The sequence below is a fragment of the Streptopelia decaocto genome (genome assembly GCF_964273445.1).
Source record: "Streptopelia decaocto genome assembly, chromosome: 3".
Taxonomy (NCBI): Eukaryota; Metazoa; Chordata; class Aves; order Columbiformes; family Columbidae; genus Streptopelia; species Streptopelia decaocto.
The window spans coordinates 114,567,024-114,675,982 of record NC_138656.1 but is presented as its reverse complement, the minus strand read 5'-3'; the positions used below and the strand labels follow the sequence as shown (position 1 = coordinate 114,675,982).

The window sequence follows — 108,959 nt, the reverse complement described above, 5'->3', positions numbered from 1 at the left end:
TAGTGTGTTGGCATTAGCATGTAGCTTCCTCCTGGTTTTCAGATGCTTGGTTGGATTTCCCTGACCAATTGTTGAATTCAACAACCTCTATTGCTGTGCAGGTTACCACAGGTTGCCTTGGCAGGAGGTGACTCTTGCAGGCCACAGACCATTTCACCAAAAATAGACGTCTAAAATAGGCCTGGTGACTCACACCCCAAATGCCTGCTGCTGTCCAGGGACTGTAAAGGTGCCAGGGAAGGTCACTCAATTGCAGGTGCCGACACTGTGTCTGTCTAAAGTTAGGTCAGAGGATTTTCCATCTGGGAAAGACCATCAGGAAACTGGTGACACCAGCTAAGGTCTGTGTCTAGGAATCCAGTGTATTTAGTCACAGGTAAAGAATTTTGAAGAGAAGTTATGTGCCTTGACTAATCACTTCTGTGTGTTTTTGTCTAGGTTTTTCATATGCCTTTGACAAAGACAACGGCAGTTTCCTTGATGACCTCAATACCCCATATGATTATGAGTCAGTCCTGCAGTATGGACCGTATTCTTTGAACATCAATAGCAACGTTCCTTACATTACAACAGAAATTCCTAAATTTAATGAGATCATTGAGCAGAAGTTGGATTTCAGCAGGATTGACTTACTGATGTTGATTTGCATGTACAACTGCAGTTAAGTCCTCCTACTCACACATGAATTCAAAAATCCTTACCCAAACTTCATGATAACATGGATGGAGTCACATGAGAGGAGCAGGGACACTTTGACCTTAGGATCCCCTGTAATGCTAAAAGAAACTATAATTCTTATGCAGCAGCAAGGTCCACAGTGGCCAGATCCTAATTTCTTTGTAGAATACCTAACACCTTTCATTCCCAGAGACCTTTCCCTAGATTACTGATAATAATACATGATTCCTTCATGGATGATGTTCATCATGCTGTTGCTGATGAGAAAATCTTCAAGTACCAGTAGTCTGGAATTGGCGTCTCTGAAAGCAGAGTATTTCAAGTTCTTTTTTTCTGCCTATGTGAAGTTTTATAAGACAATTGAGGTCAGGAGAACAAATGGAGATAATTGTACTTTCCATTGTACTGGCATACTGTGTTAACATACACCTGAATATTTCCACTAGCAGAAATACTTCTGATTTACACCCTGAAGAGAGAAATGGGCCACAGAGCCTATCCCAGCCAGGCTTAAAGAAAATGATGGATGCCTGAAAGGGAAAACTAGCACATAGTGGCCAAGCTGGTTCCTCCAAGGAAGTATTCAGACAAGAAAGGGAAAAAGAGATTAGATGTTTCTTTCAGGAGAAAACATCATTTATGTGCAGTAACAGAGATGTTGATGTGAAAGTTTGTGTAGTCTTCATTTGTATTAAGAACATATTTCCTGATGTTAAATGCTGTATGTAAACAATCTGGAATGGGTTTGACAGCAGGAGCCCTATTTGATATTAATGAACATGGTAAAATACATTACTCTATTCCCGGCAGCTTTGAGCCTCACCTTCTTGAACCAGTGCTTCTTTGAATACATCAATATTTGTGGAATGGTGGAAAGTGACAAGATGGTGCTAATTGGGACCACACATTGGGCAAACCAGGAGATGAAGGCCATACTTTGGTGGGAAGCTGTGTGGGTAGCAGGTGCAGATGGTCATTAGATTTTGCCATGCTTTTACAAGATGTGAGAATGAAGACACACAGGGATAAATAAGTCATTAGAAATACCCTTCTATTAATATTAATCACTGTATAGCTGATGCTAAACACAACTCTTGAATTTTCATATATAAAGGCTTATAATTTTAATTTCAAATGGTTAGCCCTGCTATAATCTTCTCCCTACATTGTAATATCTCATGAAGAAATGGCAGTTTGAGGCTTAGCTGCTGTAAATTGGTGGTAGCTCCATTAAAATGAAGTGAGCTCCACCAGATTTTCACAACGGACTTCAGTGAAACTCCATAGAATTTAGCCAAGTGAAACTCTCCTCTGATTATGCCTATTTTACAGGATTTTGAGCAATTTCCTAATTTTTGTTTAAATCTGAAAAACACTTAGCCTTTCTACAAGAGTTCCCTTAAGGAATCCTCACAGAAGGACATGCGTAAGCAAATATCACAATATATGAACCTTGTTTTAGACAAATTTTGACATTGAAACCGATCCAGGATCATCAAAATAGGAAGTTGAGCCTTAGCAACGTGTCACGGAGCCGGAGGAAACCACCCTCAGAAGACTTCTTTGAGGGAGGAGTTGCTGTGAGATGCAGAGCCATATCAGGAGGGTGTAGCTGCTCGTAACTCAGTTTTATTCCAGCCGCACCACATAGGGAGGCTGAGGGATTATCTGAGAAGCAAACCCGCAGTGATTTCCCCTCTTCCAAGGAAAGCGTTGAATGGGGTCCTTTTGATCGAGGCTTTGGCTCCAACTGCACTGATTTAAATGTATAGTGAACAAATGCAATTGTATTGAGTTCTGGAGTATTTTGATTACTGCCAGGACACAAGAGTTGAGTAGGATCTGTTGTTTTCAGAGGCAGTGGGGAAAAAATTCAACACTGCAGAGGAGTGTCACATAGGCATTCCAAAAGTCCTCAAGAAAAATGATTCTTTTGAAAGTCACCGGCATGAGCCCAGCTGGTCTGTGTGTGAGTGGTCACAATCAGGCACATCTGCTTCCCGAAACACAAGTGGTGATCAGTCACAAAAGTGTCTCATGATGCAGGAGAGGAAAAAAAAGTACAGAATAGAAAAGAAAGCCATTTCTGTGGAACCTGCTCCCAGGGAGGAGAGAGCAAGAGATGACTTTTGGCAATAACCGATCGTGTTTGCTGCCTAATGCTGTGTTTGGTTACAGTTTGAAGATCCTGTGGTTATACCAAATTTGCAGTCGGTGAGGAAAGTGGGCTCGTAGCAGGCAGGGTGAGGGGATGCTCCTGTTCTCATCACATCTGGGGTTTGAGAGGGCAGATGTGTGCCTGATGAAAGGCACAGTGCAAAAATCAGCACTTGGAAGACCGAGCAGGAAGCAAAACGAACAGAAGGGTGTTTTGGTCCCATCGATGATGACTTCTTGTTTCTGGAGGAACGAGTCTTTGGCTGTTGTTTGATGGGCTGTTTGTTTGCGGTTTGCTGATGCTTTGAGGGCTCTGGATGTGTGACAAAGCATGTGGCTGGGGAGCTGACGGTGGCTTCCTGCCTCTCGTGTCTAGTGACACACAATTAACTGCTGAGCTCCAAGGAGGGGGAAGAAAAATATTTAAAAATTAATTAGTCAGCCTTCAGAAGTTTCCTGAGAGCGAATGGGTCAGCAGTTATTGGAAAACAAGAAGCTTTATTGGGTGTTTGTAGGGGAACTTACTGCAGAAGGCCAGCAATGCAGCAATGCTGGTGGGAGAACATCCAGGCAGAGTCATGTAGCTGGGGACAGCAGCGGAGCTCAGAGTAGCATCAGGTGACAATTCAGAGTTGTTCTCTGCTATTTGTGTCAGTCGACTTCCGGACAGACAGACAGAAAAGTGCAAACCCGTAGATGCAGCCACAGGGTGTTTGGAAAACCCCAAGGTGACGTTGCTTGATGTTGCTGTTAGGAGAGACTCTTCCTACAGAGGGGGGATGTGTTGATGCTGTTAGATGGAGCTGGTGCACTTGCTCTGTTGCCTTCGAGAAGTTGATTTAAAATTGGAATATGCAGAATGAGACTGATGCAGGTGATGTGCAAGTGACCTTTGTCACTAGGAAGGCTAAAGACTCAGAGGAATATCGCTCCAGTCTACAGACAGAATTGCAAAACAGCTACGAAACAAAGGAAATAGTTATGTCAAACACATTAGCATGAGAGGGCATGAGCTGATGCAAAGTATTTGGACTGGAACTTAATAAATTCTTTACTCACAGCAGAGTAAAGCAAAAACATCTTCAGCTACTTTTATAGGGAAGTCTGATGTATTGATAAAAGGTTTATAGGACATGGTTTGTAGGCAAAACAGAAGACCGAAAGCCTTGGTGTAACAGGACCCTTCCAATACTTTCCTATTTTGTCTTAAAAAAAAATGCCTGCCCAAGTTCATCCACTTACATTTGCACACAGGATTGCCATGTGCGTTTGTACTTCATTTCTAAAGAGTGGAACCAAACGTGTACCTTATTTAATCAACTAAACACTAGTTCGCAAGCCATATTTCAATGATTTGTAATGTAGGAAGAATTCTTCTCTATTGAATTTTTTTTTTCTACTTTGAAAATAACTTTCTAAGGCAGGCAAGTGGAAACTGCACTAGAGCTTATTTAGCACTTTATTGAATGCATTAAAAACTTTTTTAACACCACTGTGTTTTGTGCTTCCCAGACACAGGGTATTTTATGTTAGGTGTCCAAAAATGGACTGTCTAGACTATCCAGTGGGTCATTTGAGACCAACCAGTTCCTCTGGGGAGCAGCTGATCCCATTCTATTAGACTTGTGATGAGCTGCTCTTCTGTTATGGTGATCTTCACCGGCTGCAAAGTGATCCATCAATGGTGATGAATGGTGGGTGAGATGAATTCTATCACCCTTCTGAAGTGAGTTTCCTTTGGACAATGTCAGCGCCTGGAAAGTGTAAACACTGTGTAAGTAAATAATCATGAAACCAGACCTGACTCTAGTGCAGGGGTCAGGGCACTTGTCTCAGACAGCAGAGGGTTTATAAGGGTATGCTGTGATAATCCAGATTAACCCCAGGTGACCGAGGGCTGGGACCACCACTGGCAGGAGGATTTGTCCCTTGCTCTTCATTAAAAAAAAAAGGAAAACGTTCTTGTTTTCATTCTGGCAGAGAATTAAGAAACTTTTGAAACTGCAAGAACTTCCACAAGGTGGGAAAGCTGCTTCCTATGAATGCTTAACCAGGAACGTGTCCTGCCTGACAAAAATGCAAAGAACAGCCTACGCTTCTGGCATACGGAATGGCCCGGCTTTTCTGCAGGTTATGTAGGGCATTCCGCAGTGTTTCCAAGTTCTCTTGAGCAATAAGGCAAGCAGCTGAGCCCTCTTTGAGCTTTCCCTGGCAACGCTTTGTACCGAGAGTAATTCACTGGGGAAATTCAGTCCTGCTGTGTAATATGGGTGCCAGTGTTCCCAAAAATATTTGCAGTTGCTAGGTGAAATTGTAGTTAAGAAATTGGAAGACTTGTTAGGAGAGTGCATTTAGTCTCCAGTTGTAGGGTGGTTTGGCTTCATTTCTAGGCATCAAATCTATTATGGTCACATTGAGTGCCAGTGTTGGGTTAATGGTTGGACTTGATGATCTTGATGATCTTTTCCAACCGAAATGATTCTATGATTTCTAAGGTTCCAGTCTCTGTATTTGAATATTCATTTTGATACCAGGGTGTCTATAAACTCAGGGCAGTGTTACATTGCCCTCTGATGAAAGTTGGAGGTTGTTTCTTTAGCCACTGAGGTTCTGCCCCTTGTCTCCTACTTCTCCACAAGCCTTTCCACCCTTCCTCCTCACTTCCCAACTCAGTTTCACACCCAAGCCCTTTCCTCTCTCACCCCGTTCTCTCTCCAGCTCAGTAATCCCAGGATCCCCTGATGGGCTTGATAAGGACACAGACTGGAGCTCCATGCATGCCCTCAGCTCTCTGCTCTTCCATTTCTCCTCCCACCACCTTCACCAGGTACTGCTGCAACCTCTACAGCTATTTAGATGAATTATTGTTGCTTTGTTTCTTACCCCTGAAATCACTCCTGAAGTCAGCCCAACACATATAATAGAACTGTACTATATACTCCATGCATTAATTACTCTAATTATCTTTTCTTGCAGATCTCACCCCTTTGATAATATCTGAAGTCCCAGCCCATCCTTCAAGTGCCCTCAACCTCTTCACTACAAGGGCTAACAGTCATCCACAACAGATAAAATATATTACTTCGCTAAAGAGACTACATTCTCTGGTTTCTGTATTTTAAGAATTTTAAGAATTTGAACTAAGCTTTCCTGTTATTTTTAAGAAACCAAACCCATAGAGTCTCCAAAGATTATTTTAGGCAGAACAGCAAAGTGCTTTTCTGAGTAATGTAATATTTTTTCTTCCCATGTTTCATTCTTTTTGTTCATCTTTGTTGATGGCAATGCTTACTTTCCAGCTGTTGTGTCTGCAGTCTCTCTGTCCAGCCTTCCCTAATGAGAAGCATCAATGTTTGACTTTTCAACAACCCTGTTCCAGGATTTCCCATTTCTCCTCATGGCCATTACCTCTTTGTCAAGCCCAGATTTTGATAAGACTCACTCCCAAGTATTCAGCTCGTTAGATCACTGCTAAAAGAATAGCATGCCTCCTTCACCAATGTTTGGACTCAATTCAATGTTTTCATGAAGTTTTCGTGAAAGCAGAATGGCAATTTGTTTGGATCTTGACCCTGACTGGTCACCAGGTGACCACCAAGATGTTCTATTGTTCCTCCTCCATCGACAAGACAGGGGGAGAAAACTATGATGAAAAGCTCATAAATCGAGGACAGGGAGATCACTTACCAGTTACTGTCATGGGTGAAACAGCCTCAGCTTAGGGAAATTTATTGCCATTCAAACAAACTAGGATAATGAGAAATAGTAATAAGTCTAAAAACACCTTCCCCCACCTGGCCCTTCTTCCCAAGCTCAACTTCACTCCTAAGTTCTCTACCTCCTTCCTCTGAGCAGTGCAGGGGCACAGAGAATGGGGTTTGTGGTCAGTTCATTACATGTTGTCTCTGCTGCTCATTCCTCCCGACTCTCTTCCCCTGCTTCAGCATGGGGTCGCTCCCAGAGGAGACAGTCCTTCACAAATTTCTCAGTGCAAGTCCTTCCCATGGGCTGCAGTTCCTCATTAGCTTCTCCCGCATGGGTCCTCCACGAGATCATAACTCCTGCCAGCAAACCTGCTCCAGCCTCTCTCCATGGGGCCACAGGCCCTGCCAGGATCCTGCTCCAGTGTGGGCTTCCCATGGGGTCACAGCCTCCTTTGGGCACCCACCTGCTCTGGTGTGGGGTCTTCCATGGAAATGTTTCCCAATATCTAATCTGAACCTCCCCTGGCACAACTTGAGGCCATTTCCTCTTGTCCTATCACTTGTTATTTGGGAGAAGAGACCAACACCCTCCATGCTACAACCTCCTTTCAGGCAGCTGCAGAGAGCAATAAGGTCTCCCTTCAAACTCGTTTTCTCCAGGCTGAACAGCCCCAGTTCCCTCAATCGTTCCTCATCAGAATTGTGCTCCAGGCCCCTCACCAGTTCATTGCCCCCTCTGCACTCTCTCTAGTACTTCAATGTCCTTCTTATGATGAGAGGCGGGGGATGGTAGTTGAAAGATCAGTCCTCTGGTGCCCTTCTTCTCAACCGAAAAGATCTCAGTACCTATTCCTCTGCAAGGTGAATGTGTACTAATACCTTCCTACTTTGATCTTTTTGGAGGAAGATATATTGCTTAGGTTGGAGGACTGACTCCTTTCTAGGACAGGGTAGTCACTGTACACATGCACATTTCCTACTCAAAACCTACTTGCATTTGAGGCTTCTCCACACTGCAGTCCTGTGTCTCCTGCCAACACTACTGGTTCTGGTGTGTGAAGCACCTCCGGAACATTTTTTCTTGTCTTCTTATTCAAACCCGCATGGTGTCTGTGGCACAAGCCTTTTCCTACATAATTACTGATCATTGAGGTGGACATCCTCACCTTCATCACTTGTAATTTCAGATGTGAAAGGAAGGAGCAGGATTCAATTGCCTAAGTTTAAGGCACCGTGGCACTCCAGGGCACGTGGGATGCTTGCAAGGGTTTGCAGGTACGATGCAGGACATGTGGGAAATCTAGAGCTCTCTGGAGCCTTGGCTCCGCCTGTGTGCCCTCCCTGACCTGTGTCCCCTGAGAAAGAAGACAGCAAAGTGCAGGACAAGAGTTCTTCATGTCTGAAACCCACCCGAAAAGAAAGGAACATCAATCTGGAAGACCCAGGATCTACTGACATATTTGACCAACTGTGGAGGCAAAGGATGGCATGTTGTGCACTGGGGCATCAGTCCTGGGATGGGATTGCTGTCAAGGCATTCATAATCATATCTCTTTTATCTCTAATCTTTACAATTTGATGTTAATTATTGGTTCAAAACACCACTGGGGCAAATTCTAATGTCACTGGAGTGCTATAAACCCAGAGTAATTCTGCTAAAGCATGTGCAGCTGAGATCGTAATGTTGACAGATAATAAACACAGTAGAAGGAGTCAGCAACTATTGGGCCAGATAGAGATTTTCTTACACAAAGCCTGGGTAGGTCTTTCACCAGCTGCACTGAAGACCTGCAGTTATCACATTCCTCTCTGTAACATTCCCCAAAGTGGACTTGGGTAATAGATAACAACAATGCCATCACGTGCCATGTAGGAGGAAAATCTCGCTGTTATAATAATGTTACAAAGGTAGAAAGTTTGAAGCTGGTTGGCTGGTGTTCTGGGGGAAGCTCAGCAGCGTGCTCAATATATTCCAAGAGATAAGAGGGACCAGTTTATTTTTCCATTGCAAAAATGGGCTCCAGCATCTTCCCACTCTGCCTGGTGCTTTTGTTACATCATGTGTGTGGTACTCCAGTGTCTGTAAGTAGAAACTTGATTTCTACATGCTCCTCTCCATCCAGAGACATTTCATGCCTTATACTGGTTCTATTTTATTCTCTTTCAGGTTGAGCACCTCTCCAGTGAATCTGGTAAGTACTCTGTGAGCTGGTTTGAGTTTTAAAGCCCTTTCTTTTGCTCACCGTGTGCCACCACATCTGACCATGTGATGTTTTGTCTGTTTTGCAGCAGCAGATGCTGATGTTGGTGAAATAGTCAAAGACATTCCAGAAATAAACTTAGGTGAGTTCATGTCTAAATTCTCATAACACCTGAAAAATTGTGAGCAAAATGCTGAATTTTCAGTGTTGTGGAAAAGACGTGGGTAAATGGTCAAGTAGCTCATTGTAACAAGAGAAATATAATTAAGCAAGCTCTGAAGTACTTTCCTTTGGGTATGACACATTAATCTATCCTAGGAATGTAACTATGCAAAAAAGGGGTGCAGATGTCTTTCTCTTCTGAAGTTTGGACAGCCCCATGGTGCTAAGGCAGCAACACTCTGTATCAATTGGAAAGGCTCCAGAGTACCACCAGCATTCTTCTCCCATCTCTATGTGATTTATATAAAGTTTTACAAAGTAGAATATAGCTTAGATGTTTATTGAGCTTCGATATAAGTGGTAAGGAAAACAAATGGAAAAGACACAACACACTCTACTCTCTTCCTCTATTTTTTTTTAATTTCCTGTAATGTAAATTTCTATACATCCTTCGATGGTGCACTGTGCAATATTCTTCCTGATGCATTACACCATATTCTCTAGAGCATTATCTCACAGTGTGACTGTTGCCACTGCCTGATAGCAAGCAAGAGGTTATCAAACTAAACATTGATAATGGTGGCTGCGAGATTTCTGCCATCAAAAAGGCAGATGTTGCAGGTTAGTAAAAACTGAGTAGGAACTACTGTTAATTTTAGGCCTGTCACTATATTTCAGTGTAAAATGTCTGGTCCTTCTTTATTTTCTGTAAATGCCCAAGGACATTAACCTTGTATAAATAGTCTCAATATGTTTTATGATGTGAAATACGTTTGATATTTCATTCACATTATCTTTCATTAAATTACTTTTCAGCTGCTGGACTGGACCTCTTTCAGGGTGATATCATGCTTCCTGTAAGTAACTAAAAACTTCATATCCATCATGTGTCCTGATTGTATTTTTGCTGCAAATCAGCCCATCTCCCCACAGCAGATGCATCACCAGTTGTTAATTCCCTTTTCAGAAAAATCAGCGAAATGCCTTAAGAAATGAGACCTACAGATGGAAGTTCCCTGTTCCCTATATTCTGAGTGATAACCTAGGTAATGCAGATACATAATTCAGATTTTAGCTCTGATTCTTATTTGCATGGGAGTCACTACAATGAATATTTGCCTTTTTCCAGAACTGGTTCTATCACATTAAAATTCACTAATAACTAGTTGCCTCCTTTATATAAAAATCTTTTTTTTTTTTAAATTCTACAGCTATTGTAACAAAACACAATTCAATCAAATTCAATAATTTTTCATTTCAATAATTTTTCTTTTGTTCCCATGTGTATATCTGTGTGCATACCTTACCTCTCCAGGGTGAATGATCTGCAATGTGTTAAATGTGCTTTCCTGACACTTGTTTTCCAGATCTGAATGCCAAAGCAGTCATTCTCCAGGCATTTGAAATGTTTCGCCTTAAGTCTTGCATTGATTTCAAGCCATATGAAGGAGAGAGTACCTACATATTCTTTAAAAAAGAAAGTGGGTAAGGGTTATATCAATTTCCATTTAGTTTTTCTGGGTAGAATACACTGGGAATTCATCCCATTTGACTTCAGCAGTCTAAAAGTCTAGTCTAAATTTGTTGTCAGCAGAGAAAAAGAGGCCCTGGAGAAAGAAACCTTTCTCACTTTCTTAGACACAGAGCTTGGAAGCAGCTGCTTCTCTGCTGACTGCGGAGGATATTTAGATGATGAAGTTGGAACAGGTACCTGATATTTTTATGGTCACAAAAGGTGAATCCCAACAGAATCACAGAATGTCAGGGATTGGAAGGGACCTTGAAAGCTCATCCAGTCCAATCCCCCTGCCGGAGCAGGAACACCCAGATGAGGTTACACAGGAAGGCATCCAGGCAGGTTTTGAATGTCTCCAGAGTAGGAGACTCCACAACCCCCCTGGGCAGCTTGTTCCAGTGTCTGTCACCCTCACTGAGAAGAAGTTTCTTCTCAAATTTAAGTGGAACCTCTTGTGTTCCAGTTTGAGCCCATTACCCCTTGTCCTATCATTGGTTGTCACTGAGAATAGCCTGGCTCCATCCTCCTGACACTCACCCTTTATGTATCTGTAAACATGAATAAGGTCACCTTTCAGTCTCCTCTTCTCCAAGCTAAAGAGCCCCAGCTCCCTCAGCCTTTCCTCATAAGGGAGATGGTCCACTCCCTTCATCATCTTTGTTGCCCTCTGAATTTTCATCAACTGCTTCCACTTTCCTTCCTAGGGAAGTTTTCCATTCCAGCGGTGGGTGAAATGGCCCCCATGTACATTCTCTTAACTTACTGAGGATGTGAACAGCCAGAATTCAGGTTTTGAAATCTTTTGAAGACAGGTCAAAAAAGAGCCATGGAAAGCCAGTTTATTGTAATATTGCTGTGGTTTTGAGGTGGCTCTTCTTTAATGAAAGTTCCTCTTGAAATCTGAAAGGGTTTTAGACTCAGAGATTCAGGTTTTCCAGGAACTGGAAAGATTTACTTTGTTTCTTACGTCTAAACATGCTTTAAAGGAACATCTAGAAAAGCACAAAAACCTTCTCACTATGTTAGCTGTCAATATTTCTTTTTCTCCCAGAACTTCACAAACACCTGTAGGCACTGATATTTCTGCCCTCAGCTCTTCCTTGGGTAATATGTCCTGTGACACCTCTCTTACAAGACTGAAAGCACCATGATTTTTGACAAGTTGGTGCTGAAGAGCCTCATACTGGAAACTCCCTGGTAGCAGCAATTATAGAGAACATAAGCTCAAGCTCTTTGTTTTCAGTACCGCATTAGTGTGTTCAGAACTCCTTCGACAAACTTGACCTGATACTTCTTTGTGATGTGCAAATGAAGCCAGAGGAGGGGAGATTCAGACCAGATATGAGGAAGAAATTTTTTACAATGAGGGTGGTAAAACACTGGCCCAGGTTGCCCAGAGAGGTGGTGGATGCCCCATCCCTGGAGACATCCCAGGCCAGGCTGGACGGGGCTCTGAGCAACCTGATCTGGTGAAGATGTCCCTGCTCATGGCAGGGGTGGCACTGGATGAGCTTTGAAGGTCCCTTCCAACCCAAACTATTCTATGATTCTATGATACAATGCAAGCAGGTGCTCTTTAGCACTTGCCTGTCACATCACCCTCAGGCTACCCCCAAAAGTTCCCACTGAATTGACTGAGGAGCTCCTTTCTTCCTCAGTCATGATTAGTTTCTGCTGAGTCACAGATGAGTAGCTGGATCCTCACACCAAAATATAATTTCACACCTAGGGTGAAGGCATTGCACAGTTGATGTTAAAAAGGACCAAATGCTGCTGTTTTAAATCCTCCTAGAACCTTTCTCCAACCCAAATGATTGCAAAAAACTCAGTCTGTCTTGACAAGTTTAGTGTTTCCTTGTATATATTATGTTTCTTGACATGTTTCTTTGGAAAAAGGCAGCTGATATAAGACTAAACTTCTGTGGATTTCAGAAATCAGAGATGGGCACTTGGTTAGCACCTAAATAATGTAATAATGTTTTCTATTACTCCTTTTATATTTAAGCCTGTTTTGATATTGCTCTAAATCCAGTGAGCAGAATGAGACAGAGAAGAAAACTGTACTTAACAGATAGTAAGGTCTCTCTCTTTCTCAGGTGTTGGTCCATGGTGGGAGACCTGAAGACTGGCCAGGACCTCTCAATTGGGGCAGGGTGTGACACCAAAGCAATTGTGGAACATGAGATCCTGCATGCTCTGGGATTTTATCATGAGCAGTCGAGGTCAGACCGGGATGACTATGTGACCATCTGGTGGGATGAAATTATTACAGGTGGGTTTTGACTTTCAAGTCAGATTTTGTGAAGTGCAGACTCATCAGTATTTTATTTTTCCTTTTAGATTTTAAAATCTTCTTAAAGATATAATTTTAGAAACACTAGGCCATACCTGAGACCCCCTTAATTCAATCTGTAGCAGGATTTTAATACAACTTCTCTGGTCAAAGACCAGAGACTGTCTAAGGTCAGAAGAGAGAGGCCCTGCTTGGAAGTCAGAAGACTTTATTTCCCATTGGCTCCAGGACTGGCCTTCTCTCTGATTTTGAACAAATAACTTCATCTCTGAGTCTTTTTCCTCTTGCTGTACAATGAAAATCGTAAACTTACTGGGATGGTGAACTTTGAGGTCCTCTCAAAACCTGAAAGGTTTTATACTCAGAGATTCAAGCTTTCCTGAAACTGGACAGATTTAATTTGTACATGAAGAAGCCTCAAAGTGATTAGATCAAATGAGACACATAAAACAGGGCTCTATCCCGCTCTCTGTCTCTGCAGGTTCTTGCCTTCAGGCTTAATATCACCAGATTCAGCGGCTGTATGAGTTTCAGCAAACTCTCCACAGTCCCCTGGTCCCTAGGCAGTTTCTTCTGCTGCCTCCTGTGAGGTTTGGTTCCATACTACTTAATGATCATATATGTGAAAATAAGTGGATGGGATAACAAGTTCTGAAAGGCAGCTCTATGCAACTGATCACTTCAGTCTTCAGAGTTATGCACTCACTATCTTTGCAGATAAGTGAAAAAATACATGCAAAATAGTCATTAAGAAGGAATAAGATCCAGGGACACTGTGTTCTCTCTTAGATAGATAAGAACTGCTGGTACAAGCAATTTCTGCTGACCTCTGAGAGCAGTATCTGGTGTTTGGAATTGCTCCAAGTTGAATGGCCATGTGCATTCCCACTTGCCGCTACCCTGTAAGTGTCATCTCTTGGGATGGCTGAGCAGTAGATAGGATGTGGATATTCCTTCTGCAGACCATAATTTTTATTGTTATGAGCAGCAGTAAAAACAATTCACTTCATTACTAACTTGGCCCCATCTTGAAACATGATGACGAAGATGATGATGACAGTAATAGCATCCAGACCCTGACTTTTGGGCCCCTTTTTGCTGTGCACTGTAACTAACCACCTCAAATGCAAAAAGCTTTACAATGTACTTGCAATGCACTATTGTGAGCTCCATGATTTACAGAGGTACTGAAAAACTGTGCCAATTCTCAGTGCATTATTTTTTTAATTCAAAAAATTGTGTCATTGTATCCTCTCAACTTACCTGTGTTGTATTCAGTAGCCACAAATTTGAGACACCAAAATAATTATCCAGATGATGGACTTTCATGTGGCAGTGTTCTGAATAGAGTCCTGGGGCTAGTCTGATATCATTACAGTCAATTCCTATACTCTGTAGGTTTCTATCCATATAATAAAATTTCATTTTCCAGTTAGGCAAATTCATTAAATAGAAAATCTCTGTTGAAGCTATTTGAAAGTTGTCTGCTCCTTTAAAAGAAAATAAGGCTGATATGATTGTGCTCTGTGCGTGTGTGTGCACATCTGTCCCTGAATTATTGATCTGCAATCTCAAATTTGATAGCATGGTAGCAGCTTTTGCCATAATGCATTTTCATAAACTGCAATACAGATAGCTGGCTGATGAGAGAAGAGATCCCCCATTCGTGCTGCTGTTGTCAGAAAAGCTAAGACACCTATTAAACTTCAGAGAAAACACACAGGACAGCCTAATGAAACAGCCTCCTCACTGTATGGTTTGTTTCTTTTAAAAACACTTAGAAATTACTCTTTGCTTGGTAATGACCTTAAAACACAACATCATTATACATGCCTGTGTCCTGCCAAGATCTTTTCCCCAGCTATAAAAAATGATAGCACTTTAATTAGCAAGATTCTCACCCTTTTTGATAAAAGGTGCAATTCAGGAAACAATCCAAGCTCTTATACAATCTCAAGCCTTGGACTGAAGACCTTTGCACCCAGAATGGACTTACAGAAGGAAATGTAAGTCTTTATGCAGAGAAGCTGTAGTTATCCACCAGAGCAGATATGTGCTGTTTCTTCTTGGAGAAAGAATGCCAGATATACTGATAATATTATCTGTGGTTGCGATTGCTGGCAATCTCTCTTTACTTCCATACCAAAGTGTGTGAAATGGCTCCCTCTCTCTGCCCTAGCAGACACCTTTATAATGAAAACCCTTCTCTAAGGACAAATTATTTCACCAAGAGACCATGAAAAACACATTTCCAAACGACACTTCAATAGCAATATCATAGCAATATTGTTAATCTAGGGTAAAAACATCATAATTTTTTTTTTCACAGATTCCTACTGTACTCTTTGCTTCAAAGAAGAGCAGAATGGAGGCACTCCATGACTGTCATACCTGTCCCCTCAATGAGTGGAGGGCTCCAGGGCTCCTCCTTGTTCATGTGTGATCTAATATCCTGGGAAACGTTTACATCAACATTCACAGGCTCCGGAATGGAGTATATTAATCTTTCAGTTCAATTCTTCAGGATGTTTACCATTAGACCACCTAATATAACTTCCTATATGCCACATTCTTTACAGCTCATTGATATTTGGTTTTGAACTTACCGACTTCACATGTGAAGGCACAGAACCGCAATCTAAAGACACCGCTTTGTTGTCCAAATGACTTCATAAACAAATCTTGATAAATTTGTATATTTTATTGTAAAGTAATTTGGCCTCAGAAAACTATATCCAAGGTGCCATGCTAAAGCCATTTCCTTTCCAATTTCTCCAAAAATGAAGAACTTTTCTGTTCTTTTACCAGGCAGAGAGCACAATTTTGAGAAGTATGATGACGGCTTCATCACTGACCTGAACACCCCCTATGACTACGAATCATTGATGCACTACGCACCATTTTCATTTAACAAAAATGAAAGCATCCCCACAATCACAGCGAAGATACCAGTGTTTGACAGCATAATTGGACAACGTCTAGACTTCAGTGCCATTGACCTGGAAAGACTCAATCGCATGTATAACTGCAGTAAGTTATAAGTTACCCATGGCAAGCTGTTTCTTTGTTTACACTTGAACCTGGCTAGTTCACCTCCCTTATGTCTCTAGAACCACAAAAACTCTTCTCAGGTGCTCCCAAGTGGTAGAGGAAAGGACTTGTGCTGTAGAGACCGAATCTGTTTATTCCTTCCTCGTCCCCATCTTTGGCTCTACTAACTGTTGTTACTTTTATAAAAGCTCAATTAGTCAATGGAAGTCAGTCCTTTCACATATTTTCTTCCACGTTGCTCCTGGGGGTTCAGACATGTAGTTATGTTCTGCTGGTGTGTGGGCAGCTTCACTATGCCGTTTTGAGAGGTGAATGCAACTGTACCTTGTCCTCTTTCACTGACATTTGGTCTTAATTAGATTATTTTGCACCTGAGATTAGCTAAATCTAGAGTCCAACACTCTGTCTAGTTGGCTGAAGATGTTATCACCATGTGTGGTTATTAGGGCAAAGTTCTTGTCCCCATGGATCTGCCAACAGAAACATCAATTTGCAGGCAAACTCAGTTGGACGGGCCTAAGGTAACTGGGTGGACTTTGCTTGAAATGGATTAAATGGTGCTCATGCTCAACAAGCAAACAAGTGAGCCATGGAGAACAATAACCTCCAGCAGAGGAATGGTTAAATGCAATGCCACTGCTGTTCACAGCATGACCTGGCTCTCCAAGGCTTACAAGCAGGCACAAAGACCGACACCACCATTCACTGTGCTTCACCTGCACCATGGGAGCTCGTTAACATTCTGCAAAGTGGTCAAATGTTCATCTCTTTATGCAGGGAATCCCTCTGGGATTAAAACTTTTCCTCTTTTGAGTCTTTGGGCTCACACCTGCTATGGGTTAAGTCCTTCTCTACATGATGTATATACTAGTGTAAACAAAATCCTTCAAAATTAGAGTGTAAATTTTATTTTAAATAAGATATTACTTTGGAGGTAATTATGTGTGCCTTTTCTTTTCAGCTTCAACTCACACTTTTTTGGACCAGTGTTCTTTTGAGTTGGACAATATCTGTGGCATGATTCAGGGCACCAGAGATGATCTAGACTGGGTCCATCAGCAGAGCAGTGCTAATGGGGAGGAAGACCATACACTTTCTGGGCGCTGTAGAGGTAAACCATAGTAACAGAACGCTTTCCTATGGAAAAAAGAAAAGGGTTAGATGGAGTAATGGTCCCTTGTGCATGTCTATATTGGTCTGTGTGCTTTAAATACAGAATCTTTAACAACTTCTCTGGACCCGTAATTGTGGTCAACCCTTGAGAAAACCCAGCACTGGCTATTCTGAAAACACAGGATTAAATGACCATAATTAAGACACTACCCAGCAAACATCAGAGTTGTAATGTTTCTAGTTAAGCAAAAAACTCTTTTTGTTTTCATATATCTTGGCCCCTCTGAGTGTGAGTTTATGGTTGCCCTCATGGTCTCATGAACCTTTTTGAAGTAATGGAATGTTTAGGATGTTCTCCACACCAGATAAAAGAGGACAAAGAACAATCTCAACTTGAATATAACCTGGAAAAGGACTTACTGCAACTTCCAAAGTCTAAGTAAGAGTTATGTTACCCCATGATAAGAATGAAACAACACTCGTAGCCACTCATAAATGTTGTGTTTACAAAGCAATTGAGATGTTAAACCTGAGGAGGACTTGTTCTGGAAACAGAAGAAAGCTGCAAAGTCTTTTATGTTGAGAGTTTAAGGATAATTTATCACAGTAATTTTGCCATTTTTCTGAAGAAGAAAATCTTGAAAAGAGTGGAGTCAGCCTTACTCACAGTCTCAAGATGCAAGTTTACAAGAAAGAATTAGGATTAAATCTCAACGGGTGGTTCTGAAAAGCAAGGGCCTGATTTGTCTTTATTTAGACAGGGTGACTTTTGTAGTAAATTTTGCCTAAGTACAGAGTGAAGGAATCCTGGCCTAAAGCACATCCAGCTGTGCTTTATTACTCTTTGATAAAAGAAAAATTTGACTTGCTGCACTCCAGAGTAGTCTATTCCCCTTATGTGACTCACCCACTGGAAAGAACAACCCCTCAGCCTCTGATAAAATGCTGGTACTTGTTGATCAGGCCTAAGAATGAAATATAACTTGAGAAAACCATCTGACAGCTTCTAGAAGTACATGCTCCTAACCCTTGTCTGATATTTTAAATTCTTTCTCTCCTCCCCCCCCGCCCCCATAGTGTAATTGAAACTAAGAAATAATCCATCTGAATTGTTTGAGATTACCAGGTAAAATTCAATCTGTCTGAAGTAAACACTTAACTTGCATTTATGCTTTAGCATCTAGTGACTCACTATAAAATAATTATTGACGTCATCTGAAGAGTTAAAGGAGAGGGGCAGGTGCCTCTGAGAGATCTCCAGAGTGTCTGAATGAATTGCACGAGTAGGGAGACCCTCTTCTTTTGGATGCCTTCAGTGAACCTTGGTTCATTCAAATTCAGACATTTTTGGAGAGCCGGTTCTGCAGTCATCTCAAGTGGGGGCAAATTTTAGGTTTCTAACACAAATGGATGATATTCTGCCCAAACCATTTTGACTTCTTGGGTTTTTGACTTATTACTGGCTAAACTGAAGGAGGAAAAGTACAGACTAACATTTAAAGAGGAGCTGGCAGCCTGGCTCTGGATTTGATCCCTGTTTCCCCATGCTGATATTATAATATTGTAACCGCCATAGATGCTTAATGTTGCTTTTATTTGACTTTCTTACAAAAAAGGAGGAAGAGTCTAGATCATTTTGGGGTTTGATACCATAATAAGTTCAACAACAAAGTTAAGCATCTGAATCAGGCTCACAGCCCTGTTTCTCACTTGGAGCAACAGCGATCATACTTATATTAAACATGCTTAAGTTTAACATAAATTTAACTTATGGTGAAGTGTTATGCATAGGCATAAAGCAATTAGGTATCTTTTGCAAGGTTTCTACGGGTATGAGTTGAAAGCGTTGCTACTGTGTAGGAGGTAGTGGAGAATATTTCCCCGACAGGTTTAGAGCAAACATGATAAACAGATTGAACAGCTCCACTAACCACGCAGGAGGCTCTCAATGGATGACGCTTCCACGCAATAGCTAAAAGAATTTCATTTAATTTAATTGTAGACTATAATGAATAACTGAAAAGCAACAAAATACAAGTTACATTACAAGTTCATATGATACTAAGATGAGTTGTGTGTACAAACGGTAAATACAAGGATGAAAGTAGACACTTCAAATCTAAAGTAAGGAACACTTCAGAAAATCTTAGTGGGAAATTAAACTAGGGGGACAGGAATTCTTAAATAATTTCCCCAAACTGAGAAGCTATGTTTTGAAATGTCTTTGGGCAAGCTGTAAAAAAAGATCTTTTCCATGTTCAAGGTCAGGAAAGGGCTAGTTTTGTGTCCAACCCTTTTTTATTATCTTTATCACTGATAAGAAATTATCTTTACAAGGCAATATAGCATATGATCTTTAAGATATCATCTTTTTATTGTCATCAGTATAAATCTAGTAAAAAAAATGTCTACTAGTTACTTGCAGTCAGCACTGAATCCTCTGTCTCATCTTTGATAATCCTGAGGCATCCAACTTCCAGCTAGACCAGCTAATGCAAAATTGATACAAGCTGCCAGCAGTGAGTTCCATACATATGCCAAACTACTGGTACTGTTCTTATCCTGGTCTTTCTTGGATGGTTATCACATACCATTTCCTCTGCTGTTCATGTTAAGTACTACACTTATGCCTACTAAAAAAGTGGAGTTGAAATGATAAATTTACACCATGCAGTTAGCAGGAAATCTGGAAAAAGACAGTGACACTGCATATTTTCTTCACAGACGCTGGCTACTTCATGTACTTCAGCACCAACTCTGGCCAGGCGGATGAGGTGGCGGTCCTAGAATCTCGAATTCTTTATCCAAAGAGAACTCAACAATGCCTCCAGTTCTTCTATAAGATCACGGGAAGCCTTTCTGACAAGCTGGTCATCTGGCTTAAAGAGGATGATGGCACTGGAAATATTCGCAAGATGAGGAGAATTCAAACCTTTCAAGGTAATTCTGGAAATGTGAGGAATATATAGAATATTAGGGGAGGAAAAGTTGACTTGAGGTAAAGTTGTCTTACTGAGTCCATGTAGATTGGCTCAGTAACCAAAACATTTTCCCAAAGCTACCAGAAGATCTTGTGATCTTGTTAAGGATTTTGGTATTACATGAGGGCATTTAGTAGTGAAACTGTGGGTTTTAATAATGTAATTTAGGTGGTCCACAGCAGAAGTCACAATGTTCCTAAGAATGTTATGTTACACTCCGTTATGTTACACTCTGCTGGAGGTGAATTGACTACATCTCCACTAGCTGTGATACGGTCTGACAGTGAGCTCAGATGAAAACACCTGTCCTCATCTGCAGTCAATAAGAATCCCAGCCTGATTTTTATGTAGTTGGAAATGTAAAAACATATGTAGTTTTTGGAATGTGAACTGAGTCCGGAATTTGGGTGATTTTGCTAAAGAGGACAAATTCTGCCGCCGCGGTGTTGTGTGTTTACGTTGTCAAAACTCAAGACCTGTGATAACCTGCCTATGTCAAGCTGCAGTGATTTGCAGGGAAGGATAAGCCATATAATCATAGAATGGTTTGGGCTGGAAGAGACTTTAAAGCTCATCTAGTTCCAACCCCCCTACCATGGGCAGGGACGCCTTCCACTAGAATATATTGCTCAAAGCCCCGTCCAACCTGGCCTTGAACACTTCCAGGGATGGGGCATCCACAACTTCTCTGGACAGCCTGTTCCAGTCCCTCACCACCCTCAAGGTGAATAATTTCTTCCTTTTATCTAATCTATATCTACCCTCTTTCAGTCTGATGCTGTCACCCCTTGTCCCTGATAAAGTGGCAGCAACAGTTAATTCTGATATTGGGTCATTAACGCCCATCAACTTGTTATGTCTTGGCCCTTAGCTTGTTGCACTTTATACTAGAGACTGTCATTCACCAGTGTGTGAAGTGATTCTAAAACAATCTGTCCAAAGCATTTAGATGATAAGGCAATGTGAGTATGTGACAATCACAATACCAACCTAAGATCTCTAGCCTTCAGGACTCTGTGAGAGCTCCAGTTGGTCTAAAAATGCAGCTGCAGTGGGTAGTTAGGAATAAGCTGTTTCATAATATCAGTAATCATGCTGATGGCAATGTTTTGCTTTCCTTTTACCAAAGCGGATAATGACTATAACTGGAAAATTGCCCACGTAACCCTCAACGCTCAGAAGAAGTTCCGGTACCTCTTCCAAGGACTAAAGGCCGACCCCAGCTCTTCATCTGGTGGGATTGCTATTGATGATGTGACACTGACAGAGACTCCCTGTCCCACAGCTGTGTGGGTCATTCGGAATTTCAGCCAAATCCTTGAAAATGGAACAACTGATGTTATTCAAAGCCCCCGGTTTTATAGCCCTGAGGGTTACGGTTTTGGGGTGAGTTTGTATCCCCACTCCAGAACCAGTGGCTACAGTCGCATTGCCTTTCATTTGTGCAGTGGAGAGAATGATGGTGTTTTGGAGTGGCCAGCTCTGAACCGCCAAGCTACACTCACAGTGCTGGACCAGGACCCTGATGTCTTGAAAAGGATGTCCTCGAGTAGAAGCTTCACCACGAGCACAGATCACATTAGCTCTGGTAAGTGGTATCTGCCTGGAGGAATGGTGAAAATGAAAGCCAAGGAATCAGGGTCAAATGATTGAGTGTAGGACTCAGAGTTGGTCAGCTTTGGCTGCATTTCCCTGTTTGGGACATTTTTCTATGTATGACTTTCCTGTCTATGACTCAGAATTCCTGTCTGCAAAAGATCATCTGTTGCAGAATCATAGAATCATAGAATCATAGAATCATTTCAGTTGGAAGAGACCCTCAGGATCATCGAGTCCAACCATAACCTAAGTCTAGCACTGAACCATGTCCCTAAGAACTTCGTCTATGCATCTTTTAAGCTCCTCCAGGGATGGTGACTCCACCACTTCCCTGGGCAGCCTGTTCCAATGCCTGACAACCCTTTCAGTGAAGAGTTTTTTCCTAATATCCAATCTTGTGAAAAGTTATCCATAAGTGGTTGGTTATTATGAGTAATCCCTGGGATATCTGATTTTGACTCTAACGGCAGAGTTCTCCTAAGAGCTAGTGATTCCTATTCTACCTGTGGTTTGCCCCTTATGATAGGTGATACACCACCATTGGATGGTGCAATGCCACCAAGGTGCTGTATTCCTTTACTAAATAAACAATAATTTAAGTTAAAACTACATTTTGGAGGCTTGGTTAATTTGAGCATACATGGTCTGAATGCACAGGGTACACAATGGAGCTGTATTCAAGAAAAAATACCTGAAAACACCTGTGAGATCAGTCTGCAGCATTTGAAGCCTGTCTTGCTTGGTTGGGTGTAGTTTATTAATTATTTCAGACAGGGGCTACCTTTTAACTCCAGGCTTATATAGCATGTAGCACCATAGTTCCACATTCACCCCTAGGATTCTCCATGGATGTGTTAATTTGAAGAAATAAGAATAACAGGACAATATTGAGTTTCATACAGAATAAAATACTAGAGACGAATCTCCATCCCTCTTTGCTTTTTCCAGTGGAAGTTTAGTACACATTTTTTCAGGAGCAAGTTTCAAGCCTTAGATAAGAATATGTTTAACAGAACCACAGCAATGAACAAGATCTGCTAGACTCTAAACCACAGGTATTTAAAAACTGATGAGGAAGTGTCCTTATGCAGGAGGGAGCTCTTACCTGGTGACAACAAGGTAAGTCCTTGGTTGGTTAGTCCTTAGTGAAAGGGGAGTTGTAGAATTTAAATGCCCTCACATAGACTAAGAGACCATAATCTAAGGATCTGCTGGCACCCATAATTTGTCAATTGCCTGTGATTTGTTTGGGTATTTCAGCTCTGAACTTCATTTTACAGCATAAATCCTGTTTAACACTGTAATGCACAAAGAAGTGATGTCATACTTCCAGCTGCAGAACTTTGTGGTTCTTATTTGTCACTTATATTCTCTTTGCAGATGCTAACGGAACCTTAATATGGGAGAAACCATCAATTGTTGGAACATTCGATGCTTCATGCAATTGCTATAGATCTGTAAACTGGGGGTGGAATACCTTCATATCCCACAGCCAGTTGAGACAGAGAAGCTTCCTGAAAAATGATGATTTGATTATTTTTGCAGAATTTCATGGTAAAGACCCTCTTTCTGGTTCTTCTTACGAAAACAAATGAGTCATCCTTTATATCTCTTATCATACACTCAAGCAACTATTGCCATCTGGCTCTGAAACATCTTCTCTTCTAACGAGGATGGACTTTTAAAAGCATTTCCATACCTTAGTTTCAGGTGGGTGATGTTGACCAAGGTGTTTGCTGAGTTCAGAGGAATTAAAATTATGATGGTTTACTGAAGGTTAACTTCTTAGACACCTTTAAGAACCCTAACCAGTAGCTATCTCCATTTCTAAGCATTGAACATGCTAAAAGACCATCCTCAATGTGTTTATTTTCAAACAGAACAGCCACGTTTGGTATGATTTTTCAAAGTACAGAATGCCTCTGATTTACCTAACTAGTTACTATCATTTCAGTATTATTTTCTATCTTGTGCTTTAAATATTCAGAACTTGCTGTGGTAGTGCAAGAGCTCTGTAAAGGGCAAACGGACAAGGAGTACCCTCCAGTCCTCAGCACCCTGTGAGCCCCTGGTATGAAGAACACTCACTCCTATCTGATGTCTTTGTCTTCTCTTTCCTATTTTAAAAGATATAATTCATCTCAATTACACTGAAGTCCCTGTTGAACCTGAACAACCTGCCTTCATGGAAGACCTCGTTTTTGAAAGGCGGAAGAGAGCAGCCCTGGATATGGAGCCCATTCAAGACCAGTTGCCTTATCTGCGAGACCCGTGTGAGCCAAACCCTTGCCAGAACGACGGAGTCTGTGTGAATGTGAGAGGGAGAGCAAGCTGCAGGTACCACTGACCCCCTCCATGCTTGCCTTGACTTTCTTCTGAACCAAATGATGCAGATAATAACTATCCAGAGCTACAGACCTCAGAGGTCTCAGCTACTAAGTCTTCAAGGGACAGTAGAAACAGAACATTTCACTGCAGTGAGTAGTTTCTACTAGGGGCTGTAAGGAGAAGCAAAGAAACTCAATTCTGTGGATGTAAATAGCATGCAAATATTGTGATGTGAACCCCTCTAATGGGAACTGCCCATCCAGGAGAGTGAGTGGGAGGACCTTGAGGTGGGCCCATAGGGCAGGACAAAACCCCTGATCCATGTGAGTCTGTTCTTTATTTTCCCAGGTGTCCATCAGGACAAGCCTTCTTCTTCACGGGTGAAAGGTGTCAGTCAATGCAGGTCCATGGGAACATCCTGGGAATGGCAGTTGGTGGAATTGCTGGAACCATTGTCTTAACCATCGCCCTCATTTCTGTGATGACTAGAAGATAAAGAGCTGCAGGGGGTTAAATCTCAGCCTGATCTATTCCATAGATTGTAAGACATCAGTTTTCAATGAAAAATGATGAATCCCACTTACAGAAGACCAGTCAGCATATGGAAGAAATGCTCTACTAACAGCCTGGCAGTGATCTGTTTACTCTGTACAACTTGACAGTGAATGAATATCCTGTAGAACTACTATCTAATGAAAGTCCATATGCTGCCTTTCTTGTGTACTCTTTGAATGTTTCATTTTTTCATCCAATAGCAAGTGGTGGTGCTGAGAGTCCATGCATTTATTCTCAACTGCAGTTCAAACTTAGATGAAATAACTGGTAGAACCTCTCAAAACACTAGCAAAAGTCACACAGAACACATATACTAAGCTCCTAGAAATGTTTATGTAGAAATTACTGAAGAAATCTAAAGAGTACAAATCCATAGGTATGTAAATCAGTACATAAATACTCATTTTCCATGGAGCTGTACTGGTTTACAAAAGCTGATTAGCTATTACATAGAATTAATAGTAAATTACAATGATACATTTTTGGCCAAGTCTCTAGCATGGAAATAATTTCACATTAAAGCCAGTTGTTTCTCTAGAAGGCCTCACCACACAAGGTTTTCAAATATTCAAGTGTAAATCTATTCTTGGGCATAATCCAAGGGTTTTTTAAATCACCTATAAAACCCCCATGATTTCTAGATGAAAGCTGAGCAGAGTATCCGTTATCATAGGATCGGATCTGTAGTGGTTACCATTAAATTCATATCCCTTTGGAAATCAAGGAGAGCGGTGGGAGTGTAAGAAGATGAGGACCGTGCCTGTGGTACTAGAATGCATTTGATATGGTGTTAACACCCCAGAACTTATTGCAGATGGCAGGAAGAAACCCATCTAGTATAATGTCCTGAGACCTCTGCTTTCCAGGGGTCTAACGGTTTCCACACTTGAAACTTTGTTGCCCAGGTTTCCTCCAAAATCAGTTTCTTCTTGTCTGCTTATCAGAACAGGAGGAGTTCAGAATGTTGATGGTAAATAGTTGCAGAGGATGAAGCTGCCCTTGTATTTATCAGATACTTGCCACAAGGGATGGCTGCCAAGGGAAAATGAATTCTCATGGAAGTAGGTTGTACACAGGGAGCTGGTTTCCACTTATTTTCACCCTTGGATTCATCCTGGTGCTCACACCAGTCCCATGAGTAGTGAAAAGAACAACCATGTAATTAAGGCATTAGCAGTAAGTTAATACTCTGTCCCTCTTATTCTCTGCATTTGGAATAAAATCAGACATAGAGGATACAAGTAAGTCCTAGTTAAGTCCTATCCTGCATATAAGTTTGGTGCCACCAGTTGTTGTTGGAATTGTTTGTAGCTCTTGGAAGAGATGTGAAAAACACAGCTCAGACTGCCTGAGCAGAGAAGCAGGTAAGCGTAGCTTTGCCAGCTCCCAAACACAAGCTTACAATGTCCATGGGAAGATCTGTCGCAGCAGTCATTCTCAAGCAAGGTGCCTGTCCTATCTGTTGTGGGTTTTCTAATCAGCAACGGCATGACTGAAGGGTGTGAAGCTACTTCATTCACTTAGGGCGAAACAAGATCTATAGCAAGGCTCCATGGGGTAGAAGGGCAGAAAATACTTCTGCAGTGATTGCTGGAGCATTTCAGACTTCATCCAAATGACTCGGGTGCTCACAAATAACCCCACATATCTCTGCTCCCCCACCCCACTATCAGATATTCTGCTGGTATAAGAAATGGAGCCTCTTTCTAACAAATCAGAGCATTGCAGTGGGCTGGCTCTTGTGTGGTTGTTCCTTCTTCCAAGGCTGAGGGTGGAACGAGACACTTCTCATGGACACGTATTTTCTTTGTTGTTAACAAGTCACCTCATCTTTCCCAGCACGGCTGGCTGCTGCAGACCCGCAGTTAAACAGGGATCCTGCTGCAGGGCTGTCTGGCCATCTCTGCTGCAGGGGGCTGTGGACAGACTCCTTCATCACCCTGGGGGCAGCATAGCCTAAGTGGTTTGGCTGATGCTCACAGCAGATTTGGACCAGGGACTGCCAGGACCCTCTCCTGAGAGCATTGCTTTGAAGTGATTGCTCCTGCCAGGCAGCATGTGGAAAAAATCCTGCAAGCTCTCATTTCATAGAATCATAGAATGTCCTGAGTTGGAAGGACCCACAAGGATCATCGAGCTCAACTCCTGTCCCTGCACAGGAAAACCCCACAGTTCACACCCTGTGTCTGAGGACGTTGTCCAGTCTCTTCTTGAACACTGTCAGGCTTGGGGCCGTGACACCTCCCTGGGGAGCCTGTTCCAGTGTCCAGCACCCTCTGGGTGAAGAACCTTTTCCTAATGTCCAACCTGAACCTCCCTTGATGCTATTTATCCCAAGGTCAAAGCTTATAAGTACTCGGAAAGAGTGTAAGTTAGAGGAAATTATCCTTTATTTTGTGTAGGTTGTATCGTATGCTTTATCCCTGATTTTCAAACAGGAAAGTTCTAAGGAAATGACACGGTCTGTAGTGAGTCTGCCCATCAGCTCCATGTCTTTGGATATTAGGAAAAATTTATTCACTGAAAGGGTTGTCAGGCATTGGAACAAGCTGTCCAGGGAAGTGGTTGAGTCACCATACCTGAAGGTGTTTAAAAGATGTGTAGATGAGGTTCTCAGGGACATGGTTTAGTGCCAGAACTAGGTTAACAGTTGTACTCGATGATCTTGTGGGTCTCTTCCAACTAAAATGATTCTATGATTCTTCTCAACATGGAATCCTGTTGAAAACAAAAGATGTCGGAGAAGTTCTCATTGCGAGTTCACAACTATTCTTATCGGCCCCTTTTAAGTAAGGAAAGGCCACAATAAGGTCTCCCTGGAGTCTTCTCCAGCTGAACACCCCAGCTCTCTCAGCCTGTCCTCCCAGCAGAGCTGTTCCAGCCTCGGATCATTTCTGTGGCTCCTCTGGCCCCTCTCTAACAGGTCCATGTGTGTCCTGTGCTGAGGACCCCAGAGCTGGATGCAGAACTGCAGGTGGGGTCTCACCAGAGCAGAGCAGAGGAGCAAAGCAGAACCCCTCCTCACAGCATATCCAGTTCCTATGAGCTGCTGGAGACAGTGTAGGTGAGAAAGCACTGAGTGTATGCGGGGGAGGTTTAGGGAGGCCCTAATCCTGGGGAACAGAGATATGTGAGGATTGGAAGTCCATGGAAACTCAGTTGATTGGAAATAGAAGAGGGTTTGTGGGTACAGGACACAAGCCCGTAAGAAATGAACCTAATTTCTTCTGTTCATGGGATTAATGAATCCAGCTGAGGCCACAGGTGCTACAAGGGAACATGAAGCTGAACATACCTTACACACTGATCACTTCATACATATACTTTTTATTCTTGCCTAACTTGACCTAGAACATGTTTCCTGGGATAGTGTAAGCAGTAAACATGCTGACCAGACTGCTGAGCCATGAAAACATCAGAGATCAGAGCAAAATCAGCTTCATGGTCCAAAGAAAAAGTATCAGAACCACACACCTCCAAACCCCAGTTCTGGGGCCCATTGATTTTCAGCGGCCACTGTAGTGCAGATAAAATGGTCCTGGGCTCTTTGCATTGTTCATATTGAAGGTTTACAAAGTCTGTAAGGAACAAAGGGTGAAATCTGGCCTTGAGCACATGCAAGAGCTGCTCAGCAACTGTCATAACCCAAAAACTCTAAGTACAGAGTGTGAGAGAAGGCAGGTCTGTGCTTCCGAGACCTGCTTGTCACATGCTCCTCCTTTACTATTTTTCCTGAGCTGAGATAAATCAGAGCAAGGTGCCAAGGCAGTGACTGTTGTCCATCCAGTGCTATAAAGGGTGAGTAAGGTAGAGATCCCATCCTTTCCAGAGATGAGATGAACCTGGTAGGTTTTTGTAGTAGTGCGCGTTAACCAAATGCCTCGCAGTTAAGCAGGAGGGCACATGAGTGACAGCAGTCATCAGGAGACAACCCCTGTGACAGACCTGAGTTCAGGAAGGAGATTGAGTGGAGGGATTTGGTTTTTGATCGGGATAAAGGGAAGGATTAGGCAAATTGACCCAAAATAGCTAGCTGCCCAAAATGCCAGGCTCCTGAGGGGAGAAGGCTGTTGGTGAGCCCACTGCCCACCTTGCCTGTGCCTGGTTCTTGCTGCCAAGGGTGGATGGGAATGTTATAGTGTGGTTGCTGCCACACATTTCCCTTTCTTCCTCCATTCAGCACTATCTTCCACTTTTTATTCTTTCCTATCTTGATCTATGTATAAATGTAAGTGAAGCCTTGGCCCAAAGTCTTTAAGACTGGCACAGTCGATTTCTTAACTGCTTCTCTTTCATGCCTTGTCATTCTTTCAGGATTTTTCTTGGCTTCTGTAGCACTGGTAAGGATCTTGTCTTTGAAGATCCACCCAAAATGGCCCTTCAGTCCCAGACAGCTCTGCATCACATCCTGATTTGTCCTTCATGTACAGTCAAGACCCAGGCTTGGCCAAACTGGGAGGTGTGGTGAAACCTCAGAGATGAAATGTCTGCAGAGATAAGGTGTGGTGGGACTGCACCATCCACAGGGACTCATACTTTGCAGTTTATGTAAAGCCTATTCTAACTCAGTGGGAGTGGATGGTTCTGCAGGTCAATATTGCACAAGCTACTTCCAGAGTGAGTGAGACCAAATGGTTCTCCAAAGGCAAATCTTGGTTGGAATAATGTGCAAAGGTCTGATTTTCAAGTTTCCACTGGCCATGCCGTTCAAAGAGATTCTGGATTTTCAAATATTTCTTCTTAATCTCTTTGTTCTAGTTCTAGTATTGTATCTACATCTTCAAGTAAAAAGAAATTGCTTTCAATATAAATAATATATTTGATTGATGCTTGTTTATTGTCTTCAGTCATCACTACTTGCCCATACCAAGCTGTAACACATGCCTGTAACTGTGGGCAACAGTTTCCCATCTTGGTTATCCCAAAGTCCAGGGAACAGATTCACCACTGGTAAACATGGGCCTGATTCCCCAACAACCAAATGGGGCTGTATATCCCAACAGTGGTATTTAATATTGGCCTCAACTCTAAATCTTCATGATTCCGTCTATCACATTTTATGTTAATTTTTGTAACATTTTGTGCGCTATTAGTAGTTTGCAGGCTCTCTCATAGCCCTCTGCTTAAGACAGGAGTCCTGTGTTTAAAGGTATACAGGCGGGGAAATAAATGATTCCACAAATGTAGCATTAGAGCAATAATTTATATAAAACCTTTCATCCTGCCTGGCACATGATGGTCTATATTCACTGCAGAATTGACTCTCTGAGCCCTCCAAGTGTGATTCTCCTCTGAGAGGAGACCCAAAGGTAGAGTCTTTACACAAGACTCCTTGCATACTTAACACTACTATACATTAAATAAACACAGTACCCTCTGTGGTACAGGGCAGTAATCATCTCTGTCTTACCATATTATATATCAAGGGAAGAAAAATTATAGTTAAGGATATAAAGCTTCCTTTTCTTCAACAAAGTGCCACATGGAGCTTTCAGTACATTCCATCTTAAAGATGACCACGCAGGAATCATCACAGTCTTCATTTTATCTAAGTCAAAAGTGAAGATCTGAAATAAACCTTCTCAGTTGTGAATCTTTGGCTCCAGAAAGTCTTAAAGTGGAGACCACTATACCTTATGGCCTTTCCACACTCTAGTACGAGTGCAGGAGACGAGCTATGAGGTACTTGTGTATCTGCACAGGCCTTTGGAGTCATTCAGAGAGTTGATAGGGGAAATACTAAAGCCACTGGACAACAGCTGTGTATAGCACTGCAATTAATTCATGGCTCAGTACTGCATAGTGCTAAGCACCCTCTTGAAGGCTGGGAATTCTTCACTCCCAATGTCTTTTCTGGCACTTGAAGGCCTTCAAATCCTTCCAAGTTTGAAACATCTTGTCTTCTCTTCTGTGATTGGCAGCCCCTGTAAAATTCCACCTCTCAAAGCTTCCCTGCCTTACGTGTCAACCAGAAATGATTGTTCCAGAAGAATGCACCAAGGCACAGTTTAGTCAAAATGAAGCAGTCCACTTCTTGGTGACTCACAGGTACTTCTTCTGTGTGTCTTGGAAAGAGCAGAGGTCCTTTCAGAGTTATGTGATTTAGCATTTGCAATGCCTCAGTTAAGCAAAGAATATGACTTGGAAGTGTTTTCAGAGGAAGAGCTGGATGGCTCAGAAGAAGATACTCTGTATTTTCCTGCAAAACAAAGCATAGTGGTTAGACATAAACACAGATAACCTGGAGGATGTTTGCACTTCAAAGTAAGGACGATTAGACCTGTCCTGATGACCCAAGTGGCTTTGACTTGCTCTGCAGCCCTGGTACTAGCTGGATTACAGCAATGCCAGCAACCACAGAAGCCAGCGTCTTCGGTGTCACAGCCAGGATATGTCAGCTTGATCCTGCCACAGGGCAGTAATTTGCTCACACAAACCAAGGGACCTAGTGCTCCTCCTTGAGCATGGGGACGCATCTAGAACACATGGCCTGGAAATGAATCCCAGCTCCTTCCTTGTGACCACAAGACTCTGAACTAATACCCAAGTGCACAGAACCTTAGAGCAGAGTATGGAAGAGAGCGCTGATGATTTGGGAGTTTCGGGTGGTAGCAGCGTGGTGGGCAGTTGTGAGCGAGTCTCATTCTTGTGGTAGGAGACTTCTGTATCTGGCTAGTGTATTCATGTAAACTTATTGTATCAGTTAGAGACCAGCTTCTTGTTCCATCATCTGACTGAAAAACAGACTCTCAAAAAGCAGTTGCTTGCCTACATTAAACTCTGTCATCTCCCACTTTGACCAAATGTCACCATCTTCTCTGAGAAATGGTTGGATGCAAAGACTACACATATAGGAATGAAAGTACCTATATTTTCAGCAATGCTTCTTACAAAATAAAGTCATAACTGAAATGGTGATGTCCATAAAGTGGCAGCCAGAGAACCTTTGAAGAGATACATCTCCAAGGTGGCAAGGAGTACATGAACAGTAAATGAACCCAGGAGCCCTCTGTCACGATATCATTAAGCTCAAAACAAAGTTCAGCTGCTGGGTTTTAGAACTGGTGAAACATGCCATCATCCAATACTTGTTTTACTGTTAGGCAAATATGCTGCTAGCATTATGCTACAATCATGAGCCATTATGCTAATGATCCCAATGATTATTTCATTTCCTTTGTACTAGGAGATTAAGAACCATCTGTGGGTGGATGGGTAGACAAATAGGTTGATAGATATCAGGATATACAGACCCTGAGGGTGAGAACCCAGGCAAAACCTTGTTTGTGCTTCAGTAGGAGAGATCTACTATCACATACCTGTTTTCCCACATAAGTTGTTAAAGGTTCTTGAAAATGGATAGCTCATAGCAAGCATTGGTGTCACCAGGATCAGGGAGGATGACTGTAAGAGAGAAAATTGCTTTTTGTCAAAAAAGCCACATTGGGGGGGGGGGGGGGGGGAAGGTTACAGTAAAATGTTGTTCAGTAGTAAAAGCAGGCAATCCACAGAGGGACAACTTAGATGTTTGTGAGGCATTGGGTTCACCCATTTGCATGTTTATGATGATGATGAAGATCAGCTTTAAAAGAAACTACAGGACACAAAGAACCTGTCTAACTGTTGGCCAGGCAAGATGACTTAGGCTCCAGAGTCTGTCATATCAGGCAGTACATAGTCTGGTCCCTTATCTGAGGGTGTATATCCACTAAGGTAGCCAGAGAAACTAAAATTTATATGCTTGGGGGTGGTCGTTTAAGGATAATAGCCTGAGATAGTCAGAAGCAATTTTAACTTGATACGCTAGAGGGCACTGGAACACAAGTCTCTACGGTCTGGATGGGAAGGAACTTTTTGCTGCTGAAATGCAGTTTCTTTTTCGGTTCTGAAGTTTTTTGAGAATTTAATGGGATTCCTCCAAAAGATGTGCTAAAAAAGTATGGAAAACACATATTTTTCTGTTCAGTCTGTCTTCATTCATTATGTTGTACCATGGGGGGGGAAATTAGGCAGTTTTGTGCAACGTCACCTATGTCATAAGGTGGCAGAGAAAGAAGGTAAAAGAATCACACCTAAAAAGTTTGATCAAAGACTTTGATCTTGCTTTGTTTATTCCTTATTTACAGAACTGACACAGAAATAAGCCAATACCCATCGCCTGGGGCAGCTTCCACAGTGTGAACTGAAGTTGGAAGTATTTTGCTCAGGAAATTTTGTCTGAAAAGGAATTCAGAATTAAGGTCCAAGACTTAACAACTTATTCTCTCTGCTTTATTCTGCTGGATGTGACCGTATAGGATGGAATCAAGAAACGGAGATGCTTAATGTTTAGCTGTGTCAGTTATTCCTGCCTTCCTTGAAGTTTACTGGGAAAAAGAAGTTTTTCTCACAGTCAGAATAGCACCACATCACAAGCTGCCTCCTCCCAAGCCTTCAGCACATTGTTGGAGGGGACATGCAGAGAGGTCACTATGGGGTCCAATACTGGTTTAACATTTTCGTTCATGATATATAGATAGATAATGATACATAGATTGGAGAGGTGGACCCTCACCAAGTTGGCAAATGATACAAAGCTGGAGGGAATGACTGATAGATCAGGTCATTCAGAGGCACCTCAACAGGCTGGAGTAATGGGATGACAGGACTCTTATGAAGTTCAGCAAAGGGAAATGTGGAGTCCTTCTGTCTCTAAGGAGAAACAACCTCATGCACCAGAACATGCTGGGAGTTAAAGGAGTAAAGGCAGAGCCAGGCATTTCTCCTTGGTGCCCAGTAAAAGGACAAGAGGTGGAGGGAATGAAGATGGAGCCAGACTTCTCTCATTTGTGCTCAGTGAAAGGACAAGAAGCTTTGGGAATAAATAGAAATAGAAGAAATCCCACTTAAGAAACATTTTCACTTTGAGCGTGGTCAAACACAGGAAAAGGCTACACAGAGAGATAGTGGAGTCTTGATCCCTAGAGCTACTCAAAACCCAACTGGCCATGGCTCTGAGCTCTAGATGACCACGGTCTGAGTGAGAGCGTGGTACTAGATGATCTCTGGAGGTACTTTCCAACTTCTGTAACTCTATGATTCTTGTGGAAGCTGGAGGGATTTGAGCCAATGCTACTCCTCTGAGCTGACAGTTCATACTTAATAGACTCCTTAGTTGCTTTGAGGCTATGTATCTTTGCAACACACAGGCATGATTTTGACTAAAGATTTAAACCTCTTCCCATTTTCTGCTACCAGCCTAAAGTGGTGGCTGACCTGTCTCCTTGTTTCATGAGTTCAAGTTGCAGTTCCTCCATCCTTTCTTGCTCATAGCTGAAGGGCATTTTCCCAAAGAAGCTCCCTTTGCATTTCTCTTAGGTTGTGAATAAATAATAACACCCCCGAAATTTTCTGTGTTCTGACATAAAGTTTCAATTACATTTTGTGGTTTATTTCATGTGGAATTTAGAGCAAATATCGATCAAACTCTTTCTCATTTTTTACCAATTGTAAGTGAAATAATGGCCTTTGAAAAAGGGAGTATATTCATACTTCTGTTGTTAGTGTCTTCAGTTTCTCTGACTAGTTCAAATAAATAATTCATAATATAAAGTGCATTTGACTTAAAAGACACTTGGAGAATGTTAGACTGTTCAGCAGTAACAGACGTACGTTCTTAGCTCAAGGTTCTAACCTTTGTTTGCTGCGAACTCCATTTGGATATTGAATTCCTCTTCAGCAGGGCTTCTTGTATCTATTTGTTAAAAAAAGAAAAAATCCATAAATACAGCAATTGTTTTCAAATTCCAACACTGTTTTCACAGAATATAAGAAATAGTTTGAATTCCTACCTTCTTGTCCCAGAGAGTCCCAAACACCAAAATGAATAATCCCTAGGAGACAGATAATTGCATGAAGTTTGATGACACCAATCTTTTAATTGCATAATTATCTTAAACAATGTCCGTGTTGATTATTGAAACCCTGAACTCTTTGACAGAAGGCATTTTTCTAACTGTGCCTGACATAATGGACTGCTGATGTGGCAGGACTTCTTCAGGCCTGGCCTGCTTAAACCGTGTGTATATCTGGTCTACAAAAGTGACACAGGCAGTTTGCTCGCGCTAAACATATTTGGAAGAAGAGACATTTGTGTATGGAAGACAGGCCTTGTCTCTGGTCCCCAGATAAGCTAGCAGGTTCACAATATAAAAGGCAAATGAGTTCGGTCTGAAGCATACACTTTTGAGGTCACTCTTACGAGAGGGAGTAGACATAAATATTGTGTCCTTAAGAAAACTTATTGTATTGGGATCCTATTGACCACCTAAATATATTGTTGTAAAAATCATGCTGATGGAAAACTCTCTAATCATGTCATTTGTTCAATTCTTCTCTTTACTATTAGTACCACTCAGCTGTCCTTGGTAATGTTCATGATGTTTATACTCCCTCATTACTTGAACCCACAGGAGCATAATGTGATGCCTCCAGATGCACTGTAAATGAGACCACACATGCTGAAACTTTCCCACCTGAACATAATAGGGCTATTTTCCTGATTTTCAGGAATGACGATCTTCCCAAAGCTACTGGAAAAGTTGGGAGTTATCTTGATATCACCTTTATCTATAAGGCACGTCTGTTAAGACATCTGAGAATACAAACTACTGCTGAATTCCTGGGATGGGTTTCCCAAATAACCCTTCGGGAATAAGGATGTGCAAGGCAAACGTGAATCTTCACAAGATGTTTTTATTCCCTGCCAAGCATAGCACTGCAAGGGTGTCACTACATTTTATATGGTCATAGAGGAAACAAAGCCATACATATGTGTAACTCACCTGGAAAGCATTGAGCAGAGCAAAGAGGATGTGGAAAACTCGATGGCTGTTTTTGAGGATGGTGGCAAAGCCAAATCCCCAGGTGAGGCCTAATAGTGGTGTCAAGATGGCCACACTTTTGCCAATTTGAAACAAAGACTTCTTCTCCTGCCTGCTTGACCGATCCCCAATAGTTGGCCTCAGTATTTTTATTATAACAACTGCAGTGATGAACAAATTCATGGCCACAATGACCAGGGCAGGTATGACAAAGGCCAAGAGAGCTTTGCTGTCCTTCCAGTTTAGCCAGCAGACATCCTTTCTGGTGTAACTGTTCCGTGGCAGTGTGACAGCGATGGTGACGACTGCAATGACAAAGGGACACCCATATCCCAGGCAGAATGCGACTGCTTTCTGAGTAGTCTTGCTCGTGTCATGTAAGATAAAGACCAGTCTGTAGAAAAGCATGAGGCCCAGGCTGAGCATCCAGAAGAAGACACACAGGTAGAAAAAATGGATGAAGAAGGTGGTCACAAGACAGACATCTCTGCTCATCTGTTGGTTTTGGTTATTGATGGAGGCGGTGACAATGAACCAAACGTCAGCTATCAGGAGTGATATAGCTATGTTGAGTATACAGACATGGCGCATATAGGAGGTTGTGTTGTTTGTCACATATTTCCAGACTAAGGATTCAATTATAATGCAAACCATCAAACTCAAGATCGAAATGCCCAGGCCAATGTAGGTGATATAGTCTTCGAAGACCGGCTGGGAGGATTTATCAGGTGACATCAGAATGGAGAATGATGTCAAGTGATTGCAGGAGCAAATGACATAATCTTCTACCTCTGTGGGTGTGCAGCCACGAGTATCCCAGCCCCCTTTATATTTGTTGAGCGTGAAGTTCCAAAAGACACACTGGGGCATCTTCAGAGATGAGTTTTTCTTTGCAAAGGTCATATTAATATCAAACTTCTGGCTTCTGTTGCTGCTCACCGTTGTTGTTAGCAATAAGCCATTCACATAGTCAGGCTCATTCCGGGGCAAAATATGTCCAAGTCGTGAGTACATCACACTGACAATGGTTGAATTTTGGGTTAGAGTCTGAATTTCAGTTTCATCAATGAGCACATTAGCTGTGAGGTTTTCTGTACTGCGGAAGTTTTTATTATAATCTGTGTTGCTGTTTTCTGTGACAACCATACCTTGTAGCTGAAGGCTGTTTGTGGAGACAGAAGGAATGGTATTATTAATTGCTCGGAGGTGCAGGGAGAAGTTTTCTACTGAAAGCAGTAACAAAGAACTTTTGAGTGTCTCCTCTTTATTCAGGTCTTCCCAAGCTTCAGTTGTGGAATCAGAAACAATAAAGTCCACTGTGGAGAGGAAATTCTGGAACAAGAAGAGAATAATGCTGTTACTGAAATCCCATACAAATAATTGTTGTTTCTGATGGTAATTTTTGTGTGGTCCTAGAATTGCCTTTTGAAAAAGTCCAGCATTTTATTATTTTGCTCAATTCATGTGAAACTTTCAGTTATTAACCCTCTGCATGCTATGTTTTCAAGTTAAGGTTTCCAAAAGTGGAGCTGTGAGTCTTTTTTTTACATATTATTTGCTATATTTTTTTTTTCTCCAGCCTTCTTTCCCCTCTTTCTCTGCACTTGTGCTATCTTTGATTTTTCTCTCTCTCCTGTAGGGTTTTCCAGCTACAAAACATCATGTCTCTTTGCACTTTTCTGCTCAGAAGAGCAGCACTCTTCCTCTGTGCCTCACTATCAATGTTTCCAAGTATTTCTAAGATACATTTTGCCATTCATTTTCTGTAACATCTAATCGATTTTCCTTGCTTGATGCCCATTGTTATTTCAGTGTGTTTGTTTTGTTTTGTTTTGTTTCTTTTCTATTTCTGCTCCTAATCATAGAAACAATGAAAGCTTTTTACCTTTGAAGATAATCTAGTCCAACAGCCCTGCCATGGGCAAGGACATCCAACCTGGCCTTGAACACTTCCAATGATGGAGCATCCACAACTTTTCTGGGCAACCCGTTCCAGTGTTTCACCACCCTCATGGTGAAGAATTTCTTCCTTATAGCCAATGGAAATCTACTGTCTTGCAGTTTAAAACAGTTGCCCCTTGTCCTGTCACTACAGACCCTGCTAAAATGTCTTTCTTCATCTTTCCTGTAAGCCCTCTTTAAATATTGAAAGGCTGCAATAAGATCTCCCTGGAGCCTTCTCTTCTCCAGGCTGAACAACCCCAACTCTCTCAGCCTTTCCCCATAGGAGAGCTGTTCCAGCCTCTGTCCATTTCTATGGCTCCTCTGGCCCCTCTCCAACAGGTCCATGTCTGTCCTGTGCTGGATGCAGGACTCTGGGTGGGGTCCCACAAGAGGGGATTAGAGCAAGAGAATCACCTCTATTGACATTTCTTTCAATGCAGCCCAGGATGCAGTTTGGTTTCTGAGCTACAAATGCACATTGCTGGCTCAAATCCAGTTTTTAACCCATCATTCTTTGTCCTTTCCTCTCACGTAGAATGCTAGAGACATTTATGGGTCCCTGGAATGTTTCTAGTTGCTAAGCATGGAGCAGTCTCTCTTTCATGCATAGACTCCTTGTCTTCATCACTTCCACTTTTCATAAACTCTTCCATATCTTTACTGTCTTTTCATCTCATTCCTTTAATACTTTCCTGTTCCTCACCCTAACTGTGAAAATTCTTCAGGGACAATGTCATCTCCTGTGACAAAAGGGGGCAAAGTGTTTGATAAGTATAGGTAAGACAGAAGATAAAACCTTACATGAATAGTGAGCTCCTCTGCCTCTGCTGGGATAGAGGAGACCATGTTCAGGATGGTAACAATTGCACCAAGGTTTGCAGGAGAACTGCTTATTGTGTTTTGCTCCTCCTTTGTCTTTTCCTTGAGCTCTGCAAGGTAGGTAGGTAGGTTTGCTTTTGCATCAGGACTGTTGACCAAGGCCTGGAACAGAGGAGAACAGTACATCACATGTGTGCAAGTGCCTGGAGCCTGGTACTCCTTCACAATGGCTTCCCCTGTACTAGTAAAATAAACAGAACCAGGGTCATTCTAGACACACTGGTGGTGTTCAACTCTCTGACCTTCTGTTACTGATATCCACACGGCCTGTTTAGAGCGGTCTCTCATCTGTGTTGACTCACAAACTAGTCCTGGAAATTCTAGGAGAGAAAATAGTTGGCCTGAGCCTGAACTATATGAAGGACCCATCTAGCAAGTTAAGAAAATTACTAATTGAGTAGCTGTACCTCTGCCTAGGACCTTGCTGTGCTTAATCTACTAAAATAAACATAGTTAATATCTGATGAAAGAAAGGTAATTGTTCTCATCTAACCTCACTGAGAGAAGGGTGACTCTGGATAGTTTGTGGAAGTGAAGAGCATTATGATAGGATACCCAGGCTGAAAACAAAGGTCCAGCATCTATCTGTGAAGTGTAGGTTGTCCCTACTGCCTCATTGTTAGTGTACTCTGTAGCAACAAGCCTTCCGCAAGGCAATGCCTGAGCATGATCCAGGGAACACCCCAGGCCAGTGGCTGTTCCACTGGATGCTATGAATAAGGTGATCTTGTCTGGGAGAGCAAGCTTTTGTTTGTATGGATGGTAGCCATGCAGTGTCACATGCCCTTTGGGCTGGAGAAGGAGACCTAAAATAATCTTAAAGGATAAATTTAATTAAATTTAATTAAATATTTGATTTTTTAAGGCTTCATATATTTTAGATTCTGTTAAGCAAAAAAAAAACACTTAACAAAAAGTTTTGTTCTCTCCTCCCCTCCTCCCCCAGCCTCTAGAAAACTCATGAACGTTACCTCAGCACCAGTCAGCAGGTTGTTTATTGGTGTGGACAGGCAGTCGTTCCTTTCCATCTTCCATGATTTGTTGGAGCACTTGTAAATTTTATTGCCTCGGGTAAAACCATCTGGATTATTTAAGTCACGGCACGGCTTTATTAATGTGGCTCCTTCTATTCCAATGCCAAAGCTATCTGAGCAGGAAACTTCCATATCTGTATTGAGAAAAGACACAGAGGTAGAAAACTAAAAAGCAGATAGATGAATAATTTACCCTCATCAAACCTCTGGGCTCCTGAAGTTCAGAGATCTTTAAATTAATTAGGATTTCAGTTTGCTTTCTTCATTAATTATGACCTTTCAGGGTGTATGTATCTTGCATTGCCAATTTCTCAGAATCATGACATTGAAAAGGAATTTGAATAAAGCCCCTTGTTTTTGAGTACTGAAAAAAATCAGCTAACCAGTACCCAATACCTGGTTAGATTTGCATGGAGTGGGATTATATTGATGACTCTGTGAACAGTAATTCACACAGTTTATTCTGCTAAGGAACTCAGTGCTGCTGTAGCACTAATAGGAGATTCATTAAGACCTTGATAGCGATGCCTTAGCACATTTTTAACAAAGAGTGAATCTTGCTAATTAACTTTGATTTGGTTAGTCACATCAGTAAGTATCTGCTGATTCAAGTGAATAAAGTGTCTGCATATTTATTGCCTAAGAGAGTGAAATCTGACCAGATACTGCGATTCAACAGTAGGCACCACTACTGTGGAAAACCAGAAAATTTCTGCATTATGGGGATGTCAAAGATTTATTTCTTTCCAATTTAGAATAAGAAGCTGAAACATCCAAACTCTGGTCAGAACTCAACACAGAAACTGGATTTAGCAATGTTGAATTCTAATTTCCAGCATTTCCCACAGAGCTGGCTGGAAGCTGGGTCTGCCCAGGTTCTGCAACATCTCATGGACGTTACCATTCTTGTGGTTAAAGTGAATATACCCTCGCATAGGCTGCCCTCCTGACCCAGATGACTTCTTCCTGAGGCACCACAATCTTTTATCCTTGCTAAATTGCGGGTTCAAGCTGGGAGCTGCATGATCACATTTCAACACTGGAGATGGATCTTGGTGGTACAGGCTTCACCAGAAGGAAGCAAGGACAGAAGATGAATGAACTATAACTGCTTGGTAACATATTTGGGCCATGAGGAAATAGAGTGAAGACAAAACAGCATGTCTAATTTTTAAAAATACAGCAAAATTGATATTTTCCTTGGTATTTCAATATTTCCCATCAAAAACTCTTAGGTAACAAAAACTGCCTCTGTTAGATGTTACCAGTAATAAATTTGTGGTATGTGATTTATCAAATATACTGGGATTTTCTAGTTAACAGCTTTAAATAGTAACTATTTTCTTACCAGGTATCAGGTGCAGTCTTATACTTTCACTGCTGACTTGCTGCCCAATGCGGTTAATAAACCTGCAATATGCCGTGAGCTCTTTCTCTTTGCTGCATTCTGTTTCTGTGTAGTTGTACATGTAGCAAAACAAGTTTCCCTTTTTCTTCCTCCCTGTATGGAAGGATTTAAGGCAGGTTAACACAGATTTGGGGACAATCTTCTAGCACACAACAGAAAACTTCTGCAGGACTTTTTTTTTCTGTGGGTTCTAAGGAAAAAAACCTTCCTTTGTGGAAAAACTTCCTTTCTGTATGCTGATCTCTGTCTCTTGCTCCACCCACTTAATAAATTTTCTGGCAGCTTCTGCATGATCAGTACCTTTTCAATTACTGGTGTATGGGCAAATCCTGCCCAAATCCTTTTTTTACTGTGCAGGGGCCAAAATTTCCTTTAGAAACCATTTTGGAGAATACTCTTTCTGCTGCTTCTTCTACCACAGGTGGTTCATTTAGGCTAGGATACTTTTTTGCCATTCTTTTACGGCTCTTTTGAACTCAAGATCTGTACCACACTCCCACTGCTTTTCATTGTGCCTGAAGCTCCCTGGCTGAAATCTCTTCCAAGAAGATGATCTTGGCATTTTTCTCAGAAACCAAAGGACCCCTCAGTCTCCACTTGCTTTACACTTCAACCTGTTTGTTTTGCACTCCTGTCTGTTTTCTGAGTTAGTTTTGGTGGGTCTTCTTTGCTTTTTTCCAAATTAACTGTTTTGTAACCCACTTGAACATTTTTGAAAACATGTAGGGAGGCTGCAGAACTGCCCTAAATTTGAAAACATACAAGCTTAGGCTTTAGTGATTATTAAGATACGTTACATGTATCCTTGAACAAAGTAAAATAGTTCTTCAAACTGCATTCTTAATGTGTTATCTATATTTTTCATGAATTAGTAGATCTTCTACTTAAGTAACATTTCCTCGATACTCAGCGCAAAAAGGTGGCAGAGTGGAAGATAAAAGCAAATAAATGGATTTCAGCAATTTCTAATCTGAACAGTGAAAAAAATGCTCACTTCTCACTGCCTGGTAAGGCAAACCAGGTATTGAATTTATCTATTAATTCATTAAAGCACTTATCAGTATTAAAGTATTTATAACTACATCAGTGGCTTCAGTTACTCTTCTGTTAATCTCAGCTGTGCTTTCCAGGCCTGGCAACCATCCTAAAAAAGGTCCATTTCCCTTTTTTTACACTCTCAGGAGTGCTTGTGGGTTGTCATAATAGCAATAAGTATGAACTGGTTACAGGGATCTAACTGAAAATAAATAATAAAAACAAAAAACCACAGCGACTGGGTTGTGACATACAGTGCGATTATTGATTCTGCAAGTTTATTGTTTCTTACCAACTTGAAATTCATTTTGTTGAACCACGAATGTCACAGTGTAATCTTCCACGCTGTTAGTGCTTATGCAGCACTCAAGGGCTTGTTGCACTTTGCACTGTATAGATGTTGCAATTGGGTCTATCAGGATGTTCTGCTTCAGAGGCAAGGAAATAACATCAATTGTCACATTGGCTGAACTTTCCAGGTACTTCTGGGAGAATGTGCAGATGTAGGTGCCTGAAAGAAGTGACACAAAAACTGTTTTAGTCAACAGAAATGTTCCTCTGCTTTTACATGGTCACGAGCCCTAATGCTCAACAAGTACGGTGTTGTTGGCAGCATCACATCACATCTTGCTGTCCTCCACCAGTTATAATTTTAACTCTTTTTTGTTTTTTTTTAATTTACTGTGGTCAGGCTTCACAGTGATTTGCAGGGCTTGAGATGCTGTAAATAAATGATCTGGTACAGAGATTTCATTGCCGTTGTAGCCACTACAAAGCAGGTTCACTCACCACTCCAGTCCTGTGTGGCAGTCTCCACCGTGAGCACAGATGTGGCTGGAGATTTGCTGTTCTTGATGCACGTGTCACAATCAACTGTTTCGGTGTTATTTCCAGACTGGATTTTCCAACTTATACTGTCATAATTGCTCACATCACTTTCACACGTTACATTGAATGAATATCCCTTGGAAACAGATGAGTTGATGCTTGGAGATATTGTTACATGGGCTGAGACAACACAAGATAAATGCCAGATTATTGAGAGTCACTTGGTATAACAATTTGCTTGCAAATGACATGTGCCACAGAAGCCACCTACTGACCGTCTGTTACATGCTGCCTGGCTCTTACCTGTCCGCAGGTATGTCACTCTGATGTTTTGAGTGCTCCTGGCACCGTGTCCCGTCTGCAGCTCACACGTATATGTCGTCACTGTACCTGACTTCTCAGGTGGACATAGTGATTGATCGATGTTGAGCCTGTATTCAGTGCAGTTTTCACTGAAACTGGAGACTCCTGGAGAGAAATAAACATTCCTTGAAGTGCTATGGATGTCAAAAAACACCTGGGCTCTGGAAACCACAAGCAATCAGTCTAGCTGAGGAAAACCTTGTGGGTTTGTATGTAACCCACAAGGTTACATACAAGGTTATGGTTGGGCTTGATGATCTTGAGGGTCTCTTCCAACCAAAAAGATTCTTTTATAACCTTTGACAGCATGGCATTTTTAACTCATCGTTCCTGAAGTTCATTCACATCTTTTACTCTGGCAACGTTCACACTGGTCTTCCAAAAGCTTGAAGATGGTTCTGGTGCACAGTACTGGGCACCTACTGCCAAAACCAGACTGAAAGCAGAAACATTGCTTGGATACCTCAGGGTAAGCCAAAATGAAGAATATTCTTGTCAGCCTAACCGCATTATCTGCAATATTTAAGATAATACGAATGAAAGAGGAGTAAATATTGCAGATTTCAATGTCATATTATTTTGAAACAAACATTTGGAGGTACTTAGCAGCCATTCAACTTCAAATCTGAAGAATTCTGGTTTAGCTATAAGGGGAAAAACCCCACTACAGCCGTCCCAAGCTGCACCTGAAAGTGCATCTGGCTTGAAAGCAGAGTACCTGGGGAAAGCTTGGCCACAGGGAATTGAGGGGAAAACAGTTGATTACAGCAGTCCAGGGTCACCCCTCTCTGTGCAAGCCTTGCTGCACCTGTTCTCTCTGGAAATGACTGTGCACACGAGCTTTAAATGTTTTCTCTCATTTTGCTGCCCTGCTTTCTGCTAAATTTCATATATAACAAACAGTTAACAGTAAACAGTTAATCCATACCCATAAAACATTAAGAGGGCAATAGGCTGTTTATGACTATGGATCATAGGCATTTATGAGAGTTTCTGTTGACGTTGTTTTGCAACTCTTTGTAACTTTTTCTTAGTGCTTTATTGATTCTTTATGTTCTTATTGTAAATAAAGCCTTGTGGGATGCCACTGACTCAACTGCCATGTGATGTATCACAGCTACAGGTGGGGAGGGAAGCTGCGCAGTCAGTATTTAGCTATGCTGCTGCTGTTTCGAAATGTACCACCTGCCTCTCTTGATTGCCAAATCTCAGTACGTGGTACACAGAAGCTTTTCATACCCCAGGGGTGATTCTGGAGATAGTGGTGGACATTGACACACTCATCCTTGCTCTCAAAACTAGACAATGCAGAAATCAGCTTTTTGGAAGAAGATAGTATGATGCTGGTCCAGGCAGCTGTTTCCATCCAGGACGGCAAGTTTTAAGCACCAATGTCTGGACAGTGCCTGGAGGTTCCCAGTATCCCACTGGCACCTGCTCAACACTTATGGAATCTGTACCATGCTGTCCATCCATCTTCCTTCCCCCTGCACACACCTTTTGGAGCACATCCTGTATTCATCCCAGGACTTGGCCTTTGGGTTAGCCAGTTAGGAGGCGATCTTTGAAGAATGAACAAACCTAGCAGGTGAAAGACAATCTTTTGTTAACCTTACCTGTAATATTGATTGCTCCATTTACTTTCCAGTCACCGGTAAGTGATGGTAAGTGTCTGTCAATACAACAGGACAGCAGAGGACTGTTTGTCTGCATTTCAGGGCTGTTGCATGTAACATCAATGTCATTTAAGTTTGGAGTGATGTATAGCGGAGACACTGCTATTGTTTTCATGGTGTTGTATATCACTGTGAGATGCTGATTGCGGTTTGTGAAGGTGCACCTATAGGAACCTGTAAAGAATAGGCAGTATGTTAGCATTGAGAACATGTTTTGCTATTTTTCCTCTACAGCTGGAGTTAGGGGCTGGGAGCTACTTCCACACCTAGTTTTCACATCTCCCTGCTCTGTGGTGGCTCTGCTAATCTAAATGTGCCCTCAGGTCATCTACAGTATGCTCTTTACAGATTCCTGGTGCCAAACATATACATATTAGGCATTTTTGGTGTTGATGGGTACTTGAGACTCTATGGGACTGAGATGCTTAAAACCTGAGTAGGGGTTTTGGAGATCTGTATGTTGCCCATAGTCCAGCAGCAAAATATGTCACAGTAGGAAAGTGAACTGTGCAAAAGGCTCCTCCTACATGGAATGGGTGTGAGAGAGGTGCCCATGGTGGACTCCACAAGACCTGACACTGACTGTAGGCACATACACTGCTCAGAAGGTTTGGCCAAAGAAAACAGAATATTTATCAGCCACTTCCTCAGGTATTTGTCCCTTGGATGCAGCCAAGCTTCCTCTTGAAATTGGTGATCAGATCTCAAAATTTCCTTCATACTTCAGGTATGTGGGTTACTCTTCCCCATTGTGATATCCAAGTAAGAAGACCACTTACATAGAAGTGGAGACAATAAGGTTCGACGCATCCTTAGCCCAAAGAAATCTGGACCCATGACTTGTACCTCCCCAAATATCTGGTCACAGGCTCCCCTTTTTGAAGTCAAATGTAAAATTCTTAGTTCAAAGAGAAGAACTGAGTGAGAACTTGAATCAAAACTCTGATAATACATGTTAATTCCCCTGATAACTCTTCCCAGGAAAACATCACCAATTTACCTGTTTCTTATTTTCAAAACGATCTAAAAAATGAACACATGAAAAACTGTAACTCTGAGCTTTGATGAGTTATGTTATGTTTGCAAAGGGGGAAAGGGCCATCAAGGACAAATTCAACCATAGCCTCAAGTTACCACACCAAAAGGGTGAGAAGGCCTCACAGCCACATAGTCACTGCTGTCTCCTGTGATACGGCAGTGAAACCTGGGACAGAGAGTACCCAGGCCTGTGTAGACACTTCAGTCAGTTCCCATCTTACTGGCAATGCCAGTCAGCTTGTAGTTCATTAAATAAAAAAATTCACAGGAAGATTATGAGGGACAGTTTGCTCTAGGAGAAACAATCAGTGCTAGAGATTTACATCTGCTCTTTTACAATAGAAAATCATACCAGAATCCTTCATTGTAATGTTGATGATTTTGAGAATCGACATTGAGGTTTTCGTTGTAACTTTTATCTCCATCAAATATGGGAAGCCGGTTGAGATGATCTGATCGAAGTGATACCAGGTCACATCCTGAGATGTTGAATTTATCTCACAAATCAGCCTTACTGTATCCCCTTCAAAAATGTCACCAGGACTCACAGTGAAGTTTGTCTCATCTGGGAAGGCAAAGAGCATTGTTCTGCATTATTGTCATTTCAGCTCACGTCTATATGGTGTCATTCATCTCGTGAGAATCCTACGTGCTTCACAACCAATATGCACTCAGCATCAGTTCCAGGGCACCACCTCTGATACAATCTATGCAATTTTCCCAGAACATATCCTTCTACTGTCTTTGTCTACCAAAGATCCCAGAAGGTTTTATACTGAGAGTTGTGAGTATTATCACCACCACTACTTTCTAAGTAGAGAAACCAGGAGGACCATCAACCGGGTTAAAGTAATCTGCTGGGCCACTTGATTAGGCAACCAAATTGTAACCTGCTGCCCAGCAGCAGCATGGAAATTGTGCCAAGGAAACCAGAGGGGACCTGTTCTCATGTAAAATGCAGGATGTTTTTTATTTTGTTTGAAGAAGTGGGAAGTGCTGGCAGCCTGATATGCTAAGAGCTGTCTCAGTTCTGGAGGTGCACTCAAGGGTTTTCCATCTCTCTCTCATGAAGAGACTGCATCAGGAGTAGCTGGAAGGACTTGGTTCTGCATGCATATTAATCTCACGTAAGTTCTAAGATTTGGTGGCACAGCTTGAAATTAAACAGCTAGGGAAATAAATGTTTTTTGAAGGTTCATACCAAATAATCAATAGTATAGGGCAGCTACATTGTTCAGGCTGGAAATACTAAAGATCAAAGAAAAATACTGAGAGAGCTTTAAACTTACTAGTTATTTCTGTTGTGAAGGTACCTTGGTCTAGCCCATACGCTGGATCTAAAAATTGTGGTACAATTTTGTTGGAATATGCTATCTGATCAAAGCTTGCTGCTCCTGCTTTTACTTCGTAGTTCACAAAAACACTTCCAGGCCTAAAGAGATACAAGAATGAGACAAGCACGAGAATTAAATATCCTTGCACATTAGCGGTTGTGTCTGTTGTGGTGACCCATCTTTGCATGGCTAGGAAGGTTTCACAGGGTTGACCTGTGAAGGCTCCTGTTGTGACTCAAGACTTGCTCTGGTATACAAGAAGGTTGTGCTACAGCTTTTCCCAAATTAAGAACATCTTTACAGGACATTTCTTTCATCTACTGTCTATTTCTAGTAAACTTCTCTTATAAAACATAAAATACAGCTGCATTTAAATATGTGTGGACTTAAGCAATGACTCTTTTATCCGGAACCAATGTTATATCCAGAGTCAAAGTATTAATTCACCTTCCTGATGACCTGGGAGATGGTGTTATGTTTATTCACATCCTTTCCCCTTTTGCGTGGAATTCAGTCTTTCCCACAAAAGGCTTTGATCCAGATGAAAAATGGTAGTGTTTCTTGGACTTTTCAACGCTGGAGAATTTTACCCACAATCCTATTTCCATGCTAATGGTTGGGTTTTCTTTTGCAGCTATTATACTGTTATTCAGTATGTATATACTGGGCATAGGTTCTAGTCAGAATGAATGTAGTCTTTGCTGACTGGTGACTCCTTGAAACTGGTCAGAAAGATATCTGTCTTCCAGGAATAAATGAAACTGTTTACTTACCTGAAATCAGTTACTGTTGCTGATTCAAAGCCTGGTAAACATCTGTAGCTAGCGTTAAACTGTAAACAAAGACATATTACATGACGTAGGCTCTCTGTATATTATTCTAGCATGCTTAAACTAGGAAAGTCTCCACTCAACATTTATTTAAGGGCACATAGCATATCTGCCAGAATAGGCCTGGTGCCTTCCCCACTGTCACTGGGATAAGTTTGTGTTGATGGTTTAATTCTGTGCGCTCTTATGTGGATTTAAGCTGGGACCAATAATGTGATTTTTTTCCATGCTTTTGATGCAAAAGATTCCTAAATACTTCCCAACTAGCCAGTGCATTAAAATTAATGAGAATATTGTCATTGCCTTTCAATGGAGGTTCAGCTTTGGCCCACTTTGTAGCTACCACTGCTGCGTAATTCACAGCTCTCCACAGGCACAGTGACAGTGCGCACTATTTACCAGATACTTAGAGTAAATACCATATTTCTTAGAGGACATTCTACCTTTAGAGAGGGAAAACAAGAGTCATTACCGCTTTTTCAAGGTCATCTTTGTATTTTTTGTATAATTCAGAAGAAGAATTCCTGAGGTCATCCCAAAAGTCTGTGTCAAGTCTGACTGACATATTCACTACAATGGGCTCTCCCATGCCACATGAGTCTGTAAGGAAAAACATAAAAATTAATGTAAATATAATCAGAAGTAATGCTTACAAATTGATTCCTTAGCTTTTTCTTCTAACTTAATCATAGAATCTTAGAATCACATAATGGTTTGGGTTGGAAGGGACCTTTAAAGACCATCTACTCCAACCCCCCTGCCTCTGGCAGGGACATCCAGTCTGACCTTGAACACTTCCAATGATGGGCCATCCACAACTTCCCTGGGCAACCTGTTCCAGTGTTTCATCACGCTCATAATAAAAAGTCTCTTCTTTATGTCTAATGTAAATCTACCCTAAGTTTGAAACTGTTACCTTTTGTCCTGTCACTATAGGGTCTGGTAAAAAGTCTTTGTCTTTCTTTTCGGCCCCTTTTAAGTACTGAAAGGCCACAATAAGGTCTCCCTGGAGCCTTCTCTTCTCCAGGCTGAACACCCCAACTCTCTCAGCCTGTCCTCCCAGCAGAGCTGTTCCAGCCTCGGATCATTTCTGTGGCTCCTCTGGCCCCTCTCCAACAGGTCCATGTGTGTCCTGTGCTGAGGGCTCCAGAGCTGGACACAGAACTGCAGGTGGGGTCTCACCAGAGCGGAGCAGAGGGGCAGAATCACCTCTCTCAACTTGCTGGCCATGGTTCTTTTGATGCAGCCCAGGATATTATTCACCTTCTGGGCTGCAAGCACACATTGCTGGCTCGTGTTCATTTTTGCATCCACCAGCACCCCCAAGTTCTTCTCTACAGGGCTGTTCACAATCCATTCATCCTCCAGTCTGTATCGATACTCCGGGTTGCCTTAACCCAGGTGCAGGACCTGGCGCTTGGCCTTGTCACAAGGTTTGCACAGGCTCTCTCCTCAAGCGCTCAAGGTCCCTCTGGATGGCATCCCTTCCCTCTACCAAATCAGCTGCACCACTCAGCTTGGTGTCACATGCCGACTTGCTGAGGGTGCCCTCAATCCCACTCTCTATGTCATTAATAATATTAAGTAGTGCAGTTTTTTGCAGTTTCTTTCATTATTATCTTCCACTTGGACACTGAGCCATTGGCTATAACTCTTTGGACATCGTCATCCGGTCAATTCTTTATCCAGCTAACAGTTCATCGGTCAAACCCCTATCTCTCCAATTTAGCAGCAAGAATGACGTAGGGGACTGTATCAAAGGCCCTACAGAAATCTAGGTAGATGACACCCTTAGCTCTTCCTTTGTCCACTGATGCAGTCCACCGCATAAGACCACTAGATCAGTCAGGTGTAGTTTGTCCTTGGTGAAGTCACCCTAATCCTAAATCAAAATCTTACAACTTGTCAAGATTCTGTATCATAGGGAAGCTGGGATTCTCCTAACTTTCTATGTCCAACTTACAAGCCTGGCATCTGCTAGGTATCCATTCTCCCTCTCCAGTTGATGCAAAGCTGTAGGCACCTTCAGAAGGTGATACATTCAGAAGGCCATAGACAGCTTTCCCACAATGGCTGAATTGCTGTATTGTTCCAGTTATAGAGAATTTGGATGAGTAACTTTGACCAGACACTTTTACACAGTGAAAGTTACACAGGGTGAATCTCCACCTATGTTTCACTGAAATTAATGGACAAATCCTCAATGACTTCAGGAGGGTAATATTCTTGGAGAAGATCCATCAATGGGCAGAAAAGAGTACAATATGCTCAGAGAGATATTGGGATTTTCTAAGTTAGGTCCTTTTAAGGACATGTCCATACCATGCAGTGGAGGAGCATTGTACTTAGGACCCTGAACTTCGAAAGGGTGTCAAACTTCCACATGGAAGAGTTACTAGCTCTAGTCCTGGAAATAGCATAGCAGTATTGATGTGGGGCTGCCCTATGGTAAAAGAATTGCCTCTAAGTAGGGTTGACTAGAGCAGGCATCATGACAGCACTGGACTACTTCCAGCTCTAGGAATACCTCTGCATGCTGCTCTATGACAAATCAGAGGTAGGTCCTCATGTAGGTTTGTATTGAATTGCAGAGACAACAAGTACTTGGGTCAAGGTGGACCCACATCCCAAAAAGAAGAGCTTGAGTGTCTCTACAGGTAATGTGGTAGCCAGCTCAGTCCTCATGTGCCGCTTTATCACAACCAGTATATGAGTTGTATGGCAATGAAGTTCAGCACTGTTTCTCCTTACCTTCAGTCTGAGGCTCACAGTAAGGTCCAAGGAAAGGTGCTTCCTTCACATAGCCGCAGGGCAGGTCGGGTGCTTGGCTGATGGAAGGGCAGGTTATCAAGTCACTGCACACCGCACTTGGCCAGGCATATCCATTTTCACACGAACAACAGCTACTGTTCTCACCGCTGGGCAGACAGACTAGTGTCAGACAGGCAGAGAAACACTGTGAGAATGGTAAATGGGGCATAACATATTGCATGATATATATTTACCCTGCTATATCTTTATGCCAATGATCTCAACTAAATGTCACCCTTCTCATGAGTTCACTTGAATGATGCAAGTGTGAGGAACTGATGCCGTGCAAATCTTGCTATACTACTAATAAATGACTAATCAGAAATTGGAATGGGGCTGACACAGGGATAAGTCTGATTGATTACTTTTAAGTAACTGAATGGAGATGTGAAGTCTGATCCTAAAAATTTACCTGGCATATGGGCCAGTGTCCTGTGATAGTTTTCAGATTAGATATGCCTATATTGCCTGGGACGAAAGCAAATGTATAGGCTTTTTAAGATTGTAAGTGCATGCTATGGTCATTCAAAGTCCTGGTGGCTAGTGAGCTTCTGTGTCATTCTGGCTGTATCTTGACAGATGCTGCATGAGAGGAAGCACCAGTATCACAAAATGCTTGAAAAACATACATTCTCTCAAATAAAAAAATAAAAAGAAACCACTTTATTATAAGTTTTTCTGCTCTTAATGAACCATTGGCAAAGTAAGATATTAACAAAATGTTTTTCACACATTCCATGTGACCCTGAAGGCCTTTAAAAGTTCTGTTTTCATGTTGGTTTGAGACCTGATAAACACTTCCTTTCATTGCTTTATGGGCCAGTGATAAGAAAGTAATAAATTTCCTTCTCTACAGTTGTGAATGCTTAGTGTGTTTGTGTATCAGAGAATCATAGAATGGGTTGAAAGCTCATCCAGTCCCACCCCTGCCATGAGCAGGGACATCTTCACCCAGATCAGGTTGCTCAGAGCCCCATCCAGCCTGGCCTGGCATGTCTCCAGGGATGGGGCATCCACCACCTCTCTGGGTAATCTGGGCTTGTGTTTCATCACTTTTAGTGTAAAAAAAAATTCTTCCTCATGTCTGGCCTACATCTCCCCTCCTTTCATTTAAAACCATCACCCTTTGTCTTATTGCAACAGACCCTGCTAAAAAGTCTGTCCCCATGTTTCTTGTAGGTCCCTTTTGAGCACTGAAAGGCCGCAATAACAAATTGGCCGCAAATGAACAAATTCCTTATTTTGCTTTAGTGATTTATCTGTCTTTATCTCCCTGCAGCCTTCTCTTCTCCAGGCTGAACAACCCCAACTCTCTCAGTCTGTCCTCACAGCAGAGCTGTTCCAGCCTCGGATCCTCCGCTGTATTAGCTACTTGGATGGGATGTTGCACAACCACAACTTGTACTAAAACCTGTCTCGTGTCTTGCCTTGTAAGAATACATTCAGTGGGTTATATCAGGAAAAGACAGCATCTCCTGCAGCGCATCTCTGCCAGGGTCGGAGTACAGCCTCTTACAGCAATTTACGTTCCAAATGTGAGTGGAGGGAAGTAAACAGTCTGATAACTACTGTCACAGCTTCCTGAGACTTGAAAGTAACTCAGACTGCTTGTTAGTCAAACCAGAGCAAAATCATTTTGCTCAGGCTTCCTCTGGCTTTGTCTCTTCCTTAGGAAAAGTAAAGTATTCAGGGCTATTCCTAATGCCAGTATTATTTAAAGAGCAGCAGTGGGATGCAGAAAACAAAACATGCTCTTGTGTGCTAGAGCTTCAGCTTTGTTGGGCCTTTCAGTAGGCAGCAGAGATAGTTCAGTTTTGCTGATTTCTAAGGGTGATGGATGGTAAAACCGGGAGAGATCAAATACTGGCAAAAAAAGCACATTATCCAAAATACAAAAATAAATAATCAACCCACCTGTTGTAACATTGACGTCTGAAATTGTCATTTCTGCATTTGAAATATTAGCTGAAACTGGGAGATTAAGGTTTTTAAAATACTCTTTGATCGGCTCCAGAAAAGATGAATCCGTAAGGCTTACTTCAATGTCAACGGTGTACTCCAGAGGGGGAAGATCAAAAGTAAGCACTGAAAGAGAAATAGCATGAGACTGCAAAGCTGTGTGTGAGGGTAAATCATAAATTGATGGCTTCTGTTTCAGCATTTGGGCTCTATTACTGTCTAGTGGCAGCTTAGTGTGTCATTCTGCTTAGGAAATCTTTTTGGTTCCTACTCAGCAGATATTCTGCACACCTTTCATCTGCTGCTTGTCTGACAAAAACTACATTTCTTTGGTCTCAGAGCAAAAGGAAGCTGATATAAATGGCATAATATATACAGAGAAAAGCTGTCTCACCCTTTCTCTCCTTTGACTCAGAAAGAGGATGGGTTGACTGACAACCATAGACTGAAGCCATACAGGATTATCGGTTCTGCTAAGAGGCTCACGTTTTTTTCAATACCATGTATTTCATCTTGTATAGAAGCTGTGCTCCTACATGTCAATCTCTGACCAGACAAAGGTTTCCACCTCTTTCGTTTGTGCCTTTACTACCGTAATGGTTCTGGCTGGGGCAGAGTTAAATTTCTTGATAGTAGCTTGTATGGGGCTATGTTTTGGATTTGTAGTTTAAACAGTGCTGATAACACAATGTTTTAGTTATTGCTGAACAGTGCTTACACAGCATAAAGGCTTTCTCTTTTTCCCTCTCTGTCCTCCCAGCAAGTAGGCTGGGGGTGCACAAGAAACTGGGAGGGGACACAGCTGGGACAGCTGACCCCAACTGACCAATATGATGCCACACACCATATCACCTGCAGTGTGACATTCACACCATATATTGCCACACTCAGTGATAAAAGCTGGGGGAAGAAAAGGAGACATTTGAATTGATGCTATTTGTCTTCCCAAGTAACCCTTAGCATGATGGAGCCCAGCTTTCCTGGAGATGGCTGAACACCTGCCTGCCCATGGAAAGCAGTGAACAAATTCCTTATTTTGCTTTAGTGATTTATCTGTCTTTATCTCAACCCATGAGTTTTCTCAGTTTTACCCTTCTGATTCTCTCCCCCATCTCACTGCGGGAGAGTGAGAGACTGGCTGTGTGGTGCTTTGCTGCTGGTTGGGGTTAAACCACAACAACTACCTCCTCCTTGATGGTCACAGTTCAGTACCTCAGGAGATACTGTCCCCAATAGTGATTTCACCCTTGGCTTCTTAGAAACCTGCTCTGTTACCAAATACTTGTGTACGTACTGTTTCTCTTCTGCCTGTGCATCTCTGGCTGGAAGATTTCCTCTCCTAATGCACTGTCAATCTGTGGGAAAAGAAAGAGTGAAGCTCTGTGAAAAAACAAAGTGAAGCTTTAACTGCTGTTCTTGGCATGAAAGAATTAGTGAATAAAATACCAGCAGAGCTATTTTTTTTTCCCTTCTCCAATCTTTGCCTCACCCCACCCTGCTTTTCCTCTTTAAACAGAGTATTTATATCTTCCAAGCAGGGAAATGTTAACCACCAGCTGAAGGATGTACTGAGTTTGCAGGTGTCTCTCTGCATATTTCTGCAAGGCAGAAATTCTGTGTCTGAGCTGCAAACTGGCTACGGGGCTGATGCTGTTCTCTCAGTCCTGGGCCAGCCTTGCAAACTGCTTGGGAGAGCTGGCCACTCAGCCTCTGAATCCAGAAAACGGACTCATAATACCCTTTGCTTTCTTCTTTGAGCTTCCAGCTCTGCAGCAGCAAAGCCAGCCTGAGAAGGAGCAGAAAAGGGGTTGAAAAGCCCTGGCTCCAGCTCAGGCGCCAGGTCAGCTATTTTGTGGGCCATCAATAGCACTGTTGACCAGGGCAATGGTGGCACAAATTCAGTACGACTGGGTTCATGCAGGGTGCAGCCAAGTGAGACACAGGCCATCTTATTTTTTTTAGCCATCTCCTAAAAATACATTGGCACCACAGTTAGCAAGAAAAGCTAAAGCGCAAGCAAAGACGCAGGCAGGAAATTTGCATCTTTGCCAGTTTCTTGAGTCCTACTGGAATCTTTATTTACAGAAAGGGTGAATAGCTTGGCAGCTCTTAAGTCATCTCTTTATATAAAGGAACCGTCTGGTGTGTGATTAGAGCTGGGCTTTGCATCACAGCTGTGCTGTCAGAGAAGATCCCAGGGTACATGGGCATTTTCGTACTGCTCTTTCACCTTAGAGGGCAGCTGTGAGAGTTACAGAAAGCCCCCTGTGATCCACGTCTTCCTCCAGGTTTGGAATCAGCGGTTTCCTTTTTCAGTTATCCTCCCAAACAACTGCCGGGTAGTGCTATGTTGTTAAATACTTCCCATATTTCATGCCATTAAATAATGACTCATTTGCAGGGTGTATCGTGGATCAATGATGCTAAAAAATACAGTGTTAGTCTTTTCATGAAAATGTGCAAGTGCCGAGATGGAGACAGTTTATAGAAAACAGATCAAACAAGATACTTTGTCACTGTTAGACATCTGCTGAAGGGCAGATGAGGCTGCTGGAACCAGATATATCTTGGTTTGCCAAGGCAGGGGATGGTGGTAGAAACAGGTTAAGGAGTTCCCACCTTCCTCTTCATGTCTCCTTTCCCTTTTACAACCTGCTTAAAAAAGCACATTGTGTTCTGGCTGGTCCATCAGAACTAAGGTCACTGTGGTGCTGGGGGATGACGATAGATGTTAGGATCCATTTTGGCCTCATAGCTTTCACGATGTAAGAAAAAATAAGTATTTTCTGGTCCAATAATAATTGTGATAGACCAAGAGTTGGTAAATTTTTGTGACATCTAAACGCAAGTCACTCAGGAGTGGCATTTTGGTCATGTGTACTTGTCCTACTATGGAGACAGCAGTGAGACTCCTGTCACCTACCTGAAAGCACCTCTGCGCCTGAGCTGCTTTTGTTGACAGGTCACTTCTAGGAAACATTTATTTGGTTTCTCTCATAGAATGGATGAATCCTGTCAGGAAGTGTCCATGTAGCTGTTATCGAGGCTTAGCCATGGAGAAGAAATGTAAATCCCCACAAGTGAGAAACCAGAAGTTTTGCTCAGTTCCTTCTGGAGAGGCTTTAAGACTGGGAAGCAAGAACAGCCCAGGTCCTGCTTTTCTCCGTCTCTTTTACACACTGGGAAGACTCTCTGTTCAGTTTCCCCACCTGATCTTTTACTGACTTTTAATGACTTGTGGAGGTAAAGGATTTGCGGATGTAAAGGAGAGCTACAGCAGGGTGCTACAAGCAGAGACCAAATGAAAACCCATGGGGCTGGGAAAGGATACTCACTACATAGTGGATGAATGGCCTGAAGCTTGAGTCCTGTGATGTCTGGCAACATGCTGTGACCAGCAGAAATAGGCAGTGGAGACCTGCAGTAATCAGGGATGGCATTTTGTCTGGTGAATTTGATGTACAGCCTGAAAAGAAAATGAAGCAAAATGCTCAGGGAATTTTCAGCTGACTCACACCATAGGAAATACCAGCATGCTCTACAAGAACAGCATGTTCAGATGAGTATGTTCAGAGTGGATAACATCAGCTTGATTAAAATAATGAGCTTTGGTAAAATTATTATCATTTTGTTCATACAAACCAGCCAGAATCTCAGGATTTGAAAGGCTGTGAATCACCAGGTGAAAGCAGAAAAATCTACATCTCTTGAGATGTTAATGAGCATTGGCAATGGCTATTTATTGCCATCACCATTGCACATCAGAACTGGTGCTCCCAAGTAGACAGGGTGCTTCGCTATGACTTTCCTGCTCAAAAGAGCCCAAGACAGGAAATTATAATATGAACATGATATGTGGTCTCACCGTGTGAAACTGAGGACAGCAGTGACTTTATAGCCAAGTGATATACTTGATGTTACTTATGTGGGTATCCAGCAGGGATTTGTTAGGGTTTCTCACCAAAGGTGGTTCCTAGAGAGATTCATCTGTGTGAGGCTTCACCTGGACACTGACCTGGTTACAAGACAGGAGGTAAAAGTAGGAAGAAATTATTTGCTTTTCCAATAGAGAAATGTTATAACCAGAGCTCTGCCAAAATGTGCATGTAAGGCTGTGTCTTACCTTCTGTTCTCATGTGGAAAAGACAGTGATTAGTGATGCAACACCATGGAAAACTTTAAATGATTGAGACTAACAAAAGCCAAGTCTGCCTATGGAGATCTGCAGAGGGATTGCAGGTTGCTGAGAGACCGGGTCATGAAATTAATGAAATTCAGCATTGGTAAGTGTAAGGTAGTCAGAAATGATCCTGACATCATGTATTATGTGATGGACTCTGAAATGACTATTACCACTCAGAAATGGGGTCTGAGGAAATGTCAGCTGAACTCTGAGAATCATAGAATCACAGCATCACAGAACAATTTGGGTTGGAAGGGACCTTCAAAAGTCATCCAGTCCAACCCCTGCTACGAGCAGGGACATCTTCACCCCAATCAGGTTGCTCAGAGCCCTGTCCAGCCTGGCCTGGGATGTATCCAGGGATGGGGCAACTGAGGAGCAATTGAAAAAGGAAAATTAATTTTAATATATTCTAGTGTAACAACAGAGGGAAAACAAACAACCAACAACAAAACAAAACAGAAAAACTGTGCTATAGAGACATTTCAGCTGATGCAGTATGGCTGCTCACAGAATCACAGAATGTCAGGGATTGGAAGGGACCTCGAAAGATCATCCAGTCCAATCCCCCCATGGAGCAGGAACACCCAGATGAGGTTACACAGGAAGGTGTCCAGGCAGGTTTTGAATGTCTCCAGAGAAGGAGACTCCACAGCCCCCCTGGGCAGCCTGTTCCAGTGTCGGTCACCCTCACTAAGAAGTTTCTTCTCAAATTTAAGTGGAACCTTTTGTGTTCCAATTTGAATCCATTACCCCTTGTCCTATCATTGGTTGTCACTGAGAAGAGCCTGGCTCCATCCTCGTGACACTCACCCTTTATATATCTGTAAACATTAATGAGGTCACCCCTCAGTCTCCTCCAAGCTAGAGACCCAGCTCCCTCAGCCTTTTGTCATAAGGGAGATGCTCCATAAGATGCTCTTATGAACCTATGTAGGAATAACCAGAAATCAAGACATTTCATAGATTCATAACATCTTTCCCCCCCTGCCCCAAAATCCAGCAAATGAATAGCTGTCAAAATTGTGGAAAAGCAACAACAAAAAAAAAGGTAAGAGAAAGGAAGTGTCTCTTCAGTTGTTGGGACTGTCCATCAGTATATCCAGCATTCCACAAAAAAGGCTATTTTGCTGTTTTGAAGATATCATCCACTTGTGACAACCTCAAGTCTTCTATGGATCTGGCTGATCTCAAGACCAAGATGAATCAAAATGAATCAAGAGGGAAACAGTGCCAAGTTATAACCTGTGGCACAAGTCTTTGAGACAGTGGCTTAATAATAGAAACACTAACAAAACAAAGATTTCTGATAGTTTTGTATATGCAGCATATGCTCACAGCATATAGTACAATAGCTTAATCTGTACAAAGAACTTGTGTTTCATTGGTTACAGATAATAAAAGGAAAAAATATCACTAAACAAAGTTTATGATGAGGTTAAACAGCATCTGCTACAGTTTTGCATGTATCATTTGCAGTGTCAACAAACTTGCATTAATATTCAAAGGTTGTGGGTTAGCCTCTATTTTCAAATACATCCTTTGTGCAACCATGTAGCTGAGACTAAACGCCCCATTAATTGTATACATAGTAAACCATATAGAGGACAACTAATGTAAATTAGAACCATGATTCTACTCGGACTTTGGTAGCTATTTAAGAGTCTAAAATCTAGAAAGACAGAAAACTAGCAAACAAATATCAAATTGGAAATAAGGAAAAATGTAATGTCCTTCTCAGGTAATGTGGCTGCTCCCCTTGTTCGTTCAATGACTTGTTGAAAACAGAATTGCTGTAAATTTTTCAGCAAGCAATCTCCCAAGTATCTATCAACCCTGAGATGGTAAAACAGAAGATATATGAACACATCCATCATTTCTCATACAAACTGTCTCCTGGAAGGCAATAAGTATCTTTGACTTATAAGGCCCAGAGAGCTAGAGAAGCCCAGGTTTGCTACCAAATCTCTTCTTCTCCACAGCTCTCAGGCTGAAAAATGTTGTTTACAGCTAACTCTAAAGCGCAGAACATTCCTAGACGTAAATAGCAAGGTCTCACTTTAACCCAGGACACAGATGATCTACATGACCTTATTTCTACTTCTTCTCTAAGTTTCTCTTTTTCATACATGTTGCAAAATATTTACACCCTCTCTTGAAAATCCACCCACCACAACAGTTACCACCACATATGTTTTAAAAAATAATGAAAGCGCATAGAAGTATAATATGGTTTACCTTCTCAGGTGATTCGAATAGAAGATCTAATTAGATCCATCTTAAGCACCCTCTGCTTCATACTGCAGCCCAGGCTGCTCTCTCAAAGGGAAATCAAGATGCGGGAACTTGTGTAATTAGCTGAACATGTTATTACTGCCCAGAAAACAAGTCGCCACTAGAACCTGCACGTAATTTTCAAGTGCAAGGCTGATCAGAGATGCCGCTGCAGAAAACCCACAAGGCATTTTAAGAGGAAATATTTCCTGATACTATTCATCAGGTAGTACTCATTATTTCTCCCTGCACTGATCTAAGTCCTTCAGTGTCTTATCTGCAGATTAGCTTATCAAGTGGACTAACTTGTTCCACTGCTGTTACTCACCTGCTTTGTTCTAACAAAGGAGGGTGTTGAGGACTGAAAACAGTGAAATCATGTTTTGTAGCTATGGTAAAATGATCGTGGGCTTTCATTAAAATGCCAAGGGAGGAAAACCCTAAAGTTTTCCTACCTGAGCTGGCAACGTACTCGCTGTGGGCTGGACCTGGCGTTGGTGCCCTCGGAGAAGCTGCACAGAGATGCAGACCAATGACTCTGATGGAAGAGCAAGAAATCCCCAGAAACTGGAGGAAACTCCGATGTGTTTTGTCCATTTTGACCTTGAACAAATTCCGGAGCCAGAAACCCAGTGCACAAACACGGGACATCTCTCCAGAGAACAATGGGGCCCTTGTCCCTACAGTTTTTTATCGCAGATGGTTTGTCAATGGAATTTGTTTCCATATCAGTGCAAGTGACACTGTGTCTGTGGAAGTGTCTGTGGAAAAGCCGGGGATTAAACTCATATTATGGGTGATTATTTTTTAAACAGTGATTTATTCAGGCAATAGGTCTATGGAAAGAGTTCCTGTTCCCCTGCAGACTGGAAATGGGCCCTGTGGGGGTTCTGCCTTCTCATAACAAGTCCATGGGGGGCAATAGACTCATGGGATGTACCCCAGGACCTCCAGAACCACCGTGCAGCAGCTGAAGGCCATGTGGGACACACCAAGGCTTGCCAAAAGGGCACACGTCTCCAAGGTAAACAACTGAGTCAAGCTGTAAATGCCACTCATTGTCACACAGCAGAAGGAAAACAGAAGTTAAAAAGTCAATAAGGTACCTGATAAAGTGACATGTCTTTCCCACTTTGACACTACTTCCCAAACTGAGGGTTTGTGATACTGGGGCTGGTCCAGCAGTTACGATAGGGCCATGTTGCCAGCTGACGTGGGCTGTCTCAGGGCAGCAGGAGTGGCAGCTGTCACAGCAGCACTGGGCATAGTTTGGGTTACCTTCAGTGTTAACTGACTAGAGTAGTAGTGGTCATTTTTGCGTCACAGTGAGCTTGGGCCAGGTCTTGAATCCTCTATCAGCTGTCCGCGGTGTGTTGGTCGCTCCATTTCTAAAAGCCCTAAGACATGTCACAGCATTTTGCTTCCTGCCAGGTGTGATTCATAGAAAGCAAAACACATGTTTAGAAAAGTTTGCCTTGCGGCCTTTGCAGGTGCCGGCAATTACTAATGATACTGAGGACATCACAATATGTAATTTTAAACTTCTCTCCAGTGAGCCAGCTGGAGGTTGCATTGTCCTTGGCAGCAATACAGCCTATTCCTGTTCCTTTTTCTGCAAACCTGGTCACCTGCTCCTCCCCACAATGTGGTGAATCAGCCCTCAGCCTGCCTTTCTTCAGCAGTTTTGAGGTGATGAAATTGGCGTGATTGATGCCCTCATTGTCCCTAGAGTTTGTTCCCACTGTTGCAGTGACATCAGTTTGGTTCAGGAACCTGAACAAGAAGAAAAACGAGGCTACATCTACAGCACTAAATGAAACCACCTTTCTCTCTGCAGGCAGAATGGGAAAGAATGTCAGCAAGGTGAAAAGATTCCTTAAAAGATGGTGTCTGGTCCAGACGCTGGATTGTCAGATGAGAAATCTTGGTTTGCTTTGCAGGAGAATCTGAAAATTGCACAGTGTCAGAGCATTAGGTATGTAATCAACTTGGTATGTGAGCACAGGGAAATGTCCTGATCATCCTGCTGTTTTTTCCTGTATGCATTCATCATTTACTGTCATGTCACCAGCAACTGTGAACTTCCTGGATTTTAAACTTTTAAAGCTTCAACCCCAGAACATTTTAAGTTTCAGCATCTGAGACTGCACTTAGAGAGCAATCACAGGCTCAAGAAAGCAAGAAAAAGGTGTTCTAGAGGACGCCTGCTCTGAACAAGCAGCACTCATCCAAAACAAGGCAGAGCTGCACTGACCCTGTAATTCACTGGAAATGTGACACTACAACAACACGAGAACACATTTCACCTTGTGTGAACAAAATAGACCAGGGTAATCTTCCCACAGAGGTGCAACCTCAGAGATTCTGTTCAAAGCAAATGTGGAAACAACTTAGAAATGAAGTTTAACAAGATACATCCCTCTTGATTCACCCATCTTTATTCCAGTCCTGGCTTTTAACACTTCAGTCTCATCTCTAGAACCTAACCTGGGCAATTTGTGTAATCAAATCACATTGTTACTTGTATCCCAAACTCAGAAAAAGATAGCAAAACCTCTCAGAAGCTGTATGCAACACTGCAGGTTCTTACACCATTTGCTGTTCTTATTATTTTTGAGTCTGAATTTTGCATGGTCAGCCTCTCAGAGAGGTATGTTTCAGAAATGGGAGGACAGAGTGTATCCTGAGCATATTGGAATTAACGGGTAGATTACAGTGAGACAAAAGGTTTTGAGGTGAATCTGTCAATGTCTGGTACTTCATTTATTATCTCTCTCACATGATTTTATATTGTTTTGCCTGCTCTAGTCTTGCAGAAAATAATCCGGAGGGAGTCCTAGCAAATTGCTACCTAACTCCACTCAGCTGATGTTATTGAAAATAAGGCTAATCTCATTCTAAAGTTTATTAACAAGTGTTTTTTTAATTTAAGACCTGGAAGGTAACAAAAGTACTCTACTTGATGCTGTTGATGCCTTGGCTGGAGAGGTGTGTCTGGATGTTGATGTGTTGGAGAGCATCCAAAGGAGAGCCACATGAATGCAAAGACATGAGCAAACCACGACCTTGTCGAGAGATTGGAGGTTGTTTGGTTTAGATTAGATAGGACGAGACTTGGGTAAGGACACAATAACGGTCTGTCACTTGGTAAAGGACCGACATAAATGTTCACGACAGCTGGATGAAGGATGCTGTGAAATTGGACAATCTGAAGTAAAGATAAATATATTGGTGAATATGTAAAATGTGTAACTGTAAAGGTCAGAAGCACTGAATTAGGCTTCTCAGGGCAGCTGCAAAGTTCTTTTCAATGGAGGTTTATAAGAAGAGACTATAAAATTGCTGACATGGAAAAGAGTCCTTGTTTCTGCCTCTTTGTGTGTTTGTGGTGATGGGGCACCAGGTAGGTAGTTTATTGACCTCTTCCTATTACCTCTTTCTGTTTCTCTACACTGCTTCAATTTCTGTGCAATGAATGAGTTCAAAGGCCTTCAGAGGAGACATGCAAGACCATCAAACTGTGTACTCAGAGCTGTGTTTGGACTCTGCTATATCCATCTTTGACAAGTTCCAAAATTTCTTTCTGGACCACTCCAGCACAACATTCCCACTGGTTTAAGCACAGAGGAGCTGAACTGTATCTACAGCCTTGTCAAAGGTTTTCCCTAAATGATATTCCATAGAAGGATTCTGGTTCACACTCTCTTCTACATCAAGTCACATTTTCCATCCTTGCTTATGAAGCATGAACACTTCCTTGTTGACTTTATAACTTTAAATTCCTCTATTCCTCTGTAAGCCTTCCTATGAATTGTTGATGACCTTTTGACATACTCAAACAGTGTACATGGAAAATTAAAATAATTTAGTCCTAGCTATCTGCAGATCAGGGTCAATTCATACCATGACCAAGCAGGGCTTCCTATGAGAAGAAAATAACTCTGCAAATCTGATTGCGAGGCACAGTAGCTGGAATAGGAATAGGAACCAGTCAGTCAGATAATTGAGAGTACGGAAAATACTGTCTGGCTGAACGGCCAAATTATGACATCCTTCAAGCAGTTCTAATGTTCTAAGAGCAGCCAACAGAACTTTCCATGATCATTTTGAAATACCATGGGTAAGTACATCATCCTAGCCCTGCTGGAACAGTTCACAGTTAGACTTGCTGCTTGTCAGTGGAAAACAGCAACCTGCTGGATCAGTGAGGGTATTCGGACATGAATAAGCATTAATTGTGATAGCTATTGGCTAAGTGGCAATTCAGGGAAGGAGGAAGGTGTGAAACAGTTTGCCATATTTGGCAAGACATTAGCACTGTCCCGGTTGCTGGTTAGCTGCACAGCAGACCTGTCTGGGAAGGTACCACACCAGCGCTAGACCTCTGGCCTGCCTCTTTCATGGGACTAGGTAACAAAGTTCACCAGCCCTTAGAGACATTTCACTGTGTTGGGACAGGGAAGGACTACTGAAGTCTAACTTTCTGCAGAGTACATATCTCCATCTTTGGCAGGGAGATGATGCCCATGTAGCTTATGGCTTTGATGACCTTACTAGTGTAACGTGGTGCAGAGGCACCCGGGTTGTACCAGACCCAGAAGTAATATGTAGTGGACATGCTGTATTATCCCTTGCAGCAGGGCTTGGTAGCTCATGCCTGATGGCCAGATTGCTTCTAGAGACTCACACAGCCCTGTGTCTTGTTACTTGGGTTCCTCAGCTCAGGTAACCTATTCACTCAGCAGGACTGGACTTATTCCACCTTATTCCTTCTGTTTGACTCTCAGATTTCCACTCTCTTGTCTCTTACAGGTAGACACATCTGGTAGCATTCCCAGCGTTGTCTTCTTTCTAGAGTCTTTGGGACATTTTTCATTTGATACCAGAATTAATTATGAGAAGATTTCCTGGTTCTGGATATGTCTGAAGCACAGTGTCCAGTTCCCAAGCTGCCCAGTACGAGAGAGACATAGACATACTGGAGTGAGTGAGTCCAGAAAGGACCTCAAAGATTATTAAGGGGCTGGAATATCTGTCATGCCAGGAAAGGCTGAGAGAGCTGGGACTGTTTAGCCTGGAAAAGGAAAGGCACAGGGGGATCTTGTCAATGTCTATAAATAACTGATGATGGGAACTCAAGAGGCACCCACCCTGGTGTGGCTTCTTTGCTGAGGGATTATGAATGAAGAAGTATAAACTGAAACAAGCATTTCTGTGCTAGAATACAGAGTTATCCATCCTCACACAGCCATCCTAGGAAGAGGTATTTCATTTCCATTGGCTGAAACTTCTTTATTCTGTGTCCGGGAATATGGCCTCACTTATGCTGAAGTAGAGATGAACACACCTTTAGCATCAATGGGAGGAGGATAAGAAACAATTCTGTAGCTGCAAGATATTGTCAACCAGCAGGGTTTTTTGTGAGGTGAGTATTAGTCCATGGCCTCAGCTCTTGGCCCTCTCCTAGGGCTGTAAGACATGTTCTGGGTCACTGAGGCTATAATCCCCCTGTGTGGTCAGCCTCCTATATTCTCCTTTAGAGGTTTGTCAAGCCTCATTGTAAAAGCAGGTAGTTCTGTGGTTTTACTCCTTTGCTCACAATGAGACAGTTACTCGACCTTTCTAACGGGTAGTGGTTGCTTAATGCCATAAGTGGACTTATATTTGGTTGGATCCAAGTATCCTCTAGCCCAGTCACTTCTTGTCAAATGTGAGCTACAGCAGAGGCTCTAGAGAAGAGGTTTACAAAACCAAAATAATGATGTTGCAGAACTATTCAGCATGTTCTTTCCACTGCTGGCAATCAGAGCTAGAGGGACTTCAGGAGGCAAAGGCAAGACTTTGGTGTTTAATAGCCCTTGACAGCCTATGAAGCTTACACAACATGAAGTAAATTATAAGAAAACATAGGAAAGTATCCAACATCCACAACATCCAGGAGCAAGGAGGTTTGAATCTTCTTTGCTTGCTTTGCATCTGCCACTCATTAGGGTCAGGTTTGGTCCTTAAGTTTCAAACTGGATGGCACCTTTTCTTCGTGGCCTCGTAACAGCATATATCACTTTTAAATTCCCCATCAGTTGTCTAGGCTGACGATTCCTATATCATTCTAGCACAGCAGCCATCCCACTTCTTGGGTACTTATTCTGCTCTGCACCTTTCCAGTTGAGCTATATCTTCTGAACTTAATTAAGCTCAGCTGTACCCCATGCCAGCATTTCGCTGTGGCTTGAATAACTCTGCATCCCTTTAGGCATTTTGGATTAAAGGTCTATGGTGCCATGAGATGTGTGGAGGTGAAGGACTCATGGAGAGGGGAACAAGGAGCTGCTAAAGATCAGAAGGTGCGAAGGGAGCAGGCACATGGATGGCACAAGACAGTCTAGCTCCATGGCTGCCCAGTAGCTTCTAGCAGCTGAGCCCTGGTTTACCCTTTCCAAACAGCATTTTTCTCAGAGACTTGATCTCTGGGTCTAAAGCCCTTGTTTTCAGTGACCATCCAGTTTGTTCTTCCTCAGCCACAATAGAAGAGGTTTCCCGTCTGTGCATAAAACATGACCTTTGGGTAGTGCGTAATAAGTTGGATGATCAGACAATGTTTGTTTCAGACATAAAACACACAATGACTTTAAGAAACACACACCCAGGCACAACAATATTTCATGGGAGAGTTGGCTAAAAGGGAAAGGGGGGGGTCAGGGGAAGTTGCACTGACCTTAGATAACACATCTGAATGCGAACAAAAATAAAATAAACACAAATTAATCAAGGACTCCAAATCGAACTGCTTGGTGATAAGGATTCAAACAGGCAATAAACAGGCTGTGAGATACTTTGTGATGTTTGACGAACTGTTATTCCAGCTTTGGGCCCTGCGTGGTGCAAGGGGCTGAGCTGGTTTGGATGCAAAGGGATCTGTAGGACTTAAGCAGAGGTTGAGTTCCCAGGGGGACTGTAGGGTCAATCTTTATTTTTCATGGGGTAGTTGCATGCAAATAGGTGCCATGGCACTCATAAGCGAAGGGATGAATGCTCCCCAGGCCACATGGCACATTACTTTGTCAGGCTGAAAATAGTAGTAGCTGAAACCAAAGTGAAAAAGACATTTAAATCAGTGCTTTACTGGGGAAAAAAGAATAAAAAAGAAAGCCCATCCCAGTTCTTGACTTCTTCCTGGCATTTCTTCCTCACCTATGCTCAAGAGGTTTTTCTCAACTCCAGCTAAAGGCTGCTACTTGACCTTCATGTTGAGGATTTGTAGAAGAAACGAAGTAAAAAAAAAAGAAAATGTGAAACAATGAGTTCCACTCTACTACTCCAGCTCTTTGCACATAGCTGGGTACCATGTTTCAAAAAGCTGTGCAAAAACACATGCCAGCACACATTTGCTCACCTCCGATGGCTGGGATGAGAGAATGGGTGTAGTCATGAACTTTCCCTTTTTCTAATTCTTTTTGGACCATCTGCAGTTATTAGTGTCTGGCCTGTCTCACAACCAGTATTAACAAAGCAAGAGATTTGGATCTCAACACCTTGTGAGTACGGGGAAGGTGGAACACTCCTTGTACTCCCATATCGATTTAGTAAAGAGTGAGGTCCAACAACATCCGTTGAAGTGGAATTTCCATGGGCTTCAATGAGTTTTGGATTAGGTCCCTAAGTCAGGCCAGCCACGGGTTACTTCTATAGACTGAAGTAATAGAAAGTCTGATGACCACGTGCTTCCTGCTCATTTCATTTTATTAACCTCTTGATTTTTTTCCTGTTATTGCTGCAAGCACAGCTGGCTGTGTAGGAAGCTACTGCAAGTTGTGTAGGTGTCAGCCATTTGGAGTTTGTATAACCCCTCTCTGGACAGCAGGAGTTTCCTGCCTGAGGGCCTGGCCTGTCACACCTAGCAACAAAAGATGTCGAAGTACAAAATAGCATCTACCTTCTGCACAAAGAATCATACAGATGGAGGGAAATCCCTTAGATCAGTGAAAGCAGGTCTCTGTTGTCCCTATCGCATTATTCCCTTTTGTAATGATCAAGCCTGAGAGAAAAAATAATTGTTTCTATTTTGCTCTGCTGATCTCACTTCCAGATGTACTATTTTTGTACTGGTCTGTCTTTCAGAGCACAGGATACCACAGAAATGCTAAATAGTATTTAACTTCCTCGAAGGCTACATTTGTCTATAACGTCTTCAAAATCATCAGAGCTCTTTCATCTTCATCATTGGCATTAGGTGTGAGATCAAGACAGAATATGATCAACATAGATGGGACTAGTTTGTTTTACTGATGTTCAGAACACTTTTAAGGACTATTAGATTTCGGACAGATGCCTGGCCTGGTTCAAAATGACATCACACTTCAGATTTAGGCCAGGGATTGTCCAACCTTGTCAACACCAGTGGTGCACGTTGGGTTCATACAGTGTAAAAGCATGGCAATGCAAAGCTAACTTGCACCTGACAGCAGGTTTACTCACTAGATCCAACACTGAGCTGGGCAGTGACATTTTTTAGGTCCCGGGATGCCTTTGGAGAGCTTAAACAAACACCTGCCACTAGCTGTAGGGCCAGAGTAGATGAGCTGCTGAGGTGTCCTTCTGGGAGACCTAGTCAATAGTTGGTCTGTTCCCTGTCTCAGCCAATGCTAAGATTCACAGAAATTACTCAATGCACAGTATGGAATAAGTGTTGTTCCCAGTCACCCACACAGCCTAGCCTGCTTTGTTTTAGAGGAAAAAAGGAGAGATTGGGCAATATGGAGGAGAACTCTGCCCTGACAGATGGCCTCAGGGTTAGGGAACAGCTCCAGTCTATCACACTGCACGGTTGCTGTCGCATGTGTTTCTTCTAATCTTAGCATGCCCTAAGGTAAAACACACATTTCAAGATTAGAAATATTCTTTAGCTTCTCTGCCCTCGATGAGATGAGGTTAGTGGCTAATTTTGGTGGCATCTCTCATGGCAAATCTTCAGAGGCACCTAAGTTTCTCTCCACTGACTATACAGGCAATCTAAGCCTTACTTCAGTAGGAATCTCCTCTGTTTCAACATCCTCGGAAGCATCTGCACTTACTTTAGGGACAAGGGAAGCCTCCCTTCAATGTTGTCAGATGGATTAGGTCTTTGTCAAGTTTGGTACTACGATGCTGAGACAGAGCTGGCCAGAAATAAGTCATTTGGGAAAGGAGCAGGCAGCTTTTGAGCCAGATTTGCATTAGGAGCACAGAACACTTCTATGAGCACAGGCTGAGAGAGTTGGGGTTGTTCAGCCTGGAGAAGAGAAGGTACTAGGGAGAACTCATAGCAGCCTCCAGTACCTAAAGGTGGGCTACAGGAAAGCTGGAGAGAGACTTTTTACAAGAGCCTGTAGTGATAGGGCAAGGGGTAATGGCTTTAAACTCTAAGAGGGGAGATTTAGGTTAGATATAAGGAAGAAATTCTTCACCATGAGGGTGGTGAGGCACTGGAACAGGTTGCTCAGAGAAGTCATGGATGCACCATCCCTGGAAGTGTTCAAGGCCAGGTTGGACGGAACTTTGAGCAACGTGGAAGGCGTTCCTGCCCATGGCAGCAAGTTGGACTAGGTGATCTTTAAGGTCACTTCCAACTCAAGCCATTCTATGATTCTATGATTCTAACATCTTGAGTGTCCTTACTGAGACAAGGTCCAGTAGTTATGAATAGCAATTTGACATTTTAAGCCGTAGGTTTGAAACAGGACGGATAGTGAGAGGAAGGAAGGAAGTGCCATCAGTCCTGTTTCACAGCTGGAGAGACTTGAGGTATGCACAGGCTTATCTGGGGTCTCAGCCATAGGATCAATCAACCCAGATTTTAAGGACCCCATGCAGGAATTTAAAGAATTTCTCTCTCAAGAAGGAACAGTAAAACAATTTCAGGAGCAAGGGGCATGCTGTGAACAGCCTGTCGTAAGGCACGTAGGGACAGCTTTGGAATGAAGATAGTTTTTACACACTCAGCCTGATGGCTGTCGAGGGCCAAGCCTGTGGTCACAGGAGCGAGCCGGAGCAGGAACTCTAGGAGAGCTTTTCCTCTGTGCGTGAACAATTGGGGGAAGTTCTGCCGTTTTGAGGCATTTCCGAGGACAGTAAATTACATACTAGATCACAGCTCTATTATGTTTTTGGGGAAAGCATTTGGAAATTAATGTTTCATATTAAGATTTAAATGGGGAACACATACAGCTCTGCTACTCACAGGCATCCTCAAACCTGGGCAGCTACAGCTTTTTCTCTCCTCTTGAGGTGCGTTTAGGCAGAACCTGGGTTTACAGCAACCAGCCACGTAAGCAGACGCTCACTATCTCTGTGCTTCAGTTTTCTGCTGCCAAACAAGTAGCTGTCCCTATTTCAGAGGGTGTTTAGAGGGAACCTGTGGCAGGAATGACCCATCAGTGCTTGTGCTAACAACCTGATAAAGGGAGAGCTGTAGAAATACCTAGAAGGCAGATGAGACACAGCTCACCGTTCAGCCAGAGGGAAGGATTTCAGTAGCTGGAGTGGTCAATTTTAGGTGACCTTTGAGTTCTTCCTAACACAAGTATTACTGATTGAGATGACACAGGGGAGTTAAAGGTGTATTATTTTTTTTTTTTTTTCTGGGCTGGGAAAAACCTTCTATTTATTCAAAAGTGGTCTATTAGATGGTGTCTAAAAGGTGGGCTAGGTATGTTACTGTGGTGTGTTGACCCTGGCCTGCAGCTGAGCACCCACACAGCCACTCGCTCCTCACCTGCCAGTGGGATGGGGGAGAATAGGAAGAGAAAAAGTGATAAGACTAGTGGCTTGAGATAAGTACAGGTTAATAAAAGAAAGAGGAAGGAAAAAATAAGTGACATGAATGCGATCACTCCCACCTCCACATGCATACAGATGCCCAGCAAGCTTCCAAGCGATGACGACCTTGGAAAACAATCCTGCCACTGTTTTCTATTGTTGAACATGATGTTACATGGTTTAAAACATCCTTTTTGTGATTTTGGTTCAGTTTTCCCAGCTGTAGCCCCTTCCAACCCCCATCTGACTCACTACAGAGGCAGACTATAACAAAGGAAAAGCCTTGATGCTGTGCAAGCACAGCTCAGCAATAGCCAAAACATTAGCATGCTGTCAACACTGTTTTAGCCACAAATCCAAAACACAGCACACTGTGGGCAGTTATGAAGAGAATTAACTCTGTCCCAGCCAGACCCAGTACTCCCATCTTGTTTGGCTTGCTCGGATGAGAGTTGTGATGGAGAGGGGGGTAGTGCTTTGGGGCAGAATTCATCACAGGTTTCCACAGGGATAAACAAAAATTTGGAGAGAAGATACGGGCTGGGTGTAGAAATCATGAATTAAGATTACAACATAGAATCATAGAATGATAGAATCATAGAACAGTTTGGGTTGGAAGAGACCTCTAAAGATCATCTAGTCCAAGCCCGCCGTAATGAGCAGGGAAATCTTCAACCAGATCAGGTTGCCATGTCATAGCATGGTTGTCAGAGTGAAAACTCTCTCACAGGCCACCACCATAATTAGACAAGCCCTCAGAATAGGCTGCAAATACAGTCAAAAATTCCCTAACAAAGTCCACCAGTGCAGCATTATAACATACAAATATAGTACTGTAATTACTAACAACCGGTCACAGTGAGTTCTCTGCTCTGCAGGAACTGCTCTTTCCTGCAAAAACCACAGAATCATAGAATCATAAAATACCAGGTTGGAAAGGACCACAAGGATCACCTAGTCCAACATTTCTTGGCAAAAGCATGGCCTAGACAAGATGGCCCAAAACCTTGTCCAGCTGAATCTTAAAAGTGTTCAGTGTAATGGAATCCACCATTTCCTTGTGGAGATAATTCCAATGCTTGTTCTCATAGTGAAAAATTTCCCTCATGTCTACTTTAACCTGCAAACAGAAGTTTCCTCTCATACCAAAGATTCATCTTTCTTTTCCAACATGAGCTAGAGGCTATATATCCAACTAGATACTTCTCAAAAACCTTTAGTGTGTAAATGTTTTCTGAGAAGTGCATGGATAGTTCTAGGTTTGCTATACACATTCAACCAGAAAAACTAGAAAATTCAAGATGGAAAAAAAAAAAAAAAAAAATCAGAGCTCCTCTCAGACTAAAGTCTGAGATAGCAGATCCTTCACTTTTTCAGTGTTTTCCCCAAATCCTGCAAAGGGTACAGATAGATCCAAGTTTGACTAGGTTTCAGATAATTTAAGCAACTAATGCAATCAGTTCCACGGGTGGATCATTCCTCCATCAGGGAGAAACGAGCTGTTTCAAATCATCCTTTGCATGCTCTTTCCCATGTTTCCTGTTCCTGCACACCCACCTTGTGCTTCCATCTCACCCACTTTCCTCATGCAACCCCTCCAGCCCATGCCAGGGCCACCACCACAGCCCTCCAGTTTCTCCCAGTGCTGGCTCAGCCCTTGTGCAGGATGCTGCTGAGCACAGATAAGGGGAACAAGCTGCTGCTTCATTACCGCAGGCGGCAGGTGCTGGACCAGATTAGTGATGGGTGGTAACTGCCTATAGGCATGCTGAGCAACACGCAAGATCATTTGAGAAAGCAGCTCTGTATAACCATGCAGCTACAGCGAATCAGCTCGTGAAGGGCAGTTGGACCCCTCTTTGAGATGGCAACTCCAAGAGGCTGTTTCATGGAAAACTGGAAAATGGTTTTCTGAAATGAGTCTGATTTTATTGTAGATTCATCCCATTTGATCTTAAAACCCACAATTCTTATCCAAGGTTGAGATTAATTCCAGAAGTGAACCATTTCATTTTCAAGTCCAAGTACATTTCGTTCACAATCTGCAAATATAGCCCTAAAGTGAAGGATGCCCTCATGGATGATGCAATTCACATCCTGACCTTTTGTTTCTTCTGGAAAACCTCAAATCTCAGCCATGAACGGTGGCAGCAGCGGGGAGGCTTTCTTGATCAAGGTGAATGGGTTAAAAAAGGAACTCTAGTAAAGGCTGCACTGGTCTTTTGTGTTTTAACAATGAGAGGAAGCTCTGCCTAGTTTGAGGAATTTCCCACGTCTCCAATTCAGACTTCGGAAAACTGTTTTATTAAGCCTGTCTAAGAGGTGTTAAAAAAATAAAAATAATCAAGGAGATCAGGACAAAGATATCTTCCCAGAGCCTACGCATGTTCTGTTTGTTTGGTTTTTAAACCTGCATCACCGGAGACAAACTTAGAGGAATCTAGGGAAGTTAAATAATGACAAATGCCAAATACACCAGGTTCCTGCTGAGCCGGCTGAGCCATTGCTGAATTTAGTCAAGTGCCACTTCTATGTGGATGCTGAAGATTTGCCCCTAAATTTCCTTATATATCACTTTGTTATGCAATGTTGCCAGACATCACAAGACAGATAAAGTGACAGAAATGGATGAGGAACTTTCTGGGTGAGAGGAAGATCTATGGGTTGAGAAATGCCATTTTCGCCATGCAAGAGCAAGTGATGGAGTGAGGTGAAATGGAGCCTCAGGCTTTCCAGTTCTCAATGCCGTTTCCCTTGCTGTTTCCTTGTCTGTTATAAGCTCATTGCCTCCCATAAAACTGTCACTGAAAGCAGGAGTTACAGCTTTCAAACATTTATACCTTTCTCCCCCCAATCTGAAAGCCTCCGATGCATGTAGGCGAGCATCACTTTCCTACTGATGCAGAGAGAGAAACAAGGTTGTACAAGGTCACACCACAGCTGTATTATTTTCCGAGTCATGATCCTTTAAGCGACCACCAGGTTTGCTGCACCAGAGATGTTTGGATGGAGCAGAACTTTTTGGGTTACAGACACCAATGGAGGTGACAGCATCAGAAAGCATCCCCGCATCCCCCTGACACTGAGCAGTGGACAACAGCACTCCAGCATTACACCGTAAAACTGGTTTTCATTCAAGCAGCTTAAAACATAGGTAGAAAAGAATGGAAACAAGATAAATGTGACACTTGAAAACAGTACATGGCAATGTCTCAGCCTGCAGCCACACTTGCCCCAAGACTCTCTCCCCTGTCACCGTCACCTAATACAATAATGAAGGGGAATACAAGAGATTGCTCTTAAAAGAAACAAGCCCATAATTTTATACAGCTGACAAAAATACAGTGCCTGCTATCTGCATTGCAAATCCCAGCTGCCGTAAGCATAAAACTAAGTGAAAAAATCCAAATGCTATTGCTGTTGATTTTTTTTTTCCCCAGAAACTATGCAGTGTGTCTTTGGAGGTAATAAATGCAGTCCAGATTAGTACTGTATTTCCATGCACATCCCTCTTTACCTCTGCTGCCCTGAGTTTAAACTAGAGTAATCATAACCTCTATTAAACTTCTCTAGCCAAGCTAACAAACAGTAGCACTTCGCCAGAAACTTGAATGGTTTAATTCATACCTTGAAAAGCCAAAAGCATCCTACAGAAACCTGTCAACTCATCACCAGAAAAGGAAACGTGCTGATTGCAGTTTTCCCAGCAGAAACCTGCAGCAACTTTACTGGTCATGCAAAGCTTTCACTGCAATGTCCAATTCTGACCCTGGAAATCCCTTCAAGCCACCTTCACCCGCCCCAAACTGTTCAACCACGCAAGGAGACCGATGCTGCATTTCACACACATCATCCATACCTGTAGGACAACAAGTGCTCCTCATGTCCGAGTCTTTTCCGAACTTGTCCTTCTGTGCTGGGAAGGAAACTTCCCATCCAAGTGTCAACTCCTGCCTCGGTCTCTGCCCTTTGTTTTCCCAAGAGCTCCAGACACACCTGCTTTTCCGTGTGTGCTGTTGGTTGTTGGGCTTGGGGGTTTGTTTGTTTTTTTGTTTTGCGTTTCTTTTTGGAACAAATTAAACAGCCTGTGAGCAATTCTCTGTAAGGGAGAGAACCTTTTGGCTTGTGGTGATTTAATCAAGCATACCCCGTGACCTCCCTTTCCTGCGATCAGTGGGAACCGATCCCTTCTCCACCAGCACGGGGTGGAGTTGCAGCTGAAAAACACAAGCCTGAAAACGTTGTGCTGGATGGGCAGGGCTGATCTTCCTTCTCCGTTTGTTGTGTCAGAGAACACGGTGATTCCTGCTGGTCCGAAACATGGAGATGACCTCTGGCCAGGAAGGAACCTGAGAAATATTTTCTAAGCGATTTCCTGCTGTTGAGGGGGGAAGTGGATGCAAGGGACACTTGGGCGGGGGTGCTCACAGAGTTGCTGGAGAGTGTAACTTCAAGATGAGGAAAACACTTTTTTGGTGATCAGGGGTGTGAAAGTAAAATAAATTACTTTGTTTTTCTAGGGTGAGCTGTTCTAAGAGCCTCGTCAGTTGTCACTCTGCACAATGATCTGGCGTCTAAATTGTTTAGGTGCTTCTCGGACTTTCAGCCATGGTGCCTTTCATGATAAGAGGTGCTGAAGTCTTCTTCAAATTAATATAGGATAGCCTTTCGACACAGAACTCTTGTTCAGCAACACCCCAGTGATGAAGCTGTGGCACAAAGGCTCCTTTTCAAGGTGCCAAAGTTTCATTCATCCAGAAGGACAGGTACCCCTGGAATAACCCCCAAACTGTGCTGTGTGGGTCCGGCTACCTAATGTGCACTTGCAGCCCAGAAGGCCAATTGTATCTTGGACTGCATCAAAAGAACCATGGCCAGCAAGTTGAGGGAGGTGATTCTGCCCCTCTGCTCCGCTCTGGTGAGACCCCACCTGCAGTTTTGCAGCTCTGGAGCCCTCAGCACAGGACAGACATGGACCTGTTGGAGAGGGGCCAGAAGAGCCGCAGAAATGATCCGAGGCTGGAACAGCTCTGCTGGGAGGACAGGCTGAGAGAGTTGGGGTTGTTCAGCCTGGAGAAGAGAAGGTTCCAGGGAGAACTTATCATGACCTTTCCATACTTAAAAGGGGCTGATAAGAAAGATGGAGACAGATGTTTTAGCAGGGCCTGTTGTGAAAGGACATGGGGTGATGGTTTTAAACTAAAGAAGGGGAGATTCAGGCCAGACATGAGGAAGAAATTTTTTACAATGAGGGTGGTGAAACACTGGCCCAGGTTGGCCAGAGAGCTGGTAGATGCCCCATCCCTGGAGACATCCCAGACCAGGCTGGAGGGGGCTCTGAGCAACCTGATCTGGGTGAAGATGTCCCTGCTCATGGCAGGAGTTGGAGTGGATGAGCTTTGAGGGTCCCTTTCAACCCAAACTGTTCCATGATTCTATGGTGTTCATGACCTAACCGAAGGACCACACCCCAGGAAGGTGGGGATGGCTCCCCAAGGCTCAGTCATGGTTATGGACACTATAGTGGCCTCCTTGCTTTTGTCTCTCCTGTCTTTGCACCACCTCTGATCTTCTTTCAAACTAACACACTACAGCACTGTGGTCCTACATAACCCATGAGATGGCACAGGGTATGTGTCACCTATGATGAGTGTTGCTTTGTGAGGGTATCAGCTTTTCCGTCTTGACTTTGGATGTAGCTGAGAACAGCTCGTGTCTCTATTTCAGGGTCTGAACAGGGTGTATCTGGATCATCCTTCTGAGGATGTCTTAAGATGGAAAATTGTGTATAGGGCTCAAGACCCACACCTAAGAGCATCCTTCTTTCTGAACACATCAGGAATTTATTTAAGTAGCTTGATATCTCTACTCAGGATCACTTTTTAGTTACTCTATCATGATCCAGTTCATACTATAAAAGCAAAAAGGGACATTTGGACATTTCACTGCTGAATACACCTCACTCTTGTGCTCACTGACATACACTTTTTTTTGCACAGAGAGGGAAAGAGACAGAGCTGTATACTACATCCTCATGTTCTTTTAATTAATGAGTGTGATCTGTATTTCCTTGTATTTAACAGCAGCCTCTAAATCTAACAGCACTAACTTCCTTTCAGTGGGTTTTTCAGTTTCATTTTTTTTTTTTGTCTGGCTGGAGCTGGAATTTTTATTCCAATTTATCTCCTTCTGCTGACTGGGATGAGCAAAATATGGTGGTTGGGACATTTAGGAAAGAAAATGCTGCTGAGATTCTTTGATTAGAGTGACAGAATGATTATTTCTCTTAAGTGGAGCACCTGAGGGATTATTTTTTAAAGTATATAGAAAGTGCTTTTGGTACGTTTATTGTTCATTCTTGTTTTTCTGACTTTTATTGGTATTGCTGATGGGTTTTGTGTTGGGTGGAAGGTGGTTTCCACCCCCACACTAGTTTCCAAGGTTTCAGAATTGTTCCTGTTCGTCATCAAGATAAGTTTAAAATCTTCAAGAAAGCCTGAGGCAGATTTTACTATCACATCTAGGAACTGGAGAGAAATTAGTATTCTAGAGAACAGTTAAATAAATGTCTAAAATAGCTTAGAAGAAAGTATCTAAATCGACTTGGACCTGAAAAGCCCATACTGTCTGTTGACTAACAGGAGTGTCAAAGACCATGTCAGGAGCAATATCTACATTGCTGGCATTTCCAGTGAAGTGAGATGAATACCACTCTTTGTGGAAAGACCTTGCTGCAATCAATGTGTTGTTATATTATGCAAAACTGAATGGTTCTTTGGACTTCAAGATAAGAGCTGACACGCATGGTTTAGCATCATCCAACAACAGTTCAATTTGCCAAAATGCAGACTGGTGCTCAGGCTGGGCATACACATTTTGAAGGGAATGAGGAAAGCCTGAACTTTTAATATTTGAGTAGGTATGAATAAACGCAAAGTATGGCTAAGTTTGACTTAATCTGGTTTAGAGGTTAGGAAAGGCTTGCAGGGCCTCAGGAGAGCTTTTATATATATATATATATATATATATATGTCTGTCTGTCTGTCTGTCTATCTATCTATCTATCTATCTATCTATCTATCTATCTATCTCTCTATATATATCTCCTGTGCTCTGTCTTTGCATGGCAAAGCTTATTCAGTTTGCATAGCACTGAGCACTATGGGGCTCTGAAGTTGGTGGCGGCATCTCAGTACAACGATAACCAATCTAAATTGTTAAATGCCATGGGTCACTAAAAGGAGGATATAGCAGGTCCCGTTATCAAGGAATGTCATGACCATCAAGTGAGCTGCAATGCTCTGATGTGCACAGGGACAGCAAAGGGATATTTCAGTTGTCCTGCTGGTCCTGGCAGAGAGCAAAGAATTAACCTTTGCTCATATCAGGGGCAGCAAATCCTGATTCACTTTGCTCTAATGTGCTGAGAAGGAAGGAAGTAATGAAATGTCTCATTATACATCTGACTTGAGTAACATATTTAGAACTGACAGTAGTGCTGAAAGGCTGAATGGTTTCATATCAAAAGGAGCGATGTGCTCTGGACTGTCTCACTGCAGCCAGTGGTCAACTGAAAATATTCAGCTGCATTAATAAGGTTCCTGAAGATTACTTTTTCCCAGAAACACCAGGAATTTGTTGCAGTGATTACAATTAATCTGGGTATTTGGAGAGCTTCAGTTGTACACTGCCATGGCCCAACTTTGTGGGTTTATTTTAGGTTTAAGTGTCTTGGGTTTATAATATGGGGTTTTTTTCAGGCTAATTGCCACACTTGTATGAATTTCCTCATAGGAGAATGATGACTACAATAATGTGTAATGTCATCATTGTGTTGAGAAGTCACAAAATGCTAAATAGCTATTTAATCTTATAGAGAGAGGCACAGAAAAAGCAAATGTGGGAAACTAAAGATGGACAAATTGAATTTAAAAGCAAAGGTCCACATTTTTAATAATCTCAACAATCAACCATCCATCTAAATTTCCGTGCTATTCACTAATACTTGACACATTCATATCACAGCTGGCTGCTTTCCTACATTAGATGCCTCATTTTTCTTCATTTTTGGGCTTACATAGAGATACAACTATTTGACATCCCTGATATAGGACCCACTCTTTCAGCTTTTAAATTTGCTTGAGCCCTTTTATTATTAAATTAGGCATCTGGGTGCTCTGGTGGACTGTGGTTTTAATGACACATTTTGCCTGGGGTTATATAAAGCTTCATGTGCTAAAAGCAGTATCGACAATAGGAAGCCAAGGGCCTTCACAGCTGATTGGAAATACCACTGGAGAGACCCAGGCCAAGGTAGCAACTTCTGCAGAACGATGGAGAACTCATTGAACTCTTGTGAAAACTAATAGGGGAAGTGGAAGACGCCTGTAACTGGTAGCCTTTGTGTTCATGCGATTGTTGGATTTCCCCTAGCAGAAAATGAGGTAATTCCTCCAGGGACTTATGAGTCCCTACCCACAAAGTGCAACCCACCCATCCCTTTCTAAAACATCAAGCAGCTTCCCTTGGGTTAGTTGTGCCCTGTTTAAAACAGATGGCTCCAGGCAATGGCCATTTTCCCATCCTTTCTTCTGACAATGGACAATGAAGGGAATGCTTTTTAATGGTGCATTATCAAACAGAAATGGTGGCCTGAGGGATTTGACTGTGGAGAGCTCTGCAAAGCTGTATCCTACATAACATGAGGTTTAAGAACTCCATACAATGCATTATGCTGTGAAATTCCCACTTATTGTATTAGCTGCTCATAAAATTTATTAATATAAGTAATAATAACAACATCACGGAGAAGCCCAGCGGTCAGGAGGATACCTTTGCATTGAAGGTGTGCAGACACAGAGCTGCTGCTCCAAAGAGCAGGACAAGTAGGAGCTGAAGATACACAGGTGGAACAGGACAGGAGCACGAGTGGTCCTGGTCCTGGCATGTCAAAGGGACAAACTAGGACACTACCCAGGGCATGTGTAGAGTCTAACATCTGGGCAGGAACAACCCCAGGCTCCAGTATAAGTTGGGGAATGACCTATTAGAGAGCAGCATAGGGGAAAGGGACCTGGGGGTCCTGGTGGACAGCAGGATGACCATGAGCCAGCACTGTGCCCTTGTGGCCAGGAAGGCCAATGGCATCCTGGGGTGTATTAGAAGGGGGGTGGTTAGTAGATCGAGAGAGTTTCTCCTCCCCCTCTACTCTGCCCTGGTGAGACCACACCTGGAATATTGTGTCCAGTTCTGGGCCCCTCAGTTCCAGAAGGACAGGGAACTGCTGGAGAGAGTCCAGCGCAGGGCAACAAAGATGCTGAAGGGAGTGGAGCATCTCCCTTATGAGGAAAGGCTGAGGGAGCTGGGTCTCTTGAGGTTGGAGAAGAAGAGACTGAGGGGTGATCTTATTAGTGTTTATAAGTATATAAAGGGTGAGTGTCATGAAGATGGAGCCAGGCTCTTCTCGGTGACAACCAATGATAAGACAAGGGGTAATGGGTTCAAACTGGAACACAAGAGGTTCCACTTAAATTTGAGAAGAAACTTCTTCTCAGTGAGGGTGACAGACACTGGAATAGGCTGCCCAGGGATGTTGTGGAGTGTCCTACTCTGGAGACATTCAAAACCCTCCTGGACACCTTCCTGTGTAGCCTTATGTGGGTGTTCCTGCTCCGGCAGGGGGATTGGACTGGATGATCTTTTGAGGTCCCTTCCAATCCCTGACATTCTGTGATTCTGTGTGAAGAGTAGATACCAGCAGAAGGAGATGGAAGAATATTGTCATCATCCAGATGGTGCCATCAGTGAGACAGCCAGAATTCAAGTGGAGATGGAGGGAAGAGGATATCATCACCTGGAGATGGAATCAAGCAGAACCTTCAGGATTTAGGCAGGGCGTGAATGGGAGCTCCTGAAAAGTTAAACCTCTGGTAGTGCACAGACTTTGGCATGGGAGTGACATCATGCACATGAAGAACCCAGCTGGGGGTGCTTTCAGGGTCAAGTCCTTTCTTTTGAAGTCTGGTCAATGTGGCACATAGTCCAACATGATGAGGAAGTCAATGTGTTATGTTATGATCAAAAAAATTGTATTCTTTTCCTGGGGTAAAGGAGAACGTGTAGGGAGAGACTTCCAGGAGCTTTTCTCCTCATCTTGTCCCAATGACAAGCACAGAAGTGGGCAGACAATGTGTACACTGCCTTTTCTTATGTTCTCATGCTCCTGTCATTTAATACTCTATTTACTTAGTATTCAATCTATTGACAAGAGAGAGGAAGCCTCATGTAGGTAAGGATTAGGATAATAAACTTGCCTAGGAAGACGTGGATTTAAAATTCTTGCTCTGACAACAAATGACATGTATGATATTAAGGCACAATACCATTGGCATTTCTTCCGAAGTGTTTTCTGTGCAGAATGTCTTATGAAGGCAAAGAAGAAGGGATCCGCTATCTGTGAGAAGCTCCAAAGTGAAAGAATACAGACTGTACAACCACTACGGATTCACATTGAACGTCTGTTGGCTGAAGTACATGGCAGTGGGTTGCATGTATGTTTATTTCACGGATTTGCATATCCTTTCCAGTGAAAAGAGAACTTTTTACTGGGTCTGAACATAATTATGCATCATGCTGGTTACCCGTAAAGGTCATACAGCTAATCCCCAGTCACCCTTCTGCTCTGAATGTCCATCAGCTCACTGCAAATCCCAAGTAAGCATGAAGCAACAAAGGTCAGATCCCTCCATGGGAGCCATGGAGTCACCACATGGGAGACTAGAGGTAATTGAGCCCAAAGAAAGGCAAATACTAAAATCATTTATGAATTCCAGCTTTCAGAGAGCCCCTATATATAAATACATGTATATATAGCCCATTCATTCAGCAAGCCATTTCCTCTTTCGCATACAAAATGACTAGGCAAAACAGAAACTTCTGACCATACAGAAACCTTTGTATTTGGTACAATTGCCTGTGAAAGGCACTTTTCCTGTCTGAATCTGATCTTTTTTCTCCTTTGCATACATGAATGAGATGTCTTCACCATCATGTGTTCCCTGGACTAGGTCCAGGTCCTAGTCCTATTTTTTTATGAAATCAAATTCTTCTTTGCTGCCATTATTTGCTCTGGGACAAGATGCACTCTTTCTGCTGTTAAAAAGAAGACAATATTTCTACAAACGTCCCCTGGCTAGTTGTCCATGGCACTCCTGATGTCACCAAAAAGAGACAACACCATGTTTATTGTGAGAAGAAAACTAATTTGAGGCAGGGTGTTTTTTAGCCACGAGCATGCTTTGCATATTGTAATATTTGTTAATTCCTTCCTTAACACCTTTTAGACTGATGACACATTTTCTGTGAAGGACAGAAATATTGTCATTTCTTGTAATCTCAATGATAATAAATACCAACATGTTTCCTGTCAGGGGCTGGGCTAAAAGACAAATACCTAAAGGACAACTATGTTTTGTTTGGCTTCTGAGCTGCTAGAAAACATGTCCAACCAGTCAAACACCAGTTAAGTGGTTGCCAACTATATGGTGAAGACTCGTGGCAGGCCAACATCCAGGCTGAGCCAGGGAGTAGACACATGTGTTGGTTGATGATATTAGAAAGTCGAGTATAGAAATGAACTGGGAAGCCCTATGGGGAGATAAGGAGCAGGTCAGTTGGAAATACAGGAGATAGTTGGAAACAGAGGCATAGAGAGAACACAAAGGGACTGCAGTAGGGTGTAAGGTAGGGGTGGTAGCTTGAGTATTATGCCATATTACAACATCTACCATAACAGGTAAATATTATAGGGAATAGTTCTGGGTGCCACAGTATCAAAGGATATAAAGCTACTGGAGAGTGTCCAGAAGAGGGTTACAAAGCTGGTGAAGGGTTTGGAGGTGAAGGCGCATGAGGAACAGCTAAAGTCACTTGGTTTGTTCAGCCTGGGGGACACTTGAGGGGAGAGCTCATAGCGGCCACAGCTTCCTCACAAGGTGAGGAGGAGGGACAGGGCTGAGCTCTTCTCTCTGGTGACCAGTGACAGAACCCGAGGGAATGCCAGGAAGATGTGCCAGGGGAGGTTCAGGTTGGACATGAGGAAAAGGTTCTTCACCCAGAGGGTGCTGGACACTGGAACAGGCTCCCCAGGGAGGTGTCACGGCCCCAAGCCTGACAGTGTTCAAGAAGAGACTGGACAACGTCCTCAGACACACGGTGTGAACTGTGGGGTTGTCCTGTGCAGGGACAGGAGTTGGACTCGATGATCCTTGTGGGTCCCTTACAGCTCAGGACATTCTATGATTCTATGATAAAATGATGGGACTCCACAATATTGCAATAAAAAGTTGTTGGATATAAAGTTGGGGAAACACTTCATCACTTCTATGGTTCATAAGACAACTTTATCTTTTTACAGTTCTATCCTAAGCAGGTGGGAGGTCGCTGAACAGTCCCATATGTTTCTGCACCTTAGGGACTCAGGATAGAGAAGCTCAGGCCAGTGTCCTTGGTGTGAGACACAGCAATGGGCCTGGAGCCAGAACAGTGGGGAAGGGCACCCTGGCTCCAGTGAGGAGTGTTTCAGCAGCTTTTGTCAGTGTTACTGGACAGGGAGAGGTGGTTCACCTGAATTCCCGTCTTCTAAGAGATACTTCCTTGTTTGCTTACAGCCTTGTGAAACAGGGAAACTCTGCCTGATAACAGCATGATGGAAGGTGCAGTTTGTTTTCTGGGTAGTGTGGAAGGAGTCTGGCACAATTAGCTGCCTATCAGGAGAATGTTGACAAACGCCCCTCCCAAGAGTATTGCCTTCTATCCCCCAGCTGGTAGAATTTTCGCATTATCATGTTCTTGTGGTAGCTAAACTTTCTCCAAGTCAGGGGTGTCAAACTCATGTTCACCAGGGGCCACATCAGCCTCATTGTTACCTTCAAAGAGCCAAATGTAATTTTAGGACTGTATAAATGTAGGAGTAGGGAAGCATCCAGCATAGCTTCTGGTTGACTTGCAATAGCTTGCTCCCAGGGACTGGCAAATTCCCAGGAAACCAGTGGAAAGGCACTTGTTGAGGGACTTTGGACTTGGCTTACAACTGCCTGGGTGGATGTTCAACCCACAGGGGAAGGAGAGACCCTGTGCCAGGGAGCAGAAGGAGCTGGATGATCCACATGGCAGGAGCCAGGAGCTGTACTGGTGCTGAGGATGGCAGGGCAGTGCCCTCACCGATGGCCACAGTCCCGTGACACCTGAACAGGGAAAGCAGAGCAGGTCTGTTGACAGTGACTGAGTTCATTCACAGTCCCATTCCCAGATGAACATATAGTGAAAGTGCAGGCTCAAGGTGAAGCCAGGAGGTCACATCAGTGAGTCATTGTTGGGATCAGGAAGGTATAAGGCTGGGCACACACCGGTGCGAAAAGTGGTTCAGCCAAGGACCAAGGGCAAAACTTAAATGTGGCTCCTGAGCACAGTCAGGGTCCCCAGTGAGATGTCCCCCAGCTTCTTCTCACACCTTAACTGTCTTTCCAGCAGTCTGACCCCTGGTTACACATCTGTACCACTGCAGATCTGGCCTTGGGAATAGGCAAACAAACCTCAAAGAGAGAAAGAGCTTGCAAAGCCTGTCAGTGCTCTCAGGATCATGATGCTTGCCCATAGACACCTGAATCCATAGGGAATCACTACTGGGAGTATTTCAGTCAATAGGGATGCAGTTATATTGCAAAACTCAAAGATACCTGGACCTAACATGAAGAAAGAGGCAGCACCACATCTAAACACCTGTTCCTACCATAATACTTTGCTCTCAGATCAGTATTCAGGCTTGTCATTACACACGAGAAGGACTGATCGACTTGTGGCTCAGATCCAGCTGGAGCAAGAGTGAAATGCAGAAGAGTGTGGCATTTGAGTACCAAATCTCTTGTGCCTTGCTAGATATGGGATCCTTCTCTCAGCAGTCTCACTCAGAGACTTTTCCCATGGTTGGGGCCCTCAGTTGTGCTGATGGCTTCAGTTTGCTGTGTTTTCTCCTTATTAAAAAAAAAAAAAAATAGGGAGATTAATAGAGAAAGACAGATCTGAGAAGCCAAAGCAAATATTTCTTAACAAGGAAAACACTTACCTCAGTGTTAGAGGCCAAAGGGATCAAGTGCCAGACACAACCTTGATTGGCAACTCAACTTCCCATATCTGAGACCAAAGTTTGGCTTTTGTTCAGCCCCTGAGCTCTCTCATTTGTCAACACCAAAATATGCTTCTGTGGTATGCAGTTATTCTGGTTGGATCCCTTAAGCTAAGCTCTGACACCCATGTAGAGCTGATATAGGCATTGCTGAGCAACTGCAAACTGAACCTTAAAGGATTTAGGTGAGATAAGCAGTGCCATGGCCTCCTTCACATCTCGTGGATGTGCTGAGGCTGCATCACATTGGTATTTCTGAAGTAAAGCAGGAATGGGTGTGAGATGCTGGGTCTAACAACAGGTTTTGTTGGGAAGTCCCTGTGCTTTTCAAAGTAGGGAACTCTAAAGCCAAAACAAAGCGCCCGCAGGGATGTGAGAACTTAATTGCCACCTGAGGTGCCAAGTTCCGTGTCCATTATCAATAGCCCTCTCAAATATGCTGGAAGCCCACATCAGCTGCTCTCTAAGCCTATAGATGCCTCTGTCTGCTCAGTAACTATTGGGGTAGATCCCTGTTCCCAGGTTTCTGCGAGTCCCTTCCTAAGGAGCTCAGCCTGGACCAGGTCCAGACGTCATCCACATAGGGAGACATTGCTGATGATTACAGGCTGTCTCTGGCCAAGTCAAAGATCTGGGACTGCATGTGCATTTTATGATTTCTTCCAGACCTGTTTTCTCCCAGTAGCATTTCAGATCTCACCTCTAGAAATGACTGGAAAACCTGTGGGATTGTGGCCCAGTACAGATATATCACACATCTGGAGAGAAATCGCTTGCTGCAGACCCCGAAAGCCCTCTGAGAAAAGGGAGCACGGGACAGGGCAATACCAAACAATCAGGTTAACATGTCCCAGAAATGCAATTTATGGATTAAAAAGGTTTGTTTATTAACCAACACACCTGGCCTTTTTATTAGTGAAGCACGAAGGTGTTTCTTTCTCAATGGTCAACACATACATGGACATGAAATATCAACACTGGACTGTGTACATGAAAATAAACCCAGATCTCAGGTTAGGGTGTGCAATCAGCAGGCTCAGCTGATGCTGGACACAGGTTTGACCTTCTCTCTGGTCCCAGCTGAACAGCAAATGTTTGGCTTGAATTTCCTCTCACACAAGTTTTGCACCAACAGAATTTCACCAGCATCAGTGTAAATTCTCATTTTTCAAGGGTGGATGGAGAAGGGGATCAGACCTGTGGACTGGCAAGTACAGCCGCTCCTCTGGGAGTCTTCTTCCCCAGGCTCCAGACCACTGAACATGCTGATCCTTACAGAAGGGCTAAGACATTGCAGAGTCTCCCCAGTCTAATTTTTTGAATACAATCTGTCCATCAGGCTTGGGAATGGAGGCTGAAGATAGCTGAGATTAGAGGTGGTTGAAAGCTGGACTTTCCCTTCAGCTGAAAGTCATCACATATTGTAAAAATTGTATCCTGCTCTAGGACTTTAAACAAGAATTTCTGATAGGGTCTGTAAGAGAAGGAAATACAGGAAAAAACATTTTGAAATAAACAAAAGACTTCATTTTAGTTATCTGATAAGTGATACTGAGACTGAAACAGAGGCTTAGCCATGGGTATCGATGATTTCTCTCAACTTTGCCAGCTGTCAGCCCAAACAGTGAATACTCAAGTTCTACAGAACTTGAGCACTAGCGGAAAATTGTCCTAGGCCAAGGCATTGAGGACCTTCCACAAAGCTCAAAAGTGGTTCTTGTTACTTGTTGAATATTCTAGGTGTCCAAGATACAGACCCTATGTGTACAAGGTATGGATCCCAGGTATCTATGCTGCCTTGGCTCCCTAGCTGGGGTCTGAGACATCCTGGAGCCCTCAGCACAGGAGGGCTTTGCTGGGCAGGGTTTTCCTGGAAGCACCACCAATGGTGGCTGGGGCTCACAAGCAGTGAGAAAGGCTGTCTTCTAGCACATATAACCCCATCAGTGTTTCATATGTAGTTTTGTGGAGTCAGACACATTTCCACAAGAATTCATTTGTGACAAAATAGCATTTCTCAGTTAAAGAAAAAATGGTCCATGAAGAAGACTGACAAACTTTCAGCAATGGGTCTTCTTCTCATTCCCATCTGCACAGACTGTTGATCCAGAGCAAACTTTCTACCTTTGCCTGGGTCAGCTCCACATTTCCTGCAATTCTTGTTTGCCCGCTATCCTTCCTGTTACGAAAGGGAAGCTGGCAAGATAAATTTATTGGGACTGGTCTACACTTGAAAGCACTGGCCCTATCCTAACCCCAGCAAAGAATGCAGGGGTGACACGTGCTGTCACCTGACACACCTCTGAGGGGTCTTCTGGGGTGTGAGATGGTGCTGCTGGCAGCAGGTGTAAGAGACACGTGTAGGAGGACGTGCCACATCCCCTGTTTTTTTTCCTTTCACCAGATCCCTTGCACACTAGCTGGCTCAGCAAACTGCTGGTTCATCTAAATCCACCATCCTCATGGTCCCAGCACAGTGAGGCAGGGGACAATAGGACATGGTGCTGCTGTGACACACAGATTCATAGAATCAGTGTACTGAGTTGGAAGGGACCCACAAGGATCATGGAGTCCAACTCCTGTCCCTGCACAGGACAACCCCACAGTTCACACCGTGTGTCTGAGGACGTTGTCCAGTCTCTTCTTGAACACTGTCAGGCTTGGGGCCGTGACACCTCCCTGGGGAGCCTGTTCCAGTGTCCAGCACCCTCTGGGTGAAGAACCTTTTCCTCATGTCCAACCTGAACCTTCCCTGGCACATCTTCCTGCCATTCCCTCGGGTTCTGTTGCTGGTCACCAGAGAGAGGGGCAGGGCTCAGCCCTGCCCCTCCTCCTCCCCATGTGAGAAAGCTGTGGCCACCATGAGCTCTCCCCTCAAGTCTCCCCCAGGCTGAACAAACCAAGTGACTTTAGCTGCTCCTCATATGGCTTCACCTCCAAACCCTTCACCAACTTCATAGCCTTCCTCTGGACACTCTCCAGTAGCTTTATAACCTTTTTATCCTGTGTCGCCCAGCCCTGCACACAGTGCTCCAGGTGAGGCCACACCAGTGCAGAGCAGAGCCGGACAATCGCCTCACTCGCCCAGCACAGAGGGACCCCGGGGACAGACAAGTTCCCTGTGGGAGCTGCATGAGCTGCCTCGTGTTTATGCAGCAGCACAGCTGAGCACAAGCCCGTGTGTTTAGGGAGCAAGGTTCACATTGATTTTATTAACGCAGCAGCTCCTTGCATGCAAGAGCTAAATTTTCCCTGTGCACTCACAGGGAGGGTAGTTCCTCCAGACTTTAGGAGGACCAGCAGCTGATAGGATTTGATGGGTACCCACCAGAGGTGGACTCAGATCACTGAGAAACCACTCCTCTTGAGTATCTCCCGCCAGAAACCTGGGAGAAGTAAACCAAACTGGGCACTGCTCGTCCGGTGCGTTGGCAAAGGATGAATCAGTTCATTTAACAAACAGCAGTTTTTCAAAGGAAGAAACGAGAACGATAACAGGAAGATAATGAGCAACACAGGATACCTAATCACTTCTGCAAAGCTTGATCATAACTGGTTACCGTCCTTATCTCAGTGTCCCCAGAGAGGCAATTGCGAGATCAAAAGCTCTTGAAGTGAGAAGGTGCATTTCTAGTGCAACGGACTGTGCAGATCTTAGAGGACTTAACGGGGTAGTGACGTGTGGTGGCTGGGAGTATGAGCAAGCTGCATGGGAGCCAAGGACAGATACAGCACAGCTGAAATCTGCAAGATCTCTTCGTAGAGAGGGGTTTGTGGAGAAGACAACCCCTGCGAGCAGTTACACATCAGCTCTTTAGCCATGACGGGCAATTCTCCCTCCTCTGCTGCCCACCCTGGCTCCCCAGCTGGCAGCCTAGATATGGGCTTGGTCCAGCATGTTTGTTCCAGTCTGCTTAAAACAATCCTTGGTATTTATGGCTGATTCAGCGCCAAAAATATGTCCAACACCCAGTCAGGTGGCTTTTCTCTGAGCTGCACAAATCAAATCAGCCCTTAATTGAATTCCCCTCTGTTGAGGCAAACTGGAGCTTGAGCGCTGGGATTTCCTTTGATTGTTCCCACTGGTGAAGCTTTCATCCAGTTTCACTCTTATGTCTGGCACTTCTTAATGACTTCATACAGAGCTGTATGCAAATGGGCTTAATGAACCCGGCATGCTCTCAGCTGGGTGAGGGGAAGGCAGAGCATCAAGTCATTAGTGCGGAGCATGCACGCCAGTCACCTAGTGCCAACAGCTGCTGTAGATGTGAGACTTGATGGATTAGACTGCTCTTTCCATGGTCCCACCATGCTTAGCTGCTCTTTGCAATATAAAGTGCTGTATAAATAAACTTCAGGACTAGGAGACTCATGAGCCATGGGAAGCTTCTGCTCTGCGGGGAGCTTTGTGGTCCATGTGTGCTGTGTTCCTCCATCAGGGGATGATGAAGAGCAGGTAGATGACCCCAGAATCACCCCACACCCACAGGGATATGAAGCCCTGGGGTAATCCTGGGCAGCTGAGCCAGGGGTACATCTGCACTCGTGAGTGGCCTTCAAAGGCATCTCCCTAGCCCTCTTTTCTTCCCTATCAACATGGCTGGTGCAGGTTTGCTCCAGGTCAGGAGATGGTGACCAGGTTCAACTGGTATTCTCTTTAGTGACCAATGACAGAACTCGAGGGAAGGGCAGGTAGATGTACCAGGGGAGGTTTAGGTTGGACATGAGGAAAAGATTCTTCACCCAAAGGGTGCTGGACACTGGAACAGGCTCCCCAGGGAGGTGTCATGGCCCCAAGCCTGACAGTGTTCAAGAAGAGACTGGACAACGTCCTCAGACACACGGTGTGAACTGTGGGGTTGTCCTGTGCAGGGACAGGAGTTGGACTCCATGATCCTTGTGGGTCCTTCCAAATCAGGACATTGTATGATTCTATAACCAAGAGTCCAGGTCCTCAGGTAAGTTGAGGTGATGAGGTGGATCCAAGATCAAGCCGCAAAGTCAACCTGCAGGTCAGGGTCAGGATCAGGCCTGGTGAGGGTAAATGGACTTAGACACAGTGGTCACCAGACAAGTCCATATGAGTGAGGCAGGTCCAAAGGATGGGAAACAGCCCTCAGCTATTCCGTCTCCAGTCTGGCCCCAGGACTTGGTAGCCAAACCACTGAAGAGGATGTACTGAGGGTGCTGCCAGTACCTAATTTCTGGGCAGGAGAGACGCATCTACAGCAGCATCCCACCACCACCACCACAACCAGACTGCTGGTATTCTGCAGTCACCTTCCTCCCAACCTGGTAGGTTGTTTCAGATGAGATCTCAGGCTCAGAAGAAGCTTTTCAAAGCAATGATCCTTCATTCACCACCTACAACTAAGTCACCACAGATCCCACAGAAACCTTGTGCCCTTCCTTCCTCCTCTAAAAGGGGAAAAGAAGGATCAGTGTTTTCTATTCTGTGGTGACAAAGGACCATTTCTGGACACTTGGACTGCCCTGGCTGCTCCCCATCTTGGGGACAGCCTGCCACCTTGTGTTGAAAGCTGAGGACTATCAGGGTGGCTTTGAAAATGCCTCAGGCATTACTTGTTGGTTTGCATTTAGGCCTCCTAAAGCCCAGAAGAAATTGAGAATACCTTGAGAGGCTCAGGTCTGTGAGGAAGTCAGGGGTGCAACAGGAATTGCCTCAGTGTCACCAGTCCTGGCTTTGGTGGCACAGTTGCTTTCAAGCAGGTCGTTGTCTGATGCTTCTCTCCCCAGGCGAGAACGAGAATCTTCTGCGTCACCAGCAGCCATTTGAGACTGTTCCTTCTACAGTGGAGGATTTTGGTCCATTCAAGTTGTGACATCTGCTGCATCTGGATGTGACCTTTCTGGTCCTTGAGCCTGGCCCACAGTTTGCAGCACCCATACAAAAAAGCCCATGGAAGCACTATTGCTTATCTTCACTGAAGGTCCCAAGCATCAAAGTGCTCATCAGTATCAGAGACATAGATACATGCGCCAGGTGCAACATGTGGGACATCAGCAGCCACTGAGTGGTGGTTGGAGGCCAGGCCAGATGCTCAGGGCACCTCTTACATCCCTAAACATCTGTGTGAGCCAAGGACTCCAGGTCCTTGCACACCTCAGGGGGGCTTCATCTCAAACCAGACCCTGCTTGTCTTCTGCTTAGCTCCTTTTACTTCCTCCACTCTTAACAAGCATGAAGTGTTCATTAAAAAGGATAGATGTTTATAGGGTGTAAGATTCTTTCCAGATTACTTTTTCATTTTTCTAAATACTCCTAAGAGTGTGACAAATTCTTCTCATGAATCCTCTTAGTGGTTAATGAACCCAGAGGGAGATGTGCCATCCTCTCTCTGAGCTCTGCTGTAGCTTTCTACAGAGGTTCTGTTTTGTTTCTACTGTCTTTCATAGTTTCTTTCATTTTTTTTCTTGTCCTCACCGTCATCCTTTCTACCCTCCTTACCCCGTTTTCCTCCCGTCCACGTTCTTGCTGCAAGTGGCATTATGTACCACACATGCCCCATTCATGGGACAAGGAAGCAGGACATATGTGAAGGGCAGATGTTATGCAGGATGGAAGATACAGGTAAAACATTCACCAAAAAAAAGAAAGAAAAAGTTGGCCCAGCTGTATTGATTCTTCCATCTCCCAGCCAAGGGGTGACGGCAGCTGGATTGGTCATCACACCCCAGTGAAGACAAAGGCAGCTGCCTTCACTTAGCTGTCACAGTGACATGTAGGGACTGAGCTGGAAAAGTCTAGAATCATAGAATTATAGAATCGTTTTGTGTGGAAAAGACCCTCAAGATCATGGAGTCCAACCATTAACCCAACACCGGCACTAAACCATGTCCTTAAGAAGCTCGTTTACATGTCTTTTAAACACCTCCAGGGATGGTGACTCCACCACCTCCCTGGGCAGCCTGTTCCAGTGCCCAACAACCCTTTCTGGGAAGAATTTTTTCCTTAATATCCAATCTAAACCTCCCCTGGTGAAACGTGATGCCATTTCCTATTGTTTGTTACTTGGTAGAAGAGACCAACCCCCTCCATGCAGCATCCTCCTTTCAGGTAGCTGTAGAGAGCAAACTGTGATGGTTCAGAGCCAGCTTAGAAACGGTGGAAAACATCATTTCATCCTCCTGGTTTTGGATTTTATTCCTTTTTCAGACTTGATTCCTCTTACCTTTGCACAGGCAAAGAGCTGCTCAGATGAGAAACTCTAGGATTTGAGTCACTAACTCACCAGCAATGGTTGACTTCAGAGATACCTACATGCCTACCCAGCAGGCAATGACTGGACCAAGGACAACACAGTGCTTAGCAGGAGCATGACAAAAGTAGTTTTTTAGGACTAAGTGGAAGTATCAGCTGCTTCCTGAAATGTGTTGGACATCGTGTCGCATGTCTTTGTCACGGGTGTAACCCCTTGGCGTCACGGTGAGATGGTGCAATTCCTCCTCGTGAATGACCACAGGCTGAGCAAAGCAGAATTATGCTGCTTTTTCTGAAACGACCTTCCCTTTCTTTGTCCTGTGGCTGAGCCAGCTGAGAATTAGTCTGCAGGATTAGCTCTCCGTGTACACTGAGATGAATCAAAGAAGAGCAAAACTGTGATGATTTTTCCTTATTATCAGCAGGCTGTGGACAGTCTGGCAGCGTGGCACCCATTGAATTCTGCCTGGGGATTGAAGAGCCTCTTGGCAGCTTGTCTGGAGAATGACTTATAGGTCTGTTTACTTGCTAGGGCTCTAACTTATGTTCAGCCCAGGTCACGCTGAGTCAAATTTTCACATTTTTGCTAATATGGCATGTGTACATCAAGCATGAAGAAACAAGCTAAACTACAGAGGCTCAGACATGTGTGTCCTCCTTTGTTTCCTTGTTCCTGCACACCCGTGGTGGCCAAGGCAGAAGGTAAGAAGATGGCAGACCGTATTCTTGGTTCAATCCTTGGCTGCTGACCTGCTTATCCAAGCGCAAAATGGTGTGTAAGAAGATTAAATCATCTTCTAAAGAAGGTCTGAAATCCTTGCTTTTCCAGTAAACAAGCAGGTAACTGTTTACTGGCACAGTGTGAAACCCAGCCAAGGAATTGTGCAGAGTGCCAGAAACAATGAAAAATGACCCTGTGTGTCCTCATAGGAGCAGGTCCTTTAATAAGATGAGGAACAGGTAGAAGGCAACTTTCCAATTACTCTAACATGCATAAAAAATCAGGTTATGCCTGGTCATGGCTTTGTGATCTTTCAGTAGAATTGCTATTCAGTCCTGACTTCCTCTTGCATCTTTATTGCTTATTTAAAATGGGTCTCTGCTTGGACTGGAGTTTTGTAATAGTGGCGCTTCAGGCTTCCACATCTATTGCCTTGGAAAACATCACATTAAAACCTGCTCAGCTGTACAAATCTCAGTCCCACAGACAGAATACAAAACATCGCTGGCGCCTTCCGGGGTTCCCTGTAAAGCACCGACAAAGCTGATCCCAAATCTGCAGTAATCATCACATCCCCCCGTACCCCTCCTACCACATGTTATGAAAGTGCCCTTCTGGCTTCTGCTTCAACTTAATAACTTCAGTGCACACCAGATGTACTCCACCACCAAAATGCATTTACCTCCACTTCCCCACAAAAACCTATTTACCTCTATTGTAGAGCACAGGATTAAATTATGAAGTAATTTACTGCCTACAGGAGCTGGGAATGGTATTGCTTGTGTTAGGAGTTCCTGGGCTGCACAGGTGTTGTAATAGTTTGGTTTAAATTATGTTCTGCTCCCTACTCTAGTGCTACTCAGAACTTCCAAGGGTTTTGTGGCAAGCGTCGCCTGTTCCAGCTTTGTCTTTTTGCTGTGTGGTGACAGGTCTCTGGTCAGATGTTCAAGAGCATTTAAAGCTGTGAAATCTTTTGCTAAAATGTGATGTGTTTCATTGGCACTATATAATATCCCTCAGACACAGGGAAAAGCTCTTTTCTCAGCCTTCACCCACAACCAGTGCCATGCCTGAGGAGGCATCCTCTTAAAATTGCCCCCCAGGACCCTAAAATGGGGATTGAGGCAGAGCAACCTTTGGGTCCCCTCTGTTCAATGCCTTCTCACAGCTCTTGTACTGGGAATTGCTGAGAGCGAACCCAAACAAGTAGCACACTTCACAGAATCACAGAATGTCAGGGTTGGAAGGGACGTTGAAAGCTCATCCAGTCCAATCCCCTGCTGGAGCAGAAACACCCAGATGAGGTTACACAGGAAGGTGTCCAGGCGGGTTTTGAATGTCTGCAGAGTAAGAGACTCCACAACCCCGCTGGGCAGCCTGTTCCAGTGTTCTGATACCTTTACTGTGAAGAAGTTTCTTCTCAAATTTAAGTGGAACCTTTTGTGTTCCAGTTTGAACCCATTACTCCTTGTCCTATGGTTGGTTGTCACGGAGAAGAGCCTGGCTCCATCCTTGTGACACTCACCCTTTATATATTTGTAAACATTAATAAGGTCACCCCTCAGTCTCCTCCAAGCTAAAAAGACCCAGCTCCCTCAGCCTTTCCTCACACGGGAGATGCTCCACTCCGTTCAGCATCTTTGTTGCCCTGCGCTGGACTCTCTCCAGCAGTTCCCTGTCCTTCTGGAACTGAGGGGCCCAGAACTGGACACAATATTCCAGATGGGGTCTCACCAGGGCAGAGTAGAGGGGAAGGAGAACCTCTCTGACCTACTGACCACCCCCCTTCTAATCCATCCCAGATACCATTGGCCTTCCTGGCCACAAGGGCCCAGTGCTGGCTCATGGTCATCCTGCTGTCCACCAGGACCCCCAGGTCCCTTTCCCCTACATCGCTCTCTAACAAGTCATTCCCCAGCTTATACAACGGTTGCTTCTGCCCACATGCAAGCGCTGTCAGTAGTGGGGGGTCCGTGTGCGCTGCGCGGCACAGCCCGCGGCCCTGCAGGCAGGTGGGAGCGCGGCGGGCGGCAGGGCCTCACACTAGATAGTTACTTACACACCAAAAGAGGTCCCATGGAGGAGCTACATGCCACCATCCCTTGGCTACAATGGCTATGAATTCCACTGAAGTCTCTTGAATGCACGTGATTCCCCAATAGCGCACAGTAGGAAATGGTCTAGCTTTTTATTTGAGATAAAGGGACATGCAAAAGAATTGTGGATTTTTATTGTGCATTTGTTTGTTTGTTTGTTTGTTGGTTGTTTTTGTTTTTGTTTTGTTTTTTCCTTTTGGTCAGCTTTTTAGAAGGCTTTTCCCAAATTCAGACCTATCCAAGTGTGGGAAGAGTCATTCTCAGACATAAACACACATCTCCTCAAGTCCTGTATGAAGATCCAGGGTGCTAAACTCATGGCTATGAGTTCAGGTGCTGAGGGATCAAGAAACATCAAAGCTTGTTGAGCTGAGGCCTCCACAAGCTTGCTGGTGTTGCCATCAAGGAACTATGGTGGCTGTGGTGACCCTGGACAGCTGATGAGCTACTGGCCCAGAACAGTCTGCAGATAACTGAGTAACCTGTGGGCCCTGTGGGCAGCAGAGAAGGACCTTGACAAGCTCAGGGATGGGAAGTCAAAACAGCCCTACAGAGAAGCTAAAGGCCAACCCAAAGCTAGGATGTAGGACTTGAGCATTGGCACTGGGTAAACCATCACTGCTCAAGACCAAAGACCAAGAATGTGGCAAATCCCATGTAGGTTTTCCTTGTTACCTCTCTTTCATCCAGGCTTCATTTTCCCACAGTCTCTGGTTTTCTGGTTGGAAAAGGCTTTCACTTTGGCAGCCCTGTGGGGTGGAGCTGACCCCATGCAGAAGAGTTGAACATCATGGAGTTGGAGGTGGGCACCTTGTCATGACTGGACATGAGGCTGGACAGGGCAAGTGTGGGACACTTGGCTACTTCATGGTGTTGCACACCTTCTCTTCCAGCCATGAGTGGTGATGTAGAACTGTGACATATTGGGGATGATGGGAACTTTTTGAGCTCTTGAGATGTATAGGTCACAGTTGGGCAACTCCTTCTTACAGATGAATGGACACTAGGGTAAGAAGCTACGCGTGAGTGTTTCTGGGACTATGAAAATCTAATAATCCCTGGTGCCCCTTGTATTTACTGTGTGCTTTGTGTTCTGGAAACAAGATGTAGGTCCACAAAGATGCTTAGGAGCATCATTCTTATGTAGATGTCTAACCTGTGTCAGCACCCATGAGTGTTTATGCCACCAGTAGGAGCTTGGTGCCTGTAGCTCTTTCATACACCTGGCTTCAAGCTGTCATTTCAGCAGACATGCAAGGACCTGGCCTGACTGGAAGAGAGCAAACACAAAAAACAAGAGTGTCCTGCGTGGGAGCACTGGTCAGGAAGGGACGTTCTGCATCTCTGCCTCCAGCTCACTGAATCACATCACCCACGCCTGGAAAACAGCCTCCATTGGGCATGTTCTTGGCCTCGTGCCTCCACGCACAGCAGCTCTTGTGTTCTTGCTGAGACTCATGAGGCTGAGCTGTGTGTTACTTCAACAGAGGGTGTACTAGAGGCTGGCAAGAAAAATGCAGAACAGGAGAACCTCATGGGCTACCAGGGTCTCTGGAGAACCAGGACTGAGTCATAGCAGAAAGACACAGGAAAATAGAATCAGATAGATGTGTAGATGCTGCTAGAACAAGCCCAGTGCAAAACAAACTTGAGCCCAGGTTTTCGGTGTCACCCTTTCCCCCACTATATTTATGTATCAAGGAAAACAACTACTGGTTTTGTCCTCTGGTTCTAAGTGCAGGCAAAGTAATATAATTTCAAAGGATATCCAAACATTTAATTTTGCAAATTTATAAATGACATGTGCATTTCAGCTCGGTGCAGTCTGTTAAAAATCATAATCTGTGGCAAAGGTGGGGGAAGAAAAAAAGGGAATAAAATAATTGTAAAATGAACCATATCAGCAGGTCTCATCTGTAATTGTCAAGGCAGGATGATTCAACATTGTCTGGACATTTTTTTAGTGCTGTTCCAACAGGAATAGGAAGGCTAAGGTTGAGCACAATACTCTGGGTGCTACCGAGGCTTTCAATGCCTTGCAACAGTTGCTCTTGCCCATGACCAGCTTTTCAGGAGAAGCACTTGGAAGCCCACCAGTTCTTTGCAGGTTTATTCTCCTAGGACTGCATTTCTGCAAATGTAAGACATGAGTCAGCCCTTGTTTGCTTTTTTCTCTCTATGATTTGCTTTCCTAAAGTTAGCCTCCAGAGGGCGAAAACCATTCAAAAAGACGCTGGGAAGAGCTCCAGCTAAGCTGGAGTTGATCTGCTCGCAAAACCGCAACAGAAAGACCCTTAACAAGGAATTCCCCCCCCCAAGTGGTTCGTTTTTCAGCCCATTTTTGTGATGACGTCTCCAGCCCCCAGGCCTGACCACCGTGGAGGAGGTCAAGGCAATGGACTGGGTGAGAGAATGGGAACACGCTGTCCTGACACAGGGCTTCCTGGAAAGATTTGGAATGATGAAATATACTGGTGACTTAGGTCAGGTGGGAAGTTTGTCACTGCCTTGTCCCAGGAGCTGAAAAAATCCCAGGTGATGCAGGGAAGTCCCAATGCTGTCGATGCAGATGTTACAATCCTTTTCAATACAATATATAAGCAGTTTTCTTGCAAAGTGCTGTAGAAAACAAGGGGATCTGCCACGTGCCAGGTCAGAGGGGACAGAAAATCCTGCCAGATCAGAGAATGCTGGTGCTCTAACCATAACCCAGTGACAGAGAAAGGGGTCCCAAGACAGCAAGTATTAAAGCAAGGGCTGGATGCTTTTGAGGACAACATAGAATCATAGAATTATTTTGTTTGGAAGAGACCCTCAACATCATCAAGTCCAAACATAACCTAACTCTGGCAGTAAACAATGTCCCTAAGAACTTCATCTCCACATCTTTTAAACACCTCCAGGGACTGTGGCTCCACCACTTCCCTGGGCAGCCTGTTCCAACGCCTGACAACCCCTTCTGTTGAGAAATTTTTCCTAATATCCACTCTAAACCTCCCCTGGTGCAACTTGAGACTATTTCCTCTCATCCTATCACTTGCTACTTGGAAGAAGATGGCATCTGAGTTATTTTTCCACTTGAATGTTTACCCGGATTCTACTGTGGCAATGCTACACAGCCCATCTCTGAAGAAAGCCCTGGAAATAGCCTCAAAGGGGACATCTGATCAAGGCTGGTGCTTTCTTCTGCAGCAATAGTGCTGCTGGGGTATGGTCCTGGTATGGATGTGGTCTTGCCATGTCTGACATCCAGCTCACCACGGGCAGAAGGGGAGAAGTTTGGAGAAGGGATGCAGGGAAAATCCAACAGCTCTTGCCATGAGTAGGTCGTGGCTCCTTGTCTTTGAAAAGAAATGGCTGGAGGAGAAACACAATGAGGCTTGTGAAATCAGCAGGGGACAGACTGTTCTCTGCTTCATTCAATAAAAAATAGTGTTTAAATAAATAAGTAACTAACTAGCTAACTAAATATACAAGGGCATCAGCTGAGGTTACCAGGCTTAAAATAAACAAGTTGGTGTTTGGTACAAGGTTTTGATAAGCTGTAAAACTCCTTGCCAAGGCCATCTTTGGGTGGCAAGGGCTGGTCCTTCTCTCTCTGGAGGAGCCTGGGTGGTTATGGATGAGACATCCATGGAGGGTCACCCAGCACCCAGAGACCCCAGGTGCTGCAGACCCTCCCCAAGCCACACATGGTCAGAGACAGGAGGGGTTTGCAGAGGAAATGGTCATTACCTGTTATTACGCCTTTCCCAGACACCTGCTTCTGGTGAATGTCCAGGACAGGACAGGGGGTGACTGGGACATGCAGGTGACCCAGTACAGCAGTCCTGCCCCATTCTTGTAACCCTTTCAGCTGATGGGAAGGGGATGCAGCAGAGACAACACCAGGAAGAGTCTTTGCAGGGTCACCTCCACTGCACTGTTTCTCACTTTGCTTTTGTCACCCAGATATGGGTGGCTTGTGCCAGCCCAGGTGCCATCCTTATGTCAGTCCAGTTGGAGAAACAACTGGAATCAGATCCCTCACATTCATCCATCTGCATTATACCAAGCTAAGAAGTCTTCCCTCTGCCTCAGCTGCCTCTTGCATCCAATAAAACCTGAATTGTTTTTTGCACAGTCCAACATTAACAGCACAGATGGAACAACTGTGCTGGAATATGCATGGCTTTTAGTCAAGAGGAATAAAGCATAATGGTACACAGAGGCCCTTTTTTAATGGCTAGGACTGGCATAAATATACCTTACCAAAAATAAAACCCAAACCTCCTTCTCCGCTTGTCTTCTTTCCCATCCAAAATAACCATCCTGGTCAAATGCTTGTGCAGAACGAGCTTGGGCTCACAAGTTTTTAAAAGCTCTGTCTTTCGATTTTCAGTTTACATGTATCTGACTTGAAAGGGGCTAAACACAAGCACTGTAAAGCTCATGTGTTTTCTTCACAGCCATTTTCACAGTGCTGCTGTCTTTTGAAGTGGTTTGTACCAAAGAAAAATGAGCGTCAGATACCAGACAGCAGCAACAAGCCTGTTGTCAGCACAAAGCCACCTTCACAGGATTTCCCATACATTTTACCTTTATTCTGCATTTTGTGTGAATGTTCAACCTGCTTGTTTTGTTTCCTTTTTCTTGTTTTTCTTAGAAAAAATGAAGTAGACAAGGTTTGAAAGCGGAGAACATGCCGAGTGCTTCAGAGAGTTTTTCAAACGATGCTTGTCAGGTCCTTCATCTGGAGCTGCTCAGCTTGACAGCCTGTGAACACCCGTTTCTTTAACCAAAGCCCTGAAAACATGATATTCTGCTTAAATTACCCTAACCCTTTAAACTATTCTAACCCTTTATAGCTGTTTAAGCTGCTTAAGATTCAGCTACAGGCCAGATCAATTCAGATGCTAAAGCCTTGCAGAGTAGTCGAATGCTATAAACTCTCCTGGCTTTGAAATGATCTCAAAATCGAAAATGTTTCAAGTGGTAGTATTTAAATATTCATTGCTCTAAATCTAAGAAATTTGCTTCTAAATAGGATTGATTTATGAGTCTCAAAGAGATTTGCAGCACCAAGTCCCATTTGCAGGGAGCCTGAGTAGCAGTTTTAAAGTTATTAACTTCTGCAGTTAGGAAATTCCTCCTTGAAGTGGTACCTTTAACAAATGCTTCATGAAATCACCATCACGGATCAAAAACTACAGTTGTAATTAATTAGTCTTGCATTTTAAACCTCATTGACATCAACAAAATGAGCTGTACTTTATCTCCCTGGCTCTCACCACCCAAGATGGGTGCAAAATCTGGCAGTAACAGAAAATCCTTACGGCTCGATGTCTTTGTGTTAGTTTGCTCAGATTCATTAAACTATTTGCATTGGGGATGTGCCATCGCACACGCAGGCAGGCACAATCCCCAAATGACTGGGTGAGATGGAGCAAGCCCAATCCCAGGCACAAGGCAGGTTATTTTTAAGTTACGAGCACCATGTGGGTCACTCTTTAAAATTCCCAATACCCCAGGCAGTTACATGCATCAATCTGATGCTGTGCTGGTGGGATTGTGCCAATTTTTAGCCCATAACCACATGGATCAGAGGAGGAGACACCAGCCTGGGTGAGGAGCAGATACTTCCAGTGCACAACAAGATGCAAGAGGTTTGTGGCCAAGTTTTTTTCCTGCTGCAAGAACAAGATGTGATTTTTCTGGCTGAAATAAGGTGAGACCTCGCTGGTTCACCTCTCACAGCTGCGGAAATGAGTTAAATATCAAGCTTTTCAGTTGAACTGATTAACCAGCTCTAATGACACTGAGAGCTGCTGCGTGGAAGCAGAGGGAAGATGCGCAGGTGTGGGATGCGATGCAAAGATGTGCTGGGCATTGAGCTCATCCAAATAGAAACTCCATGGGGACCCAGGTCTATGTACTGGGGGACAGCGGGATGCCTGCTCACTGCAGCGATGGGGATGGACGACCTCCAAACCACCATGTGTCCCAGGAGAGCCACATGAGGCTTGATGGCACTTCACTTGTGCCATCTCCCCAGCTGACAGTGGGTGCAGATCCTTGGCATGGGACTTGAGCACCTACATCCCAAGAGGAGAACTAGCAAGGCCCACTCAGCCTTTTGATCAGAAATCAGGGAATAATTTGAGTTGGAAGGGACCTTCAAAGCTCATCCAGTGCCACCCCTGCCATGAGCAGGGACATCTTCACCCAGATCAGGTTGCTCAGAGCCCCGTCCAGCCTGGCCTGGGATGTCTCCAGGGATGGGGCATCCACCACCTCTCTGGCTAACCTGGACCAGCGTTTCATGACCCTCATTGTAAAAAATTTCTTCCTCATGTCTGTTCTGAATCTCCCCTCCTTTAGTTTAAAACCATCACCCCTTGTCCCATCCCTACAGGCTCAGATAAAAATGGTCATTTAATCTCCTCAGACTCCAGCCTGGAACTGGTGCTCAGGCTGGCACCAGTTGTGGCAGCATTGAGTATCACATATTGGGGCACAGGGACCACCCCTGGTCTTTAATGAAGAATTTCAGGTGCTTTAGAGATGTCACAGAGATTTCCCAGAGCTCGAAGATGAGGGGTGGGTCTATGGGGTGCTGTGGTGAGTATTACATTAAATAGGATTTTATTGTGGTAAAGTCAGCTTGCCAAAAGCTCTGAAAACTAGCAAGCACATGAAAATCACTACTTACTCTGGTCAAAATAGACATTTCTTTCTATCTTCAGAAAAATGTGTCCTCAGGAAGGAAATAGCTGCACATTTAGAGATCGACGGTGGTAAGTTGCTGGCATTTTAATGCTGAAAATTACACCTTGTGCTTTTTAACAGAGCCTCAGGGAACAATGAGAATGAATGACGCAGAGGACAGACGCTGCAAGCCTTAATGTCACACTTGGGCCACTTCCCCAGCTCCTGCTGGAGCTGCCAGTGGGGAGCATCTGGCCTTCCTCCAAAAACCACATGCAATTTATTGCTCTGATATTAAAGACTGGACTCTGAGCCTAAACATCACCCTTGGGGCAGCGGGATGTAAATGCCAGTTGCTGTAGGATTGTCACCAGGCCAGGGCAGCTCTTGGTGGGCATCGTGCTGTCACTATCAACCTGGAGGAGTTTGGGACCAGCCGAGCAGCACTCATAGCTCCTGCAACCTCGTCTAAGAAACACTAATTGTGCTGCGCTTGCTTGAACCTGAGCTCTATAATTAGCAGTGCTGTGTCAGCATGTGTTGATGCTGCAGCATTAGTCACTCGGCTCGTTTTCCAGGAGCTGCTGGGACTCCAGACAAATGAGGGGTTATTTTGGGTGACTCGGCCATCGTGCAGTTTCCCTGTGTCTGTCCATCCCTGCTGAGCACGGGTTTCCCCATCCTCCAACGGCAGTGGCGGATTTTTTACAGTGACTGACCAGTCTGGTTAGCAGGTTTTGTATGGGTAACCCCCTGGGTGACACTTGAGAAGGGAGCTGGAACCTGGCCTGGGGACCCAACCTCAGGGCAGCACTGAGTGCCAAGGTGGCATTAGAGGGGTTCACCCAAAGAAAGGATTTGTTGCCCTCAGGGGAAGCATTTTTAACCCTGCAAACATCCAAACCCAAACCAGAGCGTCGCATGCACCTCAGCTAGTGTATGCTGGGATGAGCATCCCCAAATCGGTTAAGCCAGGCTAGTTCAGCCTGGAGAGGAGAAGGCTCTGAAGAGACCTTATTGTAGCCTTTCAGTACATAAAAGGCGCCTACAAGAAAGATGGGGAGAGACTTTTTAGCAGGGCCTGTTGTGAAAGGACAAGGGGTGATGGTTTTAAACTGAAGGAGGGGAGATTCAGGCCAGACATGAGGAAGAAATTTTTTACAATGATGGTGATGAAACACTGGCCCAGGTTGCCCAGAGAGGTGGTGGATGAACCATCCCTGGAGACATCCCAGGCCAGGCTGGACGGGGCTCTGAGCAACCTGATCTGGGTGAAGATGTCCCTGCTCATGGCAGGGGTGGCACTGGATGAGCTTTGAGAGTCCCTTCCAACCCAAACTGTTCCACAATTTTAAGTTGAATGCTATGTTAGGATGCAAACCAGCTGCTGTATCACTGCCTCTTCCACAGACACACACGTATTCCTTTAAAATCTGACATGCCATCCTAGTTTGCTTCCTCCAGAAGGGTCTCAAATGGACCAGAGCACTGGTGGCTCAAAAGGTCAGGCTCAGACCAAGACCCACATGGCTGTTCATGGCAGCAAAGCATCATTGGAATTGTTTATCCATGAGGATGATGTGGAGGAGTGCATTACTTTGGCAATGAATGCAGGAAAAAAGCCACCCCTAGACATTCCCACCCCGCATCCTTCCACAGTGAGGTCCTCCAGGGATGCTGCTCTAGGATGCAGCAGGGGAAAGCAGAGCAATATAAGGGAGGAGAAAAAGATGGTAAAGATGAGGGTGAGTGTGAGGCCACAGAAAACACAAGTTACTTTTGTTTTCCCCATCAAAAGGCGTTTTTTCCCCCACCATGGAAATGCCATGGGGCATGCTGAGCTTCTTCCATAGCACACACCCATGATCCTGAGTTCAAAGATTATCTCTGTTGGTGACCTGACAGGATTTGGTCCCTGCTGGACCAGCTTCTATTTCCCTGCTAGATCCAGAAAACCTTGTAGGTTCATCTCTTTGGCATGTCATCCTGCACACTCATGGCACAACCGATTAGCTGCAGTTACTGAGTGAGTGTCACCCCCAATTTATGTCACCATAGAAGGGAGAAATGCCAAGACTATTACATGTTTATTTTATTAGTGGCCCTATTTCTAGGCTAGCAGCAAGACCAAGGCAGGTTTTTGCAGAAGCCTGTGTGCTTTATCCCAGGCAACAAATCCTGACTCAGCCTGTTACGTAAATTATTTATCACAATCACAGAAAGTCAGAGGAGACAGAGGCCGAATTAGTCCAGGCAGGGTGGTTGATGCAGGTGAAGTGAAAGCATAAGCAAATGCAGGGCCATGATGAAGGTTCCTGATTTCACAAGAGTAAAGCTCACAAACTAAGCATCGCTAAAGCGTGGCTGGAAATGCCACCAGTGTAAGGAACATCTGTGGCCCAGATCTGGCCCAGGGGAGCTCACACCTTCCCAAAGGTCACCTGTGCACAGCTCCTGGGGGAGGGCAGGGCCATTGTCTTGTCCCTGGGGGAATTTGGACGGGGCCAACCCATGCAAGAGGATGAGAATTGATATTTCATACGGGGGGGATCACACTGTACCACTTGGCACTAGCACTGTTTTGCTTATTCTCCATCTCAAGGATACAAGGAATAAACAACAAGACTGCAAAGAATTACAGTAACCAGGGTTTCCCAGCAGCAGGGGCCCTCCCTTGGATGTCCACAATGGGAGGGGAGAGGGGAGCAGTGGAAGTCAAGCTCACTGAATAGCATTGAACTTCAAGGAGCAAGATGACCTACCACCCCATGCAGAAATGTGGAGCTCAAGACAAAGCTAGAAGCAGCCCCAAAACGTGGGCAGACATTTAACAAACATTTAACTTCATAGATTGACATCCATTGATTCAAGTCAAGCAAAACTGTTACCTTGAGGGTGCCAGAGCCCTGGAACAGGCTGCCCAGAGAGGCTGTGGAGTCTCCTTCTCTGGAGACATTCAAACCCACCTGGACACATTCCTGTGTGATCTGCTCTGGTGAACTTGCTTTAGCAGGTGGCTTGGACTGGATGATCTCCAGAGGTCCCTTCCAACCCCAACCAGTCTGTGATTCTGTGAAAAACAGGGAGGAAAGTTGGAGGGAAGCTGCAAGGAGAAGATCCCCAAGGTCAGTGCAGAGGTGAATGTTATTTCACCTTTCATTAGAGATGTGTGCTGGTGGCACAGCACTGTGTTCATACATTGGATGCACCAAGGAAGACCCTGAGGTCTGGAGCACCACCAGTACCAGCCACAGTCCTGGTTTCCCACTCTGCAGTGGGCTGAGCTGGAGGGGACCCGGTGGGGAAGGATGGACTTGCTCACCCAAGAAAAGGGGGCTCTGGGTCTCAGTTCTTGATGGGTTTAGCTATAGGAGTTGCTGAGATGATGGACTCCTCCTGACAATCAGAGGGCTGAACAGCTCTGCTGTGAGGACAGGTTGAGAGAGTTGGAGTGATGGTTTTAAACTAAAGGAGGGGAGATTCAGGTCAGACATAAGGAAGAAATTTTTTTACAATGAGGGTGGTAAAACACTGGCCCAGGTTGCCCAGAGAGGTGGTGGATGCCCCATCCCTGGAGACATCCCAGGCCAGGCTGGACGGGGCTCTGAGCAACCTGATCTGGGTGAAGATGTCCCTGCTCATGGCAGGGGTGGGACTGGATGAGCTTCCACCCAAACTATTCTATGATTCTGTGATTCTCCACACTGCTGCTACAGGAGTGGAAACCTCTAGAGGCTTGGGGATGGGAACCCTTTAAATGATGAGGCAGGGGTCAGAACTCTGAGAAAATCAGAGGGAATGGGATCACAGTCTTCAAATAACCTCCAGGAGGGAGCCAAGGTGCAGACAGGGAGGGATAAACATCAGGCAGGGAAAATATTTAATTTAGCTAAAGGATCATATTGACACAAGACCAAAACAGGATTATCTATCCGTGGATACATTTAATTAGAGGAAACTTCCCAGCCATTAGAGCAGAAGAGAGCAGAGGTGAGGAAAAAAAAAGAAAGCTGTTTTCAAGCTTAAATGTCATTTTAAAAGGGAAATTATGTAAGATGGCAACAGCAGGGATGCCCCATTCTGACACCTCCTTTAGGTGGTCTGACTGCATCTTGTCTGGTTAATTCCTCTTTACTGTCCAATAAAGAATTTTTTGGATGGTTCCCAGCCTGGCTTTGGCACAGGTCAAACAGTTCACAGAGCTTGTCCAAGCTGGGACTGGCAGGTGGGTGCTCCCTTCTTAGAAAGGGATTTGGAGGTGCCACCATCCTGGAGACTGGCATAGCACCAGGCCATCCTCTTCCCGTTGCTGCCCGTCTCTGCACCGCCAAAAAAGGAAAACAAAAATTTAAAAAAATAATAATAAAAAATAAACATAGATGAAATGCTTTATTTGCTATGTTGCATTTGATAAGCTTCAATTCCCTTCTCTTGCCCCCCTGCCCAAAAAATGATAAAGTTATTGCAGCTTGTGGCCAACTGTGATTTCCTGGTGTGAATCCCCAGCCACATGGAACCTCTCTGCTTGCAAAGCCCAGAGCTCTGCTCACCTATTTCAGGTCTTTTTCCCATCGATCGCCCTACGAGCTTCACTGCCATTACATGGGGCAGAGGGAAGGAGCAGCCCTGCCCTGGGGAGACAGAACAGGCTGGGGCAGGAGTGAGTGGTTTTCTCGAGGGGAAACAAGGGCAGACAATGAAGGACCATTTGCTCAGCTCCAGAGCTGGACATTCCTCCCAGCCGCACTTGGCAAGATGGGGCAAGAGGAAAGCAGATGGTCTAACCAGGGAGCCAGCATGGACATGGATTTATTTTCAGCTCAAAAACTAATTTAATGGGCAAATAATTACTCAAAAGCATGGTTTGGAAAGCCTGCCTCCAACCCTCCCCATCTGCTGGGGCTCAGCACTTCAAACCCCAAATCTTACCCATATGCTCCCCGAGAGAGGCTGGTGGGGGGTCTGACAGGGTGACACTTGTCTCTGAATTTCACCCTGATTTATTTTCTGATCACTTTGCTGATGGAGAGTTTCACTTCCATCCTTCAGTTTCCCCACCTGTAAAATGACTATAACGCTGCCAACCTCTACAGCAAGGTACCCAGTGCTCTGCTCACTGGGAGAGCTGTAGGATAACTAGTCATTCTTATAATAAATTATCACTAAAGAAGAAGCAGCAGTTACCATGAGAAGCACTCATCAGCCCATCGAAGCACCCAGGAAGATCAATGATTTAATCAATCTAATCCTCATGAAGTATTAGCCTGGAAAGCCCCGAGCTGCCAGAAACAGTGTCAGGCAGATTAATGTCCTGCCCGCAGTCCTGTTGAGCCTGACAGGCCCTGGCAAAAGCTCCTGTGCCCAGAAATGTATTTTGAGGGTAGCATGCTTGAAGAGTAACTCATTCCCTTCAAATTAAGTTAAAGCAAAATTAATCTCATCCATGATGGAAAAGAATAAAGAAATAATAAGAACAAATAATGAAAAATAACAAAAAAAAACAAATTGAATTTTAAAAAATTAAAAGAAAAAATAAAACTCACAGGGTAGCAATATTTTATAAATATCAGAGGAAAGACTAACTTCTGATTTTTAATTAGATCACTATTACCCATTAGTCAAGCAGTCAAAGCAAATCTGAGATGAAGAGATAAACATCTCTAACATTGCTTAAGTGATTTCAGAACCAGACACAAGAGCATTTTTGGCATCTAAAGAAAAGAGACAAGAACCTTGCCCAGCTGTAACAGCAGAAAGGCTGGTGCAAGTTTAGGAAACCCCGCAAAGTCTCCGCGTGAGCTGCTGGCCAACGTCTTCACCAACAGCTGATCCAACATTATTTGGATGCTTCTGGTTTAATTCTGTCTGTTTTGTTTGGGTTTTTTTTTTGTTGCTGTTCGTGGTTGTTGTTGGGTTTTTTTTGTTGTTTTCCTGGATTACATTGATTAACAAAATACTTGAGAAAGGCAGGGAAGCTGGAAGAGAAAATTAAATGACAGCAGTAGGAAGGAAACTGTAAACCCCGTAAATGCTCACATGGTGAAGAAGCAGCCATGTCCTAAAGGCTGGTTTGATAAACACGTCTGGAGGTGCCACCATGAAGCACGTACTCCATGAATACATAAACGATGACTCCTCTTATTTCTCCTTCATTTTCCCATTTCCTACCAGTTGCCCTGGAAACTCCTCTGTCATGGTACCCACACGAGCTAAGTCCAAAAGAAGAAAACAGAGCTGCAAAGCCTTCATGACAAAAAGCTTAAAGACTTAAAGCCCAGGGATGGGCATGGACCCCCTTGAATAGCCCCTGCATGCCATGCCGAGCCCACGGGGCATCCTTGGGCAGCATCGGCACCGTCTCCCCGCAGGTTATTCACACGAAGGCTGCACAGATGTTTCCTCCTACGCAGGGACCGTGTTGCAATTCAGAGGCAATTAGTTGGTGTAAAAGGAGCCGGAGGGCTGAATAACCTCCCGCAAAACACCGGGTGCTTTTCCAACCTGGAATGCAAGCAGCCACGCTGGAGGGTTACAATTAATTTCTCATTAGGAAAAATTCCAATTTGGCTGGGGTAGGAGGAAAGTGCACCAGATACCTTGTCCTTCTGCATCGAGCACTGCAATTCATGGGAAAAAAAAAAAAAAAAAGAGTCATAGAATGGTTTAGGTTGGAAGGGACCTTAAAGGTCATCTAGTTCCAACCCCCCCTGCCATGGGCAGGGACACCTTCTGCTGGACCATGTTCCTCAAAGCCCCATCCAACCTGGCCTCGAACAATTCCAGGGATGGGGCATCAACAGGGCAGCCTGTTCAGTGCCTCACCACCCTCACAGAGAGTAATTTCATCCCCATATCTAATCTAAATCTCCACTCTTTCAGTTCAAAGCCATGACCCCTTGTCTTATCACTTGTTAGAAGTCCCTCTCCAGCTTTCTTGTAGGTCCATTTTAGGTATTGGAAGGCTCCTATAAGGTCTTCCTGGAGCCTTCTCTTCCCCAGGCTGAACAACCCCAACTCTCTCAGCCTGTCCTCAGAGTAGAGGTTCTCCAGCCCTCTGATCATCTTTGTGGCCTCCTCTGGACTCACTCCAACAACTCCAAGAAAAGAGAATAAAAAAAAAAAAATAACCCCAAATCTCATTTGCATTGAAGTTGTTAAAATACCTCAGAACAGCAGAGCCATCCAGTCCTGAGGATGCCAGGCCACGCTGGAGGCATCTCCAGAGGCTTTTGTCCCAGCTTACAGCAAGCAAGAGCGCCTTGCTAAACCCATTTACCCAAAAACTTCACCCATTTGAGTTGCACACAGCCAGCGCTGCAGTGTGCAAGGTTTGCGCGTTGCCCTCAATGTCTCGAATAAGCCATGTACAAGGGCGCTCTCTCTCCCTGTGGAGTTATCCCTCCAGGTGATGAATCCATGGATGTCTGGTTTATTAAGTGTAAGAGAGCTGGCTCAGAGGAAGAGTGGGAGCGCTGGGCTTGCAGCTCCTCACACCTCCCACATTGCCAGGAAATACCCTGAGGGTGTGGGGGCTCAGCTGCTCTCAGACATTTCCCCTGCACACCCCCAGATACATAATATAGTTATATATAAAATACACATATATAAATACCTAAAAATTAAAAATATATTTATATATAACATAAAAATATTTATGCAGTATATGTTTGTGTATATTAAATTTATATAGTAAATAAATATATTGCACATACATACCTATGCATACAAAGGGCTGTTTAGAGGTGACAGCTGGGAAATGCAAAATGATGGAGCCAGGGACAAGACCAACATCCAGGTGCAAAGGAAGGAGGCAGTGATGCTGGAAGCGTGCAGAGCACAGGTAGAGCCAAGGCTTGCCCAAACCTTGACCTGTCCCATGACTCTGCCACCAAAACGCCACCAAACAGCCCAGGGACCCACCTGTGTGCATTTTTACAGTTTCATCTTGCTTCCTCAGCATCTCCTGGCCAAGGAACCTGCATGACATGCCAGCTTTGTGGCATTTCTTCAGCTGGCTGCTAAACCCTCTTCCCAGGACCTTATTTTATTTGTTATTTTTTTGCTTTACCTCTGAACCCCATCAGAAAATGTGAACGGCTGCCAGAACGGAGAGCAGAGCTGCGGGTCGAGGCTGGTGATACCCTGGGACGGTAGCTCTGATGGCTCCAGCATTTACAACCTGGGAGTTTGGCTGGGAGCACCTGGACCACCCCAAAAAAAGGTAAATCCCCAACTTCCCAGTCATACTCACTCCAAGAACCTGCTGAGGATAATTTTAAGCTGGCACATTGTGTGTGCCTTGAGCTATTGATCAAGCTCATGATTGCACACCTTCCCTCCTCTTGCCAATTCTTGCCCAGGCAGATCGACAGCAACCACCAGCACTCCCAACACAAAGACAAAAAGAACCCATTTGCCAATAGGGTGGTATTGAACCCTACCTCAAAATGCTGATTTTAGC

The 108,959-nt window shown here is 43.8% G+C and overlaps 2 protein-coding genes across 8 annotated transcripts; one reads left to right on the top strand and one right to left on the bottom strand.

Annotated features, from left to right (window-relative positions):
- Positions 1-8,220: 8,220 nt before the first annotated feature.
- Positions 8,221-24,377, top strand: MEP1A (meprin A subunit alpha; the record flags this gene model as incomplete). The annotated part of the gene is made up of 14 exons (XM_082048980.1): positions 8,221-8,298; positions 8,707-8,731; positions 8,829-8,882; positions 9,719-9,759; positions 9,870-9,948; positions 10,270-10,387; positions 12,515-12,690; positions 15,520-15,741; positions 16,724-16,873; positions 19,600-19,815; positions 20,986-21,444; positions 22,836-23,009; positions 23,585-23,792; positions 24,132-24,377. 14 exons carry the CDS (start codon positions 8,221-8,223, stop codon positions 24,277-24,279), a joined length of 2,148 nt encoding a protein of 715 aa, XP_081905106.1. The 3' UTR covers positions 24,280-24,377.
- Positions 24,378-26,965: 2,588 nt separating this feature from the next.
- ADGRF5 (adhesion G protein-coupled receptor F5) lies at positions 26,966-103,565 on the bottom strand. 7 transcript variants are annotated; one of them, XR_014183769.1, is made up of 22 exons: positions 73,450-73,870; positions 56,205-56,354; positions 55,675-55,805; positions 53,634-53,694; positions 52,295-52,465; positions 50,321-50,500; positions 48,042-48,169; positions 47,513-47,571; positions 46,695-46,837; positions 45,758-45,970; positions 44,308-44,541; positions 42,632-42,796; positions 42,290-42,508; positions 41,793-42,011; positions 40,406-40,558; positions 38,995-39,191; positions 37,946-38,125; positions 35,162-36,532; positions 34,169-34,210; positions 34,012-34,071; positions 27,813-30,537; positions 26,966-27,056 (listed from the first exon to the last, which is right to left on the bottom strand). XR_014183769.1 is itself a non-coding variant. In XM_082049611.1 (22 exons), the coding sequence occupies exons 3-22, from the start codon at positions 55,777-55,779 to the stop codon at positions 30,458-30,460; spliced, it is 4,065 nt and encodes a 1,354-aa protein (XP_081905737.1). In that variant the 5' UTR covers positions 55,780-55,805; positions 56,205-56,354; positions 73,450-73,870; the 3' UTR covers positions 30,323-30,457. The 7 variants fall into 7 exon arrangements, 5 of the variants coding, with proteins under 5 accessions (XP_081905734.1, XP_081905733.1, XP_081905736.1 ...); XR_014183770.1 differs by lacking the exon at positions 26,966-27,056 and having other exon boundaries at positions 27,376-27,916; positions 29,749-30,537; XM_082049611.1 differs by lacking the exon at positions 26,966-27,056 and adding an exon at positions 31,658-31,742 and having other exon boundaries at positions 30,323-30,537.
- Positions 103,566-108,959: the final 5,394 nt, after the last annotated feature.

Excerpts from the sequence above, each read along its gene's own strand:
- ADGRF5 (XM_082049608.1), bottom strand. The coding sequence starts at position 55,779 with ATGCCATCCCTGATTACTGCAGGTCTCCACTGCCTATTTCTGCTGGTC. Across the intron at positions 53,695-55,674 it reads GGCCATTCATCCACTATGTA|ATTGACAGTGCATTAGGAGA; the intron begins GTGAGTATCCTT and ends CTTTTCCCACAG. Across the intron at positions 42,509-42,631 it reads AGTGACATACCTGCGGACAG|CCCATGTAACAATATCTCCA; the intron begins GTAAGAGCCAGG and ends GTGTTGTCTCAG.